This window comes from Oncorhynchus clarkii, chromosome 3, assembly GCF_045791955.1.
Source record: "Oncorhynchus clarkii lewisi isolate Uvic-CL-2024 chromosome 3, UVic_Ocla_1.0, whole genome shotgun sequence".
Lineage (NCBI taxonomy): Eukaryota > Metazoa > Chordata > Actinopteri > Salmoniformes > Salmonidae > Oncorhynchus > Oncorhynchus clarkii.
This window is the reverse complement of record NC_092149.1, coordinates 47,749,261-47,871,156: the sequence shown is the minus strand read 5'-3', so window position 1 is coordinate 47,871,156 and position 121,896 is coordinate 47,749,261. Positions and strand designations below refer to the sequence as shown.

Below are 121,896 nucleotides of genomic sequence, written 5' to 3'. Positions count from 1 at the left end.
TGCCGATGAATGATATTAAAGCCAGCATTAAACCCGATCAGCATTATATCTGCATAATAGAGTGGTTGACATTTCCATTTCCGATTGAGCAGACATATGCAGCGTTTACTGTGAATGTGGTCTCAGAGAACTCAGTAACATCGCCTTTAAAAGTTGCATAGCCGAAAAGTGGCGATCGTATTGAATCCCAGGATAATACTGTTACCCAAAGCTTGCTTAAGGCTCGATACAATCCGCAATGCCAAAGCTCAGCGCTATAGCACAATTTTAATTTCAATGCAATTGTCCCGCGTTCGCGGAGACTGCATTCACGGTAAGCACTGCATATGTTGGCTCAATCGAAATTACCTATACATTTAAAGAGCCCTATAGCGCTGAACTTTGGTACGGATTGAATTGAGCCCAACCTTTGAGGCATTGGCTTGGACAGCAAGGAAAATATCACAAACTACAGTGGCTTAGAAAGTATTCACCCCCTTGGCATTTTTATTATTTTGTTGCCTTACAACCTGGAATTAAAATAGATTTGAGGGGTTTTTATCATTTGATTTACACAACATGCCTACCACTTTGAAGATGCCAAATCATTTTTTATTGTGAAACAAACAAGAAATAAGACAAAACAACAGGAAACTTGAGGTTGCATAACTATTCACCGCCCCAAGTCAATACCTTGTAGAGCCACCTTTTGCAGCTATTACAGCTGCAAGTCTCTTGGGGTACGTCTCTATAACCTTGGCACATCTAGCCCCTGGGATTGTTGCCCATTCTTCAAGGCAAAACTGCTCCAGCTCTTTCAAGTTGGCTGGGTTCCACTGGGTTTACAGCAATCTTTAAGTCATACCACAGATTCTCAATTGGATTGAGGTCTGGGCTTTGACTAGGCCATTCCAAGACATTTAAATGTTTCCCCTTAAACCACTTGAGTGTTGCGTTAGCAGTATGCTTAGGATCATTGTCCTGCTGGAAGGTGAACCTCCATCCCAGTCTCAAATCTCTGGAAGTCTGAAACAGGTTTCCCTCAAGAATTTCCCTGAATTTAGCACCATCCATCATTCCTTCAGTTCTGACCAGTTACCCAGTCCCTGACGATGAAAAACATCCCCACAGCATGATGATGCCACTGCCATGCTTCACTGTGGGGATGTGTTCTCGGGGTGATGAGAGGTGTTGGGTTTGTGCCAGACATTGTGTTTTCCTTGATGGCCAAAAGGCTCAATTTCAGTCTCATCTGACCAGAGTACCTTCTTCCATATGTTTGGGGAGTCTCCCACATGCCTTTTGGCGAACACCAAACGTGTTTGCTTATTTTTTATCTTTAAGCAATTACTTTTTTTCTGGTCACTCTTCCATAATGCCCAGGTCTGTGGAGTGTAGGCTTAAAGTGGTCCTATGGACAGATACTCCAATCTCCGCTGTGGAGCTTTGCAGCTTCTTCAGGGTTATCTTTGGTCTCTTTGTTGCATCTCTGATTAATGACTTTCTTGCCTGGTCCGTGAGTTTTGGTGGGAGGCCCTCCCTTGGCAGGTTTGTTGTGGTGCCATATTCTTTCCATTTTTTAATAACGGATTTAATGGTGCACCGTGGGATGTTCAATTTTTTTTATAACCCAACCCTGTCTTTACTTCTCCACAACTTTGTCCCTGACCTGTTTGGAGAGGTCCTTGGTCTTCATGGTGCTGCTTGCTTAGTGGTGCCCCTTGCTTAGTGGTGTTGCAAACTCTGGGGGCCTTTCAGAACATGTTTATATATACTGAGATCATGTGGCACTTAGATTGCACACAGGTGGACATTTTTAAAACTAATTATGTGACTTCTGAAGGTAATTGGTTGCACCAGATCTTATTTAGGGGCTTCATAGCAAAGGGGGTGAATACATATGCACTCACCACTTTTCTGGGCGTTTTTTAAACAAGTAATCTTTTTAATTTTGCTAAACCAGTTTGGACTATTTTGTTACATGACATCCAAATAGAAATCAATAGGTTGTAATGCAACAAAATAGGATAAAAGCCAAGGGGGATGAATACTTTTTCAAGGCACTGTATCAAAAGTTCACATATACAACAAATAGACCTTCAAATAACATTGAACTAAAGGTCTCTGCCGGTTCAGATGCTGAAATGAAATATGGTATGACAACAGGATCAAGATGTGGAGAGAGACTTTCAAACCAATAGCAAAACCTTTGCTGCCCTGTACATTTTGCCTGTTTGAAAAAGAATCCCGGGGTTCATGCTGAATCAAGATCTATTCATCAAAGGGAAGGCATATGTCACAGTGACTTAGAGCCAGGACTTAAGTCATCTGACAGCTGTCACTGCTCAAGGTTAAAGGCACTTTTACTTTCAATGGATTCTTTAGAAGTACAGTAGATCCACATTCTAAGACAGATTTGGGAGAAAAGACAGGTGAGCTTTCACAAAGGTGAGATTCGAGTCACTGTGGTAATCAATGATTATTTGACCCATGGACTTAACTCTCAACAGTGGTGTTAAGGCAATGTGACAGCTTTGTAAGTCTGTTTTGTACAATATACACTGCAAGCAGATTTTGTACTTACAGTATATTGCCAGTGTATGTACTAATGCCCTCACAAACCACATTGACTGTTCACACACGGACATAAAATGTGTATGATTGTTAAAAGTATTTATTTTGGTCAATATAACACTATAACTGTCCTGAAATGACAAAGACAGAATGATAATGAGGTCTTAGTTGAACATTCCACCATAAGATGGCTTGATCACACCTTTTTGGCACTGTGTCACTTATTTACCCTTGTTGGAAGTTCCACTGTTTACTCACCGGAGCATCCCTATCAACATTGGAGTGCTACTACGGAGGGAATACAGGAGCACACCACTTCCCGGAATTTCTCAGCCCCTTGTGAGAAGGGGCTGAGAAAAATATCTCACTGATCATGCCTAAAGCCAACACCTCATTTGGCCGCCTTTCGTTCCAGTTCTCTGCTGCCTGTGACTGGAACGAATTGCAAAAATCGCTGAAGTTGGAGACTTTTATCTCCCTCACCAACTTCAAACATCTGCTATCTGAGCAGCTAACCGATCGCTGCATCTGTACATAGTCTATTGGTAAATAGCCCACCCATTTTCACCTACCTCATCCCCATACTGTTTTTATTTATTTATTTTTCTGCTCTTTTGCACACCAATATCTCTACCTGTACATAACCATCTGATCATTTATCACTCCAGTGTTAATCTGCATAATTGTAATTATTCGCCTACCTTCTCATGCCTTTTGCACACAATGTATATAGACTCCCCTTTTTTTCTACTGTGTTATTGACTTGTTAATTGTTTACTCCATGTGTAACTCTGTGTTGTCTGTTCACACTGCTATGCTTTATCTTGGCCAGGTCGCAGTTACAAATGAGAACTTGTTCTCAACTAGCCTACCTGGTTAAATAAAGGTGAAATAAAAAAAAATAGGGAAGTACCAATATTGCTGTCTTTTAATCTCACTCCCTTTTAACGTACCTGCAATACCTGGCTCACTGCTTTTAAAAGGAAGGACAAATGCTTTTAAAGTATTGACAATTGATGTGGATTGGATTATTACTCTATCTATTTTTTTGAATACTGGACTGTTAGTGTTAAGAGGTGATTATCATGAGAGCAACAATTCCTCAACCTTGTGAATATTGAGCCAACAGTTGAGAAATTATTGCTGTTCCTTGTTTCTTTGTGCCTCAGGCCCACACAGATGAGTGGACAGAACCGGAGTAAAACGAGGCTCGGAGCTGGCAGGCTGCCAGAATTCCCTTATCCCCTAAAACAGGAAAAACTATTTTTTTGTTGTTGTTGTGTGTAATCGATTCCACGCTAACCCCTTTAGTTTCCAATCTGCCTATTGTTTTAAATAAATGTTAATACTTTTTACTGAACTCTTGCTTCCTTGTGTTTCACGGTTACTGTGGTTCCCAACTGGTCACTAGAACTCTAATCTTTTGCAGTTAACCGTCCTGGTGCTCCAAACCTCCACCAGTTGGCGTAGTCAGGTTTTTATGACATAACAATGGTAGCAACACCATAAGTGCTGAAATAGTTTATTTCACCCCGCTGGGTTTTGAATAGAACAGAGGGTAGGTAGTATTGTCAAACATCGGACAAATGATCACATAGAGGAACATGACTGGCAATGAGTTCTTAGAAAGACAGACAGCTGAGGATGAATAGTAAAGAACATTGTAATCACCATACTTATATACAGCATACAAATACTGGGTTTTAAGACATGAATACTAAAAAAATACAGTAGTCTTTCGAGTATTTGTGGCATCCATTCAAATGGCTTATTTTGTTTGAAATTGTAACACTTTAATCTGTTATCTGTTGGCAAAAATATTTCATAGTCGTCAATTAATGTTACACAATAGTTTATGTTTCATACATAAGTTTAAAAGGGCAATCTGTGATTGTATTGACTATAACTTAGAAATTCCTAATTAGCTTAGTTCAAGTGTCATATCAAAATATAGTCTCGTTTTACTCCATTGTTTAATTGTAAGCAAATACTGTACAGCCTCAACTTGATTAACACAATAATTAGAATATCATGTATGCTCAGTCCTTGCACACATATCTCTGTCTATGAATTTGCAAGTTGTTACATTTCTCCAGCCCCACACCTCAGATATTTTACCAAAACAGTAGCTCAGAAACTTTGTTTTTGTTGAAATGCAGATTGCCTCTTTAATGTCTCTTTATAGGGAGTATCAATCGAGACTATCTCCGTAGTCATATGGAAAATTGACCTGATATGTATCCCAATAGTTTTAGGGAATTTTTGGCTTGCTTCTCAGAAAGCCCAAAGTTGTTTTCTATCATACTACATTTACACGTTTTGTCATAAGTGGTGACGTAGGATGGACTATGGTTGGTTGGGAATATGGGGGCAATACAATAGGTCACAACAGTGCTAATATATTTTTGATATGTCCTTATTCTGCCTCTGTTGTGGTGTCTAAAATACCCCAGGTTACCAGGACTGATTATGCACTACTGTATACCCAGCAGGAGAGAGACCACCCTGGGGTAAATGGTCGTCACAATGAATAAAAGTCAAGGTAGGGAAACAATTTAAACAAAGAGTTAGGGAAGCAAAACATTTCATATAGCAGCCGAAGTAGCCAAACATGTCATGATGCATTCATAACAATGAAAAGATCAGTAGAGTACACAATATGCATTTTATTTGGAGCTTAAAGGTGAGTTGCCTAAACGCAATACCTCACACAGTTATTTTATACATATAAAGTTTATACAGAACATATTCATACCCTTTAAATTATTGCACATTTTGTTGTTTTACAGCCTGAATTCAAGATGGATTAAATTGTTTTCTCTCACCTACACACGCCACCATGCTTGAACATGTGAAGAATGGTACTCAGTGATGTGTTGTATTGAAGACATAAAGTTCATTTTTTTTTGCTATAATATTTGTAGTTTTACTTTAGTGCCTTATTGCAAACAGGATGCATGTTTTGGAATATTTTTTATTCAGTAAAGGCTTCTTTCTTTTCACTCTGTCATTTAGGTTAGTATTGTGGAGTAAATATAATTTTTGTTGATCGACACAGGGACCTTACAAATAACTGTATGTGTGGGGTACAAAGATGAGGTAGTCATTCACAATCAGTCCATGCAACTTATTATGTGGCATGCTTAGCAAATTTGTACTCCGAAACTTATTTAGGCTTGTCATAACAAAGGGGTTTTATTCATTTGTAAAAATTTCGAAAAACATAATTCTACTTTGAAATTATGGGTTATTGTGTGTAGGCAAGTGACAAAAAAATCTATATTTAATCCATTTTAATCTCAGGCTGTAACACAGGGATCCTGAGTGGCGCAGGGTGCTAGAAGCGTCACTATAGACCTGGGTTCGATCCTGGGCTGTATCACAACCGTCTGTGATTGGGAGTCTCATAGGGCAGCGCACAATTGGCCCAGCATTGTCTGGGTTAGGGGAGGGTTTGGCCGAGGTAGACCATCATTGTAAATAAGAATGTGTTTTTAACTGACTTGCCAGGTTAAATAAATTCAAAAATAAACAACAAAATGTGGAAAAAGTTAAAGGGTGTGAAAACTTTCTGAAGGCACTGTAAATATACATTACATTATACAAAAATCATGTGTTGGGGTTAAATTGAAAACCTGCTTATAACTTCCATATAGCCATCTATTAAGTATTTCCTAAATGAGTAATGGCATTTCCCTGAGCTGACTGCATAGCAATATTCATGTTGCGCTTATGTATAACTGAGTTCATAAGTATACTGTACATGCAAGAGTTCAGTAATGTGTAACAAGTCATTAAAAGTGCTTGTTATATACAAAGCTAACATGCTTTTTAATATACTTGTTCATGCGGTTTTAGGGTGAATCTATTCAACGTAGTGACATACAGGAGCAATGGTCCATATCGGATGTTGGGTACTGTATTTATTGAATATTATCAGAATCCTGTCAATTAAAATGCCCAATTGTGTGCAATCAATTAGCTGAATTTCTCAGAGATCAAATTATATTTCAACAAAATAATGTTTCAGGAACACTAATGGAATCTGTCACTAACTACAGAACCGATTTCAGAACAATCTGAGATGAGGGATGTCAATCTTCTTTCTTGTGATTTTTGAGGTGGAACGACACAGTTATGAGTGGAGATCCTGCCTATACTGTACTTCTGTGATTGATAGCGTATTAGCCAGTCAGATGTCCTTGAAGTTATGTTTGTTGCACACTGATTTTGTGTGTCAGTTGACAGTACATATAGACAGGTTGCCTGACAACGTCAAAATTATGCCTGCGCATTGATGGGGCAGAAGACCATGAGTTGTTATTATTCTGAATGGTCAGATAGCTAGCAACATTGACAAAAAGCTGCCATGTGGGGAATCGTATGTGGTTTGTTTCAGCTAGTTGTATCTTGTTCTTGATACCATGTCTTGTTTTGAGGTGCTTGACTTTCTGTATGTCTATGCTAATAGGGCAAAAATTCGCTAGCTAGCTACCAATTATCTTTAATTATCTATTTGAGAGAAAACAACAAGTAGTTATTGGGCAAAAGAATGTTTTCAATAAACATTCGGAGACTAAAAATATTTCACGTTTTCAATAATCCTTTGGAGTAGTTAGTTGTTAGTAATAATAGTTGTTTTGCCCCAAAGTTGAGCACGCATCGGTTTTGTTCCTAAACAACCCAACCGCATATTGCCCAGCACAGAACCTAGCAAGTCAGTCTGTATTGTTTTGCTAACTGTTAAAGAGATAGTTCACCCAAATGACAAAATTACATATTCTTTACTTTATCCTGTAAGTAAAACCAAGGCATGAATTCTGTCTTACCTTGTCCAAAGACTGCTTACAGGGTAAGGAAATCAATATTTTGTAAATTGAGTAAACTATCTCTTTCATAAAACTCCCGAAAGAGAGAAGGGCATTGTGGCGTTCTTCCCACGCCATCCGTCTACAATTAAGTTGACAAGATAAGGAGCGATTAGAAATTACAGCACAGTACCTAAGTGTGAGCTAACTGGTAAAGCTACTGAAGAGGCTCATGTGTGTCAAGTACAGCAAACCAAGTCCAATGATGATTATAATTGCCTGTGACTGTAAATCAATAGTTTACTGATTTTAACACTTCGGGTCCTGTGGACAGAAACTCATCAGAAGGAAATGGGCAACTTTCAGGCTTCTAGCCTTCATATGTTGACATAACATGTTTTCACGGGCAGTTCTATTCCTAAAGGTAGGTATAGTGCTTTTGTTTGACCATGAGCCATTGTAATCATGCATCTCCCTGTAGGTTACATGCCTGCTGATTGCCCTCTCTCTCTATCTCTCCCCTCGATGCTGCTCATTTTGTTCCAGAATTTATTCTGAAATGGAAGAGGAAAACAGGATTAGATGATACATGGGGAAAAATCAACATCTGTGTCACACAAAAAATGCAATTGTTTCATTATGAAAAACAGCAACATCTCCACCCACTGCTGTTGGGATGAAAGTTACATTTCAACCTTCCTGCTAATAATACAAAAGTACCTAAAATCTTAGCGTTTCAGCCATATGGACAATCAAGGAGTTTCATTGCAATGGCATGAATCATTTGCAATTGGACGATTATGAGCTCAGCAAAATGTTTGAGACACCTGTCGCTCTGCAGCTGCCAAGGTGTTGGAATGCAACATAGGGTCAAAGTCATAAACTTCAATCATTCTTGCTCATAATGATGTTTCACTGAAGGCTGCATATTTGACGATGGAACCTAGCCCCAAGGTTGTTATTCAAATGACAAAGACTTTTAAACGTTAATTAAGTACATTACAGCATTAAACAAGAACAACTAGGGGGAGGTGAGAGATGCTAATGTATTCTAAATCACCCCTTTCTGAACTACCAATTACATTTGATGTCTCTTTCCATGGCTATTTAGTCGGTTTCAAGGGAGATTTTTGTGGGAACACATATAGGTCAGGTTTAACCTCTGGCTTTAAAGATATACCAATAATGTCATCATGTCAATCATTGGGTCAAAGTGGTGACCTAGAGGACTGAATTAAATGATTGCAGCTGTGCATGGGGCCCTTACCTGACCAGCAAAAACTCTGGTTCACCAATCATACATTATTATTAATACTGTGAATCGTTATGCTCTTAGCTAATACAGACAACAAATACTAACCTTACTGTTAATATTTTACTTTGACCTTGGGACCAGCACATTGCAAAGACATGTTTAAGGCTACTGCCAGGAGTGATTAAAAAAAGCATACTTCCTGGATTCCTCTCAGGAAAATGTAACATATACAGAAAAAGCGATGCAGAAGGCAGAAGTCACACTTCACGTAAACTTCACTTTCCTAAAAAAGTTTTCTGACAGACAAACGTGGTGAGAAAGTAAGATGTATTGGACCTCGGGCTATTGTCGAATTCCTAACCTTACAGCAAACTACAACCTCTTCCGATGCTTGTGAAATAACAGGACATGTAGCAGAAAACAGTACACAGAAGCAGTTCTGGGATAGTGTATAACAGTGTATACGACAGTGCAATCTATCAGTCAAGTCTTGACTTTGACCTGCTGTACGGCTCTTTACAGTCAAGTGCAGTCTCAAATTTCAATGATGAAATACGAATCACTATAATGTCTAACATTCTTTTCCAAATGGTCAAAGTGCTTTACACTTAGAACATTATTTTGAATGGTAGTTCAATTAAGTTACCTAAAATAGATAAAAGTACTGTCATCAATATATTTGTACTGTCATCAATATATGTGTTGATGTTCCAGTCAGTCTACATTACTTACTTACTTTTACAGTGACACACAGGAATACACTAGACTATATTTATGGTCATTCTGTCCTCCTGTCTGTTATCATTCCTCCTGGGGACATCCAGTGAAGGTGGAGAGTTAGAGGCCGCACTTGACAAATAGCTTAGACCTGTGGGGTGGTATAGTAATGGGTTTAATCAATACTCTCATGAACCTGACAGAGAAATCAGGATGGCCCCAGTCTTTGACTATAAGTGTGGCATCCACAGGACACTGTTAAATGACTCATCATACTCCAATTTGTCAAGGGAATTGAAGATAAATAATCAAGAGCTTTATCGTGGTTGAGTGCAACCAGGAAACAATATAATACTTTTGGAAGTGAATTGATAGTGACCCACTTGTTTTTATTATTTTTATAGTTGCTATTCTCAAAATTGACCTGAGGAAGAGTAGCTGCTGCTGCTTTAGAAACAGCTAACGGGGATCCTAATAAAATACTAAACTAAACAATCACACCTATTTCATGACAGATTTAATGCATTGAGATATTTAATGCAGAACTTCCTTGAGAATGAATTCCATCTTATTTGATATCCACCAACACCAAAAACATTGACAGGATGCACTCTTTAACAATAGAAGCGCAGAGGCAGTCATTTTGACTGCATGCGGATTTAAGATGGAAATATTTGTCATGGCCCCTCTGTCCTTGACTTTTCCTTAGTAGTGTAGGTCTATTTAAAACACTTACAGTATGTTAGAATTTTGATATCACAAACAGAATTGGTGTTATGAGCAGTTTTAAGAGGATGTCATTTTTTTCAGTGGAACGCCAAAAAGTTACTTTTTCAAATCCTCCTATAGAGTCAAATGCAGTTAAGGGTAAAATGGAGGGTAAATTACAGGAAAATATCTAAGTTTACCAGTAAACTACCAGAATTTTGGTAACGTTCAAGGATTTTATGTAATTTATCACAAGACATCTAGTGGCCCTTTTGGGTACTTCAGATTATGACCAATGACTGTAATTATCTCTGGCCCTCTGTATAGCAATTTTAACATATAAAATAATGAATTCAATTTAATGACCTAGCTGTAAAACGTTATCCTTAATATAAACCAATTTTCTCTTTTACTATATGGTCTACCACGAGAAACTCATGGACAATATGAACACAGATGTAAAAAAAGGAATACTATATATGAATTACTTGTTGTTTTAGTTATTCAAGTATAAATTACCAAAGTTACCATAGAGAGCTGTTAATTACCATTACTGTTAATTACCAACATTAACAAAGTTTCTGGGGCCTCCCGGGTGGCGCAGTGGTTAAGTGCGCTGTACTGCAGCACCAGCTGTCCCACCAGAGACTCTCCCAGTCTCTGTGACCGGGAGGTCCGTGGGGCGACGCACAATTGGCCTAGCGTCGTCCGGGTTAGGGAGGGCTTGGCTGGTAGGGATATCCTTGTCTCATCGTGCACCGGTGACAACTGTGGCGGGCCGTGTGCAGTGGACGCTAACCAAGGTTGCCAGGTGCACAGTGTTTTCTCAGACACTTTGGTGCGGCTGGCTTCCGGGTTGGATGCGCTGTGTTAAGAAGCAGTGCGGCTTGGTTGGGTTGTGTATCGGAGGACGTATGACTTTCAACCTTCGTCTCTCCCGAGCCTGTACGGGAGTTGTAGCGATGAGACAAGATAGTAGCTACTAACAATTGGATACCACGAAATTGGGGAGAAAAAGAGGGTAAAATTCACAACAAAAAAAAAGATTCTGGTAACTTTGGTAAATTACCGGTAGCTTTGCAACCCTACATGGAGGTCTTGGGTAACATAGTATCAGAAACAGCAGATTCTGAGGTTTCCAAAACCCTTACCTTTGCCAAATAACTCTCCAAATGGATGAGATTAGCTCTTTTCAAAATATCACATTTTCCAAGAATAACTGTTCCATGTGCTCCACACATGAGCAGCTGATATAAACTAATGGAAATGCTCATGTTCATTGAAATTGTTTTTTTTCCCTGATTCTAATGTTACCCAAGACCTTCATAAACACAACCAAATGATTATTTTTCCAATAGCATATATGAAATGCATTTATTAGACTGTTAGAATGTTGCAGTCAAAATGGCTGCTCATCGTGGTAGTAAGGGGGGTAGCCGTAGGAATACACTTCCATTATCAACCATGACTCACACACTTCAGCCGGCCTTTTATTCATGGCTTGCTAATGGCTTCAGAGCACATTATCCCACATGTAACTGTAAAAGCATTGGTTTCATGCATGTTATCATTAGAAGCCTCCTCCCAGTGTTTTATTCACTATTCACTTCTTTAGCACATTCTGCCAACCCGGATGTCTTAGCCATGTCTGAATCCTGGCTTAGGAAATCCTGAAATTTCCATCCCTAACTATAACTGCCAAAGCGCGCAGAGTTGCAATCTACTGCAGAGATAGCCTGCAGAATTCTGTCATACTATCCAGGTCTGTGCCCAAACAATTTGAGCTTCTTCTTTTATAAAAATCCACCTTTCCAGAAACAAGTCTCTCACCGTTGCAGCTTGTTATTAACCCCCTTCAGCCCCGAGCTGTGCCCTGGACACCATATGTGAATTGATCGCCCCCCATCTATCTTCAGAGTTCGTACTGTTAAGTGACCTAAACTGGGACTTGCTTAACACCCCGGCTGTCCTACAATCTAAGCTACATGCCTTCAATCTCACACAAATAATCAAGGAACCAACCAGGTACAACCCAAAATAAGTAACCATGGGCACCCCCTTAGATATCATCCTGACCAACTTGCTCTCTAAATACACCTCTGCTGTCTTCAACCAGGATCTCAGCGATCACTGCCTCATTGCCTGCGTGCATAATGGATCCGCGGTCAAACGGTTACACCTCATCACTGTCAAATGCTCCCTAAAACACTTCAGCGAATAGGCCTTTCTAACCGACCTGGCCCTGGTATCCTGGAAGGATATTGACCTCATCCCGTCAGTAGAGGATGCCTGATTGCTCTTCAAAAGTGCTTTCCTCTCCATCTTAAATAAGCATGCCCCATTCAAAAAAGGTGTAACTAAGAACAGATATAGCCCTTGGTTCACCCCAGACTTGACTGCCCTTGACAAGCACAAAAACATCCTGTGGCGTCCTTCATTAGCATCGGCAGCAACTTGACCCCCCCCCCCCCCCCCCCCCCCCAATTCTCCTTCACCCAAATCCAGACAGCCGATGTCCTGAAAGAGCTGCTAAATCTGGATCCCTACAAATCAGCTACGCTAGACAATCTGGACCCTCTCTTTCTAAAATTGTTGCAACCCCTATAACTAACCTATTCAACCTTTATTTCGTATCGTCTGAGATCCCCAAAGATTGGAAAGCTGCCGCGGTCATCTCCCTCTTCAAAGGGGAGACACCTTAGACCCAATCTGTTATAGACCTATATCCATCCTGCCCTGCCTTTCTAAAATCTTCGAAACCAAGTTAATAAACAGATCACCGACCATTTCGAATCCCACCGTACCTTCTCCACTATGCAATATGGTTTTCCAGCTGGTCATGGGTGCACCTCAGCCACCCTCAAGGTCCTAAACGATATCATAACCGCCATCGATAAAAGACAGTACTGTGCAGTCGTCTTCATTGACCTGGCCAAGGCTTTTTGTCGACAGACTCAATAGCCTTGGCTTCTCAAATGACTGCCTCGCCTGGTTTACCAACTACTATGGCCTGTTGTCCAGACCTCTGGCAGTCTCTATGGGGGTGCTACAGGGCTCAATTCTCTGGCCAACTCTTTTCTCTGTATACATCAACGATGTCGCTCTTGCTGCTGGTGATTCTCTGATCCACCTCTACGCAGACGACACCATTCTGTATACATCTGGCCCTTCTTGGACACTGTGCTAACAAACCTCCAGACGAGCTTCAACGCCATACAACACTCCTTCCGTGGCCTCCCAACTGCCTTTAAATGCTAGTAAAACTAAGTGCATGCTTCAACCGATCGCTGCCCGCACCCTCCCGCCGGACTAGCATAACGACTCTTGATGGTTCTGACCTAGAATATGTGGCCAACTACAAATACCTAGGTGTCTGGCTAGACTAAACTCTCCTTCCAGACTCACATTAAGTATCTCCAATCCAAAATTAAATCCAGAATCGGCTCCCTATTTCGCAACAAAGCACACCCGACTACCTCATCCCCATATTATTACTCACCCTCTTGCTCTTTTGCACCCCAGTATTTCTACTTGCACATCATCATCTGCACATATATCACTCCAGTATTAATGCTACATTGTAATTATTTTCGCCTCTATGACCTATTTATTGCCTACCTCCCTACTCTTCTACATTTGCACACACTATACATATATCTTTCTATTTTTAATTTATTTTGTGTTATTGACTGTACGTTTATTTATGTGTAACTGTGTTGTTGTTTTTGTTGCACTGCAATGCTTTATCTTGGCCAGGTCGCAGTTGTAAATGAGAACTTGTTCTCAACTGGTCTACCTGGTTAAATAAAGGTGAAATAAATCAAATTAAAATTAAATAAATATTTGTACATTTGCTGTGTAATTGTATATTTTTACTAGTTCCACAGAACCAGTCTTCTTTCATATTTACTCCTGTAAGTGCAGGCCTATGGTTGATCAACTACCGATGATTTTAGAAAATGTATTCTATTCTGAAAATGACTTGTGTGCATTCCTTGATTTCTATAATCAATTCATTGGATATAAAACAGCTAACTGTTCTAACAGCAAACTGGAGTTTTGTCTGCTCTCTATGTTGGCAGGGCTGGTCTTTGATTTGAAATGGCTCAATATCAATTTTTCCATTCCACCTACCAATAAAAACAAATAATAATGTTTTAAAAACAACTCACTGCTGATGGTTTCTTAGCAGTTGTCCTTGTCAGTCTTCATGATCATGTCATTCTAACTGCTGAAAAAAGAAGAGAGAGCACTGTTTTGTATGGTCAATACATACATTTTGTAGTATTTTACCCCCTTTTTAAATCTTGTCCCATCGCTACAACTCCAACGGGCTCAGGAGAGGCGAAAATCGAGTCATGCGTCCTCCGAAACATGATGCGCCAAACATAACACCCGCCCGCTTAACCTGGAAGCCAGCTGCGGAGGAAACACTGTTCAACTGACAACCAGGATCAGCCTGCAGGCACCGCAAGAAGTCGCTAGAGCACGATGAGCCAAGAAAAGCTCCCCCGGCCAAACCCTCCCCTAACCCAGATAAGGCTGGGCCAATTGTGCGCCGCCCTATGGGACTCATCGTCACAGCAAGTTGTGACACAACTTGAGATCAAACCCAGGTCTGTAGTGACGATGCAGTGCTTTAGACCACTGTGCCACTAGGGAGGCCCTGGTCATTACATTCTAAGTATTCTAAGACAGCAATATAACAGCAGTGTCAAGTTGATTTGCTCTTACACCCTCAGGGTAACAATATCTGCAATGCAGACGGATGTAGGGTGCAACACTCTCTCCATGTATAAAAAGTCACATTTTATTAAACATACAATAATATTACATCCATTCCCAGTAGTTCCTCATTTTTCGGCAGCACCTCCTCTCTAGTTGTTAGATCACAACATGTTTTTTCCTGTACATATTGCTTTCAAAAAGGATGTTGTTTCCATGATACTGCATTATACTTGATACTGAGTGTATGTTGTTTTCATGATACTGCATGATACTTGATACTGAGTGTATGTTGTTTCCATGATACTGCATGATACATGATACTGAGTGTCATCCCATGCAAAGTGAACCTCATCCAGAAAATAAGCTATTAAGGGATTGTTCTATTGCTTTGCAAACAGTAACAGGAGAACATTACAGTTGTAATAGAAAACATCTAGAGCATAGAGCCTTTTTCACTGAATTTGGTGTTCGGTAATTAACAGAAGTTATTGTCCCATCTTAAGGCATTATCTGGGCATCACTTAACATTGGCCATTTTTTCTGTTTTTCTCTTGACACTACACCCCATCTCAGAAATTGTGCCAACCAAACAATTTACTCTCTGTGCATCACTATAACCAGGTTTCCATCCAAACTTTTTTTTTATCAGAGTTAAGTACATATCAGATAAAAAACAGGTCTAATAAGTTATGTGAGAAATGTTGGTGGAAACACTTTTATGCCCAAGTATTGTTATAATAACCATCAAATTGAAGTAAACTTGGAGACTTGGGAAATCATGCAGTTTATTCGGCTACAGATTAGTGATCTTAAACGCTCCTTTCCTGTAAACATTGAGTGTCTGATTCTGGTGACAGGATCATCAATGTTTGGCTGCCTTTGGACAAATACAAATAATCTCGCTCTTTTGTCCATAATAATCTCCTAATAATCTCATCATTTTAGGGCGGCAGGTATCCGAGTGGTTAAAGCATTGGGCCAGTAACCGAAAGGATGCTAGATCGAATCCCCGTTCTGTCCCTGAACAAGGCAGTTAACCCACTGTTCCTCGGCTGTCATTGTAAATAATAATTTGTTCTTATTAAAAAAACATAGGCTATAGGACTAACCACACTGTATCTCAAATCAAATAAAATGTTATTTGTCACATACACATGGTTAGCAGATGTTAATGCAAGTGTAGCGAAATGCTTGTGCTTCTAGTTCCGACAATGCCGTAATAACCAATGAGTAATCTAACCTAACAATTTCACAACAGCTACCTTATACACACAAGTGTAAAGGGATGAAGAATATGTACATAAAGATATATGAATGAGTGATGGTGCAGAACGGCATGGGCAAGATGCATAGGGTATCGAGTACAGTATATACATATGAGATGAGTAATGTAGGGTATGTAAACATTATATTAAGTGCCATTGTTTAAAGTGGCTAGTGATACATGTATTACATGAAGATGGCAAGATTCAGTAGGTGGTATAAAGTACAGTATATACATATGAGTTGAGTAATGTAGGGTATGTAGACATTATATTAAGTGGCATTGTTTAAAGTAGCTAATGATACATTTTTTACATGTATGGCAGCAGCCACTCAATGCTAGTGGTGGCTGTGTAACAGTATGATGGCCTTGAGATAGAAGCTGTTTTTCAGTCTCTCGGTCCCAGCTTTGATGCACCTGTACTGACCTCGCCTTCTGGATGATAGCGGGGTGAACAGGCAGTGGCTCGGGTGGTTGTTGTCCTTGATGACCTTTATGGCTTTCCTGTGACATCGGGGGGTGTAGGTGTCCTGGAGGGCAGGTAGTTGGCCCCCGGTGATGCGTTGTGCAGACCTCACTACCCTCTGCAGGGCCTTACGGTTGTAGGCAGAGCAGTTGCCAAACCAGGCGGTGATACAGCCCGACAGGATGCTCTTGATTGTGCATCTGTAAACGTTTGTGAGTGCTTTTGGTGACAAGCCAAATTTCTTCAGCCTCCTGAGGTTGAAGAGGCGCTGCTGCGCCTTCTTCACCACGCTGTCTGTGTGGGTGGACCAATTCAGTTTGTCCGTGATGTGTACGCCGGGGAACTTAAAACTTTCTACCCTCTCCACTACTGTCCCGTCGATGTGGATAGGGGGGTTCTCCCTCTGCTGTTTCCTGAAGTCCACGATCATCTCCTTTGTTTTGTTGACGTTGAGTGTGAGGTTATTTTCCTGACACCACACTCCGAGGGCCCTCACCTCCTCCCTGTAGGCCGCCTCGTCGTTGTTGCTTATCAAGCCTACCACTGTAATGTCGTCTGCAAACTTGATGATTGAGTGGGAGGCGCGCATGACCACGCAGTCGTGGGTGAACAGGGAGTACAGGAGAGGGCTCAGAACGCACCCTTGTGGCACCCCAGTGTCTCGAGCTTGATAACGAGTTTTGAGGGTACTATGGTGTTAAATGCTGAGCTGTAGTCGATGAAAAGCATTCTCACATCTCACATATTCCTCTTGTCCAGATGGGTTAGGACCGTGTGGTTGCTGCGATTGCGTCGTTTGTGGACCTTTTGGGGCGGTAAGCAAATTGGAGTGGGTCTAGGGTGTCAGGTAGGGTGGAGGTGATATGGTCCTTGACTAGTTTCTCAAAGCACTTCATGATGATGGAAGTGAGTGGTAGTTGTTTAGCTCAGTTACCTTCGCTTTATTGGGAACAGGAACAATGGTGGCTCTCTTGAAGCATGTGGGAACAGCAGACTGGGATAAGGATTGATTGAATATACCCGAAATGCGGCTGTGATTATAATCGAAGAGAATTCTCTTGGTAGATAATGCGGTTGACATTTGATTGTGAGGAATTCAAATTCAGGTGAACAGAAGGACTTGAGTTCCTGTACGTTGTTATGATCACACCACGTCTCTTTAATCATAAGGCATACCCCCCCGCCCTTCTTCTTACCAGAAAGATGTTTGTTTCTGTCGGCACGATGCATGAAGAAACCAGCTGGCTGTACCAACTCCGATAGCGTGTCTCGAGTGAGCCATTTTTCCGTGAAGCAAAGAACGTTACAGTCTCTGATGTCTCTCTGGAATGCTACCCTTGCTCAGATTTCATCAACCTGGTTGTCAAGAGACTGGACATTGGTGAGTAGTATGCTCGGGAGTGGTGCGTGATGTGCCCGTCTCCCGAGCCTGACCAGAAGACAGCTTCGTCTGCCCCTTTTACGGCGTCGTTGTATTGGATCGCCGGCTGGGATCCAATCCATTGTCCCGGGTAGTGGGCAAAACTCAGGATCCGCTTCGGGAAAGTCGTATTCCTGGTCGTAATGATGGTGAGTTGACGTTGCTCTTATATCCAGTAGTTCCTCCCGACTGTATGTAATACAACCTAAGATTAACTGGGGTACCAATGTAATAAATATCACTTTTAAAAAAAACTACTGCATAGTTTCCTAGGAACGCGAAGCGAGGTGGCCATCTCTGTAAGTGCCGGAATTTCAGCAAATTATCTGAGCTGTTGGCTAGATTGCATGTGCCAATACCAGAGTGGGCACACTCGCTATATAAAGCAACATTTTTGAGTGAGTAAACCATCAGTAGAGTTGAAAATTCGATGGAAACCCATTTAACTTGGATTTTTTAATTGGTACATGGTAATTATACCTCAAAAGGTATTTCAATATGCATTCCGTCATCACTCACAGCATTTTATGATAATCTGTCACCAATTGGATGGAAAAAAAACTGCTGATGCACTACCAAATTTAAAATGTGCCACCTTTGTATTCTAACATTCTAAAGACATGGAGGATTAGGATTGTCAAGCGTTTATACTTAGCACCTCTGAACAGAGTGCCGGTTGTAATTTGCAAACCGATTCTAAATGTAAAAAAGCTACAACCGAGTGTAAACCGATTCGAAATGTAAAACAACGGGGAGAAATTACGGCTGTCAGTCTCCCACCAGCAGATTCAACAAGCGAGCGAACAGCAAACAAATTGCAGACCATCAATTGGTGTGATGTTTTTTCTCCTTAAATCTTAACAGTAAGTTGAGACCGCGACTGAGTTCCCGATGACCAGACAGATGTATCTCTGGACAAGTGGTCTTTTGACTTTACCTGAGGCTAGTCTGGGCAGCTTGCTCTGGGTATCACACACACTGGCACAGGTCACAAAGGGCTCAGACAGGGATTGGACAGGCTGAAGGAAGGCCAAAGTGGGATAAGGCACTGATTGGACAAGGGTCACAGTGGTGTCAGATAACGAGGAGTTGTCCAGGCTTGGTTGGCTGCAGAGATGGTCTTTTGAGCCAGACGGTACTCTCCACCGGGGTAATGGGGAGGGTGACACCTCCTCACTAGAGGAACTGGGAGCACTGGGAGGACTGAGGGAGTGTTGGGCCGATGTGGACTTGGGAAGGAGGTGGAGGATGGAGGAGAACAAGGAGGAGGAATCGAGGAGGGGGAATGTTCCAATGCCGCTGTCCAACGTTCGCATCTTGCAGCCGGAGCCTGAGGTAGAAGGAAAAAACATGATGGGGCTTGGAGATGCAGGAGTTACACACAACAAATGGAAAAATCTAAACAGAATGACATGTTTTCATATAATTAGTTAAGTAGGTATAATCCAATCACACCGCAAAAACCATTGTCTTTTGTCATTTGTGCCCTCTGAATAATGATAACCTCATGTTATGACTAGTATAACATCCAAATCTATGAATTAATGGGTTTATAATTGCATTGGTAATATGTCACCACAACATGAAATGCAACATTATCCTCAACATTCAATTTTAATGAATTATTTTCTCTCCAGCCTGGATTGATTGTCTGTTTTCTCCTTGTCCCCTGTCCTATCTCGGCCACATTATGTTGTGCATGAGGGAGTCTTAACCAGCTGCGACTGGCTGTCACCCAGGCCGCCTTGTGGTAATTTCAGTGCATTAATGCAACAGATGGTCTGTTTTTTTCGTTCTACGACACTCGACAAAGGTCCTCTCTAAGAGCCAAGCCAGATGGATGGTAGTTACGTACAATCCAATTACATTTAACTGTGATGCTGGCTAATGATTCCTCGCTAATTAGCGCATGATACCATGGTTGCCACCAGAGAGAATGGGCTTCACCCAAACAGAGAGGAATCATGGTGGATAAAGCTTAGGGAAAATGTGGCACTTTTGAGACCAATTGAGATTGTGATTTAGTGGCAGTGTGTCAAATCAAGTGCATTTATGATATTGTACAGTTGGTGGCAAAGCGATTGCTAATGAACTACTGTTCAAGCAATATTGAATACGTATCTATTTCAACTGTAATACAACTGTACACTTCATGTAGTATGCTGGCTAACACAATGTTTGAATATTTAATGTATAAATAATTAAAGTACAGTAATGACAACTCTGTCATTTTGCATTCTCACACTGCATTCTTTCACATGCACCTCCTGGCACAGACAAACACAGCTCAGAACAACATATATTGAAATCAAACCATCAAAGTCCTTGTCTCCTTGTCATGCTGGCATGATTTTCTACCTAATAGCCAGTAGACTTCTTTAGCAACAGAAAATAAAATACTGGTTCCTCTTCAGCAATCCAGAGAAACAGGTGGGCTGCTAACTGACAACTTCACTGATAATTGGGTGTCTTCATTCAGTATGTGTTTTAATTATACAGTCAGAGACAACAATTCAGGGTGTCAGTTTCAAATTGTGACAAACCTGTGACAAACAGCTCTCAAAATAAATAACAACAACGATGGAAGTAGCTCTTACTTTCCTGTCACACAAACAGGATTAACTAATAAAGGCAAAAGCACGATACAAATCGCAGACGTTATTGATGAGTGTTTTTGAAGGAAAAACTTAACAAGGCCCTCTGTGACACTTCCTTGCATGGGAAGGCAGCATCAGAGAGGTTGACCATTGATTTCCCTCAAAAAGCCCTTGGCACTACCTAAGGATCCTGTCCTTGTCTGATCTCCTTTCAATTTGCCTGAAAGAATGAAAAGACACTGAACAAGGACTGACAAGCTAACACCTACAAAGTTCAGTGGCTACAAATAACTGAAGATACACAAATGGAACAGTATGAACATCTAAATTCTTTTAAGGTCAACTGTATAATCAATATCTTAAAGTCGCCCAGAAGTCCTTCGGGTGTCCTCGTGTGTAAATATTGATGAGAAGGAATTTAGTAGTATTCATGGCATGATGTTTACAGTTCATCCAGATTCAATGAGTTCAATAAGTTCAATGCACAGCAGCATAGTTCAAAGTATTAGTCTTAACACCTGTTAAACTGTGTACACGGCCAATAAACTTTATTCGATTGATCAACTTTGCATAAAGTTGGTGGTTGAACACAAAAAAATCAACACAATCAACACAGTTTTTTTTGTCAAATTTAAACGCAAATTTTAACACACAGGTTTCAAGGTTTGCTAGGGGTTGATAAGGTGCTTGGCCAGAAAAGTTAGAAAATCACTTTGGTAAAGACCAAAGATCTTTATAAGACCATTTATTAATTCAGAGGAGACAAGATAAATGAGACACATTGGCTTAGTTGGCGGAGTATAGAAATGTCACTGGTGATTAAACCACAAAGCAATATGAATTATATTTTTCGCACTACAGGGTAAAGGACAGATCAAAATTTACTGGAAGAGGGGTGGTCCAAAATAGGGGTGAGTTGTCAAACTTTTTATGCTTTGGGGAGGGTTGTGTGGGTTTTGGGGGGGCACAGGGGAGGATAGTGCGTTTTTGTCCCTGGTTTACATTAGCTCTTCTGATCGTATTATCCCTATTAACAATTGCTTGACTTACTTTTGACATCACCCTAACAAAGTTTAGAGACATTTGTGAAGGTTTGGTATGGTGTGGCTATTATTAAGCTTTAGCTACTGCAGGCTAAATGTGATATATGATATGAAGGCAGTGCGCCCCGGCACTCCAACTGACTCTGACAGTTGAATTTAAGTTCAAGAAGACTGTTTAAGGTCCACCAGAGTTACCCTTATAATATTACAATATAATGCCTATCTTTATACAAAATATTCAGATCGAAAAAGAACGAAACACCCTCCTTCTGTACATTTATATCTGTATAGGAGACGCAGAAGCCATCTGACGTAATGAAATGCATGCCGGTGTTGTAGCATGTCACCGGCATATCTCTACCGATCTGCAGTTAGGCCTAACCATCTCTTCCTTTTCATAAGCTATGTACAAGTATTCAGACCCTTTGAATTTGTCCATACTTTGTTACATTACAGCCTTATTCTAAAATGTATTAAATTGTTTTTTTCTTCTTCTCATCAATCTACACACAATACCCCATAATGACAAAGCAAACACAGGTTTCTAGATGTTTTAGCAAATGTACAAAAAAAATATAAAAATTAAATATCATATTTACATAAGTATTCAGACCCTTTGCTCAGTACTTTGTTGAAGCACTTTTGGCAGCGATTACAGCCTCTCGTCTTCTTGGGTATGATGCTACAAGCTTGGCACACCTGCATTTGCGGAGTTTCTCATATTCTTTTGTGCAGATCCTCTCAAGCTCAGTCGCAGCACAGCTATGTTCAGGTCTCTCCAGAGATGTTCGATCGGGTTCAAGTTTGGGCTCTGGCTGGGCAACTTAAGGACATTCAGAGACTTGACACGAAGCCACTCCTGCTCTGTCTTGGCTGTGTGCTTAGGGTCATTGTCCTGTTGGAAGTTGAACCTTCGCCCCAGTCTGAGGTCCTGAGCGATCTGGAGCAGGTTTTCATCAAGGATCTCTCTGTACTTTGCTCCGTTCATCTTTCCCTCGATCCTGACTAATTTCCCAGTCCCTGCTACTGAAAAACATCCCCACAGCATGATGCTGCCACCATCATGCTTCACCATAGGGATGGTGCCAGGTTTCCTCCAGACGTGACGTTTGGCATTCAGGCCATAGAGTTCAATCTTGGTTTCATCAGACCAGAGAATCTTGTTCATCATGGTCTGAGAGTCCTTTAAGTGCCTTTTGACAAACTCCAAGCGGGCTGTCATGTACCTTTAACTGAGGAGTGGCTTCCGTCATGCCACTCTACCATGATGGCCTGATTGGTGTAGTGCTGCAGAGATGGCTGTCCTTCTGGAAGTTTCTCCCATCTCCATGGAGGAACTCTGGAGCTCTGTCAGGTTCTTGGTTACCACCCTGACCAAGGCCCTTCTCCCCCGATTGCTCTGTTTGGCCAGCTGGCCAGCTCTAGGAAGAGTTTTAGTGGTTCCAAACGTCTTCCATTTAAGAATGATGGAGGCCACTGTGTTCTTGTGGACCTTCAATGCTGCATACGTTTTTTGGTACCATTCCCAAATCTGTGCCTCGACACAATCCTGTCTCAGAGCACAACAGACAATTCCTTCGACCTCATGGCTTGGTTTTTGCTCTGACATGCAGTGTCAAGTGTGGGACCTTTTATAGACAGGTGTGTGCCTTTCCAAATCATGTCCAGTCAATTTAATTTACCACAGGTGGACTCCAATAAAGTTGTAGAAACATCTCAATGATGATCAATTGAAACAGGATGAACCTGAGCTCAATTTAGAGTAAAAAACAACAACTTGTTTTTGCTTTGTCATTATGGGGTATTGTGTGTAGATTGACAAGATATTATTGTTTTTTAAAACCATTTTAGAATAAGGCCGTAACGTAACAAAATGTGGAAAAATTCAATGGGTCTGAATTCTTTCCGAATGCACTGTATGTATGTGTATATATATATATATATATACTTTTAGCCATGTCGTGTATGTACAGTTGAAGTCGGAAGTTTAAATACACTTTGGTTGGAGTCATTAAAAACTTGTTTTTCAAACACCACAAATTTCTTGTTAACAAACTATAGTTTTGGAAAGTCGGTTAGGACATCAACTTTGTGCATGACACAAGTAATTTTTCCAACAATTGATTACAGACAGATTATTTCACTTATAATTCACTGTTTCACAATTCCAGTGGGTCAGAAGTTTACATACACTAAGTTGGCGGTGCTTTTAAACAGCTTGGAAAATTCCAGAAAATTATGTAATGGCTTTAGAAGCTTCAGATAGGCTAATTGACATCATTTGAGTCAATTGGAGGTGTACCTGTGGATGTATTTCAAGGCCTACCCTCAAACTCAGTGCCTCTTTGCTTGACATCATGGGAAAATCAAAAGAAATCAGCCAAGACCACAGAAAAATAATTGTAGAGCTCCACAAGTCTGGTTCATCCTTGGGAGCAATTTCCAAATGCCTGAAGGTACAACGTTCATCTGTACAAACAATAGTACGCAAGTATGAACACCATGGGACCACACAGCCGTCATACCGCTCAGTAAGGAGACGTGTCCTGTCTCCTGCTACACATCGAAACACAGAGCTGTGCCAAGCAGGAGCAGTGTACTCCGGAGTGGGCCGGTGTAGCTGGTGCAAATGGTCATCAGGTCTTCCTGTATCACATGGAACCTATTGAAGTAGTGAATGAGAAAAGGTTTACTGTTGCTCTTTTTTACCATAGTAGCAACCTGCTCACCCCATTGTAAGTCCTTCTCTACCATTACCACTAAAATCTTCATACTATCACATACTTTGAGATGCTGGCCCTCGATCCGGAGAGTGCACGGGACAGGTGGATTTCTTGTGAAGGTCACTTTGCATTTGACAGTTTGCATTTGACACCTATTGTCGAAATCCTGGGCTGTACTTTCTATGACCGCAAGGAAGATGAGAGGGCCAAGAAGAGTTCCTCGAGCCACCCCATCAGCTCCTGCCAGCCTGAGAGGCTGTCTTGGTAGCGTATCAGTTTTTGTGCGGCCGGTCACAAAACTGCAGAGCTATGTTGTGAGGGCAGGTCTGACACCCAGTTAGATTAGGTGTTCAATGGTTATGGTATAGTCAATTTTGTCAAAGGCCTTGGAGAAGTCAATGGTGATGAGGTTGGTTATGGTGGATGGGATGTCTGATTGCTTCTAAAAACAGTCCAGAAGGCTAACACGTGTGTGGGTTTTCTTTTTTAAGATGAGAAATCTGGTTTGACTAAAATGTCTGTTTTGCATGACAGATGGCTTCCTGAACTTTGTTCCTGTAGAATCTGGAAAGAGTTGAATTCTTTCCACACCATATTCCTTTTGACGAGGAGTGATCATGTTCTTGATATCAGCTGTCATCCAGTGTCTGTCAGTAGGGTGCCAATATTATTATAATAATACTAATATTCAAACCATAATGTAAAATATGCTGATTTCAAAGCTTATTGTCACCAAAAACTGTATTAATTCACTTAATCGTCTCTCCCTCCCATCCAAAGATACTTCCCCCTTTTGTCTGTGTCACATCTTCTCCCCAGACCCTCACCGAACTCAACTCAACTGTGTGGGCATGTGCCTGGTCATGAATGACGACATTACTGGGTTAAAGAGACACACACTTTATAAAAGAAGAGATTGCTACTTCTATGCAAATGTTCTTGATCAGTAGAATAAAATAATTCCCAAATGGAAGGGAAACCAAATGTCATCTGTAGCCCCAGGAAAACAGTGAATGCATGCACAGACTCCTATTGAATATGCATTCACCTGTATTGTGAATAGGCTTAGGCTATATCTTGATTTACCCAGTTTATGAATAGAGATTTACCATTCAAATACATCATTACCATTATGTTGATATGTAGTTAGATTGGTAAAAACAAAGTCAAATGAATTGCATGATTGTATAATTGATTCATTAATGCATACATGGCTGTCTCTGGAAAATGTTTACATCAAATGTGAAATGTAATGTTTGAATTTAAAAAACGGCCAACGATTGAGTTTATCTGTCTGGATCAACCCACTGGGGATAGACGTCAATTGGTTCAATGTCATTTCATTGAAATGACGTGGAAACAATGTTGATTCAACCAGTGTGTGCCAAGCGGGAAGTGTCATTCTGTGACTTAGCTAATACGCCTTTTTTGCCGTGGCATATATGAGGACATTTTGGTATAGTATCGTGAGTACTAAACGTTTGGTTATAGAAGTCAAAATTCCATGTGGTAAATTAGTAAATAGAAAAAGAAGGAGAGTTCCAAACCTCTCTGCCAATAACTGCACATTTTCAGTTTTTGGGGAGGGCCCCACCCAAACAACCAGAAAATCATAGCACAATTCTTGCTTGAGAAATTGCTCTTTGTTAAGAAGCTATTTTTGTTTATTTTTTTATCATTTGAATTGGCAACATGTGTAGAATTACAGAAAATTAACTAATACTTACATTTTCTCTCCACCATCAAGAGGGGGCCACTGAAATGTTTTGCCTGCGAGGTGGGGGGACCTAACCAAATCTCGATTAGGGCCCCCAAAAGGTGGCATGTTTTTATGAGCTTGGGTCCCAGGAAAACACTGAATTTCACATTTGCGTCCCAGGCTGAAAAAGGAGGACCCCTGCCCTATGTGAAGGCTTCATTAGGGGCGAGACCAATGCTAGAAGGTTAACCATCTGCTCATTTTTTATTCACTGGAAATGGTGTTACTTATTCATGTCTATTGAACTTATTTCAAGGTTTTCAAATGGTTGAGGGAGGTCACTTGACAAGTGAATGTAACAGGGCTGCAGGATAGACCATCAAATTGTTCACACAGGCCCTTTAAAAAAGATTTTGAAAGGGAAAATCACCCAACCAATCCTCCACTCCAAACAATTGTTACTTTACACATGTTATTACACTGAACAAAAAAGATAAACGCAAAACGCAATTGGTCCCATGTTTCAGGAGCTGAAATAAAATATCCCCAAAATTGTCACATTTTCTCTCAAATTTTGGTCTCAAATTTGCTTACATCCTGTCAGTGAGCATTTCTCCTTTGCCAAGATATTCCATCCACCTGACAGGTGTGGCATATCAAGAAGCTGATTAAACAGCATGATCATTACACAGGTGCACCTTGTGATGGGGACAATCAAAAGCCACTTCAAAATTTGCAGTTTTGTCACACAACACAATGCCACAGATGTCTTAAGTTTTGAGTGAGTGTGCAATTGGCATGCTGATTACAGGAATGTCTACCAGAGAATTTAATGTTAATTTCTCAAAAATAAACCTTGTTTTAGAGAATTTGGCAGTATGTTCAACTGGCCTCACAACTGCAGACCACGTGTAATCACACAAGACCAGGACCTCCACATCCGGTTTCTTCACCTGTTGGATCGCCTGAGACCAGCCACCCGGAAAGCTGATAAAACTGTGGGTTTGCACAACGGAATAATATCTTCACAAACTGTCAGAAACCCGTCTCAGGGAAGCTCACCTGCGTACTCATTGTCCTCACCAGGGTCTTGACCTGACTGCAGTTCGGTGTCGTAACCAACTTCAGTAGGCAAATGCTCACCTTCGATGGCCACTGGCACACTGGAGAAGTGTGCCCTTCACGGAAGAATCCCTGCATATTGCAGATGGCAGACCGCGTGTATGGCGTTGTGTGGGCGAGTGGTTTGCTGATGTCAACATTGTGAACAGAGGGCCCCATGGTGGCAGTTGTGTTATGATATGGGCGGGCATAAGCTATGGACAACGAACACAATTACATTAAATTTTAGCTTGAATGCACAGAGATACCGTGATGAGATCCTGAGGCCCATTGTAGTGCCATTCATCCGCTGCCATCACCTCATGTTTCAGCATGATAATGCACGACCCCATGTCGCAAGGATCTGTACACAATTCTTGGTAGGTGAAAATGTCCCTGTTTTTCCATGGCCTGCATACTCACCAGACATGTCACCCATTTGGCATGTTTGGGACATGGTGCTGTGCATTATCCAGCAACTTTGCACAGCCATTGAAGAGTAGTGGGACAACATTACACAGGCCACAATAAACAGCCTGAGCAACTCTATGCGAAGGAGAGGTGTCATGCTGCAAGAGGCAAATGGTGGTCACACCAGATACTGACTGGCTTTCTGATCCACGTCCCTACCTTTTTTGTAAGATATCTGTGACCAACAGATGCATATCTGTATTCCCAGTCATGTGAAATCAATAGATTAGGGCCTAATGAATTTCATTAAATTGACGGATTTCCTTATGAACTGTAACTCAGTAGAATCTTTGAAATTGTTGCATGTTGCGTTTATTTTTTTGTTCAGTGAAGTATAAGGATTGTTTTCCTTTGTTTGACTAAATGCATTTTTGACATGCTAATTTTACAGTTGGCTTTGGCAGACCTATTTAACTAGTAAATTATTCAAATATCCAAATGTTTAACCATAGGTCAGCATATTGTCCTTAAATGTTCAAATTGCTAAAATATACTGAGTGACTTTTAGACCTCGACTCACTTGGAAGTTACTGCTTAGACTCACGCAGAGTTGAAACACTTAATTTTAGCATGCTTGGCTGTCACTTTGATCCTATCTAAATAATCCTTAATGAGAGAAAGACCGAACACGCTGTGCTTCAGTATTTCTCTGTGAAGTTAAATGCATAAAAGGAAACGTTAACTCTGAGTGAGGGGGTGTCGCGTACAGTGAAAATAGTGTTTGCTCTCAACCTTGCTCTTTCAACTGCGATTCCATCCCTTTCACTTCGGTTCATAGGTTAAAATGACATGACAGAAAAGAGGTTAGGGGGCTAGGAAGGAAATCTGCTAGCATTACCAGTGCTTGAGCAATATAAAAAAGGTTGAAAGATTTTAATGTATTCAGGACCAGGTTTGAAGCATAGAATTTGTAATTAGAATACTCATTTCATAGGATCTCTATCGTTTGAAGATCACTGCATAGGGGTCAAAGCAGAGGGTAAAATGGTCCTTGACTGATGGAGAGTGCACTTGTGTAGATCTGGATAGGATTTTAGCAGTGGTGGGCCGTCAGGGCCAGCAAGGCCTTCTCTGCTGGCCTAAACATCATCAGAATATAATTTTAAAATATATATATTTTCCCACAAATATGTATTAAATTATTCCCCAGAGTAAGAGTAGAGTATTATTTGCAAGTGATGGATTTGGTGTTTGGAGCCACACTCGCTTTGCAAACTTGAGTTGTCTAACCAAGCCAGTAACGAGACACCAAAGTACGGCTGGGCATTTACAAGCAATGGTGCTTTTGAAAACTTTTGGGGACACCCGAGTGGATCTACAGCTCAACGAACAAGCGCTCAGGGCAACGGAGCCGCACAATGAAAAGGTGAAGAAAAATAGGGAAATATTTAAAAGACTCATTGATTGTGTCATGTTTTTGGGTGACGCCTGGTTATACTGCGTTTCTGTCTAAATGTATAGTGTCTAGAGCCATGGCATCATAATGATGGTAATAAGAGGTGGATTAATTCGGGTGGGACTGTGTAGGACCTCACTGAAGGCCCAGGCCTCAGGCCCACGGCACGCCACTGGATTTTAGAGTGGAGTTACTACCATAAAACACCTACCCTATTCTTACAAATCTACATGAAGTTGCTATGGGTAGGAGCAAGGGGTTCATTTTCGACGTGGCCCATCTATCAAGTACAATACAAATAGTTTTGTTAATACCCTTACCGATAAAGTGATCTTCACTGGGGCTCTTCAAAGCAACTCTGTTGTCATTATCAGTCCTGAGGTTCATCCTCTGTATCTTTGTCTGTTTGTGGAAGCAAGAAGAAAACATAATTATACATGTACAGAATAGGGGACTAAATTGGGATATGTGAATTGTCTGTACTTGTGATTACATGTTTTATATTGAATTTGTGGTGGCAATCTATCATCACGGTTTGAATCTATGTTCATAAAGTGGTATGAATATATTCCTTAAAAGGCATAAAGGGTCCCCAATCCTCTATGTTAAGACATGATTTCAGTTCTTTGTAAAGCACAATCTCACTAAAGTTTCTGAACCAGCAAGAAGACCATTTAGCCAGTTGGCAACTTGACAGATTTGACTTATTTTCACCCCTGGTAAATGTAATTGAACAGAGTAGGTCTTCAGTTTGGTAGAAAATCTCTGATAGGTCTATAACAAACTCGAATTCAATTGCCATTTTAGCTGTCAAGACTATTTGATAATTTATCCATGCAACAGGTAAATAATATGTATCTGAATTAAATCAGGACAATGATGGACTTTCACTGAAAATATTTCAAAGCAATGTTCATTCTAATGATCACTCTATTATCAAGACTGCTTGTGAATGTTTGTACAAATAGTCCATAGATTTTCCTCAGTATCTACATTGGACAAAAATATAAACACAACATGGAACAATTTCAAAGATTTTACTGAGTTCCAGTCAATTGAAATAAATTGATTTAGGCCATAATCTATTTTGCCTCATGTAGTGCGACACATCTCCTTCACATAGAGTTGATCAGGCTGTTAATTTTGGCCTATGGAATGTTGTTCCAGTGTTCTTCAATTGCTGTATATTGTCAGGAACTCTTTTGTACACGTTGATCCAGAGCATCCTAAACAGGCTTAACTGGTGACATGTCTGGTGAGTATGCAGGCCATGGAAGAACTGGGACATTTTCAGCTTGAGGAATTGTGTACTGATCCTTTTATTTAACTAGGTAAGTCAGTTAAGAACAGATTCTTATTTTCAATGACGGCCTAGGAACAGTGGGCAAACTGCCTGTTCAGGGGCAGAACGACAGATTTGTACCTTGTCAGGTCGGGGATTTGAACTTGTAACCTTCCGGTTACTAGTCCGCCGCTCTAACCACTAGGCTACCCTGCCGCCCCACTAGGCTATCCTTGCGACATGGGGCCGTGCATTATCATGCTGAAACGTAATATGCCACACCTCTCAGGTGGATGGATTATCTTGGCAAAGGAGAAATGGTCACTAACAGGGATGCAAACAAATGTGTGCACAAAAGGTGAGAGAAATAATATTTTTGTGGGTATGGAACATTTCAGGGATCTTTTATTTCAGCTGATGAAACATGGGATCAACAATCTACATGATGTGTTTCTATTTCTTCTTAAGTGTAGATTAAATATCTCCAGTGTCTCAGCCATGTTTGTGATCATGTGTGAATGTGTTAAAGTGATCCATACCACAGGAGATCAAATCAAATGTTATTTGTCACATGCTTACATACAAGCCCTTAACCAACAATGCAGTTTTAAGAATAATTAGATTTCAGAAAAATATTTACTAAATAATTAAATAACAATAACGAGGCAATATACAGGGGGTACCGGTACCGAGTCAATTTGTGGGTGTACAGTTTTAGTCGAGGTTATTGAGGTAATATGTACATGTAGGTAGGGGTAAAGTGACTATGCATATATAATAAACAGCAAGTAGCAGCAGTATTAAAAAAGGGGGTGATGGGTCAATGCAATTAGTCAGGACAGCCATTTGATTAGCTAATCAGCAGTCTTATGACTTGGGGGTAGAAGGTGTTAAGAAGAATTTTGGATGTAGACTTGGCGCTCCGGTACTGTTTGCAGTGCGGTATCAGAGACAACAGTGTATGACTAGGGTGGCTGGAGTCTTTGGCAATTTTTATGGACTTTATCTGACAAAGCATGGTATACGTATTGGATGGCAGGAAGCTTGGCCCCAGTGATGTACTGGGCAGTACGCATTACACTCTGTAGTGCCTTAAGGTCAGAGGCCGAGCAGTTGCAATACCAGGCGGTGATGCAACCAGTCAGAATGCTCTCGATGGTGGAGCTGTAGAACCTTTTGAGGATCTGAGGACCCATGACAAATATTTTCAGTCTCCTGAGGGGGAATAGGCGTTTTCTTACACTCTTCCTTACTGTCTTGGTGTGTTTGCACCATGTTAGTTTGTTGGTGATGTGGACACCAAGGAACTTGAAGCTCTCAACCTGCTCCACTACAGCCCCGTCAATGAGAATGGGGGAGTGCTCGGCCCTCCTTTTCCTGTAGTCCACAATCATCTCCTTTGTCTTGATCACGTTGAGGGGGAGGTTGTTGTCCTGGCACCACACTGTCAGGTCTCTGACCTCCTCCCTATGGGCTGTCTCATCTTTGTCGGTGATCAAACCTACCACCATGTGTTGTTGGCAAACTTAATGATGGTGTTGGAGTCATGCTTGGCCATGCAATCATGGTTGAACAGGGAGTAGAGGAGGGGACTAAGCACACACCCCGAAGGGACCGACATGTTGAGGATCAGCATAGAAGTAATTTAGCTTGTCTGGTAGGCTTGTGTCAGTTGGCAGCTAGCGGCTGGGCTTCCCTTTGTAGTCCGTAATAGTTTGCAAGCCCTGCCACATCTGACGAGCGTCAAAGTCTTTGTAGTGGGATTCAAGCTTAGTCCTGTACTGACACTTTGCCTGTTTGATGGTTCATCTGAGGGCATAGCAGGATTTCTTATAAGCGTCCAGGTTAGAGTCCTGCTCCTTGAAAGCGGCAGCTCTACCCTTTAGCTTAGTGCGGATGTTGCCTGTTGCCTGTAATCCATGGCTTCTGGTTGAGGTATGTACAGGACTGTGGGGTCACTGTGGGGACAATGTCATAGACTTATTGATGAAGCTGGTGACTGATGTGGTATACTCCTCAATGCCATCGGATGAGCCCTGGAACATATTCCAATCTGTTCAAGCAAATCAGTCCTGTAGCTTAGCATCTGTTTCATCTGACCACGTCTGTATTGAACGAGTCACTGGTACTTCTTGCTTTAGTTTTTGCTTGTAAGCAGGAATCAGGAGGATAGAATTATGGTCACATTTGCCAAATGAGGGGCGAGGGAGAGCTTTGTGTGTGGAGTAAAGGTGGTCTAGTTGCACATGTAACATGCTGGTAGAAATGAGGTAAAACAGATGTACTTTCCCTGCATTAAAGTCCCTGGCCATTAGGAGCTCCGCTTCTGGATGAGCATTTTCTTGTTTACTTATGGCCTTATACAGCTCGTTGAGTGCGATCTTAGTGCCAGCATCAGTTTGTGGTGGTAAATAAACAGCTATGAAAAATATAGGTGAAAACTTTCTTGGTAAATAGTGTGGTCTACAGCTTATCATGGGATTCTCTACCTCAGGTGAGCAAAACCTTGAGACTTCCTTAATATTTAATTTTGCACACCAGCTGTTATTGACAAATAGACAGACAGCCACCCCTTGTCTTACCGGAGGCAGCTGTTCTATCTTGCCGACGCTCGGAAAAACCAGCCAACTGTCGTTATCCATGCTGTCGAATCATAAGATATTACAGCTTTTAATGTCCTGTTGGTAAGATAGTCTTGAACGGAGCTCATCCAGTTTATTCTCCAATGATTGCACGTTGGCCAATCGGACGGATGGTAGAGGCGGATTACCCACTCGCCAACAAATTCTCACAAGGCACCTGGACCTGCGTCCCCTGTATCACCGTCTTTTCTTCAATGCAAATGACGGGATTTTGGCCTGTCCAGTATCTGGAATAAATCCTTCGCTTCCGACTCATTAAAGAAAAAATCTTTGTCCAGTTCGAGGTGAGCAATCGCTGTTCTGATATCCAGAAACTCTTTTCAGTCATCAGAGACGGTGGCAGAAACATTATGTACAAAATAAGTTACAAACAATGCGAAAAAACACAAAATAGCATGATTGGTTAGGAGCCCGAAAAAACGGCAGCCATCTCCTCCAGCGCCATTCTTCTTTAATTAGGTAGACAGCTGGCGCCTTAATTTGGGAGGACGGGCTCCTGGTAATGGCTGGAGCAGAATAGGTGGAATGGTATCAAACACATCATTCCAGCGATTATTATGAGCCGTCCTCCCCTCAGCGACCTACACTGATCCATACTAAACATATGAAGGGTTTGTTCCGGTTATCTATGTTTCTTTGGTGTTTATTTATTTGTAAGTCTTTGTTACAATTTTCTCTCTCTATTCACCTTCTCTCCATTCTTGTCTTTCTTGTCTCTCACCCTAACTCCATATCCATCTTATCTGCCACATTTATTCCTGGGTCCTTTATATTCTTCTCATATTTTCCTTTCTTTCTTTCTTTCTTTCTTTCTTTCTTTCTTTATTTCTTTCTTTCTTTCTTTCTTTCTTTCTTTCTTTCTTTCTGTCACCCACCCCTTTTCCCTTTGTATTAATCTCACATCTCTGTTTTTCCCATAGATGGGACCTTGCTAGGTCAGTTTTGATCATACAGTATGTCTTTCTTAGCTCCACTTCCTTCCTGTACAGATTATGGTATTACACAGAAATACTTCCTTTCAGAAAGTGTGTCTTCTAGTGCTAGTGAAGAGGTAGTAATACAAGTCTTCCAGAAAAACAGACAGGTAGAAATGGACTGGCACTGTTAAATGTATAATTCACTTATCTGACTTGAGGTCCATACAAATGGGTGTTGACACAAATTGTCATGAACATAAATATTGTTTCCTATAATTGGCCTTTCAGAGACATTATGCATGCATACCCCATAATTTAACCATTAGACATGAAATGGACACATTGTAGAGTTATGGTCAATACATTTCCCAGTCAATTCAGGGATTGAATTGGACATAGAATTTGTATGGGAAAATGCCCATAAATTTAATTCTAATTTCTCAATTCTAATTTCAAATTCTATTTAATCCCCATGTTGACTGAAATCGACATAAAATCCTTGTCGTGTATAATTGAATGTACCTTTGTGTCCCCACTGATGTCGGTTTGTCCTTGTATGTTGCTGTTACCTGGGGCTCCCAGGGAGGCCATCGAAAGGCAGACGAGCAATGTATCTTATGAGTCTCTTTTCCCAACCGTGCTGAAAGAAAACAGGTTTTCACGCTACCACTATAATCTGCGAGTCTTTCATACTGACTCAACATGCCCAGGGTGTTTCCGATAATAAATGATACTGTGAAGCCACTGCCTTCCTTGCTGTGCTATATGGGTCTGAACTGGTCTCTGGACTTAGTGGAGTGATACATGTGTCTAACAGTGCTTGATAGAAATGGCTTAGGCTATCTGGGGCAGTAAATCACCTCATGGAAAGATATGAAGAGATATGTTTGATGGTTCAGTCAAGTTGTGATTGTTCAGTGTCCATGAGGTATGACTCAACATTATAGACCTCAGTAGTTTTAAGCAGTGATACTGATGTTGAATTTAATTGATTTCAATCATTACTGAAGACAATATCAAAAATCTACCTTAAGTGAAAAGTAACAGTAGATTTCGGCATTTGTGGTAAATATGACCAATGCATTACATTAAAGCAAGGTTATTTTTGTAATGAATAAGAAGTTACATTGTCTTGAAGCCTCTCATAAACATTATTTTCCCAGCAGTAAAACGGTGAACATGACTTCTCAGCTACCCCACCTAAACATTATTAAAGCTTTACCCATCCATTTGATGACCTTCACTTTTCCTCCCTTCCTTCTTTTTGTCGAACTTTGCCTGCTTCCCACCCAAGAGAGATCCAAGCTTAGGTTCCTTCCTCTCCTCCTTTCCCCTTGGATAATCTCCTTTTTTACCAATCGGAGCAGGGAGCTTGCTCTTGCGGAATCCAAACCAGTTTGACAGTGAACCGGATTTCTGCTTAGTTTCAGTTGTCTTCTCCTTCTGCTGAGATTTCTGCAAATTCTCCTCAATTCCCATCATGACCTTCTCCTCGATGGTGGAGATGTTTGACTGTCTCTCTGGTTCCCCATGGATACGTTCATAGAAGGTGCTAGGGGACTGTTTCTCAGTCCGGAGATGTGAACATGAGTTTACTCTCTGGTGTTTAAGACCAAATCGATCACTGGAGGCCTCCAGATGCAGAGGTATTGGCAAGCCTTCCTCAATCATGAAATTGTTGTGGGATTTGTTCCTTTGACAATTGTAGCTATTGGAGCAACTCATACTACCCCGGAATACATCACCAAGAGAATTCAAAGAGCTTCCTGAGTTAGTTTTGATGTGACTACGGACATTTCCAGACCTGCTGATGTTCGGTCTGTCCATATAGCGTGCGCCGAAGCTTTGACTGCGAGCCTTTGCTCCATTCATGCCCATAACCGGGTGGAGAGGAGGTCGGGTCGAGACTGAGACCGAGCGCTTGAATAGCCAGCTCTCTTCATCAAATCCCCAGTCCAAAGTTACACCATTCTCTGCCACTGGAGGTGGGAGTGCAGCCTCCTCTAGTGAGCTACAGTGGGTCTCAAGCTTTCTCCTGGCTTTGGCCTTGGCTACAGCTGCATTGACACAGTGCATCATTGGACGTCTGTACGTGTCCTGGTTGAAGGTGTCAAAAGTCTGCACTCCCTTAATAGCAGTGATAACTGCAACGTTGTTACCCAGCTTTGGGGTTGTCTCATTGGTTTTGGAGCCAACAGGAAGGGATGCATTTACTGCCCTGGTCACAGAATGTTGAGAGATACTAACTATGTCATGGCAAAGTAGAGACGCTGAGGCCTGAGGTAAGAGCTCTGTACTTTGTGGCTCACCATTGCCTTGCTGGGACACAGATAAGCTGTCCTGATTTTGCACCACAAAGGGAACACTATTTTCCTGATGGGAGGCTTGTGCCACAGTCCTGTTCATTGAGGATTGGGATGAGTCTGTTTCCTTGGATTCTTGAAGAGTGGTCGAAGTTGGTAAAGGATGGTAGACTTTGGCAGGGACCCATTTTGGTGGCTTTTTCACCTCAATACCCATTTTGGGAGCCATATGATGAGTGTCTTGCATTTTGTTGGGGGCTAGAGGTTGCATTTGTAAAACAGATGACTGATGACTTGACGGAGGTTTGGTGCTACGGGCAGTTGCCTTTACTGTGCTAGAGGTTTGGAGCATAACCACAGACTTATGCGCCTGAGGTAAGGAGCCATAACCAGGTCGAATAAGTAGGGAGGTGGTCCAACCTGGTGGGAGTGGAGGTAAAGGAGACCTGATATCATTGCGAGAGGAATCCGAGTGCTGGTCTTGGTGCCTCTGTTTAAGTGGAGAGCAAGCTGAATTGTTGGAGTTGGGGCCTTTTACCCCACAGTCGTTTCTTGATGGGAGTTTGGAAACTGGTTGGGATACTTTAGATGTGCTCTTGGGGCAATCATTCAGCACAGGTGGCTCAAATACTTTGACCAGTTTCTGAGGGGAGGAAGAAGGGGAGCCATGTACTGTATTCTCAAGGGGCCCTGAAGTTCTTGCCCCACTAGCAGTCTCACCTTTCTCAGTCATTTGTACTGATGCCTTAGCTGGACCTGTTGCCTTGCTGAGGTTGATCTTTGTGCGAGGGCCACCGGGCCCAGGAGGGTTTGAGCGGTTCTTGGCCCTTTGATTGACTTTGATAAGTGTCTGACGTAGGGGCTGGTGTAGCTTGGCCTGGTCTGGACCTCCATCTGCACTCTTGCGTCGGAGGATAAAGGCCTTCCTTGCTGAGTCGCAAGCCATAGGTTTTGTTTTCCTCTGTCGGGACTGCAAAATGGTGTAGTCCTTGGTATCAACTCCACCCTGGCTGCTCGGCTCTCTGTACTGCTTAGTATCCATGGAAGCACTGCGCTGTCTGGCCTCACTAACCCAACTCAGAGCTCTGGCTGCTGCATACTGAATGGGTAGGCTCACTTCCCTAGCCCGTGCCTCTAGATGTTTGACCGTAACTTTGTTTTTTGGCTGTTTAACGCTCTCTGGCCTCAAATTGTAACTATGTCTTGTAACTAGCTTGTCTTTTTCTATCCAGTTTTTATTTTGAAGTCCACTCATAAAGTTAGGGCTCTCCGTTGGGCTGAGTCCAGGCTTCAGTGTGGGACCATCGAGCAAGAAGACATCTTTGATAGGTGAGAAGGAGTTGCTGGGAATTACGAGTCTTACAGGCTCCTCTTGGGAGTTGTAGACCGTAGAGCTCTTTCTCCCTTGTGCCGTTCCCAATTCAGACGCAGGCTCTCCTTCCAGATGGAGAGTCTCTTTAATGGGTTGGGCGCAGGACTCCCTGGTTGGTGATTGAGGCAATTTATCCTCTGCATCGTCTGAGTCAGAGATTAAGGCACTGACTCCTGCTCTTGGCTTAAAATAATTTCCCTTTGCCAATGCCAAATTAGGCACTACCCCGTGGGGCCCACCCTTAACCCCTAAAGAGTATATGCCCTCATTGGAGGTCATGCAGTCCTTGAAATGTGACGTGGAGGCGAGTGAAGATGTCTCCTTGGGAGCTGGGCTGCGCATTTGGAGCCTCTTCAGGCCTTTCAGAATGTGGCCCTCCTTCCAATTTAGATCGGGCTGCTCTGCTGGGACAGACCGATTGCTGGACACTGACCCTGCGCTCATCCTCTTCTCCCGGCTTATCACAGACTGTGACAAAAGAGAAAGACATTTTAGTTGTCAACAACAACAAAAACTAAAGACATTGGTATTACTTGATGAACGTTGAGGATCCATTCTACATAGTAATTCATGAAAAGTTACTTTCCTTAACACAATTAGTTTGAGTTCAGACTGGGAGACTCACCTGCTTGGAGGAACGACGTCCTGCTGCCCAAGTATGTGAGCCACTGGAGTACTCAGTAGAGGCGCTGGATAATGAGGCCTCACTGCCACTGCAGCTACTGCGTGGACAGGTTAGACTAAGCAGGCTGGGCCACCTCCCTGCAGGAACACTTGCCTTCCCATTCCGCTGGACTTCCTGGAAAATAAGGAGTGTGTTCAGAAATTCAGTTCAAACTTTATTGTCCCCACACTGAAATTCAAAAGATAGACATGGAAGTGAAGTGTCAGCAGAGAGAAGTGACTTTAATGAAAATAAAGTTTAATTTTGATACGATTTTGGTAGAAAGCCCATGTTCAGAGCAATTTTTTTTTTATCCTATAGTTTTACCAAATAGGTTAAGCAGTTCCCGATTAACATAAAAATGAACTACTGAATACATCACTGTCCCTTTCCAGCCAAAGGCTAATTAAGGATAGGTATGACATTCTCCACTCCACTTGTCACAGAAATCTCACTCTACAATGCAGGCATTCACTCGTCTTCTCTGTGCATGCAGACAACCTTTGTTTTGTCTTGATTATGTATTGTTGGACACATGGTCAAGAGTCAGAAACTAAGGCCGAGATTCAATCCAATGTGCATTACAGCACAGGGCACTATAACAGACTTTTAGAGCTAATTTCCCATTTAGCTGACATGTGCAAAGTATTTGATGAATGTAATCTATGTGGACATCAGCGAAAATGCTGTTGAAAGACGCATTGACGACTTTATAGTGCCCTCTGCTATAACACACATTGGATTGTATCCCAGTTTCTGAACGCTTTACAATCTGTGGTCTCAGTGCCAAGACAAAGATGTACAATACACTGAGCCTGTAGACCCTTGGGTTTTCAAAAGTGAATGCATAATAAATGACAAATGTCAGATGAGTAATAATGTTGTTTAGCGTGAGTCTACAGGATGGACAGTGATTGATAATCACGCAGTGGTCTATGACTCAGCCTCATTCCTCCTCTCTTAACTTCTCTCTCTGGCTGGAACCATGGGACGTCGTTTCCAAAAGGAAAATGCTTTATCTAACTTTCAATCACATAGCCTGTGAGCAAAGAGAGAATGTGTTTGTTCCCAGAATGGTAGGTCTACTTGGCCAACTCTCAGCCACACTTGATGGATGAGGCCAAGAAGATCATCAAGGACCTCAGCCACCCGAGTTACGTTCTGTTCACTCTGCTACCATCTAGCAGACAGAGACAGTACAGGTGCATCAAACCCAGTACCAAGAGACTGAAAAACAACTTCTATCTCCAGGCAATCAGACTGTTGAACACCCATCACGTCATCTCCTGTAGTAAGACAAAGATAGACACCTCAAACACACAGACTCCAGTACTCACATATCTACTTACACGCGCAAAAGCCCATACTCACAAACACACGCACATACTGTACACTAATTTTAGGACACCTACTCATTCAAGGGTTTTTCTTTATTTTGACTATTTTCTACATTGTAGAATAATAGTGAAGACATCAAAACTATGAAATAACACATATGGAATCATGTACTAACCAAAAACAAATAAAAATTATTTAAATAGCGTCCCTTTTTTCCTTGATGACAGCTTTGCAAACTCTTGGCATTTTCTCAACCTGCTTCATATGAAATGCTTTTCCAACCATCTTGAAGGAGTTTCCACATATGCTGAGCACTTTTTGGCTGCTTTTCCTTCACTCTCCGGTCCAACCCATCCCGAACCATCTCAATTTGGTTGAGGTCGGGGGATTGTGGAGGCAGGTCATCTGATGCAGCACTCCATCACTCTCCTTCTTGGTAAAATAGCCTTTCCACAGCCTGGAGGTGTGTTTGGTCATTGTCCTGTTGAAAAACAAATGATTGTCCCACTAAGCCTATAACCAGATTTGACGGTGTATTGCTGCAGAATGCTGTGGTAGCCATGCTGGTTAAGTGTGCCTTGAATTCTAAATAAATTATAGACAGTGTCACCAGCAAAGCACCACCACACCATCACACCTCCTTCTCCATGCTTTACGGTGGCAAATACACATGCGGAGATCATTCATTCACCCACACCGCATCTCACAAAGACACGGCAGTTGGAACCAAAAGCCAATTTGGACTCCAGATCAAAGGACAAATTTCCACCGGTCTAATGTCCATTGCTCGTGTTTCTTGGCCCAAGCAAGTATCTTCTTCTTATTGGTGTCATTTAGTAGTGGTTTCTTTGCAGCAATTTGACCATGAATGCCTGATTGACACAGTCTCCTAATGTTGAGATGTGTCTGTTACTTGAACTCTGTGAAGCATTTATTTGGGATGCAATTTCTGAGGCTGGTAACTCTAATGAATGTATCCTCTGCAGCAGAGGTAACTCTGGGTCTTCCTTTCCTGTGGCGGTCCTCATGAGAGCCAGTTTCATCATAGCGCTTGATGGTTTTTGCGACTGCACTTGAAGAAACTTTCAAAGTTCTTCAAATGTTCCTTATTGACTGACCTTCATGTCTTAAAGTAATGATGGACTGTCGTTTCTCTTTGCTTATTTGAGCTGTTCTTGCCGTAATATGGACTTGGTCTTTTAACAAATAGGGCGATCTTCTGTATACCCCCCCTACCTTGTTACAACACAACTGATTGGCTCAAATGCATTACGAAGGAAAGACATTCCACAAATGATCTTTTAACAAGGCATACCTGTAATGCATTCCAGGTGACTATCTCATGAAGCTGGTTGAGAGAATGCCAAGAGTGTGTCCAAGAGTGTGTGCAAAGCTGTCATCAAGGTCAAAAGGTGGCTATTTAAAGAATTTTGATGTAACACTTTTTTGGTTACTACATTATTCCATATGTGTTATTTCATAGTTTTGATGTCTTCACTATTATTCTACAATGTAGAAAGAAATAGTCAAAATAAAGAAAAACCCTTGAATGAGTAGGTGTTCTAAAACTTTTGACTGGTAGTGTATACACACACTCACACACAACCAATGCTGCTGTCCCATGTATATAGAGACATTAAACACGGGATCGTTTCTTTTATAATGTTTTTCACACTGTGTATTAATTTAGTGTTGTTTTCTTCACATAGCTCATTCTAATACATCTACTACTGTGCATCACATTTTGTTATACTGTTTATTGACACTGAATTCTCAACATAGCTCACTGGTGTACATATCATTCTTCATTTGGTGTATATACGCATAGTTTGCATTTGGATTACTGATAAAGTGTACATGTGGCTAACTGTAAATAAGTAATCATTTCACTGTAAGGTCTATCTATACTTGTTGTATCCGGCGAATGTGACGGATAATATTTGATTTGATTTGAACTGGGTTAGTTCCTGATTTCTTGTTTTTATCTTTTGTTGTACTTGTTTGACATTTTTGCGGCACTGTTAGGAGCTAGTAACACAAGCATTTCACTATAACATCTGCTAAACTGTGTAAGAGACCAACAAACTTTGATTTAAACTTTAAGGAAAATACCACTCAAGAACTATATTTTGGCATTTGTTTCATTATTCCACTGTTGATACAGTCCCAAAATGTTTTGCATGTCAGCAAGCAAGTTTTCAAGATATAGAACTTTCAAATGCATCATACCGAGACACCTTCTGTATTTTGAAAGTTCTATATATTGAAAACTTGATTGCTGACATGCAAAACATTTTGAAAGACGGAAAGTGTTAGGTGTGCTGTGACCCCTTTTTAAATAGCATTGATCCCTAACAGGGCTGCCATTGCCAGCGTTCGCTCAAAGTCATTAGTGTCATCTGTTAGCAATAATTAATGTGAATAGAAAATAATTGCATCAGGGAGCTGGGGACTGGGCCGATTTAGTCCATTCATTGATATTCACCTAGTATTTGGTGATCTGCTCTATACTTTATTTCACAAGCGCTGCGGGAGAATGCCAAACAAAAGCACGTTCAAGCGGATTAATCTGCAAGCTAATTACCGCTGGCAACTCCAAGAGTTTCTCAGAGATTTGACATCACCGATACAGTAAAACAAAAACATTCCATGTACAGCAGCGATTACGAGTCAAGGGCGACTTCGGTTCCAGTGCTGGGAGAATTTTTCCTGCTTTCATATCTGAATGACTTTAAGAGAATTTGAAAGCAGGGGATACTGTACAATAACGAAAATGTTCTTTTTTTTGCCATTAAGATTCATTTTGAATGTGAAATAAAAGCTGGGTATAACCAATGTCACCTTGATTGCATCAACACACTTACAATATTGACCTTTATCACAGAACAAAAATTCTGACAAAATTCAAAGAAAGGCCTTTGAATGTGCTGAGAAAACACAAATATGATATGTATACAGCCAGTACTTGTCAACATGAAGACAGAAAATAGGATGCCGCATATCTCAGGATGTCGAATGAGTCCATATCTGGCCGTAGGAAATGTCCATATATGATATTCGAAAGTAATCAAATGAAATGAAATCAAATGTTATTAGTCACAAGTGCCCGAATACAACAGTTGTAGACCTTACAGTGAAATGCTTACTTAAATAAAAGTAACAAGTAATTAAAGAGCAGCAGTAAAATAACAATAACGAGACTATGTACAGAGGGGTACCGGCAAAGAGTCAATGTGCGAAGGCACGGGTTAAACGATGTAATGAGGTAATATGTACATGTAGGTAGACTTATTAAAGTGACTATGCATAGATGATAACAGCAGTGTAAAAGACAGGGGGAGGGGGTTAATGCAAATAGTCTGGGTAGCCATTTGATTAGATGTTCAGGAGTCTTTTTGGCTTGGGAGGTAGAAGCTGTTTCGAAGCCTCTTGGATCGCGACGGGAACCGCTTGACGTAAGGTAGCAGAGAGAACAATCCCAATATCATATATGTCTAAAAGACACACGTAAGATTCAGAATTTGCTGGGATAAGATGCATCTCCACAAATCTCCAAATATGCATTAGAAAGGGTCTGAAAAAGGTCATGTAAAGATGAAGCCTTTTCACCCCCCCCCCCCTCTTTTCTTCCTCATCTCCTCTTTCCTCTCGGGTTGCTGAGCACCATGGCTTGCAGTCCATGCAGTAATTAGGCTGTACTGCTGTTCACGTTCCATTTTCACACGAGACAGAGACACGGGGAAACCAGCACAATAGACCAAGCTTGGTCTGGGCCCATGCAGCGTTACGTAACCCTGAGGGAAAGAATCTCCTGTGTGCCTCTATGTGACTACCGCTCCACAGTTACTACTACGTGTGGTGTACATCTGGTTCATTGATAGAAATAAAGTACCACTAGCTAAGAAGGTTTTTAGGAAACTCACTTCAGGTCAGTGTGAGGACATGGTATTAATTTCAAAGACTTTCACTTTCCTTTGTGTTGTTAATATTGAATGTTTCTGGGCATTAATACTTGGTAAGTAACATTGCCATGATGGCACTATTCATATTTGTGTGTCTGTCCAGGAATTGGTTAAAACTATAATATGTGCATGTCTGCTTTGGCTATTTAGGGAATTTCCAGTTATGGTGATAACCCCAACACGTAAAACTGCTAAACAATACCACAATACCACAAATGTCTATTATCTATCCTGTTGCCTAGTCACTTTAACCCTACCTATATGTACATACTGTAGCTACCTCAGTTACATCGTACCGCTGCACATCGGCTCGGTACTGGTACTCCCTGTATATAGCCATGTAATTTGTATTCGTCATTTTACTCATAATTTACTGTGTATTTATTCATTGTGTCATTATATATATATATATATATATATATACATACAGTGGGGCAAAAAAGTATTTAGTCAGCCACCAACTGTGCAAGTTCTCCCACTTAAAAATATGAGAGAGGCCTGTAATTTTCATCATAGGTACACTTCAACTATGACAGACAAAATTAGGGGGAAAAAAATCCAGAAAATCACATTGTAGGATTTTTAATGAATTTATTTGCAAATTTTGGTGGTAAATAAGTATTTGGTCACCTACAAACAAGCAAGATTTCTGGCTCTCACAGACCTGTAACTTCTTCTTTAAGAGGCTCCTCTGTCCTCCACTCATTGCCTGTATTAATGGCACCTGTTTGAACTTGTTATCAGTATAAAAGACACCTGTCCACAACCTCAAACAGTCACACTCGAAACTCCACTATGGCCAAGACCAAAGAGCTGTCAAAGGACACCAGAAACAAAATTGTAGACCTGCACCAGGCTGGGAAGACTGAATCTGCAATAGGTAAGCAGCTTGGTTTGAAGAAATCAACTGTGGGAGCAATTATTAGGAAATGGAAGACATACAAGACCACAGATAAGCTCCATGCAAGATCTCACCCCGTGGGGTCAAAATGATCACAAGAACGGTGAGCAAAAATCCCAGAACCACACGGGGGGACCTAGTGAATGACCTGCAGAGAGCTGGGACCAAAGTAACAAAGCCTACCATCAGTAACACACTACGCCGCCAGGGACTCAAATCCTGCAGTGCCAGACATGTCCCCCTGCTTAAGCCAGTACATGTCCAGGCCCGTCTGAAGTTTGCTAGTGAGCATTTGGATGATCCAGAAGAAGATTGGGAGAATGTCATATGGTCAGATGAAACCAAAATATAAAAACTCAACTCGTCGTGTTTGGAGGACAAAGAATGCTGAGTTGCATCCAAAGAACACCATACCCACTGTGAAGCATGGGGGTGAAAACATCATGCTTTGGGGCTGTTTTTCTGCAAAGGGACCAGGACGACTGATCCGTGTAAAGGAAAGAATGAATGGGGCCATGTATCGTGAGATTTTGAGTGAAAACCTCCTTCCATCAGCAAGGGCATTGAAGATGAAACGTGGCTGGGTCTTTCAGCATGACAATGATCCCAAACACACCGCCCGGGCAACGAAGGAGTGGCTTCGTAAGAAGCATTTCAAGTTCCTGGAGTGGCCTAGCCAGTCTCCAGATCTCAACCCCATAGAAAATCTTTGGAGGGAGTTGAAAGTCCATGTTCCCCAGCAACAGCCCCAAAACATCAATGCTCTAGAGGAGATCTGCATGGAGGAATGGGCCAAAATACCAGCAACAGTGTGTGAAAACCTTGTGAAGACTTACAGAAAACGTTTGACCTCTGTCATTGCCCACAAAGGATATATAACAAAGTATTGAGATAAAGTTTTGTTATTGACCAAATACTTATTTTCCACCATACTTTGCAAATAAATTGATTAAAAATCCTACAATGTGATTTTCTGGATTTTCTTTTCCTCATTTTGTCTGTCATAGTTGAAGTGTACCTATGATGAAAAAAATACTTTTTTTGCCCCACTGTATACACAGTACCAGTCAAAAGTTTGGTATCACCTACTCATTCCAGGGTTTTTTCTTTATTTGTATTGTTTTCTGCATTGTAGAATAGTAGTGAATACATGAAAACTATTAAATAACACATGTGGAGTCATGTAGTAACCAAAAAATGATTAAACGAATCCAAATCAAATATATTTTAGATTTGAGATTCTTCAAAGTAGCCATCCTTTGCCTTGATGTCAGCTTTGCACACTCTTGGCATTCTCTCAATCAGGTTCACCTGGAATGCAGTCTTGAAGGAGTTCCCACATATGCTAAGCACTTCTTCGCTCCTTTTCCTTCACTCTGCAGTCCAACTCATCCCAAACTATCTTAACTGGGTTGAGGTCGGGTGATAGTGGAGGCCAGGTCATCTGATGCAGCACTCAATCACTTTCCTTCTTAGTCAAATATCCCTGGAGCTGTGTTGGGTCATAGTCCTGTTGAAAAACAAATGATAGTCCCACTAAACGCAAACCAGATGGCATGGTGTATCACTGCAGTATGCTGTGGTAGCCATGCTGGTTAAGTGTGCCTTGAATTCTAAATAAATCACAGACAATGTCACCAGCAACGCACCTCCACACCATCACACCTCTTCCTTCTTGCTTCACGGTGGGAACCACACTTGCCGAGATCATCCATTCACCTACTCTGCGTCTCACAAAGACACGGCGGTTGGAACGGAAAATCTCAAATTTGGACTCATCAGACCAAAGGACAGATTTCCACCGTTCTAAAATCCATTGCTTGTGTTTCTTGGCCCAAGCAAGTATCTTCTTCTTATTGGTGTCCTTCAGTAGTGGTTTCTTTGCTGCAGTTCGACCATGAAGGCCTGATTCACGCAGTCTCCTCTGAACAGTTGATGTTGAGATGTGAAGCCTTTATTTGGGATGCAATTTCTGAGGCTGGTAACTCTAATAAACCTATCCTCTGCACAGATGTAACTCTGTGTCTTCCTTTCCTGTGGCAGATCTCATGAGAGCCGGTTTCATCATAGCGCTTGATGGTTTTGGGCGACTGCACTTGAAGAAACTTCCAAAGTTCTTGAAATGTTCCTTATTGACTGACCTTCATGTCTTAAAGTAATGATGGACTGTCGCTTCTCTTTGCTTATTTGAGCTGTTCTTACAATAATATGGACTTGGTCTTTTACCAAATAGGGCTATCTTCTTTATAACACCCCTACCTTGTCACAACACAACTGATTGGCTGAAACGCATTAAGAAGGAAAGAAATTCCACAAATTAACTTTTAACAACGCACACCTGTTAATTAAAATGCATTCCAGGTGTCTACCTCATGAAGCTGATTGAGAGAATGCCAAGATTGTGCAAAGCTGTCATCAAGGCAAAGAGTGGCTACTTTGAAGAATCTCAAATATAAAATATATGTTTATTTGTTTAACACTTTTTTGGTTACTATATGATTCTGTATGTGTTATTTCATAGTTGTGATGTCTTCACTATTATTCTACAATGTAGAAAATAGTAAAATAAAGAAAAACTCTTGAATGAGTAGGTGTGTCCATACTTTTGACTGGTACTCTATATATTAACAAAAAAAAACATCCTCTCACTGTCAACTGCATTTATTTTCAGCAAACTTAACATGTGTAAATATTTGTATGAACATAACAAGATTCAACAACTGAGACGTAAACTGAACAAGTTCCACAGACATGTGACTAACAGAAATTGAATAATGTGTCCCTGAACAAAGGGGGGGTCAATAACAAAAGTAACAGTCAGTATCTGGTATGGCTACCAGCTGCATTAAGTACTGCAGTGAATCTCCTCCTCATGGACTGCACCAGATTTGCCAGTTCTTGCTGTGAGATGTTACCCCACTCTTCCCCCAAGGCACCTGCAAGTTCCCGGACATTTCTGGGGGGAATGGCCCTAGCCCTCACCCGCCGATCCAACTCAATGGCATTGAGATCCAGGCTCTTCACTGGCCATGGCAGAACACTGACATTCCTGTCTTGCAGGAAATCATGCACAGAAGGAGCAGTATGGCTGGTGGCAATGTCATGCTGGAGGGTCATGTCAGGATGAGCCTGCAGGAAGGGTACCACATGAGGGAGGAGGATGTCTTCCCTGTAACGCACAGCGTTGAGATTGCCTCCAATGACAACAAGCTCAGTCCGATGATGCTGCGACACACCGCCCCAGACCATGACGGACCCTCCACCTCCAAATCGATCCCGCTCCAGAATGCAGGCCTCAGTGTAACGCTCATTCCATCGACGATAAACACAAATCTGACCATCACCCCTGCTGAAACAAAACCGCGACTCGTCAGTGAAGAGCACTTCTTGCCAGTCCTGTCTGGTCCAGTGACTGTGGGTTTGTGTCAATAGGCAACGTTGTTACCGTTGATGTCTGGTGAGGACCTGCCTTACAACAAGCCTACAGCCCCTCAGTCCAGCCTCGCTCAGCCCATTGCGGACAGCCTGAGAACTGATGGAGGGGTTGTGTGTTCCTGGTGTAACTCGGGCAGTTGTTGTTGCCATCCTGTACCTGTCCCGCAGGCGTGATGTTCGGATGTACCGATCATGTGCAGGTGTTGTTACATGTGGTCTGCCACTGCGAGGACGATCAGCTGTCCGTCCTGTCTCCCTATAGCTCTGTCTTAGGCGTCTCACAGTACAGACATTGCAATTTACTGCCCTGACCACATCTGCAGTCCTCATGCCTCCTTGCAGCATGCCTAAGGCACGTTCACGCAGATGAGCAGGGACCCTGGGCATCTTTCTTTTGTTTTTGTTCAGAGTCAGTAGAAATGCCTCTTTAGTGTCCTAAATTTTCATAACTGTGACCTTAATTGCCTACTGGCTGTAAGCTGTTAGTGTCTTAACGACTGTTCCAAATGTGCATGTTCATTAATTGTTTCTGGTTCATTGAACAAGCATGGGAAACAGTGTTTTAACCCTTTACAATTAAGATCTGTGAATATCTCTCTCTATATATATATATGTTATCTTTAACTCTGCATTGTTGAAAAGTATGTTATTTACAAAGCATGTGACATTTGATTTGATTTAATTTTCTTGGTAATCACAAGCTTAATTGTTTCTAAGAGCATATACCAATGTCATTAGAAAGACATGACCCATGGCCTTAGAACTGTTTCTGCATGAGCAAAAGCACAAGCATGAGCCTCTGCATGAGCCTCTGCATGAGCAAAAACACAAGCATGAGCCTCTGCATGAGCCTCTGCATGAGCAAAAACTTCTACAGGAGTAAGCATTACCATCTTACATGCTACATCTAATATGTCTCGGATATAGAACACGCTTGATGTCTTAAATTGAACTGAAAATAGCTAATACTTTCTAAATCACAAGGTACCGAATTTAAACCTGTTTCATTCACAGTCGCTACCTCTTTCCTTTCTTTGTTTATCTGCTTTCTTCATCTACCTCTTTTGTTCACTCTTGTTCTATCTCTGGATCTCTGTCTGTTTATATATGTATGTACTGAATCAGCTTGAGGCTCAAGCTAAGCCGATGTCACCAATGGGTAGAGTGACTCACTCAACACTGTCAGCCAACGTTTGGAAGGGACAGGTGACACACCGAGCTCTCCCAGTGAAAGTCCTTTCAGAACACATCAAACTGACCCTGAAGCTCTGAACGGAAATAACGTGTACACATCACATATCACATGATTCAGGAACCATGATCAAATAAACAGGAAATTGTTTATTCAGTCGGGAACTGTCCAATGTCATGTGGGCAGAGTAAATGTGATATTGTCATTGGAATCTAAATTGAACATGATAAAATATGTACTATAATCCATCTTGAAATCCAATGGCATATGAACACATATGATCCACAATTTACATAATCACATCAGAAACAACGCAAATTCCCTCAATGAATAATCTTTATTTACAAACCCTGAAATAAGATACAGTATGTGAAAATCATTTATTGATGTATATGGAAGAATAACATAAGAATTTGAGTCAAGTGCCCAGATAACAAGTTAGGATTCTGCCTAAAAGCATGAAGTCATTGCCTAAATCATTTCTATATTGTAAGGTGGTCTAGTACACCCACAGCATACTGGATAACGGCGTGTGCTGAACCAATGAATCAAGTGGGAGCATTCTCCACATTACATGCTCCTGTGAGCCATTACTAATTCATTCCAATGCTAGGGGCATCATAATGTCTTATCACAGAAACTCAAGATGCCCAGGAGGCCAGCAGTAGATTGAACTGCTTGAGAGCCTGAAATCTCACTGCAGGTCACACTCTCTTCTTTTCATTTGACAGACAAATGTTATGCGCAAATGTTATCTGCATAACTATGAGTAGATTTGAAATAAAATTATTGTTGCATGCATCACACACTCCTCACACAGTTCCGTCTCCATCATCATGTTCGCTGAAGACACAACAGTAGTGCGCCTGATTAGCAACAACAACGCGACAGGGAGGAGGTAGGAACTCTGACGGCGTGGTGCCCAGGTAAAAAACCTTTCCCTCAACATTAACAAAACAAAGGAGCTGATTGTGGAGTTCAGGAGGAACCAGGCTGGCCCCCCATCCCCTTCCCCATCCCCGGTCAATAACTTCACATTCCTTGGCGTACACATCTCAAAGAAGCTGAAATGTTCTAACCACACTGACACAGTGGTGAAGAATGCACGACAGCGACTCTTCAACCTCAGGATGCAGAATAAATTTGCCCTGTCTGCGTGTGCCTTCACTGTGTTCTACAGGAGCACCATCGAGAGCATACTGTCGGGCTGAATTACAGCCTGGTACGGCAACTCCACTGCCGCAGACCGCAAGGCGCTTCAGAGGGTTCTGCATGCTGCCAAACGCACCATTGAGTGCACGCTGCCTGCTCTACAGGACACCTACAACACCAGGTGTCGCAGGAAGGCCAAGAACATCATCTGGGACCCCATAGCCATGCCCTGTTGTCCCCGCTTTAATCACTCAAACGTGGGCAGTACAAGAGCATCATGGCAAAAACTGGAAGACTGACCAATAGTTTCTACCCTCTGATCAACAGGCTGCTAAATAGCTACATCCTCCCCCCTCCCCTCCCCTCTGCTACTCCCCCTATGGACATTTTCATGATTTTATTTAACTTAGTCCTGCATGTTAAGATTTTTACCGTACCCTGCAATCACACCTGCAACCCTGTACATGTGACTATTAAACACTCCAAATCTGAATCTGAATCACGACTACCATCTGTCCCAACCTTTTTTTTTAGGGTTTCATCAGAAACTGAAAAAAGTAAAACCAAGGGTTCCTTGGGAAATTATCAAAACACCTGGCCACCGGTTTTGATTCAGTTGGAACTCCAGGAGTCTTTTTCTTCTGAAAACACAAACTCTAACAAGAAAGGGCACTGATATCCTAACAATCCTAACTATAACACACACCATATGTGCTGTAGTGTTACGAACATCTATGATACATAGCCGTGGGAAGTAGGGGTGCTGGGGGTGCGGCAAAATGGCAGCACCCCCTGCTATTTTTCCATTGCATTATTGATATAATTTATAATGGGATTGGGGTATGGGAGACAAAGATTTTATATTTTTTATTATTCAAATTGTAGACTACAACCAATCATTGACAATGCATTATCGCAAGGTTGAACGTTTCCTGTTCATTCTTTTCTGTAGGCTAGCAGTTAGTATTTACAAGATCAAAATCAAAATGTCTCAGAAAATTATTTCAATCCTGGTACTAGCCAAACAAAAAAAACCTGCCATCATAGCAGCTCCAACTGATGAAACCCACGGGCCTGCTGCATCTAGCACCTGCAGCAGTCCACCAGTTACTCTGTGCCCAGGCCCTACTGATGTGACTGGCACCGAAACTCTAGCCTCCAAGGAGCAATATGCTAACTCCACAGGCTGCAACAGCTCCACATTAGCCCAGCCCCAGGCAGAGGAGCATACTAGGCCTACTGCACTCACAGATAACACTCTTTCAAACTGACGCAAAGCAGCCGAGAAGTTTAGGTGACATGAAAAGTCACCTCTACACACAAAGTCCCTTAAAAAATGTGCTGTTCTATGTAGCACCCCAATCAGCGCCTTGTTTTCAGATTTGGCTGCTTTAGATCAATGTGATTTCTCGTCCGCTAGGGAGTGCATTTTAGAGGCGACACAACTCGTTGATAATAAAATGCACTTACAGGCTACAAAAGGAATGGGTTCTCAGGAGAGACAACTGGATGTCGGACACAATACAGAATGAGCTCATTCAACAACTGGCTCACCCAGTACAGAGGGAGATTGTGTTGCACATATTAGAGTGTCTGCTGATGGCGCAACTGACATGAGCACCATGGAACAAGCAATTCAAATTTGATTTAATTCTCAGCAGTCTCCAGTATGTCGGCCCGAACCTGGAGTCACACTGAGTTTTGGGGGTTTTCATCTCGTCTGTCTGCACCGCATAAAGTAATCTCCACTTCACACACGACATGCTGAAGAATGACAGAAGTGTCAAGGTGGAAACAAGAAACAACTTCAGCATATTGTGTTGTGAAGCACTGTTCAGTCCATGTGAGGCAGTGGCCAGGACCCTACAGAACACCAAGGTGAGTGCACTTGGCGCCCTCAAATGTGCCAATGTGCTGAGGGAACGGGTAAGGGCACTGAGAGATGACCATGTCGTGGAAGAGATGAACGCCAAGGTTTGCATTCAAATACAGCGTAATTAAATGGATGACACACATAGACCACACAAGATTAAAACACATGCAAGACATACATAATAAAGTACTAATATGACGTGGAACATCGATAAAACAAAGCTAATAAAATGAGTACTTCAACGAGCAAGCCTTTCTAATCGACCTGGCCCGGGTTTTGGCCCAAATTTCAAAAAGTTTCGGGACACTGTAAAGTCCATGGAGAATAAGAGCACCTCCTCCCAGCTGCCAACTGCACTGAGGAAAGGAAACACTGTCACCACTGAGAAATCTACGATAATCGATCATCTCATCAAGCATTTTTCTGTGGCCTGCCATGCTTTCCACCTGGCTAACCCTACCCTGGCCAACATCTCAGAACCCCCTGCAGCAACTTGCTTAAGAACCTTCTCCACTATGCAATCTGGTTTCCGAGCTGGTCATGGGTGCACCTCAGCCACACTCAAGGCCCTAAACGATATCATAACTGCCATCGACAAAAGACAGTACTGTGCAGCCGTCTTCAACGACCTGGCCAAGGCTTTCGACTCTGTCAATCACCGCATTCTTATCAGCAGACTCAATAGCCTTGGTTCCTCAAATTACTGCCTCGTCTGGTTCACCAACTACTTCTCAGATAGAGTTCAGTGTGTCGAATCGGAGGGCCTGTTGTCCGGGCCGACTCTTTTCTCTGTATATGTCAATGATGTCGCTCTTGCTGCTTGTGATTCTCTGATCCACCTCTACGCAGAAGACACCATTCTGCATACATCTGGCCGTTCTTTGGACACTGTGCTAACAAACCTCCAAACGAGCTTCAATGCCGTACAACACTCCTTCTGTGGCCTCCAACTACTTTTAAATGCTAGTAAAATTAAGTGCATGCTCTTCAATCGATTACTGCCTGCACCCTCCCGCCCAACTAGCATCACAACTCTGGAAGGTTCTGACTTAGAATATGTGGACAACTACAAGTACCTAGGTGTCTGGTTATAATGTAAACTCTCCTTCCAGACTCACATTAGGCATCTCCAATCCAAATTTAAATCTAGAATCGTCTTCCTATTTCACAACAAAGCCTCCTTCGATCATGCTGCCAAACATACCCTCGTAAAACTGACTATCCTACCGATCCTTGACTTCGGCGATGTCATTTACAAAATAGCCTCCAACACTCTACTTGGCAAACTGGATGCAGTCTATCACAGTGCCATCCGTTTGTCACCAATGCCCCATATACTACCCACCACTGCGACCTGTATTGTCTCGTTGGTTGGCCCTCGCTTCATACTCGTCGCCAAACCCACTGGCTACAGGTTATCTACAAGTCTCTGCTAGGTAAAGCTCCGCCTTATCTCAGCTCACTGGTCACCATAGCAGCACCCACTCATAGCACGCGCTCCAGCAGGTATATCTCACTGGTCACCCCCAAAGCCAATTCCTCCTTTGGTTGTCTTTCCTTCCAGTTCTCTGCTGCCCATGACTGGAACGAATTGCAAAATCTCTGAAGCTGGAGACTCACATCTCCCTCACTAGCTTTAAGCACCAGCTGTCAGAACATTTTACAGATCACTGCACCTGCACTTAGCCCATCTATCTACCTACTTCATCCCCATACTGGTATTTATTCATTTATTTTGCTCCTTTGCACCCCAGTATCTCTACCTGCACATTCATCTTCTGCCGATCTACCATTCCAGTGTTTAATTGCTATATTGTAATTACTTCGCCACCATGGCCTATTTATTTCCTTAACTTACCTCATTTGCACTCACTGTATATAGACTTTTTGTTTTCTTTTGTTCTACTGTATTATTGACTGTATGTTTTGTTTATTCCATGTGTAACTCTGTGTTGTTGTATGTGTCAAATTGCTACGCTTTATCTTGGCCAGGTCGCAGTTGCAAATGAGAACTGGTTCTCAACTAGCCTACTAAATAAAGGTTAAATAAATAAATAAATAAAACATTTGCTAGCCTCCCTACACTGGCTTCCTGTCAAGGCAAAGGCTGTCAAGGCAAGGGCTGATTTCAAGGTTTTACTGCTAACCTACAAAGCATTACATGGGCTTGCTCCTACCCATCTCTCTGATTTGGTCCTGCCGTACATACCTACACGTATGCTACGGTCACAAGACGCAGGCCTCCTAATTGTCCCTAGAATTTCTAAGCAAACAGCTGGAGGCAGGGCTTTCTCCTATAGAGCTCCATTTTTATGGAATGGTCTGCCGATCCATGTGAGAGACGCAGACTCGGTCTTGACCTTTAAGTCTTTACTGAAGACTCATCTCTTCAGTGGGTCATATGATTGAGTATAGTCTGGCCCAGGCGTGTGAAGGTGAACGGAAAGGCTCTGGAGCAACGAACCGCCCTTGCTGTCTCTGCCTGGCCGGTTCCCCTCTTTCCACTGGGATTCTCTGCCTCTAACCCTACTACAGAGTCACTGGCTTACTGGTGCTCTTTCATGCCGTCCCTAGGAGGGGTGCGTCACTTGAGTGGGTTGAGTCACTGATGTGATCTTCCTGTCTGAGTTGGCGCCCCCCCTTGGGTTGTGCCGTGGCGGAGATCTTTGTGGGCTATACTCAGCCTTGTCTCAGGATGGTAAGTTGGTGGTTTGAAGATATCCCTCTAGTGGTGTGAGGGCTGTGCTTTGGCAAAGTGGGTGGGGTTATATCCTTCCTGTTTGGCCCTGTCCGGGGTTATCATCGGATCTTCCAACCCTCTCCGCAACTATTCGACTTGGGGCTAACTATCAATGGCAACCCGCTGTTGGAACTAACCGCTAGATCCACTTACCTCCTGGTACAAAATCTGACACAAGCGGATATTTCCATTTCTCAGCACACTCAGCTAGGAACATTGATCAATTACTCCTTCCATGATTTTGAACTGGTTGTACCCGTGATTGGGCCTCTTCCGTCGTCCCTAGACCTAGATGGAGAGGGAGGTACGCTGTTTACTTGTCAGTCAAACGCAATCGCTTCCGTATTGCCACTCGACGACACATCTAAGTTCAGGCTGGATGTCGATTCTGACAGCAACCTGTTAATATACTAAATCGTCACGGAGGATGATATCGCGTCTCCTCCTGCATGCGAAGTACACTCTTGTGAGGTAACAACCGATGACTCTCCCAAAAGTGACATGCCATCACATGCCATCACGATGAAGACCTATACAATGTCACCGAACCATATCCTGGTTTCCATGCACAGGTAATACAACTATTGTCGGAGACTGATGCTCTTGTCAATGGCACTGAACGCCATCAGTTGAGAGAATTGTTTAACAAACACCAGTGAGGTCTGGTCAACAGACTCACTAGATTGCAGGGTTACGGGTATCCATGTGGTGCATATTCCTACGCCACCCGGAGCAACTCCTACGTTTGTTAGACAATACAAAATCCTGCTCGCAGCATATGCAGCGGTACAAGAGATTATCGATTCCTTATTAGCTAAACAGATAATCAGGGAATGTAACAGTATGTACAGCGCTCCCGTGTGGCCCGTCCTAAAACCAACGGGTAAATGGCATCTTACCGTTGACTATAGAGAACTCAACAAACTGGTTCCATTGTCTTGTTGGCCGATGACACAGCTAGACCAAGAGTTGCCAAAGGTGGCAAACGCCAAGTACTTCTCCACCGTCGACGTGGCTAATGGTTTCTGGACCATGACAGTCGACCCTCGTGACCAACACAAGTTGGCTTTCCCTTTCTCTAACAAGCTCTTCACGTTCAATCGTTGCCCATTCAGGTATGCGAACTCCCCCTCAGAGTTCAACATCTTCCTGCACAAGGCAATGCCAGACGCAGCCTCTAGGGGTACGATAATCTACGTGGACGACGTTCTCATGAGAAGTGAGATTTGGTCACATCACCTCAATGAAATGGACCACGTTCTCACCCAACTCGGGACTACAGGGGCTAAGTTGGCCATCATGAAAGGACAATGGTGCAGGACCATTTTTTTTGTTTACCAAGGTAAACTACGTTGGGCTTCTGGTGTGTTCCGAGGGCATCCTGGCACAGTCTAACCGAATCCAAGCAGTCCGCAACATCAAAACACCTACGAACCTTCACGAGGTGCGCAGCTTCTTGGGAGTATGTAATTACTCCCGTCAGTTCAACGAAATCTACGCCGACTTGTCAAAACCGTTGACTTGTCTTCTTCAGAAAGACACCCCATTCGTCTGGGATGTCACTCACAACGAAGCTGTGGCTTCCTTGAAAAACCAGCTTTGCAAGGCACCCTGCCTGGTATACCCCAATAAAGACAAGACATTATTTTTGGAAGTCGGTTTCTCAGAGCACTGCCTTAGCGCTGGGTTGTACCAAAAATACGACCAAGACAAACGTGTGGTAGCTAACGCGAGCAAAACACTCAACCCTGCATAACTCAAATACTCGACAGTCTGGGCAATCAAACACTTCACCAGTTATGTCGGTGGACAGAAGGTGATCATAGAAACATGTCACCAGCCTGTGACTTTTCTGAAAAGCCAACGAATCCGTGAGGGTTCTGTAGACAACAGCAGGATAGCGGCTTGGCGTATGATGCTGCAGAGCCATGATGTAGTAATCAACTACGCAGAAGCGAAAAACCTGCCTTTGGGCAATGTTTTGGCGGTGTGTCAATGCTGTGGTGATGATGAAACCGACTCCGCACCACTCCCGTGTGACATCGCTCCGCCATTGCCTTCGAACCATCACTACTTCGAAGAGAACGTGTGTCTTGAAATGCCGATGGCATTTGTAGTTGGCTGTTCTTACCGCCATCTAGACCACTTGCAAGCTGGGATGGGATTGGTATGGCACAACGACATTCCGTGCAAACCACTTCAATTTCAGCTTGGAAACAAGACCAGCCAGTTTGTAGAAGTGGCTGGCGTGCTGATCACCCTGCAAACGGCGGTGAAATACGAATTGTCAGAACTGGCGAGACTCACCTTCTTATGCCACTTGTCATTTTGGAACCAAAAGCACATGACTACTTCAGGTGGTAAAGAGGTGAAAAACAAAGAGCTCATCCTAGCTTGTGATGACCTCATCACCAAACACGACATACAGGTGTATTGGAAGAAAGTCAAAAGACACTCCAAAATCACCTGGTCGTGACAAACTTGGCAACGACCATGCCGACAGCAATGCGAAATCCGGTGCAATTCACGGCACCCCTTGGGTGTTTGATGCTCGAGATGAAAAAAAAACACTGAGGAAGCTATGGTGTCTGCGGTAACGCGTAGCCATGTAGCACCACAGAAAACGTCTGCGCTCAAACATAATGTGTTGCTAACGCATTCATTCCTGAAAAGCGATCTGGTAGAAATGCAACACCAAGATGAGTCCCTCGCCACTTTGATGGCGTTCCCTTCAGATCCTGTCAACCACCCAGTGTCCGAACTGGCTTTGGCAGGTTCACACGACTTGCGTTCGCTGTACACAACTAAACAGCACCTCACACTTGTAGATGACCTACTGGTGTATGTTTCAGAAACCGACACCGCTCGAAGGTGGGCGGTTCCTAAAACACAGAGGGGGATAATGATAGCCCATGCCCACGACGAGCCATGTGGAGGCCATAGGGGGGTCAAGGCTACATGTGAAACATTGCGACAGGTGGCCTACTGGCCTCACATGGAACAAGACGTGGCCCAATACGTGAGGGTGTGTCTAGTTTGCTACCAGTGTCAACCCTCCAAGCCACTTCACAGAGCACTCCTGCAACGCAAGGGTGTGTCTTACCCCTGGAGCTCGATCCAGATCGACTGGGTCGGCCCAGTTGCCAGGTCAGCCAGAGGCAACAAGTATCTCCACAGTGACTTGCGCATTCACAAAGCTGGTGGAGTGCCTGCCGGCGACCAATGACACAGCGGAAACCACGGCCGTTCTTTTGCGAAACCACGTTTTCAGTCGTTTCGGCCTGCCAGGAGAAACCGTGGACAGCGACAGAGGAACCCACTTTTCGGCAGCTGTAATGACCGAACTGTGGAGGCTTCTGGGAGTCAAAGCTAAACTCCACATCACATACCACCCTAGGAGCTCTGGCAGGGTAGACAGGAGCAACCAAACAATCAACAGAATCTTGAGGAAATATGTGGTAGCCAACCACAAAGATTGGGACCTCAAACTCCCATTGGTACTGATGGCGATCAGAGCCACACGCAACAGGTCTACAGGAATAACACCATTCGAGATGATGACGTACCATCCGGGAGATGTCGCCGCAGCCACCGCCTACACGGCTCATCAATTCATGACCGACCTGTGGAACCATCTCCAACCTTTGCGTATGCTCAAGGACAGTTGGAAAGAAGTGCAGAAGGGGACAATACCTATTATGACAAGAAGGCCTCACACCACGTGTTCGAGGTCGGGGATAAGGTGTGGTACTACATATACACCAAACCCGCGGGCGTCGCCACAAAGTTTCTGCCCCACTGGACGGGGCCACACGAGACTGTGGTGAAGCTATCACCTGTAGCTTACCAGATCAGAATCAGCAAAGGTCAACAAAACGCCACATTAAAGTGGATCCACCAGAACCAAATCAAGTTGTACACTCCCCCCATTGGAATAGAAGGGGTGCTAGCCAGCACCGAATAGATAAAAACCTAGCAAAGTCAGAGGTACTAAGAAAAATCTTAAGTACCCTCAGCTGATCCCTTCCAGGAGATCAGTACGTTGCACCTACCATCTCGTATTTGCTTCCCAGCTACCAGATATACATCTGTTGACACTATTGATATTGTCCTGCACTGTAATGTTTCAAAATAAGAAAACCAGAAAAAGTTGTCAAAACATTTTTTGTTTACAAAAACAAATACCTTAAATAATCCAACAATCTCTGATTATGCGTTTCTGTAGGATGGAGTTCATTTGGCTGATCCTGATACTCTGCGCCCTAGTCAAAACCAACCCAGCAGACGTTCCCACAAACGGACCCCCTACGGGAATCTCCGCGACGACCCAGGACTCCTCATAACTAACTGCAGAGTGCACACGCAAAGGGTGTATGTCCGCCTAGATGCAGAGAATGTGTACCGCCAACACATTCCACCTGCGGCACATTTGAGTTGGGCCGGGGCTGACTGGACCAGCCAGGCAATTAAGCACGCCCAGCTAGACTTTTGGCCCAACTCCAAAAGTTCACAGTAACCCAGCCAGAACTAGCAGAGCCCAGGTGAGAGAAACAATTTGTCGGGGCGCAACTAACGATAGGGGCAGCCGTAGGGTCACTATTTGCCCTAGGTACCACTGCCGTCAACGCAGTCAGTCTTGCCACAGTCAACAGGAATGTTAGGGAGATTACTGAAGAGATGCCACTTATTCAGCAGCAGATGAAGGCACAGGCCCTCAGGTTGCAACATGTGGGAAAGTCTCTCCAGGACACTATTCTGGTGGTCAACACACACGCTACTCTCCTGAACAAAACTCTCCTGTCTGTAGGAAAGCTAGCAGAGGTCATGAACCATGACTATGCCCATGTCCAATTGGTTCGATTGTTACTGGAGGTTATTCTCTGTGAAGTTAGCTCTTCTATGGACCACTTGGCCATGAATAGAATCCCCTCATATCTAGTGCCCCTCTCAATGGTGCACAACATATTGACCTCAGCTACTTCAACCACGATAAGGCCATTACAGTCACATTTGGCTTATAGTCTGGGGTCGACCATCCCAATACACGTTGATGTTGATCGTAATGAAGTGGGATTTCTACTGATGCTGCCGGTTGTTGAACTGGAGAATATCTACAGATTGAAAACAGTTCTCAATGTAGGATTTTGGCGCGACGGTAACCACGTATAGATTGCCACGCCCCCAGTTGTAGCTTAACAGGAATTACAACCCAGATTTCCATCTCACCCCTAACCTGTTTATGTGTACTCTAACCAAAGATGTCCACTACCTCTGTCCTAGCGAACCGTTTGTCAGGGATAACACTGAGCGTCTTTGTGGTATTAAAGCTAATCACCAGGCAAAGAATGCTGTAGAGCCAAACTAACAGCCAGGGATGGGGTCACCAACCACACAAGGGGAGGTGGTAGGGAACCGATGGTTGGTCAACACACTGTTCGCGTCCGCCACTATGACTTACGAACGCCATGACTCCATCACCCAATTGAACCTCCCCAACCAGACTGTTTTTGCTAAGGTACCAGAGGGGACGATTATTCACATAGACGACCTCGCTCTATACCAACTTCCCGACAACAGGATAGACACAGAGATTGAAATGCCGGACGCTTTCGCTAAACGTTCCCTTGAGTTACCACAAGCCATTCAAAACCAAATCCAGTACGAGGGTCCGTGCAGATTCACGGGCTATACGGCGTTCAGAACGAGACTGTCAGAGGCAACTGGTTAATTAGCGGCTGTTGTAAAATCGATATTCTGATATTCTTTGAGTTAATTTGGGAAATAGAAATAGAGCACCCATGGTGCCCCAGGTTAATGAGTTAATAATTGCTTGATTCAGTTAGTCACGTAATTAGAAACTTGTGATCATTCGATGAGCAACAGTCATCACATGAACTAATACAACGTCACGACACTGGTCATTTATGAACATGTTGGCCATGTTCTGTTATAATCTCCACCCAACACAGCCAGAAGAGGACTGGCCACCATAGCCTGGTTCCTCTCTAGGTTTCTTCCTAGGTTTTGGCCTTTCTATTGAGTTTTTCCTAGCCACCGCGCTTCTACACCTGCATTGCTTGCTGTTTGGGGTTTTAGGCTGGGTTTCTGTACAGCACTTTGAGATATCAGCTGATGTACGAAGGGCTATATAAATACATTTGATTTGTTTTGATCAAGTTTGCAGACATAGTGGGCTATTACAAAATGTCATATTATTGCAATGTTAATGTGTTGGCTACTCTTGTGTGCCATGGGCAATAGCTTGTGGATTGCGTGGTGCTACTGAAATTAATCACCTGTGCATGTTCTGTTCTTGAACGCAGTTGTTGTGTTGTGGTTTGTTGAGTAATTGGGAGTAGTGCTTCTGTGCAAGGTTCCAGTGATAAGTGAGTCGGTCCACTTTTCTGGATTTAGTTGGGCGGCAACTGCATGGAGAGCTCTCAGCTCTGTTTTGTAAGCAGTGAGCTCATTCAGTTGTGGGAGTTAGGAGTAGGACACATGCTCTTCTGTATGATAGACAGTTTAGTTTAAGTTGATTCGAATCTCTCTCTTTCCTTCCTCTCTGTCCCTCTCCCTCTCTCCCTCTTCTCTTCTCTCCCCCTTGTGGTAGACATCAAGTGATCTGGAGCAGTGCTAGCAATAGTCTCCCACTTCTATTTTGTATTAGTTTACCATTCTAAACTTGGCGAAAAGGAAATAAGAACACCAAATATGGGGCATGGCATTCTCTCGCCCTCGGCTCGCAGGCCTTCTCCGGCCCATGTCAAACACATAGCCCACTAGCAAGCAACAGGGCACGGCCCCGCCGGTGCTGGATTAAGATCAGTGCTTTTTTCCGTGATAGCTTACATAGCTGTCCATGGTCCTAAAACTGATTTTTTTTTGTGCTCCGTTTTATTAGGTACAATCTTTTGTTTACTAATTTAGTTACAACACCCCTCTAGTTTTTCCCATTATCTCTCTCACACACCTGTTGTAATTATGAAGTACAAAGAAATGTGCTCACTGTTCGCAAAATGATTTTTTTTTGCAAACAGCCACATGTTACATGAACCTTTTGTGACTAGGGGGCAGTATTTTCATTTTTGGATAAAAACCGTTCCCGTTTTAAACGGGATATTTTGTCACGACAAGATGCTTGACTATGCATATAATTGACAGCTTTGAATAGAAAACAATGACGTTTCCAAAACTGCAAAGATATTGTCTGTGAGTGCAACAGAACTGATGTTACAGGCGAAACCCAGATAAAAATCCAATCAGGAAGTGACACATTTTTTGAAAGCGCTTCATGCCAATGACTCCTTATATGGCTGTGAATGGGCTACGAATGAGCTTACACTTTCTACGTATTCCCCAAGGTGTCTACAGCATTGTGACGTCTTTTTACGCATTGATGTTGAAGTATAGCCGTAAGGGACCACATTGAGCAAGTGGTCACATGATGGCTCCCGCAGAAAATCTTGCGTAAAGTACTGAAGTAGCCATTATTCCAATCGCTTCTAATGAGAAACCAATTGTCCCGACGGATATATTATCGAATAAATATGTGAAAAACACCTTGAGGATTGATTCTAAACAACGTTTGCCATGTTTCTGTCGATATTATGGAGCTAATTTGAAAAACAGTTGGGCATTGTAGTGACCGCATTTTCCGGTCGATTTCTCAGCCAAACGTGAAGAACAAACGGGAGCTATTTCGCCTACAAAAATAATATTTTTGGAAAAAGGGAACATTTTCTATCTAACTGGGAGTCTCCTGAGTGAAAACATCCGAAGTTCTTCAAATGTAAATTATTTAATTTGATTGCTTTTCTTATTTTCGTGAAAATGTTTCCTGCTGCTAGCAGAGCCTAGCATAGTATTATGCCATGATAAACTTACACAAATGCTTGTCTCGCGTTGGCTGTAAAGCATATTTACAAGCTGTGTCTCAATATATTTCATTTGTGATTTTCATGAATAGGAAGATTTTCTAGGAAGATTTATGTCCACTGCGTTATGCTAATTAATTCCGGGTTTGAGAGTCACAAGAAGTTTACATTAATTGAGGCTGCAGTGATAGTGTTACCGAGCGAATCTTGTCCTATGCTTAGGCTACTCATCACATTAGGAGTTATATTTTATTGTTAGTCTGCATAGATGCATGCAATGCTTTATTATAAAGCATCCCTACTCAAAATAATTTCCCATGGCTATGTCTAATCCCACTTGAGTCTTGTACTGTAGTAACACATATTGCACCCTATCAGATCTGTACCAATACAACTCCACGCAGCCACTGATCTCCGGCAGGAAGAAGCCCAGTCAGTTGCACCCTTGGCAAGTTGGTCAATTTGACCTTAATAGAAAAGGCCAGGCATGTGGAACGAAGTCTTACTGCACTTGTAAGCATACAGTAGACTTAATGAACTGGCAGGGGATTCATACATTTCATAAATGTTCTATGCTATGTTCAAACCATGACCATTTCAAGTGAGGAAATTTTTTGGTTGAAAATAGCTAGAAAGAGACTTGATTAATATAATTATTTGTATCTGTTATTTCCTCTCTCTATTGTAATATTTTTTTCTTCAGATGAAATAGCAATAGGAAAATCTCCCAAGATTCTTACTCCCTGGTGGATCTGTGCAGCCTCCTACTGCTGTTCATGGCTTTGCAAAGAGATGAACAACCCACCATACTGTAGATGTCAAAACACTGTGCAACACTGCACAGGGAGTAGGTGTGCTGAATCCCCCACTGGATGAATACATGAATAGTGTCTGTCTACGTTGGGCTAATCTATTTTGAACATTAAGGTATTAACAAAGTAGCTCCTAGAATTCTTTAGGTCAGCAATACTCTTAGATGACAGAATATCATTTGGATGCAATTTCTGTTCCAGATGAAAGTTGCAAGTGACATGATCTCAAGCAACTTTGTTGATACACGAAGCATTTCAGATGCATTTGAAATTGCATGCGTCATGCAACCCTGTAATACACCACATCATGGTTTCATAAATTATTTGTTTATCAAATGTTTGGTAATTGTAACAGCATCAACATAGACAAAATGCTGGCTGTACAATTTAGCTAGCTCGCCAAAATGCTGCCTATTTGCCAACCATGTTTTACCAAACTAGCTAGCTTAATGCAGTTCATGTTGGAGCATTTCTGTTGAAACTGGACAGAGATAGATCTACGTTCACTTTTAAAATGACATTTATTGAATGCCCGATCATTTACATAAACCCTGACTGGCCATGGTGTCCAGAATTTTTCATACATTTCCCATTTGGCATGTCTGCTCTGTCATGGTTTGAAGCAGCATTGACACCTGTGTTGACATGACAACTGGGTCTTAGTTCCAAACGCTCACTGATTGGACATTGCCTACTGTACAGTCAGTTGCGTGAAATAGAATTGATTTATATCTAAATTTTTGGGGGTGACACACTGAGTAACCCAGATGCAACTGTGTTGCAAGCAACATAAAATGCATCCAGATTGCTTCGTGTGTCATAGGCTTAAGCTATTCAAGGCAATAGAGGTTGGGTATCATCTGTTTTGGACATGCCTGTAGCTCGCTTGAAATCAACAACATGCTCCTTTTGAATATCTAATAGAACAAATAACAAGATAATTGGCTGTCATAACACTGTAATAATAAATCATTCAGAAATATCATTTCATTACATAAGTATGAAGATATCCCTCTAGTGGTGTGGGGGCTGTGCTTTGGCAAAGTGGGTGGGGTTATATCCTTCCTGCTTGGCCCCGTCCGGGGGTATCATCGGATGGGGCCACAGTGTCTCCATCCGTGAAATTATTATAACTTACTTGGATATTACTAATTTAACTTATTCTTAAGATTCATAGTGAATTTGAAGTAGACAAGTACGGTTCTATGGTGGAAAGTGCATTGATATGTTATTGCTCTTAAAGAAAACCTCTGTATCTCTCTTTAAAGGCACAATGTGAGATTTGAAACTAAACTTGTTTTGGTAAACAGCAAAGGGATGGATCTAGAGAAATGGAACAGCTCTTAAATTCAAAGACAGAGCAATGGATGAAAGGTTTGACTATCCATGAGCTCAAAATAATAGTTCTACCCATGTTTTGAAGCTATACAGTGTTTGTTTACAATTATATCGTTTAGAAACAAGAAAGTAAAACAATAACAATTTTGAGTTATGCTGGGGTAAGACAATAGAACTAAGCTCATGAGACTTTTGTAAGTCATAGTCTTCAATAACCAGTGGCTATATATCGTTACCAAGCCTACCCCCTCCTTTTTCGAACATTCTGTTAAAAATCGCGCAACTTTTCAGCGTCCTGCTACTCATGCCAGGAATATAGTATATGCATATGATTAGTATGTGTGGATAGAAAACACTCTGAAGTTTCTAAAACTGGTTAAATCACGGCTGTGACTATAACAGATCGTGTTTTTCATCGAAAAGCGCAAGAAAAACTGCTCACTGAAAGCTAAAAATAATATCCATGCGTCACTTTCATGGATTGTTAAAAGGGCACAAAATTAGTTATGGACCTGCATGCAATTCCTACAGATTCCACACGATGTCGCCATTGTCGTCATTATCCGGGGAGTTTTTTGTTGGTAAATCCAACTAACTGGATTCCATTTCTTCCGGTCTCCGCCAGGATGTTTTGAAGTGCACATTGTCGGCCATTGATTTGAAGACGAGGAGCTATTGAATACACATCGCCCTGTAATCATTTTGATAGATTATAAACGTTTACTAATACCTAAAGTTGGATCACAAAAGTATTTCGAAGTGTTTTGTGAAAGTTTATCGTCGACTTTTTTAATTTTAAAAAATGACGCTGCATTTTAAAACGATGTTTTTTTCTGAATTACACAGCTTCCATAGATGGCTATTTTGGGTATATATGGACCGATTTAATTGAAAAAAAGACCCAATAGTGATGTTTATGGGGCATATAGGAGTGCCAAGAAAGAAGCTCGTCAAAGGTAATGAATGTTTTATATTTTATTTCTGCGTTTGTGTATCGCCGGGTACGCTAAATCTTTTGTTTACGTCGCATTCAGGCATTTTGGGGTGTTGCATGCTATCAGATAATAGCTTCTCATGCTTTCGCCGAAAAGCATTTTAAAAATCTGACTTGTTGGCTAGATTCACAACGAGTGTAGCTTTAATTCTATACCCTGCATGTGTATTTTGGTGAACGTTTGAGTTTTAACGAGTACATTTAGCATTTAGCGTAGCGCATTTGCATTTCCAGGTGCCTAGTTGAGACATCTGCGTCTCAAGTAGGATCAAGAAGTTAAAAGTCAAAATGACTAGTCAAAAAAAATGTATCTACCAATTCTAGACTACACGTTCAAGGTCATCACCTTATATTGTTATTATAAACCCATGAACCTGCTCAAATGCGATTGTGGCATGCTTATGACTGGTCAATATTTGTCTTTATCCAGTCTATGCCAAGCCCAGCCTACCTGAGAGATAGGGTCGGTGGATGTTTTGACCCGCTGCTGGAACAGAACGTTCAGTATGCGGTTCTGCTGCTCCAAGTCAAACACGCGTGTCCTCAGCTTCACACACTCCTCCTTCAGGTCCTGGAGATTCACCCACATAAACACAATAATGGTTGGTTTAAATGTTGTACAGTATAAACCAGCTTTAGAATTATACAGTTGAAGTCGTAAGATTGCATACACTTCGGTTGTAGTCATTAAAACTCTAAATTAAATTTTCAACCACTCCACACATTTCTGGTTAAAAAAAACTATAGTTTTGAAAAGTCGGTTAGGACATCTACTTTGTGCATGACACAAGTAATTTTTCCAACAATTGTTTAAAGACAAATTATTTCACTGTATCACAACGCCAGTAGGTCAGAAGTTTACATACACTAAGTTGAATGTGCCTTTAAACAGCTTGGAAAATTCCTGAACATTATGTCATGGCTTTAGAAACTTCTGATAGGCTAACTGACATAATTTGAGTCAATTGGAGTTGTACCTGTGGATGTATTTAAAGGCCTACCTTCAAACTCAGTGCCTCTTTGCTTGACATCATGGGAAAATCAAAAGAAATCAGCCAAGACCTCAGAATTGTTTTTTTTAGACCTTCACAAGTCTGGTTCATCTTTGGGAGCAATTTCCAAACGCTTGAAGGTAAAACGTTCATCTGTACAAACAATAGTACAAACACCAGTACAAACACCATGGGACCACGCATCCATCATACCACTCAGGAAGGTGACGCGATCTGTCTCCTAGAGATGAACATACTTTGGTGCAAAAAGTGCAAATCAATCCCAGAACAACAGCAAAGGACCTTGTGAAGATGCTGGAGGAAACAGGTACAAATGTATCTATATCCACAGTAAAACGAGTCCTATATCGACATAACCTGAAAGGCCGCTCAGCAAGGAATAATCCACTGCTCCAAAACCGACATAAAGAAGCCAGACTACGGTTTGCAACTGCACATGGGGACAAAGATCTTATTTTTTGGAGACATGTCCTCTGGTCTGATGAAACAAAAATAGAACTGTTTGGTCATAATGACCATCCTTATGTTTGAAGGAAAAAGGGGGAGGCTTGCAAGCTGAAGAACACCATCCCAACCGTGAAGCACGGGGGTGGCAGCATCATGTTGTGGGGGTGCTTTGCTGCAGGAGGGACTGGTGCACTTCAAAAATAGATTGCATCATGAGAAAGGAAAATGACGTGGATATATTGAAGCAACATCTCAAGGGTATCAACCAGGAAGTTAAAGCTTGGTCGCAAATGGGTCTTCCAAATGGACAATGACCCCAAGCATTCTTCCAAAGTTGTGGCAAAATGGCCAAAGGATATCAAAGACAATGTATTGGAGTGGCCATCACAGCCCTGACCTCAATCCCATAGAAAAATTGTGGGCAGAACTGAAAAAGCGTGTGTGAGCAAGGAGGCCTACAAATCTGACTCAGTTACACCAGCTCTGTCAGGAGGAATGGGACAAAATTCACCCAACTTATTGTTGGAAGCTTGTGGAAGGCTACCTGAAACGTTTGACCCAAGTTGAACAATTTAAAGGCAACGCTACCAAATACTAATTGAGTGTATGTAAACGTCTGACCCACAAGGAATATAATGAAAGAAATAAAAGCTGAAATAAATAATTCTCTACTATTATTCTGACATTTCACATTCTTAAAATAGAGTGGTGATGCTAACTGACCTAAGACAGGGAATTGTTATTAGGATCAAATGTCAGGAATTGTGAAAAACTGAGTTTAAATATATGTAAACTTCCAACTTCAGCTGTATATAGACAGGTGTGTGCCTTTCCAAATCATGTCCAATCAATTGAATTTATCACAGGTGGATTCCAATCAAGTTGTCAAAATATCTCAAGGATGATCAATGGACACAGGATGCACCTGAGCTCAAGTTTGAGTCTCATAGCAAAGGGTCTGAATACTTATGTAAATAAGTTATTTCTGTTTTATATTTTTAATAAATGTTCAAACAATTTGCTTCATCATTATGGGGTATTGTGTGTTGATTTATTTAATCAATTTTAGAATAGGCTGTAACGTAACAAAATGTGGAAAAAAATGGGTCGGAATACTTTCCCGAATGCACTGTATTTTGGTATGATACCCACATACTGAAGTTAACCAGATTTAGCTATATCTGGTTATATGTTATGACCCATATGCGGTCAGCCAAGACCCATATGAGGTCTTGGTTGATTTCTTTAGATTTTCCAATGCTTTATGTCAAGCAAAGAGGCACTGAGTTTGAAGGTAGGCCTTGAAATACATCCACAGGCACACCTCCAATTATTATTATTTTTATTATTATTATTACTTTATTTAACTTCTTATGGCTGGGGGCAGTATTGAGTAGCTTGGATGAATAAGGTGCCCAGAGGTGCCCAGAGTAAACTGCCTGCTCCTCAGTCCCAGCTGCTAATATATGCATAGTATTAGTATATTAGTATATTATAAACACTCTGAATTTTCTAAAACTTTTTAAATGATGTCTGTAAGCATGACTGTAAGTATTGAAGGAACATTGAAGATTTATGTTAAAAACATCCTAAAGATTGAGTCTATACTTCGTTTGACATGTTTCTACGGACTGTAACGGAACATTGACTTTTCGTCTGCTCCTAGCGAACGCGCTTCGTGAGTTTGGATTTGTTTACCAAACGTGCTAACAAAAGGAGCTATTTGGACATAAATGATGGACATTATCGAACAAAACAAACATTTATTGTGGAACTGGGATTCCTGGGAATCTGATGCATTCTGATGAAGATCATCAAAGGTAAGTTAATATTTATAATGTTATTTCTGACTTCTGTTGACTGCACAATATGGCGGATATCTTTTTGGCTTGTTTGGGCTCCGAGCGCCGTACTCAGATTATTGCATGGTTTGCTTTTTCCGTAAAGCTTTTATGAAATCTGACACAGCGGTTGCATTAAGGAGAATTGTATCTAAAGTTCCATGTCTAACACTTGTATTTTCATCAACATTTATTATGAGTATTTCTGTAAATTGATGTGGCTCTCTGCAAAATCACTGGTTGTTTTAAAACTACTGAACATAACGCGCCAATGTATACTGAGATTTTTTTACATAAATATGAACTTTATCGAACAAAACATACATGTATTGTGTAACATGAAGTCCTATGAGTGTCATCTGATGAAGATCAAAGGTTAGTGATTAATTTTCTCTATTTCTGATTATTGTGACTCCTCTCTTTGGCTGGAAAAATGGCTGTGTTTTTCCGTGACTTGGCTCTGACCTAACATAATCGTTGGTGGTGCTTTCGCCGTAAAGCCTATTTAAAATCGGACACTGTGGTGGGATTAACAAGAAGTGTATCTTTAAAATGGTGTGAAATAATTGTATGTTTGAGGAGTTTTAATATTGGGATTTCTGTTGTTTTGAATTTGGAGCTCTGCACTTTCACTGGCTGTTGTCATATCGATCCCGTTAGCGGGATCTCAGCCCTAAGAAGTTTAACCAGGTAGGCTAGCTCAATTCAAATGTATTTATAAAGCCCTTCTTACATCACCTGATGTCACAAAGTGCTGTACAGAAACCCAGCCTAAAGCCCCAAAATGCAAACAATGCAGGTGTAGAAGCACGGTGGCTAGGAAAAACTCCCTAGAAAGGCCAGAACCTAGGAAAAAACTTAGAGAGGAACCAGGCTATGAGGGGTTGGCTGTCCTCTTCTGGCTGTGCTGGGTGGAGATAACAGAACATGGCCAAGATGTTCAAATGTTCATAGATGACCAGCAGGGTCAAATAATAATAATCAGTTGACATGTTCTCATTTACAACTGCAACCTGGCCAAGACAAACCAAAGCAGTATGACACAAACAACAACACAGAGTTACACATGGAATTAACAAGCATACAGTCAATAACACAATAGAAAAAAAAGAAAGTCCATATACAATGTGTGCAAATGGCGTGAGGAGCTAAGGCAATAAATAGGCCATAGTAGCGAAGTAATTACAATTTAGCAAATTAACACTGGAGTGATAGATGTGCAGATGATGATGTGCAAGTAGAAATACTGGTGTGCAAAAGAGCCGAAAACTTTGGAAGTATGCTTGTGGTCATACTTCCAAAGCTTCTAAAGCCATGACAGAATTTTCTGGAATTTTCCAAGCTGTTTAAAGGCACAGTCAACTTAGTGTAATGTAAACTTCTGACCCACTGGAATTGTGACACAATGATTTATAAGTGAAATAATCTGTCTGTAAACCATTTTTGGACAAATTACTTGTGTCATGCACAAAGTAGATGTCCTAACCGACTTGCCAAAACTATAGCTTCTTAACAAGAAATTTGTGGAGTGGTTGAAAAACAAGTTTTAATGCCTTAATGACCTAAGAGTATGTAAACTTCCAACTTAAACTGTAAGGTCCCACAGTTGACATTTCATGTCAGAGCAAAAACCAAGCCATGAGGTCGAAGGAATTGTCCGTAGAGCTCCAAGACAGGATTGTGTCGAAGCACAGATCTGGGGAAGGTTATCAAAACATTTTTGCAGCATTGAAGGTCCCCAAGAACACTGTGGCTTCCAACAACATTTATTTAGAAATCAAGGCAAACTTAACCAGCATGGCTTCAACAGCATTCTGCAGTGACACGCCATCCCATCTGGTTTGTGCTTTGTGGGACTATCATTTGTTTTTCAACAGGACAATGACCCAACAGGACACCAACACACCTCCAGGCTGTGTAAAGACTATTTGACAAAGAAGGAGAGTGATGGAGTGCTGTATCAGATGACCTGGCATCCACAATCACCTGACCTCAACCCAATTGAGAAGGTTGAGGATAAATTGGACGCAGAGTGAAGGAAAAGCAGCCAGCAAGTGCTCCGCATGTGGGAACTCCTTCCAGACCGTTGGAAAATCATTCCAGGTGAAGCTTGTTGAGAAAATCCCATGAGTGTGCAAAGCTGTCATCAAGGCAAAGGGTGGCTACTTTGAAGAATCTCAAATATGAAATATATTTTGATTTTTTGAACACTGTTTTGGTTAATACATGATTCAATATGTGTTATTTCATCGTGTTGATGTCTTCACTATTATTCTACAATGTATAACATTGTAAAAATAAAGAAAAACCTTTGAATGAGTATATGTGTCCAAAATATTTGCTGGTACTGTACTTAAATGGAAGACGTTTGGAACTACCAAGTCTTATTCTAGAGCTGGCCGCTGTCCAAACTGAGCAATCGGAGGAGAAGGGCCTTGGTCAGGGAGGTGACTAAGAAGCCAATGGTCACTCTGACAGAGCTCAAGAGTTCCTCTGTGGAGATGGGAGAACCTTCCAGAAGGACAACCATCTCTGCAGCACTCCACCAATCAGGGCTTTATGGTAGAGTGGCCAGACGGAAGCCACTCCTCAGTAAAAAGCACACGACAGCCTGCTTGGAGCTTTCCAAAAGGCCCCTAATGGACTCTCAGACCATGAGAAACAAGATTCTCTGGTCTGATGAAAACAAGATTGAACTTTTTGGCCTGAAAGCCAAGCGTCACGCCTGGAGGAAACCTGGCACCATCATACAGTGAAGATCCTTGATGAAAACCTGCTCCAGAGCGCTCAAGACCTCAGACTGGGGCGAAGGTTCACCTTCCAACAGGACAACAACCCTAAGCACACAGCCAAGACAACACAGGAGTGGCTATGGGACAAGTTTCTGAATGTCCTTGAGTGGCCCAGCCAGAGCCCTGACTTGAACCTGATCGAACATCTCTGGAGAGAACTGAAAATAGCTGTGCTGCGACGCTCCCCTTCCAACCTGACAGGGCTTGAGAGGTTCTGCAGAGAAGAATGGGAGAAACTCCCCAAATACAGGTGTGCCAAGCTTTTAGCATCTTACCCAAGAAGACTCGAAGCTGTAATCACTGCCAAAGGTGTTTTAACAAAGTATTGAGTAAAGGTTCTCAATACTTACGTAAATGTGATATTTAAGTTTTTTATTTGTATACATTTGCAAAAAATTAGAATAATCTGTTTTTGCCTTGTCATTATGGGATATTGTGTGAAGATTGATGAGGGGGGGAAACAACTGACTACATTTTAGAATAAGGATGTCACATAACAAAATGTGGAAAAAGTCAAGGAATCTGAATACTTTCCGAATGCACTGTATAGCCTACAAACATGGACCTTAATGAAAATCATCATTAGACTTTGCTACCCCAAAGTGGATAAATATGTGAAATTTGACCTGCTGGCCGATGGAATACATGGCAAGTCCGCAGAAATTTGACAAGCATACACCAACAGTTAAAGTGAGCATGTGGTCTTTCAGTTTCAGTAGTCATGACTTGCTACCTAGTACACAACTATGTATCATTATGACATTCCACCATTATTTCTCTCATAGCCTCCATTATACTTGATAAGACTTACTGATGCTTCAATCAAACAAAACAAAGACAAACCTTTTGAGTGAGGAGAGCTTGAACCACCTGATTAGCCACCTTGAAGAGGAAGACAGGGAAGAGAGAGGAGGTAAATGAAATAGAGAGACATTGCATAAACAACACTCTCAACATTCACCCACAATGACATCTGCTAAATATGTGCATGTGACTGATACATTTTTTATTTGATTCTTCCAGGCTTGCGTGAAGAATGGAGATTTTCACGAGAGACATTTATTCACTTCCCCAATGTTTTAATTGTTGTCTCAATTGGTTGTTTGTTTCAAGGGCTCTACTTATTATTTTCATTCAATATTATCAACAACATTAATGGAGTGTTCAGATGCTGGTCAGACGTGGGAAACTTCCTAATAAGGGGAGGTGTCATAAAAATAAAATGCACCCCCCTCCCAACGTAAAAAATATTTTCACACAAGCCTCTCCTTGCACCCCCTCCCCAACATATTTTAATTCTTTACACGACCCCCCCTAATGTAAAAAACAATTGCACACCTTCCCCCTCCGATTTAACAACAACAGAAAATACGACCACAAGTAACAATGACCATAACGAACCTGTGTTTATAAACATGGATATCGACTTTCCCACTTCAGCATGCTTTTGTGGCACAGTCCATGCTACTCAGGGTTAGAAGGTTTGCCAACCACCACAAACGACCTAACTCTCCCTGCCTGTTCCATTAGACCTACACTACGATGAGAGCCAGCTGCAGACAATGATCAGCTAGGTGGAAATCAGATTTTCAAAATATTGATGCTATATTGCCGCTCAGAACGGAGAGGAAGCAGAGTGTGCGTTAAGCCTTCCTGAATAACTGGGCCTGCTAGGAGCATATGTGGCCAAATTATTATAGGATGACTTGGGAGAATGATGATCCGCAACACACAGTGCATCTCAGTATCAGAACGTAAAATATAGACAGACTGGGCTAATACTGTGCATTCTAACTTCTAAACTGTCAAAATTAATGGAATTAAATATTCAAATCACAGGGCATTTGCGCAATTATTTAAATGACATTTTCACTTCAGTTTACAGCCTAGAGTATAATTTTGTACTCACTTGAAAACAATAAAGCAATTATTCATTGCAATATGGTGTTGTAGGCTAGTCTAGGTAGGATAATTGTGCTGTCCCTAAACAAGATCAAGAGGGTAGCTTTTTGAGCCGTCTCATCTCTTCACTGTTCTTTCATGCACAATGACTCACCTGGCCTCTCCGCTTATGAAAATTGAAAATTGGTGCAACTTTGAATGATTTTATGTGGTATGATTGCTAGTTAGCATATTGTCACTATGAATAGTGGAGAGAGGGCAGGATAGACTATATTGACCTGTAGCATAGTTAGTGTGCGGTAAAGCGTAGTCAATTGCATAAGGGAAGTACCAAAACACCTCCATATATGGGAGGCGCACGCAAGCAGATAAATGTGTTGGTCCCATGTTTCATGAATAAAAATCCCAGACATTTTCCATTCACGGAAAAAAGCTTATTTCTCAAAATATTTTAGCACAAATTTGTTTACATTTCTGTTAGTGAGCATGTCTCCTTTGCCAAGATAATCCAGCGTCCTAACAGATGTGGCATATCAAGAAGCTGATAAAACGGTATGATAATTACACAGGTGCACCAGTGATGGGGACAATTAAAGGCCACTTTAAAATTTGCAGTTTTGTCACAAAACATAATGCCATAGATGCAATTGGCATGCTGACTGCAGGAATATCCACCAGAGCAGTTGCCAGAGAATTGAATTTTCATTTCTCCACCATAAGCTGCCTTCCACATTGTTTTAGAGAATTTGCCAGTACGTCCAACCGTCCTCACAACCACAGATCATGTGCAACCACACCAGCCCAGGACCTCCACATCCGGGTTCTTCACCTGCGGGATAGTCTGAGGGGGGTGGGGGGTGCTGAGAGGTATTTCTATCTGTAATAAAGCCCTTTTGTGGGTAAAAACTCATTCTGATTGGCTGGGCTAGGCTCCTCAGTGGGTGGGCCTGGATGCCAAGTGGGTGGGCTTATGCCCTCCCACATCCACCCATGGCTTTACCCCTGCCCTGTCATGTGAAATCCATAGATTAGGACCTAATACATTTACTTCAATTGACTGATTTCCTTATGTGAACTGTAAATAAGTCAAATCTTTGAAATTGTTTAATGAACAGATTTTTATTTTTATTCAGTACATATAGTAAAACCTGCAAAAGGGTGAATGTAAACCAGGGAAATAAATGCATCACCCTCATTTGTGCCCAATACAAAAACACACAACCGTCCCCTACTTTGGACAACCCACCCCAGTAAATTTTGAACTGTCGCTAAGAAGTCGTGAGTCTGACATGACTGTGTTCAAGTGCTATTACGTAAAGTCATTATTGAACCAATACAATTTTAGCTTTCTAGGTAAGTAAGCTAACGTTGCTAATAATAAAGTTCACTTGCTTGCTTAACATTGACAATATGGTGAAACTAGCTACATTATCTGCATTGATAAGTTTGTAATTCTAAAAAACGGATTTGTTGAAATCTTTTAGTTGAAAAGGTGAAAGGTCAGTGCTGAAACGCAACTCCCTCTGCAACTCAGGTAAGATCATTTTCTCTGAGTGTCCCACATGTAATTACGACTTGGAGCGTTGTTCAAGTGAAATTTCCCAGTCAGAACTCCAAACTTCCAGTAACTCCGTGTGACGTCCCGTTAATACTATCATCTACATTTCTACAGTTGTTGAATTGTGTCAAGCTGCTTGTGTGTGTGTGTGTGTGTGTGTGTGTGTGTGTGTGTGTGTGTGTGTGTGTGTGTGTGTGTGTGTGTGTGTGTGTGTGTGTGTGTGTGTGTGTGTGTGTGTGTGTGTGTGTGTATAGAACAGGGGTGCATTCAGGTCACTTGAACGTTTGCTAAGTTGCAGAACAGTTTGTACTGAACGGCATGTTTTCCCAAAACGTTCTTAAAGAGACTTTGAGATACGTCTCCTACATTCGGTGGATGTGCTGGGGTGTGGCTTGAAGCAGTGAGTGACGTATTTAAAGGGCAGTGTTGCATTTTTAACCCACAAACCCAACCCCTCCCTGTTTTTCAACTGATCATTCACTACAACACCATTTCCTTTCAATTTTATTCTATTACATTTTTATTTACTGATCGCAGTCCAGGCATTGGAACAGCGTAGGTGCAAATTGGCCACACCCCTCATTAAGTACAGGTGCTTACATAAGCCATGGTTAAACTCTAGTGTTTGTTGGTCAGAGGGAGAGAGATAATTAAGGGATTAGTTTGCACATGTGTTGCTCCAGGTTTTATAAGGTTATCCTCTTATACACCTTTTATCGCCTGCCTGTTGTGGAGGCTGACCTAGATGGAGGCCTCAACTCGTGACAATCCAAACCTTGAAATGGCTTTAAAACCTGTTATGGCTGGGGGTTCCGACAGCGGAATGTTTGGACAACATCCAGTGAAATTGCAGAGTGCGAAAAAATTATTAGAAATATTTAACTTTCATACAATCACAAGTGCAATACACCCAATTAAAGCTTGCCTTCTTATTAATCCAGCCACCATGTCAGATTTCAAAAAGGCTTTACAGCGAAAGCAAACCATTATATTATCTGAGGACAGCACCCTATCAAACAAACACATGGCAATCATATTTCAACCCGCCAGGAACGACACCAACCTCAGAAATAACGATCTAATTCAAGCCTTAACTTTGAAATCGCGGAAGAAGAAGTCGAACTGCGACAGGATTAATGACCCGAGAAATACGGAACGGACCAATGAACCGCGGGGATCTTCTTCTGTTGGACAAAATGACCAGCGGAACCGCAATAGAGACAGAGGCGGTTGGTGATTCTCCGTTCCCTCTCCTTAGTCGAGATGTGGATACCTCCCAGCTGCATGGGCTCAGCACCCGAGCCGGCAGAGGAAGATGGTAGTGATGCGGAGAGGGAGGCGACGGAGAGCGCGAGCTCCTTTCCACGAGCTCGGTGACGAAGATCAACCCGTCGCTCAATGCGAATAGCGAGTTCAATCAAGGAATCCACGCTGGAAGGAACCTCCCGGGAGAGAATCTCATCCTTTACCTCTGCGCGGAAACCCTCCAGAAGACGAGCGAGCAAGGCCGGCTCGTTCCAGCCACTGGAGACAGCAAGAGTGCGAAACTCAATAGAGTAGTCTGTTATGGATCGATTGCCTTGACATAGGGAAGACAGGGCCCTGGAAGCCTCCTCCCCAAAAACAGATCGATCAAAAACCCGTATCATCTCCTCCTTAAAGTCCTGATACTGGTTAGTACACTCAGCCCTTGCCTCCCAGATTGCCGTGCCCCACTCACGAGCCCGTCCAATAAGGAGAGATATGACGTAGGCGACACGAGCAGTGCTCCTGGAGTAAGTGTTGGGCTGGAGAGAAAACACAATATCACACTGGGTGAGGAACGAGCGGCATTCAGTGGGCTCCCCAGAGTAACACGGCGGGTTATTGATTCTGGGCTCCGGAGATTCGAAAGCCCTGGAAGTGGCCGGTGGATCGAGGCGGAGATGGTGAACCTGTTCTGTGAGGTTGGAGACTTGGGTGGCCAGGGTCTCAACGGCATGTCGAGCAGCAGACACTCCAATATGTCCCATAAACATCACAAATGGTCCTTTTGTTCGATTAATTCCGTTGTTATATCCCCAAAATGTATTTGGCGCATTTGATTCAGAAAAACACCGGTTCCAACTCGCCCAACATGACTACACATTATCTAATAAGTTACCGGTAATCGTGGTCCAAACACTTCAAACAACTTTCCTAATACAACTTTAGGTATTTTATACCGTAAATAATAGATCAAATTTAAGATGGAATAAATTGTGTTCAATAGCGGATAAAATGAAAGTGGAGCGAGCGCTAGGTTGCGCGCCCCAAACAAAACAGTACACTAGACTCAACCCTCATTCTGAATAGTCGTACTTCTTCATTACTCAAAAGAAAAACATCAACCAATTTCTAAAGACTGTTGACATCTAGTAGAAGCCCTTGGAACTGCAACCAGATGCCACTAGATTCCCATAGAAAACCAATTGAAAACATGGTCACCTCAACAAAGAAAAATCCTGGATGGTTTGTTCTCGGGTTTTCGCCTGCCAAATAAGCTATTTTTTCCCCTGTTATTTTACCAGGTAAGTTGACTGAGAACACGTTCTCATTTACAGCAACGACCCGGGGAATAGTTACAGGGAAGAGGAGGGGGATGAATGAGCCAATTGTAAACTGGGGATTATTAGGTTTGAGGGACAAATTGGGAATTTAGCCAGGACACTGAGGTTAACACCCCTACTCTCTGACCTCAGAGAGTCAGGACACCTGTTTAACGTCCCATCCAAAAGACAGCACCCTACACAGGGCAGTGGGATATTTTTTTAGACCAGAGGCAAGAGTGCCTCCTACTGGCCCTCCAACACCACTTCCAGCAGAATCTGGTCTCCCATCCAGGGACTGACCAGGACCTTAGCTTCAGAAGCAAGCCAGCAGTGGTATGCAGGGTGGTATGCTGTTGGTTCTGTTATATTCACATACATCCTTTTAACAGTTTTAGAAACTTTAGAGTGTTTTCTATCCAAATCTACAAATTATATGCATATCATAGCTTCTGGGCCTGAGTAGCAGGCAGTTTACTTTGGACACGCTTTTCATCCGGACGTGAAAATACCGCCCCCTATCCCAAACAGGTTTTAAGCTGCTGAACACCTCACTGTATCAAAAGTAGAAAATGTCTCACTGTTCTCATAGTTCAATTGAATGTTGTATCAGTTTCATATCAACCATCGTCTGTACTGATGCATGTTTGCATAATTCAGAATTACTATATCTTAAAACAAAGAAAAATTATTTGCAATTTTTTGGCCAATTGCCTTTTTTACCATCAGGCATTTTGAATTCTCATGACTACACTAAGTGTACAAAACATTAAGAACACATGCTCTTTCCATGACATAGACTGACCAGGTGAATCCAGGTAAAAGTTATGATTGCCTATTGATGTCACTTGTTAAATCCACTTCAATCAGTGTAGAGGAAGGGAAAGAGACAGATTAAAAAATTATTTTTATGCCTTGAAACATGGATTGTGCATAGCCCCAGGAAGATGTTTGGGTGTGGGGTTGCTGTGATGTTTTAGTTGGCAGGGAGGATGTTGATAATTTTTGGTTGACACGGGGGCAGGAAAAATGTTTTTGCCCTCACTAAATACGGCTGTATCGGTCTGCTAATACAGTGGGGGGGGGGGGGGGGGGGGGGGGGGTGCTGCAGCACCCTCAACACGCTTACTTCCCGCTGATATGGGATTGTCCATTCAGAGGGTGAAAGGGCAAGAATTTTGTTTTAAGTGCCTTAGAATGGGGTATGACAGTAGTTGCCAGGCGCACCGGTTTGTATCAAGAACTGCAACGCTGCTCGGTTTTCACGATCAACAGTTTCCAACATATCAAGAATGGTCCACCACCCAAAGGATATCTAGCCAACTTGACACAACTGTGGGAAGCATTGGAGTCAACATGGGCCAGCATCCCTTTGGAATGTTTTCAACACCTTGAAGAGTTCTTTTAACGATCGGGCTTTTTGCATTCTCATGACTACCTGTACCTTTCCAAAGTTCTGTATTAAACCTTTTACTTAGACTGGATCCTGGTCAAGTCTCCTCTTTTTCCTTTTCAATGTCAACTTGCCATTGCACATTTTTAAAACTATTTATTATCATGGTGAAATCTCCTGTCTTTTCAAGAATATGGCTTTTAATGTGAGAGGCCCTCGGTTCGCTTCCACGCAGTTAAAAAAAAATGTGTTGAGTTGGTAGCATTGAATATGCAATATGAATGAAGGTAGCAGAATGTCATGAGGGGCTTGAACTTATTACTTGATCTCAGTTATATAATTGAGCAATTATGTAGTTTAGTTTCAGAGAACGTGCTGATCATTCAACATTTTGGGGATGTCAAGAGTGATGTTGAGTGCACTGCACATTGCTGACTGTGTGAGCTGGTAGGGGGCAGAGATGCTTTAGAAATGTGACTTTAGACTTAAGATCCTTACAGAAGACAGTGGTCCTTTTGGAGGGTACTGTGATAGCTGATGTGTTGCTACTGGTGACAAAGATGAACTGGCTGGTTGCATCACAGTGACCACTAATTCACTGCTATTCATGGCAAAATTGAATCTAATGAGTTAAGCTCTCCTTATGTAATATTCATAAGAGCTGGAGGATGGGAGGAAGGCTGAAGATTCACACATAGCAGTAAACATAAGCAGAAACTTGAACACAGATATTAATATTTTTTGTCTGATTGTGTCAACCAGAACTGTATCATGCTGGTTCTGCTAAAAATACAGTGGGGCAAAAAAGTATTTAGTCAGCCACCAATTGTGCAAGTTCTCCCACTTAAAAAGATGAGAGATCATCATATGTACACTTCAACTATGACAGACAAAATGATAAAAAAAATCAAGAAAATCACATTGTAGGATTTTTATTGAATTTATTTGCAAATTATGGTGGAAAATAAGTATTTGGTCATCTACAAACAAGCAAGATTTCTGGCTCTCACAGACCTGTAACTTCTTCTTTAAGAGGCTTCTCTGTCCTCCACTCGTTACCTGTATTAATGGCACCTGTTTGAACTTGTTATCAGTATAAAAAACACCTGTCCACAACCTCAAACAGTCATACTCCAAACTCCACTATGGCCAAGACCAAAGAGCTGTCAAAGGACACCAGAAACAAAATTGTAGACCTGTACCAGGCTGGGAAGACTGAATCTGCAATAGGTAAGCAGCTTGGTTTGAAGAAATCAACTGTGGGAGCAATTATTAGGAAATGGAAGACATACAAGACCACTGATAATCTCCCTCGATCTGGGGCTCCACGCAAGATCTCACCCCGTGGGGTCAAAATGATCACAAGAACGGTGAGCAAAAATCCCAGAACCACACGGGGGGACCTAGTGAATGACCTGCAGAGAGCTGTGACCAAAGTAACAAAGCCTACCATCAGTAACACACTACGCCGCCAGGGACTCAAATCCTGCAGTGCCAGACGTGTCCCCCTGCTTAAGCCAGTACATGTCCAGGCTCGTCTGGGTTTGCTAGAGAGCATTTGGATGATCCAGAAGAAGATTGAGAGAATGTCATATGGTCAGATGAAACCAACATAGAACCTTTTTGTAAAAACACAACTCGTTGTGTTGAGGACAAAGAATGCTGAGTTGCATCCAAAGAACACCATACCTACTGTGAAGCATGGGGGTGGAAACATCATGCTTTGGGGCTGTTTTTCTGCAAAGGGACCAGGACGACTGATCCGTGTAAAGGAAAGAATGAATGGGGCCATGTATCGTGAGATTTTGCGTGAAAACCTCCTTCCATCAGCAAGGGCATTGAAGATGAAACGTGGCTGGGTCTTTCAGCATGACAATGATCCCAAACACACCGCCCGGGCAACGAAGGAGTGGCTTCGTAAGAAGCATTTCAAGGTCCTGGAGTGGCCTAGCCAGTCTCCAGATCTCAACCCCATAGAAAATCTTTGGAGGGAGTTGAAATTCTGTGTTGCCCAGCAACAGCCCCAAAACATCACTGCTCTAGAGGAGACCTGCATGGAGGAATGGGCCAAAATACCAGCAACAGTGTGTGAAAGCCTTGTGAAGACTTACAGAAAACATTTGACCTCTGTCATTGCCAACAAAGGGTATATAACAAAGTATTGAGAAAAACTTTTGTTATTGACCAAATACTTATTTTACACCATAATTTGCAAATAAATTCATTCAAAATCCTACAATGTGAATTTCTGGAATTTTTTCTCTAATTTTGTCTGTCATAGTTGAAGTGTACCTATGATGAAAATTACAGGCCTCTCTCATCTTTTTAAGTGGGAGAACTTGCACAATTGGTGCCTGACTAAATACTTTTTTGCCCCACTGTAAAATCACATTGTTCATTTCAGCACTGTTCCTGAAAGTATGGTGGACGAATAACTAGGCTAGTGCAGACACAGTACAGCTTAGCTTGACTTGACTCGGTTCTGAATCAACACATGTAGTTGAGACTCAGTGGTACCATTTTTATTCAGTAGAAAATGTAGCCCTTTAATTTTAACTTGTCTCAGAAGTCATGACACAGAGCACCCTGAGAGATTGGCCAAAAAAGCCCGTACACAAACTATAACAAGTTCTCAACCCATACAGAGTGAATTACTCTCACTACAGTTGTTTCGAAACATTTTGTCTTCTACCTAAATACTTAAAATTCAAGAGGATAGCGCCATGGTAACTGCCTCATTAACCCCCTAGTCTATTGACTCACCAGAAAAAAAACCCCATCAAAATCTGTCAGTCTTAAGCTAGAGATATCTGTCTTTGCATGGGCTGCGTCTCAGTCCACCGCATTTGCCTATGTCACCCTTCCGCATCTGCGGTGAAAGTGGAAGAACTACAGTGCTGTTTGTCAGACCAGGACACATCCCGAAGTAGCATCCAAACAGTTTGACCAAAAAACTAATAGGACTCTCATGAACACAATTTATTTGTATTTTTCTTTAACCTTGATTTAACTAGGCTAGTCAGTTAAGAACAAATTCTTATTTACAATGACGGCCTACCCCGACCAAACCCGGACAACGCTGGGCCAATTGTGCGCCGTATCCGGATGTGATACAGCCTGGATGGTGTTCAATGGTGTTCTCGGTTTTGCTCTACGACCCCCACAAGTGTCACTACTAGTCTAAAGGTAACCCATACAAATGAATGGAAGTAAGGAGGTAGTTTTATGCCAACAAAAATAAGGGGTATATAGGACAGACACTTCAAAACTTTATTCCTTTATTTTTCCTTCCTTATTCCTTTATTGTTTTACTGTATTTGTTGCCATTTATTAATGTGTTATTCATTGCGTTTCTATGGACTGTATTAGTAAAGGCAAAATGCTATATTTTATTAAATAATTTCTATATATATTTTTTTTTATATACGTAAAGGGGTCCTAAAATTCAAAATCAATTTGCTAAGTGACCCATGGTATGACCTTCTTAAAACAATTCCATTTGTCAGATTGGAGAGACAATCAGCTCAGCCCTTGCGTTGGAGGAAAGGAGGACATGCAACCCACACTTGATCCCTCCCAGCCAGTCTTTCTGAGCAGGAGGTCCCATCCCTTAGAGCCCCACTGCTTAGAAACAATAACAAAGTGTCCTCTCCACACCTGTTTCGGTGAAAAGCTGAGGGATAGGGCTGGAGAAATGTAACCACTCTCAAATTCATAGACAGAGCTATGGATGCAAGGACTCATCATCATGTTATCAACATGTTTTAACCATGTTTGTTTACATTTACAAACATTGGATTAAACCAAGGTTATATTTAGGGGTTTTAGTTCAACTAAGCTCATAAGGCATTTAGAAGTTATATTCTTGAAGAGTCAATGGGTATGTATATATCATTAATTTACATTTAACTAGGCAAGTCAGTTAAGAACAAATTCTTATTTTCAATGAGTTTGTTCAAGAGCCTTGTTCAGGGGCAGAATGACCATCTACATTCTGGCACTGCACCTTGTCAGCTCTGGGATTCGATCTTGCAACCTTTCGGTTACTAGTCCAACGCGCTAACCACTAGGCTACCTGCCGCACCACTACCTGCTGCTTTAACTCTCAACAGATTCAAAAACCTGAACAACTAGTTAGAAACATACTCTCTGTCTGTTTCCATAAGGAAACTGCAGTAATTTCTCATCCTTTCCAGACCCTATAAAGCATTTCAGCTTAGAGTAAACCCAGCGAACTCACTGCCTTCAGCCCAAATGGCACCCTATTCCCTACATACTGCACTACTTTTGACCTGAGCCCTGGTCAAAAGTAGTGCACTACATAAGGCCAACTGAGATGCAAACACTCTGGTGAACTTGAAAGTCTATGCCATTTCTGGCATAAATTGCCCCTGATTCTTGCTTGTGTCTCATCCAGCAGCTGATTGCAATCTAGATTCTGGCACTGCATCGACAGAGCATTTACGATGATCAATATCTTGATAAGCATCTTTTTACTCATGAAAATATGGGTTGAGAAGGGCTGATACAATTACAAAGGAATGAGTAAAAGTGCTTCCGCTTGTGATTGTTAACTTAACTGTGTGAGTATGTGTATCTGTGTCGTCTTCTGTGAGTGTGTCTGTTTTTGTGTGTCAGTGCGTCTGAGAGAGAAAGAAACAGTCACTTACCTCATCCAGACAGCGTTCATACTGCTTCCTCTGGTTGTCGTTCTCCTTTGTCAAGGCAGAGTTCTCCACCTGTAATAGCAAACACCTCCAGATATACTGAATATGTACACAAAAAAACACCTTCACGTGTCCATATAAATATATTCTAAACATAAATCTGTAAACAATTACAGATAAATATACCACTTGTATACACATCAGCTCTTGAATGAGCTGAAGGTAACTCTTATACTCTTGTTTGTTATTTCTCTGAATTGTTTGTTATTTCTCAAACTTTGAAGGGTTCCTCAGCTGTCCCCATGGTAGAACCCTTTGAAGAACCCTTCTGGTTCACAACACATTCTATACATCCCCTCTTTGCTTACTATTCTACAATCTCTTTCTCACTGGAGTCACATGTCAATAAGGGCCTTATGAGGCCTATCTGCCAAAACATACACAGATAATGGATAATGCTATAAATCTGTGGTATCTCAATCCCGTCCCTAAGAGCCACCAGGTCTCCTGGAGGTGTCCCAGGTGGAACGAAGTGACTGATAGAAGGTTTCCAATCAGGAACTGATCCATTCCATGAATACAGAAGCGAGCAAGGTGATTTTCTATTGAAATGATTAATTCAGTAAATCTCTCAAGGGATAGCTAAGGTATTATACTAGCCAAGAGACTCGGGGATGCTACTTAGTAAATATCATAGACAACTGCTGGAAGTGTTTGGTGTTTGTGGTTTGCGAGGGAGGAAAAGTGAATTGTTTGTTTGATGCTCAGGTGTTGCTGAAAAATCACAGGAACATTTTATAAGGTATAGAAGCATCTCACAATGATTTTTTTCTTTTTTTTAATTGACCTCTCATACATACTATGTTTTTTAATTGGGATGCCATCACTGTTTTTATGTATTTTAAATGTGTGTGCATGCTTGCCTGTGTGGGTGTGTGTGTATTCGTGCATCACATTTTTACCCTACCCACAGCTCTTTATGTGTTCATTAGCACTAACGTGATGTAAATAAGAGTGGGTTCAAATTTGAGTAATCTAAACTTAGATGAATTAACTTTAAAAAAGACAAATAACTAAATTGATTGACATGCGGAAAGCAGAGTATCAAACCAGATATCCGTGTCACTTCTTCACCTCCTCAGCAAGCAAATGAGAAACAAATTACTTTTTTTGGTTGAGGTGGTGAAGAGAATCAAATGAGAGGCTTCTCTAGACGGTGAGCACAGTGGGCTGGAACTGTGTTCATTTGTTTATTGACTTACTTCAGTTTGCAGCAAATTGTTCATGGCGGATTACAGGGAAGCCCCCAAGTGTTTTCACTGACATTGGTACCATTGGAATGAAAACACTTTAAAGTTGATAGAAATGTTTTAAATAATGCAGGAGACTATAACACAATAGATATGGTAGGAGAAAATCCAAAGTAAAACTTGGCGGTGGTAGGCCTGATCACCGGCGACGATGAGACAGCCTACAAGGAGGAGGTCAGTGATCTGGCAGTGGGGTGCCAGGACAACAACCTTTCACTGAAAAGAGTTAGCATGGACCCTCAGATCCAAAAATAAATAAATAAATAAAACAAAGTTATACAGCTGCACCATTGAGAACATCTTTTCTGGCTGCATCACCTCTTGGTGTGGCAACTGCTTGGCATCCAACCGCAAGGCGCGATAGAGGGGAGTGCGTATGGCCCAGTTCATCACTATGACCAAGCTCCCTGCCATCCAGGACTTATATACCAGGCGGTGTCAGAGTAAGGCACAACAAATTGTCAAAGACTTCAGCCACCCAAGTCATAGACTGTTCTCTCTGCTACCGCACGGAAAGCTACCTCAATTGTCTCGTACCCCTGCAGATAGATTTGGTACTGGTACCCCGTATATATAACCAAGTCATCGTTACTCATTGTGATTTAATTCCTGGTGTTATTATTTTTCTATTATTTCTTTATTTTTCTCTCTGCATTGTTGTGAAGGACTTTGTAGTAAGGATTTAACTGTCAGCCTACACCTGTTGTTTACGAAGCATGTGACAAATCAAATTTAATTCGATTTTTTTATGTTTCACAGCTGGAAAACTAGGGAAGTAGTTAGAAATTAAATGAAACAATGTATAGTGTCAATGATTGTCAGACTAAACGTTTATTTACAAATATAATTTAAAGGGAAAGCAGAAACCAAAATATATAAGTCAAAATCTAAAATATTTAATAGCGTCTACAGAGGCAGACAAGGTATTCAATGTAATTTAAGAAGCCAGTTTATGGAAGTAATGGTCATGTTTGCTGTCATGCCCTGACCTTAGAGATCTTTTTATTCTCTATATTTGGTTGGTCAGGGTGTTACTCGGGTGGGAAACTCTATGTTCGTTGTTTCAATGTTTTGGCCGGGTATGGTTCTCAATCAGGGACAGCTGTCTATCGTTGTCCCTGATTGGGAATCATACTTAGGCAGCCTTTTTTCCTTTTGTATTTGTGGGTAGTTGTCTTTGTTAGTGGCATTATAGCCTAAGTAAGCTTCACGGTCGTTTCCTTGTTCTTTGTTTTGTTGGTGACATTTATCTAATAAAAGGAAATGTACGCTCACCATGCTGCACCTTGGTCCGGTCCTTTCCATGACGACAACGATCGTGACACTTGTATGCTAAATGAAATGTGGACATCTTCCTCCTGACTCCAAATACATTCCATTGTAATACAATTAAAACTACTGGTGAGTTAGATGACAATGTTTCCATTAATCCAGTCTAATTAATGGGGATGGATATAATAGTCCATTAATCCTGCTGATCCATTGATCATCTGGATGGTGTATAGGTGTGAATGTGAATATGATAGCCCTAAATCACATTCACATTCACATGGGGTGGGGCAAAGTTACTAAATCTTCCCTGTACGAACTGTTAAAGCAAAGGCAGATCAAAAATACCTTGAAGTTGAACTATTTCTCCTCATCGTACGTGTTTTATCCAGTGCATGAATCCCTAACTTTTCCTATTTCATGAAAAAAATGGGTAAAAAATGATTTAATTTGTACAGTACCAGTCAAACGTTTGAACACACCTACTAATTCAAGGGATTTTCTTTTTTTGTGACTGTTTTAGAATAATAGTGTAGACATCAAAACTATGAAATAACACTTATGGAATCATGTAGTAAGCAAAAGTGTTAAACAAATAAAAATATACTTTACATTAGAGATTCTTCAAAGTAGTCACCCTTTGCCTTGATGACAGCTCTGCACACTCTTGAATTAGTGCACACAAAATGTACTTTTCGCATTTACCGAATAAAAACCTAAAGTTTTTTCACTAAAACTGTTGAGTTAAATAACAAATTAGCCTACTCTGGTCTTGGCACGTGTGCAATAATATTTTATTTGTCAAATGGCAGTCAAGCATCGATCATCATGTCACCAGAATAACACCCTCTATTTTACTGGAAAGGAGCATCAAGATCACACTGCATTTTCAACACCCTGTGAAGTTCATTGTAATTTTTTTTATCTGTAGCCTAAAAAACTGCATGGTTTCCAAAATCGCAGTGGGAGGACCACACCACATATCATCGTGTGACTTAAAGTTTACTTCGACATGATGGTAATTATATAATTACCGCTATATCGATCATAATACATTTTACCGACACTCAAGATCCCACCATGTCGAACCGACAAATTTTCTGTCTGCATTTATAAATTGTACCAAAACTTCCTGTTTCCATAACAGCTGTCGTGATTTTTTTTTATACTGTATGACTTAAAAACTGTGGATGGAAACATGGTTACTGACAGTCACTCAATTTTCCCATGTCCCATAACATGTTTTAGATTGCTACTGTAGGCAAGTTAGCCTAGCCAGCTATCTAAACCTTGTAGTAAACATCACCAAATTACCGACCGGGCACACAGGGCATGTGCTCAGGGGTCCTGAAATCCAGGGGACCCCCTATTGATTTCGTTGGTCACTCTTACTCAGATATAATTTGAACATGGCATAAATCAGGGAAAAATGTGAACACTTGCAGGAAATTTGCTTTAAAACTGCTAAAGTTTATCTTCATCTCATGGCAAAATTGAAATATTACCTTTGAAACTGCAAACATTTCTCTCCACCCAAAAGCAAAATGAGTAGAATTGCATGAAATTCGTCTTAAAACTGCAACATTTTCTCCGCTCCGTGGCAAAATGTGAAGAATTACAGGAAATTAAGTTTAATAACACTGCAAAAACATTATCCACTGCCAAGAGTGGGGTTACTAAAATGCCCACAAAGTTACCAAGTCTCGCTTAGGGCCCCCAAAAATATAACTGATCTGGGATCTGCAGACAGTTTGTAACTCATGTTAGCTTTCTGTAGAGCAGGTGAATGAGGAATATATTCAAAGGAACAGTGGCTTAAAATGTTAACTACTAGTTCGTTACTGAATTATCACATACTGGATATGACTAAGTACTTTCAAGTCAGACCCATTCCTCTCTACATGAATATACTCAGGCCTTTTCACATAGAAAATACTGAAATGGACACAAAGAATGAATAAAGTAGAATATAATCTAATGAATAGAATCACTGTCATCTTTTCATCAAGCTTATTTCTGCATTAACCTGGGACTATGTATTCAATGAGCTTCTTAGCTCATAATGGAATCAGCCAGACTAAAGTACGATTGACGGTCTAAGGAATGATACCTGGCAGCTTCAACAGACAGAATGAATATGTATAGTTATCAAAGTGTTTCTGACAGGCCAGATACTATCCCCTTCAGTACGCTGCCCACTGCACTATGGTATCCTCATATAACCTTTGGAGAACTTAAAATGTTCTCTTTATGGGCCATATTCAGACATGTCCAGTGTAGGGGCAGGCTTTTGCTCCACACAAGCAGTAACACACCTGGTTCAACTAATCAAAGCTTGACCAATAGGCTTTAATTAGTGCATTTCTACTTGGTTGTCCGTCTCTGACCTACATACAGTGCAAGTAACACCATTGTTACCGGCACTTTATCTACTCTTAATTTATGCTTATATCATGATCCGAATGATATAATAAAATGAGTCAATGTGAGTGGGCTTCAAATTCCTGACCAACTTCGAATATAACCAAACATTTCTATTGGTAATTAACCCTATGAAGTATCCATAAGAGGATGGAGAGAGGTAGTAAGGGGAAAATAGACTCTCCTGTGCCTGAGCTTACCTCAAGGGCCCGCAGACGCTCTAGAATGGGTTTGGTCTCGTCGTAGTCCTCCCCGTGTCCCCTACTGATGGCTCCTGGAGAGTTGGGCCTCCTTTCTTTCGAGGGGGGCAGTGGGCCCTCCAGACTGTCCTGCTGTTTCCACATCTCCTCCAGGAGTTTGTCCTAAACCAAAGAGAGAGAGGGGTTGCAGGGAGCCACAAAGTTGCTGAAACTATTTTTGTCTTGCATTGCCTATTGGAACTAAGGGGCTATTTGCCTCATCTATTTTCTCCAACATACAAGATACTTGTACATGTACACAAAGTATTAATAGAAAGATATAGAATTTGGCCTACAGTATGGATTTTATTTCATCATATGCCGAAGGTGAACTGCTGTTCTGCATCTGCAGTTTGCTGTATATGGATGTAGCTACAAGAACTGTGAAGGCATGGACATTAAGACTTCCAATTCATAGTATTTTTGACTCCTTCCAAGAAAAGCAATCACAGGATTTGTTTGATGTTACATTTGATATTTTTTAGCTGCCTCTTCACAATTATAGTTGGTTTCATAGCCACCACTAACACAGTAGGCTACTTCTTATTTTGCTGGCTGCTCATTTCACCATTTTGCCACCATAACTCATATGGCTTGTCCTTGGTTGACCCAATAAATGTTTATTGATTGACCCATAAACAACTTGGCATTAATTATCTGTAACATTATGAAATACGGAAGGATGTCTCCTTCCTTCCATGAAGTATTGTGAACTAACTTTAAAATCTCTGATGATTAAAAATGCATTTGAATTATGAGGCTTATTGGCATTTGTACTACGCTGTGTTCGTTTTTTTATGTCAAACACTTTTAACCTCGCTACTTACAACAGTCAGTTGCATACCACAACTGTTCGAGATATGGAGTAATCGGAAAAAAGGCGTGTGAGGGCGTGGTGTACTGTCGAGTCCACGAAACATCATGGCCGCAAATCGATTTAGTGTTCATCGCATTGCAACTTTCTCAAAACCAAGCAACCGTCCAGTAGACAATTAGTAAGGTCTCCAGTGACACATACGTCCCTCATAATTACTTATACATGGAGTGTAGTCCAGTGTTACATAAGTGTGTCTTAAAATCCAGCCACTTTCCCATTCATTCGGATTAACAATATGTTACAGGTACTTAAAACCTGAATTGTGGCCAAAGACCCCACAATGGGTAACAGAAAAAAACAAATAACATCTTGCAGAAAGATCATGCTGAAATGTTTGACAAAACAATAGGACCCCATCAATGTATTGTATTGTAACGACCCTGGAATTTTGAATGAGTTGGTAGCGTTCCCCTATTTATGAACTATTTTGGGACTGTGGTTAGCGTACTTGCCTTGGAGCCAGGTGACTAGGGTTCGAATAACCCCAGTGGTCGTACCTGCTCTTGGCGGTCGCTGCATTGGTGTCAGAATGTGTGACTGACCTAAGCTGCTACAGTATATGACATTCATCAGGAGATTTGATAGAATCTAGCCTAAGGGTGACCACTCTTCCCACTGTCTCTTCCAAATACCCTATCCCCATGCTACTGTATGTATAGTAAGCTATTACAGGGGATTGCCGATGACAGTGAACTGAAAGTTTCGCATCCTTGCATCAAAAATTGTACTTATTTATTTAGTTAAACAACATAAACAGAAAGCAAATAAACCAATATGGTCAGTGCTGTACCTTGTAGGCCTTCATGAGGTCTAATGGATCCGCACTGGGGCCCTGCAGTGTGTCCTGGTTCTGTAGCAGGGTCCTCACCATCTCCTCCATGCTGCAGGCACACAGAGCAAGGGCACCAATCAGAACATAGAATGTGGAATAAACAAGCTTGAAGGAAAATGTTCTTTTTTTAAATGTTTTGCAACAGAAAACTAAAATGAGCCTTTCTTACTGGATACATCCAGGTAGTCCCTTCCTGTGTCAGACAGTTTTCTTCCGCTTGATGCCTAATGAACACGATCCAGGTCTAAGCAACAGTATGGGCACAATAGGCTGGTTCATACAGTATATGGGAGGAATAAATACATGTAACAGCACGTCATGAAGCTGACATTGAATGTGTTTCAGATTGACACCCAGGACAGTGTGTCAACATACAGAACAAAGTAACACTTTATTATAGTGTAAAAGGCATCACTCTTTTACACCTGACATAACTATTATTTAAGCATCATGAATGCGGTATATGTAACCACATTGCCAAAACCTAAACTTAAACCTTAACTAACAAAACCTTAACTAACTAACAAGTAGCCTACAAAGACACCTCAGTCGTCAATGAATAAGATCATAGCCCCAAAATATTTGGACTAACCCATTGTATCATACTTTAGATTTCTCTGGTGGTGAAGACTTTGCCCTTCAGTTAGTAACCTTTGCAAACAACCATCATGCTAGCTGACATTTGAGCTCTTAGTCCTCATTAAACTGGCAGATCCTTGTTTACGTATCTTTAATTGCTTTCCCTTAGAGCGCTGGATGCTTGAGAGACACCGACCACGTTTCTCATAATACTGTGCTCAGTGACATTTTTCCTGGTTATTTCCATAGCAACTTTTCTCCGCTTGATGCATGTGGCACGGATATTAGTCCAACCCAGCTAACTGTGACCAGGCCTTTGACAGTCTTGCCAGGCAACTCTTTGAGGGAAGGTCTTGGGTATTAGAGACACTGGCACTGACCTGCAAACTACCCTGCAAATGAACAGGAGAGGAAGTGAAGAACCCACTCATACTTGACTAGCAGGAAATTGCAAAAAAATGCCAAGTAAAAACAAAGGAAAAGTGCCTCCCGAGTGGCAAAGCGGTCTAAGGTACTACAGTGCTTGAGGCGTCACTACAGATCCCAGGCTGTATCATAGCCGGCAATGACCGGGAGACCCATGAGGCGACGCACAACTGGCCCAGTGTCGTCCGGGTTAGGGGAGCGTTTGGCCGGCCGGGATGTCCTTGTCTCATCACAATCTAGTGACTCCTGTGGCGGTCCGGGCGCATGCACGCTGATACGGTCGCCAGTTGTACGGTGTTTCCTTCGACACATTGGTGGGGCTGGGTTAAGCAAGCAATGTGTCAAGAAGAGGTGCGGCTTGGCAGGGTCGTGTTTCGGAGGGCGTACGGCTCTCGACCTTCACCTCTATGGAGTCCGCATGGGAGTTGCAGCAACGGGACAAGACTGTAACTACCATTTGGACATCATGAAATTGGGGAGAAAATGGGGTAAAAAGTACAAAATGAAAAATAACAACAACTTTAAAGGAAAGTAACCAAATGGAATAATGAAACATACATTCAATTCAATGTATTTTTTAGACTAATTACTAGAAATGACTGGCTCACTGAGTGACATAGCTTGTAGTTACTTAAGCACAGAAGTTGCTAAACGGTATCAAGCGTTTGCATCATGATGTGTGAGTACTTTACTAAAATAAGTTGCACCCTCGTTGATTTGTCCTCGTGACGTTTAGCCATAACCTCTTCTCAACCCTGCTGAGCGAGCCCTTCTTCTTAAAGCTTGTATAACAATCACACTCTCCTCTCTGTCCTTTTACCTGCTCTCCAGTCACTTGTCACGCTGTACTTGACTCCCGGGCGAACCTATGGCAGCCTGGTGCTTTGTGTCACATTACTGTTTCATTCGCAGATATCGCTTTCTCAGTGAGACTGGTATGCAGGACATAATAGTCTCACTACAGCTCAGCTTTGTCTCATTCAGAATATCTTATCCCCATTTGCGTGCTTTTTCATGTATCACAGCTTTGTCTCACTACATCTCATTCTCACTCTCTTTATCCAGTCACATACTGTATGATATCGTTCTCTGAACATCACAGCAATGTCTCATTCATTATATTCGCTGTCTCATTACGTCTCAGCTCTGTCCTACTTCATACATGGCAATCCATATAAAATTACATGCTCTTCAACTAAGCTATTGTTTATCTTCACCCTCAATAAAAAATAAAAACCTTTTAAACTCCTCTTATAACACAGTCAACCACTCACCCCATGCTGTTTTTCCATCCAAATTCTGGGACGTTGTTGTTCCCTCTAAATGACGCTATAAACATGGTGCAAATATTCCTCAGGTCCATACTGTGTTCATACTGGGATTCGGTTAGCAATCCGTGTGTATGAGTGGGCATTTGGTAAAAGTGGGTCTCCGGCCTCTTTATGTAGGCCAGTGAGGAATAATGTGAGCCTGAGTGCTCCCGGAATTGGAAAATGACATGTTCCACCCTCTGTTTGACTATTCACTAAAAAGGAGGCCCCTGTTTCTGTGACAACCCTATCCCATGACTCTGGGCCTGGCAGGGATAAAGGTTGGGAGTGAAGCCCTCTTCCATCTGTCCAAAAAACTGAATTCCTCAAGGGCAAGGTCAATGCAGCGTTTAAGGCCTTTACTCGTAATCAGTTCATCAGTAATAGCCTTTATTTAGCTCAATGTTGCACTCTGGATGGAGTTTGATGAACTCCTCTAAAGATAATGTTATTTTGCTCATACAGGACTTACAATTTTACAAAATATCGGAATTGAGACATTAGTCCCTGTTCTACTGTGTCATGTGCTCACTGCTTTCTATCAAGCATGCACGGCAAACTATAGAAACGTTGTTAAAAGATACGAACGACCAAGATACGGCCGAAAACAACAGTTGTCTTGTTTTCATGGATTACTAAAACAAGGCTATATTATGAGTCGTCTTTCCAGTCAGACAGACCGTTTAGACGGACACAAATGTTCAGACAGACAACCTATTCAGACAGACAGACAGAGCGCAAAGGGACGGACAGGCGGACGGATGGACGGACAATGTAAATATGTAAACGCACAAACACATTCCCGTACACATATAGCTGGCTTACTGTCACACAGATAGGAAAGGAGGCAGGTTATACCATCCCTGGCTTGTAAAGCACCCCTAGTGAAGCACCCTGTTTTATTTTTTATTTTTTTACTGCATTACTGTTGGACCACTAACCATGACAGCATCGAAACATCAGAGCCACAAATCAACTTAATAGACAGAAATACAATCAGGTGGAATGTCCCTTCATGGATTGGGATCATGCTAGGTCCACGTTGTGGTGACCTCTTATCACATTTTCTTGACCAAGATCCAAAAACACAACAAAAAAAACAAGTCCTGGCGACTTAGTGCTTCAGTGTGTTTCAGTGTTGGCCTTTTGGTGTAACTCTGTCTGCCCTTGTCCTCATCTGTCTATAGTGAAGTCATATGATGACATGCCCATGGGCAGTAGCTCATGAGGGAATTCCGCCGTGAAAAAGCATGGATAAGAGTAAACCATAAGAATACAGCTCACTTCTATAAAATGTTTGATTACCATCTTGTACCATTTATTCTTTTTTATAGACAAATTTGGTCTATTGATGGTTATGGTTAGTATTTGTTGAGCCATTATCTAATAAATGGTAAGATGACCTTCTCATTAGATGACAAATTATACAGTTTTGATAGTTATTTAATATTGTGGCAAGTATTTTAATTGTTGATAGTGTTAGCATTTTGCAAGAGAAATGTGTTGTTTTGGCAAACGCACTTGCAGTTTAGTGGGCTGTGTTTTACTGTTTGCAAAAGTGATCCCTGTTACGAGTGTTAGGCAATCGAGAAAAACTGTAATCGCACAAAGAGGCCTGACAGATATACTGCTAGGTATTGTTAAATGCGCATTGGGGATCTGGGACCACTTAAACCTCTTGCATTACAAGGATAAAGCATTACATTTCTAATTGTGAAACGTTGCTAATGTTGCAAGCATTTGGTTAATGTGTGTGTGCATGCATGTGCGATTTCTGCACACCTATATGTGTGTGTGCGTGCGTGCGTGCGTTCAACCCAACACGTGCATATTCCCCTTGTGTGTGGTTATCTAGATTTTCTCCATTGAAGCCACAGACAAAGGGACCTTATCACCAAATGGTTTGTTGCTGCACCACAACATTTTGCTGCCAAAGGCTACAATTCTCAAAACCTCCCCCCATCTCCAGCACACAATGTGTGAATGGATGCCCTAGTTTTACAAACAGGCCGTGAAGTGACCCCTTTCACCGTCCACTCCAATGACAGACCCTAACTACTGTAGCCCTGCTAATCCGAGGCAGGCAGGCAGAGACTAACTCAGAGCACAATGCTGGCTTCTGCTCTCCAGGGTTGTCATTACTGAGCAGCCACAGCTTTCTAATGCACTGAGGTGTGTCTGGATACCAGAAGCTCCACAGGAAAAACACTTTTAATTCTGGAGTTGCGGCTGAATACTGTCAAGAGGGGGAAGCGGGTCACTGAAATGGATGGTGTACTAGTGAAAATGAAAGGTTGTCAGGCATTTTCAATTGTTCGGTTCTCCACCAGCAGTAATGAATGAATTAGTATCATCTGGTACAGGGACCACAGATATCAATTTATCTCTGTAACGCCGGATCAAAAAGTGGTTTGATTCTTCTACACAATTATCATATCTCTCTGTCTGAAAATGGTGTGTACAACAGTTATTCGGCTCCGCCTCGATTAGACCAAACCACATAAACTTTCTGTAGGCCTGCACCTCATTTACTTTTGTAGGGAGGCAAAACCTTTTTGTGTCTATTGAACTGGGTTTATTTATATACATACAGTGCCTTGCGAAAGTATTCGGCCCCCTTGAACTTTGCGACCTTTTGCCACATTTCAGGCTTCAAACATAAAGATATAAAACTGTATTTTTTTGTGAAGAATCAACAACAAGTGGGACACAATCATGAAGTGGAACGACATTTATTGGATATTTCAAACTTTTTTAACAAATCAAAAACTGAAAAATTGGGCGTGCAAAATTATTCAGCCCCTTTACTTTCAGTGCAGCAAACTCTCTCCAGAAGTTCAGTGAGGATCTCTGAATGATCCAATGTTGAACTAAATGACTAATGATGATAAATACAATCCACCTGTGTGTAATCAAGTCTCCGTATAAATGCACCTGCACTGTGATAGTCTCAGAGGTCCGTTAAAAGCGCAGAGAGCATCATGAAGAACAAGGAACACACCAGGCAGGTCCGAGATACTGTTGTGAAGAAGTTTAAAGCCGGATTTGGATACAAAAGATTTCCCAAGCTTTAAACATCCCAAGGAGCACTGTGCAAGCGATAATATTGAAATGGAAGGAGTATCAGACCACTGCAAATCTACCAAGACCTGGCCGTCCCTCTAAACTTTCAGCTCATACAAGGAGAAGACTGATCAGAGATGCAGCCAAGAGGCCCATGATCACTCTGGATGAACTGCAGAGATCTACAGCTGAGGTGGGAGACTCTGTCCATAGGACAACAATCAGTCGTATATTGCACAAATCTGGCCTTTATGGAAGAGTGGCAAGAAGAAAGCCATTTCTTAAAGATATCCATAAAAAGTGTTGTTTAAAGTTTGCCACAAGCCACCTGGGAGACACACCAAACATGTGGAAGAAGGTGCTCTGGTCAGATGAAACCAAAATTGAACTTTTTGGCAACAATGCAAAACGTTATGTTTGGCGTAAAAGCAACACAGCTCATCACACCATCCCCACTGTCAAACATGGTGGTGGCAGCATCATGGTTTGGGCCTGCTTTTCTTCAGCGGGGACAGGGAAGATGGTTAAAATTGATGGGAAGATGGATGGAGCCAAATACAGGACCATTCTGGAAGAAAACCTGATGGAGTCTGCAAAAGACCTGAGACTGGGACGGAGATTTGTCTTCCAACAAGACAATGATCCAAAACATAAAGCTAAATCTACAATGGAATGGTTAAAAAATAAACATATCCAGGTGTTAGAATGGCCAAGTCAAAGTCCAGACCTGAATCCAATCGAGAATCTGTGGAAAGAACTGAAAACTGCTGTTCACAAATGCTCTCCATCCAACCTCACTGAGCTCGAGCTGTTTTGCAAGGAGGAATGGGAAAAAATGTCAGTCTCTCGATGTGCAAAACTGATAGAGACATACCCCAAGCGACTTACAGCTGTAATCGCAGCAAAAGGTGGCGCTACAAAGTATTAACTTAAAGGGGCTGAATAATTTTGCACGCCCAATTTTTCAGTTTTTGATTTGTTAAAAAAGTTTGAAATATCCAATAAATGTCGTTCCACTTCATGATTGTGTCCCACTTGTTGTTGATTCTTCACAAAAAAATACAGTTTTATATCTTTATGTTTGAAGCCTGAAATGTGGCAAAAGGTCGCAAAGTTCAAGGTTTCCGAATACTTTCGCAAGGCACTGTAGTTGTAAAATGAAGATGTGTGCTTGTCAATTAATAGAGCAGTGCTTTAACAATAATTTGTATTTATCAGTTATGTTAATTGTTTTGAATTACTCATTAGTAACAAATAAAGTTCTTTAATTATGTTTTTTTAAATAAAAATCGAATTATAGACAGTACTTTAACTTCACTGGAACTTATACAATGGATGTTTAAAGCTTTAATCATTTGTACTGTACAATCATAACACTGAATCCAAATTAAATCTTTTTAAAATGCGCATAAACATAGATCTCTCTCGCACACTGCATGATGTTTATGTTTAAAGGAGCAAGTACCATGAAGATATAAACTATACTAAGGAATCTATTTGATTGGATGTGCTTTTCTAAAACATTACATTTGCCATGCTTTGAAATCACCGACACTGCACGAAAACAGTGGTGGACTTACCATTAGGCAGCAGAGGCAATTGCCTCAGGCCTCACATCATCAAAGGGCCTTGTGAGCTGGGCATAATTTAAACAAAAATTACACTTGTAAAAAATTGAATAATCTCTCTGTTTGAGGCTCCCCCGTGCTCCGCTCGAGGCCTTTCATTGAAATTAAGCTGCAGCAATGAGGCTCTTTCAGAGTAGGGCAGAAAAAAATAAAAAATAAAGAAAGTATACTTCATTTTACCAGAAAAATTACATAAGTTAATGCATTTCTTTAGTAAAAAGACAGGTGCTAATGATTATACTACCATCGTCGTTGAGGCAAAGGACATGTATGTGTAGCTCATGTACTGTATGTGATGCTATCTGGCCAAAAATAATATGGCTTGTCATACTATTTTTGGCCAGACAGCACCAGATACATATTGTAATACAGAGGGGCGCTGTTTTGCTCACTCAGATGCTTTCTCCCTTGAGATAGATTTAGCCACTTGCAAATTGAAGGAAAGTGCATGGTGCACGGTCTGGATGCAGGAATTATTTTGGATGAATTATCACGCACTGAGAAGGTGATCAAAATCAAATAAATCTAGTTGCTGGATTTCTGCAAAAAGTTTTTATTTCATATGAAGTTTTAGAGAAAAGTGTTGACACCTGGCTTTGTAGTTTTTCATTGAAACAACGTCAACAGACGACAGTACGGTACCCATCTGTCGATTCTGTGACCTTTACTGAATTTAAAGCTGACCTGGGTTCATATTACATAGATTTATTGTAGTGACAGACAGAAGGATATTGACCTGGAATATTACTGCGTTGGCCATGTTTGAATATACTACCACAGTGTTCAGGTTGGGTTGCGTTGTCTGGGTTCTGTCTAGGTTGCCATGGGGTTCTCATGGGGTCACTATGCACAGTTCTTCAGGTTTTGCATAACACAAGGGAATATGTAAATGTCATTTTCCACCTGAAATTTCTCAAACATACCATTCCATTTCATGGAGGTAAGCTTTTTGTCATGGTGTTTATAGTGTTGGTGAGGTGTGGTTTGAGTTGTCATATAGCGATAAATATGCTAAAGGGTGTAATTCCCTCACACGAAAGTAACAGGAAACAATTGTGTTGGTTACATCTATGCTGCATGGCACCCTAAGGTGGTGTGGGTGGACGGGAAGTTGCATTACAGTACCTGGAGTAGTGTTGTTGGAGTGACACCATCTGGCTATGTGTCTGCTGAGCCTTGTCCCTCTCCTCTCTCTCTCTACGCCCAGATGTTGTTTGTTCTCCAGTTAGGCTGATGGATCACTCAGGCTGTAAGAAGAATGAATACCGGTTGTAACATAAATAAACATACTATTTTTTCTGTTCATCTTGCATGATATCATTGTCCTTTATCTACGCAAAGATAGCAGAGATCCCTTCACCTTATTCACCAACATAAGGACAAAGCAAATTGGCATGCTACTTGTGAAAACCTCAAAAACAATATGTGTTATAACCCCATCGTTGACAGGTTATAGGTCTGACTACATCCCAATGACATTTGGGGAAATACTTAGGGTGAACTGCAGTTGTGGCGATATGAAAAAATCTGAGTTGTAGCCTGCCACCTACAGTGCCTTCAGAAATGATTCACAATAGTGGTGCGCGGTTCAGCAGTTTGTTCACCTGCAGCCACCTGCAATTGCTAATAACCCGTCCGCAACCATCCGACTATATGTGATAATCTGAGGCCAGCACACGACTCTAACCCGCAAATATAGTGTTCCCTTTTTATCTCTTGAACATGTTTTTCTTCAACATATAGGCTATTCCTTCCTTTATTGAATATTTAAGCCTATTGAACAGTAGCCTATGTGATGATGCGAGCTCTCTTCTGCTCTCTCATCATGTCGAACCACCATTCTCCATTCCACATGCTGCCAAGTAGCCAACAAACATTTCCATTTCTATAAACTGCATTACTGCCATTGCAACTTATGAGTGCACCATTTGTTTGTGCTGTTAGAGGTAACACAAACTCAATCACTATTTCATTTGTTTATAAAAGAATGTGCTTTATTTTATGAGTTTTATTCATTGTAGGCTAATAGGCTACCAGTTGATTTGAGAGATTTGTGGGCGTGCAGTGTTGCTAGTGCACGCCACACCTCTCTGTAGGCTATTTCACTCTATCATTGCATTGGTTAGTCAATTGGGATTAAATTGGGATTCATACTATATTCTGACAATTATCCATTGTTTTACTCAACCAGTAACGCAATTCTGGTTTAAGTTTACTGTGGTGAAGACTGTATGGAGAGGCACTCCAGACATCCTCAACGGCTAAGTTCCTTGGGGTCACACTTCAAGAAAACATGCCCTGGAGTGCCCACATAGAGTGCCTGGAGAAGAAGGGAATCAAGCGCCTGAACCACCTGATGGTATTCTGCAGAAAAAAAGTAGGTAGCCACTCCAGGAACAGCCATCAGTGTATCAGAGCTATCAGAGTGTTCCAGAGCTGCATCCGGCCATATATATATACATATGTGTGTATTTTTATTTTATTTTAAGTAATTAAAAATAAAAGAAAATATTCAACCTTTTTGATATGGCGAAAAATAAGTTCAGTAGTAAAAATTTGCTTAAAGAGTCACATAATAGGTTGCATGGACTCTGTGTGAAGTAATAGTGTTTAACATGATTTTTGAATGACTATCTCCTCACAGTCTGTGCTAGCGAAACAGTCCTTTAGCTTAACATCCGCTTATTTGGACCACTTCCTTGTTGAGCGTGTCACTGGTCCTTCCTGTTTGAGCATGAATCAGGAGGATAGAGTTATGGTCCGATTTGCCAAAGGAAGGGTGAGGGAGAGCCTTGTATGCATTTCTGTGTGTGGAGTAAAGGTGATCAAGAGTTTTGCCGCCTTTAGTTGCTCAGGTGATATGCTAGTTTCTCTGCCTTCAAATCACCAGCCACGAGAAGCGTCGCCTCTGGATGTGTATTATCTTGTTTGCGTATGGCCCTATACAGCTCATTGAGTGCGGTCTTAGTGCCAGCATCAGTTTGTGGTGGTAAATAGACAACTATGAAAATTATAATTGAAAACTCTCTTGGTAAATAGTATAGTCTGCAGCTTATCATGAGGTATTCAAACTCAGAGGAGACTTCATTAACATTGGAGATCGCGCACCAGCTGTGAACAAAGAGACATACCCCTCCCCCTCAGCTTACCTGAGGCTGCCGTCCGGTCTAGATGATGTATGGAAAAGCCAGCGAGATGTATATTATCCATGTTCAGCCACGACTCCGAGAAACAGAGAACGTTTCAGATCTTCAGGTCCCGTTGATAGTAGTCTCGAGCGGAGCTCGTCCAGTTTGTTCTCTAGTGATTTTACATTTGCCAATAGGATGGAGGGTAGAGGCGGTTTATTTGCTAGCCAGCGTCAGGATGCCGCTTCGCTTGCCTCTCTTGCGCCGTTACTTCGTCTTTTGAGTCCCAGGGATTAGGGCCTGATCGGGAGTAAGCAGAACGTCCAGAGCTGCCGACTCGTTGAAATTGTCATCCAAATTGAGGTTAGTGATCGCTGTTCTGATGTCCAGAAGCTTATTTCGGTCATAGGAAACAATGGCGGAGACATTATGTAGAGATCAGTGGGGAAAAAAAAACACACAAAATAGAAGAATTGGTCAGGAGCCCCTAAAATGTCTGGTATCCACTGCAGCGCCGTCTCACAAAAAAATATTTGCATTAAAATGTTGGTTCATTGACTCATTCAATAATATTTTCCATAGTCAGAGATAGGGAATATTTTCCTTAATCTGACCAGAATTTTTTATGGTAAAGCTATGCCTTCAAAACAAACAAGTCACTTGTAACTCAGCCTTGAGTGTCCCAGACAATGTCAAGTCTGTGATATTATGTATGAGCTTAGTTCAGTAAAATGTTGGTTCATTGACTCATTCAACAATCTTTTCCATAGTCAAAGATATGGTCTTTTTCCTAAAACTTGTATGCAATTTAGAATGGTGCAATTATTTGTTGGACAGAAACATGTTTTTACTTGTAGATACATATTCATCATCATTAGTCTTATATTCTCAGCATATTTCTCCTTCAAAATAACCATATTAATCTCTCCAGCAAGTATCATCGCAAACATTTACATTTGATCTACAAATGTGCGAGTACTCAATTTGAATGTCAGTTTTTGTCATATTTGTCTGCCTCTGGGTTGCGGAAACTAGGTGCCTGGCAGTATTGACTATAACCTGGGTCATTACTCCCATCTAGTGGTGAACACAATCAGTTACTAGAGGGGAATAAGGTATGGAGTCGTGAAATCAAGCTCCATGTCGCGTGAAATCAAGCTCCCTGTCACGTGACATTTGATTTAATCCCAGCATGTATTTATTTTTCTAGTAGCATTTAGTCACTACATTCATGTCACTCTTATGGATATTTTGTGTATGGGCATTACCCATACAAAAGCAGACATTACTATTCTTAAATATACGCTGTGGAAAATACTCCATACTCCTGGTTATTAAACAGATCTCACGTATGGGCATTATGTAACAGTCTGCCTCATAGAACATTATCGATGTTCTCTTTATTATGTCCTGCAGATGGAGCTCTCAGTGCAAGAGCATGATTCTTTGACATGCAGTGAAAAATAATATGGAATTTACTCTTGCATGCGTTGGTGGATAAATAGCATGATCTGCACACACTGTACTCATGTCAAAATCTCTCCATTAAATTCAGTGTAATATTCCATCATAATATAATGGTAACAATGCCATCATTTTAAAGCTTGTGGATTTTGAATCCATGGAGATGGTTCATAATCGTAAAATGTCAAATCCTTTCTAAAAGAGCAGTTTGCCTAACTCAAAATCTGCTCATTAATAACAATGAATAAAGAAATGCATAGACTCTGCATTTCAAAAACAAGGCTATATCTACAATATCTATCAAAGGGACCGTGAAGAGCAGAGGCTACAGTAGCATACACAGACCAAATCAAATGCAGATTTGTGATCTACGAGAGTTCACTGAATTAGTAGGATCTGCTGGAACTCAGGACAAGTGACCTAGATCAGGAGTGTCACACTAGCATGTTAGAGGGCCGTGCGAGAGCTGCTGTCCTGGGTTTTGTTCTGTATTTAATTACATTACCAAGCCAAATGATTCGCCCATTGTTGGGGTTTACTGTGAGGACAAACATGATAGGCCCTCATATGCTCAGATAAACACAACATCTATGGTGACCAGGGTAAAACATCAAATTGTTGCCATAGTGGATTAATAGTTCCTCACGATCCTCACAAATTGTTCCTCTGACAAGTGAACATATGCTGTTAAATCTTCGGTTCATATGTGTGCATTACTTAAATGTGTGCAAATCAACATGCGCAAACATTTATACCGCAATCCTGAATTGAGCCCATGGTGTGGGAACAATTGAGGGTGGGCCCACAGTCATTCCATTGCTGTCTTGTCAGCAGCAGGCAACAAGCAGTACACTGGTATGTGTGCTTATTTGGAAAAACTTAGGACAGAAAAGTAAACACTGTCATTAAATGTTTTCCTCTGGGTGGAGGGTAAAATTGGTATAATTGAGGAAGCTCTCCTCTTCCTCTCGCATTGATGTTTTGAATGAATTAGGGTAAGGCCTTGGGGACCTTTACATTCAGATATTTCTTCAGTAACTCACATCCCGCTGTAACCCAGAAAACCTGATCATTTGACATATCTTGTACAGTGTATTGTTCTGTTTAATTCCGGAACCCAGAACCAACCATTTCCCCTCCAGATCTTAGATTCAGTAGTACCGACAGACATTTAACATGCATTATGTTAAAAGACTACGTGCTTTTTGACTTAAAAAAGTGGATTCTTTAGAAAAATTGTGTATAGGGCAAAGCGATATATCGAATTTTACAACGGGTGGTTCTAATCCTGAATGCTGATTGGTTAAAACTGCATTCCAGACGGTTTCTATTCCACAAGTTACCACCGGCTAAATCTATGACGTTAAAATACCTATTTAGTCTGTTCCATCTGACTGCGCAATCCACTGTCTCATCAGCCATGCCAGAAAATGTATATACTGGATCTCCACTATAAACAGCATCTAGACCTCTGCTATAAATAGCATCTAGACATTATCTCACATTTCTTTTAGACTGAGATTTAGTATTCAACTGCGGAGATTTGTATAAAACTTGCTGTCTGTCTCTCCAAACATTGCAACATTGTTTCAATATTCAAATTCAATCTCCAGCTGTCCCATAGTAACGAATGTAATGGGAGTCTGGACGAGACAGACAAGCAGGCAGTGTTTCTTAGCCAGTCAAAAACATGAATCAGCTGGCATCCTTTTTCTGGATACATACAAATAAATGTAAATTGAAAAAGGGTCAAACTAAATGATGTTTTAGTTTCCAGCTTCAGTTTGAAGTGATTGTGTTAGCTGTGTTATTGGCTAGCTCCACTGAACAACAGTGTCCTGACGAGTGAGCAAATGTTCTATGTCAGGTGAAATCGCACCTCATTAGCTCATTGTGGGGCGGCAGGGTAGCCTAGTGGTTAGAGCTTTGGACTAGTAACCAAAAGGATGCAAGTTCATATCCCCAAGCTGACAAGGTACAAATCTGTCGTTCTGCCCCTGAACAGGCAGTTAACCCACTGTTCCTAGGCTGTCATTGAAAAAAATTATTTGTTCTTAACTGACTTGCCTAGTTAAAAAAAATAAAAAAAAATGTTATGGATGTATCCAAGTAAATGTCACTATAAAACAGCTTATGCAATTGCAGCTACTTTGATGTTATTCTGGCAACACTTTTTGACGTGACTGTAAATTAGCTGTAGTTGGCTAGCTAGCAAGCAAGAGATAGAAACAATGGAACGTTTAGAACGAACGACTGGATTCATAGATACAGAACAGATAGAACGAGTAACAAGCTGGGCTTGGGTAGCAGCCCTACATTTGTGTCGGGACTGTATCTTGTGAAAGGATGAAATAGTATGAATAAATGTATCAAAATACAGTTTTTAATGAAAATATGTCAATCATTATTTGAATATGTTGGTAACCTGTTGTACAAAAGTGCTAATGTTCTCAGTACATCATGCAGACAGGAATAAAGAACTCTCGGGGAAGAAGAAAGGCGGGGGTGTATGTTCCATGATTAACTAGTCATGGTGTGATTGTGATAACATGCAGAAACTCAATGTCACGCCCTGACCTTAGAGATCCTTTTTATGTCTCTATTTTGGTTTGGTTAGGGCGTGAGTTGGGGTGGGCATTCTATGTTTTGTGTTTCTATGATTTTCTATTTCTATGTTTTGGCAGGGTATGGTTCTCAATCAGGGACAGCTGTCTATCGTTGTCTCTGATTGGGAACCATACTTAGGTACCCTTTTTCCCACATGTGTTTGTGGGAAGTTAACTTTGTTTAGGGCATATAGCTTCACAGTTTGTTTGTAGTGTTTATTGTTTTTGTTGGCGTCTTTTTCTAAATAAAAGAATATGTACGCTAACCACGCTGCACCTTGGTCCTCCTCCTTCAACAGCCGTGACACTCAAGTCCTTTTGTTCACGTGACCTAGAATACCTCACATTCAAACGCCGACCGTATTACCTCCTACGAGTATTCTCTTCGGTTGTAGTCACAGCCATGTATATTCCCCCTTAAGCCGATACCACGACGGCCCTCAAAGAACTACACTGGACTTTATGCAAACTGGAAAGCACAAATCCTGAGGCCGCATTTATTGTAGCTGAGGATTTTAACAAAGCACATTTGACTCTCCAGAAGTTCTACCAACACATTGACTTTAGCACTCACACTGGAAAAACATTGGACCACTGAAATGCCTACAAGGCCCTCTCCCACCCACCCTTCAGCAAATATGATCACGACTCCATTTTGTCCTCCCTTCCTATAGGCAGAAACTCAAACGGGAAGTACACGTGCTAATTTCTATTCAACGCTGGTCTGACCAATCGGAATCCATGCTTCAAGATTGTTTTGATCATGCAGACTGGGATATGTTTCCCATAGCCTCTGAGAATAACATCGACGAATACACGGACACAGTGACTGATTTCATCAGGAAGTGTATAGGAGAAGTTGTATTAAAACCTACCTAAAACAGAAACCGTGGATAGATGGCGAGGTGACTGAGAAAGTGGCCGAATACAAAGAGTGTAGTTATTCCCTCCATACTCAAACAGGCAAAGTGTCAGAGACAAAGTGGATTCCCAATTCAACGGGTCAGAGACAAGACTTATGTGGCAGGGTCTACAGACAATCACAGACTACAACTGGAAAACAAGCCAAGTCACGGACACCGACATCTTGCTTCCAGACAAGCTAAACACCTTTTTTGCACGCTTTGAGGATAAAACAGTGCCACCGATGCGGCCCGCTACCAAGGACTGTGGGCTCTCCTTCTCCATGGCCGATGTGAGTAAGACATTTAAGCGTGTTAACTCTCGCAAGGCTGCCGGCCCAGATAGCATCCCTAGCCGCGTCCTCAGAGCATGCGCAGACCAGCTGGCTGGAGAGTTTACGGACATATTCAATCTCTCCCTATCCCAGTCTGCTGTCTCCACTTGCTTCAAGATGTCCACCATTGTTCCTGTACCCAAGAAAGCAAAGGTAACTGAACAAAATGACCATCGCCCTGTAGCACTCTCTTCTGTCATCATGAAGTGCTTTGAGAGGCTAGTTAAAGATCATATCACTTCTACCTTACCTGACACCTAGATCCTAGATCCACTTCCATTTGCTTACCGCCCCAATTGATCCACAGACGATTCAATCGTCATTGCACTGCACACTGCCCTATCCCATCTGGACATCAGGAATACCTACTGTATGTAAGAATGTTGTGCATTGACTATAGCACAGCATTCAACTCCATAGCACCCTCCAAGCTCATCATTAAGCTCGGAGCCTGTCAATTTTTTTCGCCTCTATGGCCTATTTATTGCTTACCTCCATACTCTTCTACATTTGCACACACTGTTCATAGATATTTATATTTTTCTATTTTTCTTTTGTCTTATTGACTGTACTTTTGTTTATGTGTAACTCTGTGTTGTTGTTTTTGTCGCACAGCTTTTCTTTATCTTGGCCAGGTCGCAGTTGTAACTGAGAACTTGTTCTCAACTGGCCTACCTGGTTAAATAAAGGTGAAACAAAAAATAAAATAAAATGTTGGAGCCCGCGAACACTGGGTACTGGTAAGTGCAACACAACAAACGAACAGCATAACTCATAACACACAGCTGTCTTTGAGGGTCACTAAAATATCATAGTAGTCTTATGTTTTATTTATTATTAAAGTCAATGCTTTTTTCTATGCTTGTTTTCACTTAATACTTTGGGATACTGGTGCTATATCAGAGGGTTGCCAGATTGGAAAAAAAGCTATATTTCAGTTTTTTTTTGTGGTGTTGAGAAAGGTATTTGATTTGGGAATGGGAATGGATACATTTTCATGGTGGGAAATGAATTAATCAACAAATGTGGGGAAACAGAAGACCTGCAAAAAATATATATGTTTGGTTTAAATTCCCCTGGTGCAACTGCATGGTATTTGCAATTATAACAAGTCTGGTCTATGATCTATTAAGCCATACCAATGCAGTGTAACAGGTTAATGTAAAATAATGAATTATGTTAGCTTACATTAATGGTACTTCCAAGGCCATTTCATGGTGATTATTATGGTCGTATCTATCATTTACTTTCTTCTGCTATATTGTTGGCAGTGTTGGGCTCACGTCCAGCTCACGTCTAGTTAAGTGATCTAGTGGTGGGAAGTATTCTGTTTTTCAACATTGTGTTGGGTGTAATTACATTGATATATCTAGTGAACAATGGATAAGCAACAATGGGCGTGACAGATAGAAGTAGTCACTGCAGGTATGATCAAGCCTTACATCAAAGTTGCCTGAAGCCGAATGGAAAGTGCTTTGCCCTGACCAGTTAGTCAGAAGAAAATCCTCTGTGACTAGACATTTACATAAGTTAACTTACCAGTGTGGACCCAAAACAAACACATTATACACATTTACTAACAACCTGTTCAAAGTGTTATTACAACCATGGTGTTCTTTTGTTACTGAAGTTTATATATCAAGTAACCTGACAATGATCCACATCATATGGGAAGACAAATAATGTGCAAAACACAACTATCCCTTTTTTAGGATCCAAATCAGTAATATGAATCACTGTTGATCCATCCTGTTCTGATCTAATGAGAGGGATGTAGGATTTCCTACGGACTAGAATGGAGGCCTTTCCCAGTCATGAAGGACAAAGCTGGGCCTCTCTTGCTTCTCATTGGCGAAGACTGAACTCAAGTTAGTGATTATATGTCAGACTCTCTTATACCCCTATTCCCAAAATCTTATACCCCATAGGTTGTAAATAAACCCCTTTTAAGCTGATATAACTTGTATAATTATTACTGGCTGTGAAACCAATAAACCAAGGCTTCAGACTGAGCATTTCACAATGGAAATTGCTGCTGACATTTAACATAATTATTTCTTTCTTCAGTGGAAATGCAAAATATGTATAAAAATGCAAAATATACCAAAATCTAAATCAAGCAGAAATGTACGGCTATTTAACCATCTTAATTATTTCTAAAACATGCAAACTACAGACATTTAACCAGTTAAAGATAATGAATACATGACAACTAGATACAAATATTTTATAAATAATAATCCATACAAAAGTAAAGAGTTGGAGAGTTGAATGCAAACAAAGTGAGTGTGTGTATTATGGGTGTAAGTGTTTGTGTGCATTTGTCTGTGGTGTGTATTATAATCTCCCATCAAAAATGTTTATCCCCAATCCCTAATCAAATGCCCTCATCGATACCACAAAACACAACAGAAAAATCTGTATTTTTTCTCCAATCTGGGAACACAGCCTTGTATAAAATGGATTATGAAAGAAATGGTGTCATGTACATGAAAAAGTGGTGGTTTGTACTAAATGCATTATGAAGAATATTGTGTAATGTAGGCTCCATGAAATATGAAATGCGTTATGAAGAAAATCGTGTAGGCCTACTGTTGACTACACACAAAAAGGGGCCTTTCTGGCAACAAGTGCACCAGTAACCCAAAGTATTAAGCAAAAATAAGAATAGAGAACAGTATAGGCATTACAAAAAAATGGCAACAACAATAATACAATTACAATATAATTATTTCGGTGACAACCTGGTTGATTAACAATATTGGGTTGTTTACATATATTATTTTAAATATATAAATAAATATGGGACACAGAAAATGGCAATGGGGGGGGGGGTGTTACGGATACAGTTATCCTGTGTGTATCCTGTGTGTGTGTGTGTGTTTCTTTTCTCTCCTTCTCCCCTCACAGGTGAAAATCATCACTCCCCAATCAGTCAACAATCAACCCATCAATCAGAAGACACACCTCCTCCTGTTTCCTACCCTATCACAGTTCCTTCCCCATGGTTTAAAAACCCCATCATTTGTTTGCTCTAGAGCTCAATCTCTTTGTAATGCCATGTTGGTAGATCTCTGTTCTATATAGATTTCAAGCGCAAGCTCTTTGTAAATGCCATGTATGTAGATCTCTCTCTTTGCGTCTTAACCTCTTCTTTTGTTTGAGCACCTCCAAATCACTTTGTCATCTCCTGTGAGTATTGTTTTGGTTATGGTGTTTGTTTGTTGCTGGTGGGAAAAGGGGGAAACCAAGACAAGTCGCCCATGGGCATACACTACCCGTAGGTGAACTTTGTTAAATACACTAGTTAGAACTGGGCGGACCACCCACTGTATTTTGGTTAGTTAGTTAGCTGTTGTTGAAATAGGCTAGTCTAGCTTAGGGGTGTTTTGAATACTTATTGTTTCTTTCCTTGGGTCCAGCTCAGCCCCTTTTCCTGCTCCCCCCCATTACCGTGTGTTTATAAATAAACCCTGAGTTTGACGGTATTATTTCGGTTGTCGTGGTTATTTCGTTCACACTTACTTTGTCACAATTATAATTTACATGAGTTATGTTACGGGTCTCACTACCATCCCCCCTAGACTGTCGGGCCAAAAGGGATTCGTAACAGGGGGTTATTTCACTACCCAAAATAGCGTTCGTCATGAACACGTAAAAATATAATATCACTGTATCACAATTCCAGTGGGTCAGAAGTTTACATACACTAAGTTGACTGTGCCTTTAAACAGCTTGGAAAATTCCAGAAAATGATGTCATGGCTTTAGAAGCTTCTGATAGGCTGATTGACATAATTTGAGTCAGTTGGAGGTGTACCTGTGGATGTATTTCAAAGCCTACCTTCAAACTCAGTGCCTCTTTGCTTGACATCATGGGAAAATCAGGAGGGACTGGTGCACTTCACAAAATAGATGGATTCATAAGGAATGGAAATTATGTGGATATATTGAAGCAACATCTCAAGACATCAGTTAGGAAGTTAAAGCTTGGTCGCAAATTGGTCTTCCAACTGGACAATGACCCCAAGCATACTTCAAAAGTTGTGGCAAAATGGCTAAAGGACAACAAAGTCAAGGTATTGGAGTGGCCATCACAAGGTCATGACCTCAATCCTATAGAACATTTGTGGGCAGAACTGAAAAATCATGTGCGAGCAAGGCAATGCTACCACTAATTGAGTGCATGTAAACTTCTGACCCACTGGGAATGTGATGAAAGAAATAAAAGCTGAAATAAATCATTCTCTCTACTATTATTCTGACATTTCACATCTTTAAAATAAAGTGGTGATCCTAGCTGACCTAAAACAGGGACTTTTTTACTAGGATTAAATGTGAGGAATTGTGAAAAACTGAGTGTATTTGGCTAAGGTTTATGTACAATTCCGACTTCAACTGTATATACACAGTGTGTCAAATCAGAGGGCATGTTGTCCGGTCCTCTGGCAGTCTCTATGGGGGTGCCACAGGGTTCAATTCTCGGGCCGACTCTTTTCTCTGTATATATCAATGATGTTGCTCTTGCTGCGGGCGATTCTCTGATCCACCTCTACGCAGACGACACCATTTGTATACTTCCGGCCCTTCCTTGGACACTGTGCTATCTAACCTCCAAACGAGCTTCAATGCCATACAACACTCCTTCCGTGGCCTCCAACTGCTCTTAAACGCTAGTAAAGCCAAATGCATGCTTTCAACCGTTCGCTGCCTGCACCTGCACGCCCGACTAGCATCACCACCCTGGATGGTTCCGACCTAGAATATGTGGACATCTAATAGTACCTAGGTGTCTGGCTAGACTGAACTCTCCTTCCAGACTCATATCAAACATCTCCAATCTAAAATCAAATCTAGAGTCGGCTTTCTATTCCGCAACAAAGCCTCCTTCACTAGAGCTGCCAAACTTACCCTAGTAAAACTGACTATCCTACCGATCCTCGACTTCGGCGATGTCATCTACAAAATAGCTTCCAAAACTCTACTCAGCAAACTGGATGCAGTTTATCACAGCGCCATCCGTTTTGTTACTAAAGCACCTTATACCACCCACCACTGCGACCTGTATGCTCTAGTCGGCTGGCCCTCGCTACATATTCGTCGCCAGACCCACTGGCTCCAGGTCATCTACAAGTCCATGCTAGGTAAAGCTCCGCCTTATCTCAGTTCACTGGTCACGATGGCAACACCCACCCGTAGCACTCGCTCCAGCAGGCGTATCTCACTGATCATCCCTAAAGCCAACACCTCATTTGGCCACCTTTCATTCCAGTTCTCTGCTGCCTGTGACTGGAACAAATTGCAAAAATCGCTGAAGTTGGAGACTTATCTCCCTCACCAACTTCAAATATCTGCTATCTGAGCAGCTAACCGATCGCTGCAGCTGTACATAGTCTATCGGTAAATAGCCCACCCAATTTTACCTACCTCATCCCCATACTGTTTATATTTATTTACTTTTCTGCTCTTTTGCACACCAGTATCTCTACCTGTACATGAAAATCTGATCATTTATCACTCCAGTGTTAATCTGCAACATTTTAATTATTCGCCTACCTCCTCATACCTTTTGCATACAATGTATATAGACTCTTTTTTTCTTTTTTCTACTGTGTTATTGACTTGTTAATTGTTTACTTCATGTGTAACTCTGTGCTGTCTGTTCACACTGCTATGCCTTATCTTGGCCAGGTCGCAGTTGTAAATGAGAACTTGTTCTCAACTAGCCTACCTGGTTAAATAAAGGTGAAATAAAAAAAAAATACTAATCAGAGGGAATGGGAACCAGGTGTGCGTGAGACGAGAGTCCGGGGTTGGTGGTAATGATCCAGTCCAGTGACGCCTAGAAGGCCGGTGACGTAGACCTCCGGAGCTGCAGCACCATGAGAAAGCATATAATTTAGCCACAGAGGATCAGCTAAAGAAAATATGAATAACTCCTAGCTCTGGAGTGTAGCCCACAAACAAGGCATAGCCTACAGTTGGAAACACGTGGCAAATCTGTCACTGAACAAACAGCATGCAGACAAAACAGGCCTTTGGCAATACTTGAAATGCTATAGCTGCAAAAACACAGGTTGGACAGCAAATGGCTCCTGTCGAAATGAGAGGACTCTAATCTGTCTGCTGTAGGCTAGCAAAATATTTGATACATTTTCAAATAGGCCTATTGTTTTACAAAGTAAAGAGAGAGAGAGAGGCTTTTAGCACGAGCACATCGGCCATCACCAGCGAGTGACCTGCGCATCATTGGGTGAGTCAGTGAAGCTGGATATCATTTTTAGGACTATAATTTCCTCCTCGTGTTGTAGCCTACAATATGTGCCTGCAAAAATCTAGGCCTGGGCTATTGATTAATTCAAGACAAGGTCGTTTTTATTATGGTGCTATCATGACAACTGGGTAGTCTGGAAAGAAACAAGGTCCAATCATGACGTCAGTGATCTTCAGGTCGAAAGTCGGAGCTCTGGAAAGAGGCCTGGGCTCTTTCCGTACCCTAGGCCTCTAAATATTTTCTCCATATGTGCAACTTCCGTAAGGGCCCAAACTCTACTGCTCTATGCCACTGTGAACATGCAATGATATGCATGTTTATTTATTTTACCTTTATTTAACTATGCAAGTAAGTTAAGAACAAATTCTTATTTTCAATGATGGCCTAGGAACAGTGGGTTAACTGCCTCAGGGGCAAAGCAACAGATTTGTACCTTGTCAGCTCGGGGACTTGGTCTTGCAACCGTTTCGGTTACTAGTCTAATGCTCTAACCACTTGGTTACCCTGCCGCCCCAGGCAGTATATGTAATGTAATGCTTTACTATAAAGGTGATTTGTTTTCTCATGCATTCCAGTACCTCGGAGCTCCCTAGGTCACTATCCTCTCGTGCTCACATTTTGCTCCGGCACCTGATTTACAAATTAAGCACTGGTTATACTAGCTAACACGTCTGAGTTTTATAAATGTGCAATAAGCATAAAGCACAACTATATAAGGAATTGGCAACTCGTTCTCATTCTGAGAAATTAGGTAGGCCACTTGATTTCAACATCTTAACAAAGTGGACAGGCTAACACGCTTTTCAAACCGTTGGAGAGAGACAGAATGGTGTGTTCATAACAATTCAACTGTTCAACCTTGTTAGCTAGCAAATAGATCCAAATTGGCTAAAGTTGAAATACAAAGGTTAGCTGGCTAATCACTGGCTTGAGAGATTGTTGATAAGACGTGTTAATTTTCTATAGCTTAATGCCTGCTGCATGTGCATTATGCATGGTTCTAGTTCAGTTTGTAACAAAAAGACATGAAAGCCAGATCAGTGATTTTGCAAAAAAAAAAGCAGCTTAAACTATTTTGATAAAATAATAAAATTAGTAATGGGTCTTAAGGTTGTGGAAGGCTTAAATTTAGCCGAGCTATAACTTCACAAGCCCTGAATTAATTATTGCTGACTGTTTGAAATGCAGTGTATTTTAGCTTTAATTGTACAACATTGCTTATTTAGAGAATAGCCCCAAAAAATAAGAGATATATACAGTACCTGTCAAAAGTTTGGACACACCTTGTCGTTCCAGGTTGGGTTTTTTGTGACTATTTTCTACATTGTAGAATAATAGTGAAGTTATCAAAACTATGAAATAACACATATAAGAATGTAGTAACTAAAAAAATGTTAAGCATCTCAATATAATTCTTCAAAGTTGCCACCCTTTGCCTTGATGACAGCTTTGCACACTCTTGGCATTCTCTCAACCAGCTTCATGATGTAGTTACCTGGAATGCATTTCAATTGACAAGTTTGCCTTGTTAAAATGTCCTTCCTTCTTAATGCGTTTGAGCCAATCAAATAAGCAAAGAGAAACGACAGTCCATCATTACTTTAAGACATGAAGGGCTGTCAAAGTTTCTTCAAGTGCAATCGCAATAACCATCAAAAGCTATGAGGAAGGAAAGGAAGACCCAGAGCTGCAGAAGGTAAGCTCATTAGAGTTAAATGCACCTCAGATTGCAGCCCAAATAAATGCTTCACATAGTTCAAGTAACCGACACATCTCAACATCAACTGGAGACTGTGTGAATCAGGCCTTCATGGTCGATTTGCTGCAAAGAAACCACTACTAAAGCACACCGATAAGAAGAAGAGACTTGCTTGGGCCAAGAAACATGAGCAATGGACATTATATTGGTGGAAATCTATCCTTTGGTCTGATGAGTCCAGATTTGAGATTTTGGGTTCCAACCGCCGTGTCTTTGTGAGACGCAGAGTAGGTGAACGGATAATCTCTGCATGTGTAGTTCCCAACGTGAAGCATAGAGGAGGAGGTGTGATGGTGTGGGGGTGCTTTGCTGGTGACACTGTCGGTGATTTATTTAGAATTCAAGGCACACTTAACCAGCATGGCTACCAGGACAATGACCCAACACACCTCCAGGCTGTGTAAGGACTATTTGGCCAAGAAGGGGAGTGATAGAGTCCTGCATCAGATGACCTGGCCTCCACAATCACCTGACCTCAACCCAATTGAGATGGTTTGGGATGAGATGGACCACAGAATGAAGGAAAAGCAGCCAACAAGTGCTCAGCATATGTGGGAACTGCTTCAAGACTGTAGGAATAGCATTCCAGGTGAAGCTGGTTGAGAGAATGTCAAGAGTGTGCAAAGCTGTCATCAAGGCAAAGGGTGGCTACGTTGTATAATATAAAATATATTTTGATTTGTTTAACACTTTTCTGATTACTACATGATTTCATATGTGTTATTTCATAGTTTTGATGTATTTACTATTATTCTACAATGTTGAAAATAGTTGTAAAAAATAAAAGAAACTGAGTTGGTGTGTTCAAACTTTTGAATGGTACTGAAACATGAATCGCCCATAGGTTTGAAAAAATGTAGATGGGATTTTAAATCCGTATTGCGCGACCCTAATTGTGTAACAATTCACTTCTACTCAAAGGGGTGAAGCAAGGATGTGCAGTAAGGGCCGGCAGGGTGTTCAAAACAAAAAGTATACAAACATGTTGTTATTAAAACCTCTGCTGACGTCAGCTGAAAATGAACTGTCCTTGACATCATGTGTAAAGCATTTATTTTTAGATATGTTAGAGTTCCCCTATAAGCCTGTAAAAGCGGGGCTAGCTATCTTTGTTCCCAGGCTATTGCTATCTGCAGCACAAACGTATGTCTTGATTGTGTAAACAACACCTTGATTACATAAACTATTTGATTTAATGAAACTAAAATGAATGCATACTACCACAGTCCATTTATGACGGAGAGTATTTATATTGTTCACTGTGTGTATCATATTCTCGTTGCACTTGCCTGTTTGTATCTAAAACATTTAGCTTAATTACCTCAACCTAAATGTATTTAGCATTCTCTCTTGTCCAGACAGTCGATTGTGTGCCTTGATGGACTAATCATGCAAATGTGTCTGTGGACAATGACCATCCCCTTGCCCTGAGCCACATCACATCCACTGTTGAGTAAGAGTCCTCTCCTATTCAGGGCTGCTGCTGCTGTTGTTGTTGCCCATTATCTCCCATTTCTATTGGATGAGACAGCCTTCTCATCAGGAAGAAACATGGAGGTATACATCACATAATGCGTGCTATGCACTTTTCAAAATTCTGTATTCCCGTTTTGGATCTGTGTGCACACTTGTTTAGATAGGTGCCAACAGAAGCAATACTCTGTATGTACACTAACCTAAGAAAGTTGCTCCACCTAAAGTGCACAGCTGGCAGGGAAACCCATTAGATTCCGCATTTGAGTCCCGCATTTAAGTTTCAACAGTAATTTACAGTTACCTGGCACAGTGCCATTTTGAGGTTTATACCCCAAAGGGGTTTATACTCCTTTGGGTTTATCCAGTTTATACTACTTATTACATAAGTGCAGTCCATTAACACATCGTGGACCTTGCTACTGCTACACAAACCCTACCTCACAATTGTCATCTGTCTATCTGTCAGTCAGTCGCCATGACAATTCTCAGGCCATGCATAACACACCAACAATGTGGTAATTCAGCGCCACACTAAACAGTCTGACATTTCAGCATGACGTTCATTCCTTTAAAGCAGCCATCATGGCAGCATCTTACCCTGCCAGTGGCTATCCATGAGTAGGGATGTCAGTATAGACAGCACATGGAGGAATCTTCACTGTAGAGCATGCAGTGGTGGTGATCAGTGGGGGTGCAACATAGCACCATCCTTAATGGCCAGGTCTCCCTTGAAAAATAAGTATTTTGATCTCAATGGGACCACTTGGTAAAATAGAGATAAAATAAAAATCCAGTCAGGGAACCCAGTCAAGGGCCCATGTTGAAGTTTCAATGAAGAGGAGGCATGGTTTGGTCTTCACGACTTCAACAGCTGTTTAGATCCAGGGAGGAATAACAGGGAAATCCACTAGGAATCTGAGAAAACAAAATCCACTTGAGGTTCATATCCATGGAGATTAAAGGAAAAGGCTCTCGCAAAAATACCATAACCCAATGTGCACTAAAATTTCTCTCTCTCTCTCTCTCTTTATCTCTCTCCCTCTCTCTCTCTTCTCTTAGCCTCTCTGCAATAACTCCTTAATCGCTCTATTTCTGTCCTTTTCTCTGATGCTCACTTATACTTCTCTCTCTCTCTCTCTCTCTCTCTCTCTCTCTCTCTCTCTCTCTCTCTCAGCTGTGTCTCAGTGTTATGCTCGGCCTGTGCCCAGGGGATGTATAACATGTGTTCAGGGTGGGGGTTGGGGACTGCTGAATTCATAGGTGGCATGTTCTGCTTCTGCAAGGCTGGTGAGGATAGCCATCGCATTGTGTACTATTTTAAAGAGAGAGATCATGATAGAGTTCAAAGTTGCCTCCATAGGTACTTCAAAATCGTAATACTTTACATGAGAATGTAGCAAGGCGATATTTGACCAACGGTATACATATACTTGAATTGACAAACTATTAAGTTCAACGGTAATGTGTGACTTGTGGGTACTGCCGAGGAAGATATGCTACACTGTCCCGACTGAATTGGTCTTTGTTGTGCCCCTCTTTTGAAAGGATTAGTCCAATGTCTTCAGTGGAGTAGAATGATTCAATAGAAGATGCACAAATGACGCATTTATCTATGCATTTGTCAGGGCAGAGAGAGAGAGAAATAGAACTCTGCTCTGGAGTATTATTAATAGTACATTAGAAACTGACGTAAAGAAACCAGCTCCTTTATGGCTGTATCACGTCACATGACCCTCAGATGATACGCTGCCAGGCAACTCATGTCAAAAGAATCCTATACCGCGTCTATTGAAGAACTAAAATGCATAAAACTCTTAAAACATTTGATAATTACAGTGACATTTTTATAGTGAACATTAGATTATCAGAAAGAAATGTAAGGGCTATAAAATAAGGGCAATGATATGGGCAAAATAGGGCAATGATATGATATAATATAGTATCTGCAGCAGGGAGGGGCAATATAAGTCCTCAGGGGCCGGAGTGGTGTCACACTTTTTCCCCATCCCTAGTGAACACAGCTGATTAAACTAATTGTATTCTAAACTGAAGATCATGATTAGTTGATTGTTGGAGCCATGTGTGTTAGCTGGGGCTGGGGATGGGGGCTGGGGCAAAAGTGCGACACCAATCAGGACCCCGAAGACTGGAGTTGCACATCCCTGATCTACAGAATATTTATGGTTTGAAAATACAGTAACAGACAACCAATTCCATGTTATCATAATGCCTGTCCTCTCAGCGACTCCCTAATCCACACTATCTACCCTCCTAGAAAGTGCTTAGAAGGGAGTGTCAACCTAGAATCTAGCATGATGGCATTTATAGTCATTAGGGCTATCAGAAGTGACTCACCAGGCTTAATGAGGTTAATAAAGAGGGAGGTATGGAGAGAGAGAGAGAAAAGGGGAGGGAGAGAGAGTTTTAATGTCACGTGCACAAGTACAGTGAAACGCCCTTCTTGCAAGCTCTACATTCAAACAATGCAGTAAAAAATATCAATGTAGTGCTAAAAATAACATAGGGATACTGGAGTGATAGAGGTAGATATGTATAGGGGTAAGGTGACTATAGGCATCGGGAATATATGATAAACAGAGTGGCAGAAGTGTATGTGATGATTGTGAGTGTGTGTTCGTTATGCAAATGTGTGAGAAAATGAAGTGTGTGTGTGTGTGTGTGTGTGTGTGTGTGTGTGTGTGTGTGAGTGCCAGTGTGTGTGAATGTGTAGAGTCCTGTGAGTGTGCATAGAGACAGTGCAAAAAAAATGTAATACACGGGTCAACTCACATAGGACGTTTAGACATGTTAGCTATTTGGCAGTTGTATGGCTTGGGGACAGAAGCTGTTCAGAAGCCTGTTGGTCAGAGAGAGAGAGAGATATTAATAAAGTACCTATCTAATGGTCAATTAGTTGTCTTTTCTTCACCCGAGTGGAATGCATGAGTCTTCAGACTTGTGGTTGTTCTTCTAGTAAGAGCACCCAACTGACTGGTTCTAAGCCATCAGAAGCCACACATCATCTGGACCAATTTTATCCTCTGACAGTAAGCTAATGTATGGGGACATGAGTGACAGTTGCTTTGATTGAACAAGGTCGTTTTTCAAAACAAAGTGTGGAGTGAGTGTTAATGTATGAGTGTGCGGTGGATACTGTAGGGTTGGAAGATAAATTATCAAAAATGAGAATAGGGATCCATGTGCATGTACAACATGAGTGTGTGTGTGAGTGTTGGGAGGACCAGGACACCCCTGGGCTTATGCCGTGACCTACATTGGGGCCTGATGCGCCCAAGGCTGGTAGGGAGTGTGTGTGTGTGTGTGTGTGTGTGTGTGTGTGTGTGTGTGTGTGTGTGTGTGTGTGTGTGTGTGTGTGTGTGTGTGTTTGAGTACACATGCGCGTGCGTGCAGTATGTACTGTACTGATGAGATGAAGCTGCATGGCTGCATTAGCTGTGTGACTAAGAGGCTCAGCTGGACAAGATACAAAGGGATGAATGTGCACACGCTAAGAGGGATCGTACAGATGCATATAAACACTAATGCAAATGAGTACAGAATACTGAAGGAAAATTCATACCTAAAGTTAACTGTACAGACAAACCACAATAGTACACAACGTCATTAAGATGATAGTGCATATTTAGCAGTGTGATGTTGTTCCCCTAGATTATGCACCAAGTTGCACACAAGGACCAATTCAAATAGGCCAGGTCAAGAGGGGATGTTAATAATTTGATAATAATAATAATAATTCTGTGTTTTTAAAAATTTAATTACAGCATAGCTAATGCTATTTTTTGGTGTACAAACACTTTTTCATATCAATATTGTACATAGACATGATTGTAAAAGTTTTGTATATTTTGGTTTGGCCCATCGCGGCTTATCTGTATTTCCGTACCCTCTTATTGTTCTATTTTGCCTGACCTTCGGCTAGCAAGGTGCCTGAGAGCTGTGACTGCGCCAAGGGCTAAAATATCTCTTTGTGTGCAGGGCAAATAAAAATAATCCAACCAGCAGACCTCCAGTTGTGGCAGTGTCCTAATTAAAAGTACACAACGCAGAACGAACCACGCTACAGATACATAAAGGTACATTAAGGGTACAACACACCCAATTTTCTCTCTGGAATGCCTAGATACAGTATTAATCTGTAACTCACACTCTCAGATCTCCTTGTGCGCTTTCAAACGTATATGAAACACAGACCTGGGTCAAAATAACATAATGTTTTCTTTCAAGTCATTTAGGTGCGCTTGATTTAGCTTGTCTGATCTGCTGGGTGGGCAGGGTTTGCCCCTTTGGGACAACTTCATGGGTTTCATTGGGCCATTTATCACTTTTAGCCAAGTCCTATAGCAAAGGAGCACTACTATAAACCACTAAATCTTTCGGTTATACTGCCCATGCAAATATAAATTACTTTCGCACAGAAATGTTGTCAATTCCATATCAAATCAAATACAAATATACACCTCCTTACAATATTTAACTTTATAATCACTCCACGCAATAAAGCGTTTATAATGGGTTAGTAAATAGTTTGATTTATCACTGCTCCATTTATAAGATATTTAATATAGTTCCTTATAAACCATTTACTAATCATTAGTTAAGTATTTTTGTGTGGCCTCATCTAAAGTGTGGGCTACTCATATTTTATAAAAAATTAATTTTTTTCAGTGTAATTTCTCATAAAAAGATGAACATGCCACTGGTAGACATTCCAACAGTACCTGATGCTCCTTATGGTCTCAGAATAGCCTAGAACATATCAATGGGAAATGAATAAGCACACAACACAGGATGTTCAAGGAAATATATTGAACATTTTAGTCACAAAAACTGTTGTGAAACGTGAATGTGAATGTTTTTCTAATGTTGCATACCTCGCAAATGCAAACTAATCATAAAACAGGTATATGCAGCCTACACACAACAGTTTTTCTCTAATGGATTTTTATTCCTTCATTACTACTGATATGTATGATTTGTAGGTAGAAATGTTACATGTATAACACTTAAATGCAATCTATGGACTGCTTTTAAATCTCAATGCAGAAAATGATTAGGTATTTTTTGTCTAAGAGCTGTTTGAAAAGACCGCCTGAATTTTTCAGCCTGTTTTGGTGGGATGGAGTTTTGACCTTCCTGGTGAAATTACCATGCGGTAAATTAGTTAATAGACCAATAAAAACCTCTCTGCCAATAACAGCAAATGTTCTGTTTTCCCCTCCCCGCTCAGACTACTCCCACCCAGACAGTCCTAGCAAAATTCTTGCTTTAGAAATTGTCCTTTGCTAAGAAGCTATTTTTGTTTATTTTTTAACATTTTAATTGAAAACAATCACAATAAGGTACTTAATTGTTACCCAGAAATTATTTCAGGGAGGAGACTTCGCAAAATAGAACTCTCAATTTCTAACACGTATGGACCCAGAACTTAATCATGCAGCAGACTAAATTCCTCCAGATTTTATTTTTGGGTTAACCAAGATTAGACTGCTCTAATACCCTGACAACACCCACACTGCTCACGCGCGCCAATGTGCATCAGCGTTGCCAAGGGCTAAAATAGAAATCATTCCTATTTCTGACGCAGATCGCCCTGCAAGTCCTGACTCACCCATCTCCTCATAGGTAACCGGAAGGTTGCAAGTTCAAATCCCCGAGCTTACAAGGTACAAATCTGTCGTTCTGCCCCTGAACAGGTAGTTAACCCACTGTTCCTAGGCCGTCATTGAAAATAAGAATTTGTTCTTAACCTCTTGAAACTCTAGGGGCAGTATTTCATTTTTGGATGAAAAACATTCCCGTTTTAAACAAGATATTTTGTCACGAAAAGATGCTCGACTATGCATATAATTGACAGCTTTGGAAAGAAAACACTGACGTTTCCAAATCTGAACTGATGCTACAGGCGAAACCAAGATGAAATTTCAAACAGGAAGTACCCCAGATTTTGGAGGCGCTGTGTTCCAATGTCTCCTTATATGGCTGTGAATGCGCAAGGAATGAGCCTACACTTTCTGTCGTTTCCCCAAGGTGTTTGCAGCATTGTGACGTATTTGTAGGC

General features: G+C 41.5%; 1 protein-coding gene and 1 long non-coding RNA gene across 2 annotated transcripts; both read right to left on the bottom strand.

Moving 5' to 3' along the window:
- Positions 1-5,452: 5,452 nt before the first annotated feature.
- LOC139405993 (uncharacterized) lies at positions 5,453-14,274 on the bottom strand. The gene is made up of 2 exons (XR_011633931.1): positions 14,214-14,274; positions 5,453-7,915 (listed from the first exon to the last, which is right to left on the bottom strand). It is a non-coding gene; the product is annotated as an uncharacterized lncRNA (long non-coding RNA).
- A 4,502-nt stretch (positions 14,275-18,776) lies between these two features.
- On the bottom strand, positions 18,777-99,088 carry LOC139385590 (nck-associated protein 5-like). Its single transcript, XM_071130789.1, is given in 11 exon segments — positions 18,777-19,249; positions 29,270-29,351; positions 34,313-34,430; positions 35,013-37,933; positions 38,091-38,264; positions 66,192-66,311; positions 72,677-72,715; positions 83,924-83,992; positions 89,121-89,282; positions 90,827-90,917; positions 99,000-99,088. Coding segments are annotated over 11 exon segments (4,278 nt in total). The 5' UTR covers positions 99,029-99,088.
- Positions 99,089-121,896: the final 22,808 nt, after the last annotated feature.